At 36.4% G+C, this 143,318-nt stretch overlaps 12 protein-coding genes across 17 annotated transcripts in view; 7 read left to right on the forward strand and 5 right to left on the reverse strand.

Annotated features, from left to right (window-relative positions):
- The window catches only part of sgms2b (sphingomyelin synthase 2b), a 9,522-nt gene extending 3,281 nt beyond the window's left edge, over positions 1–6,241 (forward strand). The window contains exons 3-6 of the mRNA XM_048178855.1: positions 2,414–2,531; positions 2,690–2,843; positions 5,260–5,432; positions 5,653–6,241. Coding sequence (XP_048034812.1) covers positions 2,414–2,531; positions 2,690–2,843; positions 5,260–5,432; positions 5,653–5,838 — 631 coding nt within the window. The 3' untranslated portion in view covers positions 5,839–6,241. The remainder of the gene's footprint in view (positions 1–2,413; positions 2,532–2,689; positions 2,844–5,259; positions 5,433–5,652) is intronic.
- Positions 6,242–10,037: 3,796 nt separating this feature from the next.
- On the reverse strand, positions 10,038–14,193 carry LOC125260272 (mucin-5AC-like). Of its 3 annotated transcripts, none has more exons than XM_048178557.1 (5): positions 14,088–14,193; positions 13,742–13,810; positions 12,843–12,962; positions 11,334–12,763; positions 10,038–11,201 (listed from the first exon to the last, which is right to left on the reverse strand). In XM_048178557.1, the coding sequence occupies exons 3-5, from the start codon at positions 12,892–12,894 to the stop codon at positions 10,038–10,040; spliced, it is 2,646 nt and encodes an 881-aa protein (XP_048034514.1). In that variant the 5' UTR covers positions 12,895–12,962; positions 13,742–13,810; positions 14,088–14,193. The 3 variants fall into 3 exon arrangements, with proteins under 3 accessions (XP_048034514.1, XP_048034513.1, XP_048034512.1); XM_048178556.1 differs by lacking the exon at positions 14,088–14,193 and adding an exon at positions 13,929–14,066 and having other exon boundaries at positions 10,038–11,069; XM_048178555.1 differs by lacking the exon at positions 14,088–14,193 and adding an exon at positions 13,929–14,066.
- Positions 14,194–25,545: 11,352 nt separating this feature from the next.
- On the forward strand, positions 25,546–29,097 carry pfn1 (profilin 1). The gene is made up of 4 exons (XM_048178404.1): positions 25,546–25,701; positions 25,867–26,014; positions 27,561–27,756; positions 28,589–29,097. The coding sequence occupies exons 2-4, from the start codon at positions 25,883–25,885 to the stop codon at positions 28,684–28,686; spliced, it is 426 nt and encodes a 141-aa protein (XP_048034361.1). The 5' UTR covers positions 25,546–25,701; positions 25,867–25,882; the 3' UTR covers positions 28,687–29,097.
- A 10,706-nt stretch (positions 29,098–39,803) lies between these two features.
- Positions 39,804–49,645, forward strand: eno3 (enolase 3, (beta, muscle)). 2 transcript variants are annotated; one of them, XM_048177962.1, is made up of 12 exons: positions 39,807–39,943; positions 41,645–41,730; positions 42,474–42,569; positions 42,645–42,703; positions 44,610–44,679; positions 44,769–44,902; positions 44,986–45,208; positions 45,280–45,477; positions 45,564–45,765; positions 49,126–49,234; positions 49,343–49,401; positions 49,490–49,645. In XM_048177962.1, the coding sequence occupies exons 2-12, from the start codon at positions 41,646–41,648 to the stop codon at positions 49,554–49,556; spliced, it is 1,302 nt and encodes a 433-aa protein (XP_048033919.1). In that variant the 5' UTR covers positions 39,807–39,943; position 41,645; the 3' UTR covers positions 49,557–49,645. The 2 variants fall into 2 exon arrangements, with proteins under 2 accessions (XP_048033920.1, XP_048033919.1); XM_048177963.1 differs by lacking the exons at positions 49,343–49,401; positions 49,490–49,645 and having other exon boundaries at positions 39,804–39,943; positions 45,564–45,806; positions 45,843–49,189.
- Positions 49,646–51,368: 1,723 nt separating this feature from the next.
- si:ch73-265d7.2 (C-type natriuretic peptide 2) lies at positions 51,369–56,327 on the forward strand. The gene is made up of 3 exons (XM_048179289.1): positions 51,369–52,286; positions 54,973–55,233; positions 55,889–56,327. Exons 1-2 carry the CDS (start codon positions 52,161–52,163, stop codon positions 55,222–55,224), a joined length of 378 nt encoding a protein of 125 aa, XP_048035246.1. The 5' UTR covers positions 51,369–52,160; the 3' UTR covers positions 55,225–55,233; positions 55,889–56,327.
- Positions 56,328–57,687: 1,360 nt separating this feature from the next.
- On the forward strand, positions 57,688–64,454 carry zgc:85858 (uncharacterized protein LOC405879 homolog). Its single transcript, XM_048177230.1, has 3 exons — positions 57,688–57,941; positions 60,271–60,346; positions 63,758–64,454. Exons 1-3 carry the CDS (start codon positions 57,858–57,860, stop codon positions 63,796–63,798), a joined length of 201 nt encoding a protein of 66 aa, XP_048033187.1. The 5' UTR covers positions 57,688–57,857; the 3' UTR covers positions 63,799–64,454.
- Positions 64,455–64,715: 261 nt separating this feature from the next.
- camta2 (calmodulin binding transcription activator 2) lies at positions 64,716–105,865 on the forward strand. Of its 2 annotated transcripts, XM_048177228.1 has the most exons (23): positions 64,716–64,860; positions 70,185–70,285; positions 70,734–70,837; positions 71,075–71,142; positions 73,599–73,734; positions 74,291–74,362; positions 74,583–74,733; positions 76,841–76,966; positions 79,887–81,571; positions 83,915–84,041; positions 85,366–85,500; positions 89,901–90,061; positions 92,410–92,594; positions 92,725–92,803; positions 92,943–93,189; positions 94,304–94,614; positions 94,725–94,891; positions 95,666–95,876; positions 95,957–96,028; positions 102,595–102,615; positions 102,737–102,930; positions 103,019–103,093; positions 103,660–105,865. In XM_048177228.1, exons 2-23 carry the CDS (start codon positions 70,255–70,257, stop codon positions 103,712–103,714), a joined length of 4,413 nt encoding a protein of 1,470 aa, XP_048033185.1. In that variant the 5' UTR covers positions 64,716–64,860; positions 70,185–70,254; the 3' UTR covers positions 103,715–105,865. The 2 variants fall into 2 exon arrangements, with proteins under 2 accessions (XP_048033185.1, XP_048033186.1); XM_048177229.1 differs by lacking the exon at positions 102,595–102,615 and having other exon boundaries at positions 64,717–64,860.
- Positions 105,866–111,172: 5,307 nt separating this feature from the next.
- LOC125260171 (transcription factor HES-1-B) lies at positions 111,173–114,734 on the forward strand. The gene is made up of 4 exons (XM_048178405.1): positions 111,173–112,332; positions 112,417–112,512; positions 113,516–113,600; positions 113,766–114,734. Exons 1-4 carry the CDS (start codon positions 112,303–112,305, stop codon positions 113,936–113,938), a joined length of 384 nt encoding a protein of 127 aa, XP_048034362.1. The 5' UTR covers positions 111,173–112,302; the 3' UTR covers positions 113,939–114,734.
- A 1,462-nt stretch (positions 114,735–116,196) lies between these two features.
- Positions 116,197–119,912, reverse strand: LOC125260840 (growth hormone secretagogue receptor type 1-like). Its single transcript, XM_048179397.1, has 3 exons — positions 118,625–119,912; positions 116,981–117,437; positions 116,197–116,765 (listed from the first exon to the last, which is right to left on the reverse strand). The coding sequence occupies exons 1-3, from the start codon at positions 118,910–118,912 to the stop codon at positions 116,470–116,472; spliced, it is 1,041 nt and encodes a 346-aa protein (XP_048035354.1). The 5' UTR covers positions 118,913–119,912; the 3' UTR covers positions 116,197–116,469.
- A 145-nt stretch (positions 119,913–120,057) lies between these two features.
- Positions 120,058–124,888, reverse strand: ppp1r35 (protein phosphatase 1, regulatory subunit 35). Its single transcript, XM_048179398.1, has 6 exons — positions 124,704–124,888; positions 123,933–124,097; positions 122,842–122,938; positions 122,368–122,577; positions 120,917–121,050; positions 120,058–120,423 (listed from the first exon to the last, which is right to left on the reverse strand). Exons 2-6 carry the CDS (start codon positions 124,077–124,079, stop codon positions 120,244–120,246), a joined length of 768 nt encoding a protein of 255 aa, XP_048035355.1. The 5' UTR covers positions 124,080–124,097; positions 124,704–124,888; the 3' UTR covers positions 120,058–120,243.
- A 2,729-nt stretch (positions 124,889–127,617) lies between these two features.
- Positions 127,618–139,878, reverse strand: zgc:153012 (uncharacterized protein LOC777626 homolog). Of its 2 annotated transcripts, XM_048179399.1 has the most exons (5): positions 139,619–139,878; positions 136,448–139,516; positions 136,206–136,366; positions 128,348–128,399; positions 127,618–128,178 (listed from the first exon to the last, which is right to left on the reverse strand). In XM_048179399.1, the coding sequence occupies exons 2-5, from the start codon at positions 137,165–137,167 to the stop codon at positions 128,038–128,040; spliced, it is 1,074 nt and encodes a 357-aa protein (XP_048035356.1). In that variant the 5' UTR covers positions 137,168–139,516; positions 139,619–139,878; the 3' UTR covers positions 127,618–128,037. The 2 variants fall into 2 exon arrangements, with proteins under 2 accessions (XP_048035356.1, XP_048035357.1); XM_048179400.1 differs by lacking the exons at positions 136,206–136,366; positions 136,448–139,516; positions 139,619–139,878 and adding an exon at positions 130,000–131,975.
- Positions 139,879–140,236: 358 nt separating this feature from the next.
- The window catches only part of mogat3a (monoacylglycerol O-acyltransferase 3a), an 8,690-nt gene continuing 5,608 nt past the window's right edge, over positions 140,237–143,318 (reverse strand). The window contains exons 4-7 of the mRNA XM_048179401.1: positions 141,519–141,693; positions 141,233–141,432; positions 141,045–141,124; positions 140,237–140,957 (exon numbers count right to left, since the gene is read on the reverse strand). Of these exons, the coding sequence (XP_048035358.1) occupies positions 140,883–140,957; positions 141,045–141,124; positions 141,233–141,432; positions 141,519–141,693 (530 nt within the window). The 3' untranslated portion in view covers positions 140,237–140,882. The remainder of the gene's footprint in view (positions 140,958–141,044; positions 141,125–141,232; positions 141,433–141,518; positions 141,694–143,318) is intronic.

Below are 143,318 nucleotides of genomic sequence, written 5' to 3' on the forward strand. Positions count from 1 at the left end.
GGCGGAGCTAAATAGCTGTTTTGGCATGATTTGCTCACTGCCACTCTCTGATTGGTGGGATTTTCTGTACAGCATCATGGGTAATGTAGTTTTTTGCTCCGAATTAAGCATGTTAAACATGATTATTTTAAAAATAAGTTGAAATAATGTGAACAGATAATGCAAATTTTATATATATATATATATATATATATATATATATATATATATATATATAAAAACAAATATTTAAATATATTGAGAGCGTAGAGAGATTACATAATTCGCTGTGCTTCATGAGAGTGGGCGGAGCTAATGAACTCTTTTGGCATGATTTGCTTGCCGCCACTCTCTGATTGGTGGGATTTTCTGTACAGCATCATGGGTAATGTAGTTTATCGCTATGAATTATGCTGTTAAACATGATTATTTTAAAAATGATGCAAATCGAAGAATTCTAATATATACAAATATTTAAATATATTGAGCGTAGAGAGATTACATAATTCGCTGTGCTTCATGAGAGTGGGCGGAGCTAAATAGCTGTTTTGGCATGATTTGCTCACTGCCACTCTCTGATTGGTGGGATTTTCTGTACAGCATCATGGGTAATGTAGTTTTTTGCTCCGAATTAAGCATGTTAAACATGATTATTTTAAAAATGTTGAAATAATGTGAACAGATAATGCAAATTATATAATATATATATACACAAATATTTAAATATATTGAGAGCGTAGAGAGATTACATAATTCGCTGTGCTTCATGAGAGTGGGCGGAGCTAATGAACTCTTTTGGCATGATTTGCTTGCCGCCACTCTGATTGGTGGGATTTTCTGTACAGCATCATGGGTAATGTAGTTTATCGCTATGAATTATGCTGTTAAACATGATTATTTTAAGTTGAGATAATGCAAATCAAAAAATTTTAATATATATAAATATTTAAATATATTGAGAGCGTAGAGAGATTACATCATTCGCTGTGCTTCATGAGAGTGGGCGGAGCTAAATAGCTGTTTTGGCATGATTTGCTCACCGCCACTCTCTGATTGGTTGGATTTTCTGTACAGCATCATGGGTAATGTAGTTTTTTGCTCCGAATTAAGCATGTTAAACATGACTATTTTAAAAATAAGTTGAAATAATGTGAACGGATAATGCAAATTATATATATATATATATATAATATATATATATATATATATATATATATATACAAATATTTAAATATATTGAGAGCGTAGAGAGATTACATAATTCGCTGTGCTTCATGAGAGTGGGCGGAGCTAATGAACTCTTTTGGCATGATTTGCTTGCCGCCACTCTGATTGGTGGGATTTTCTGTACAGCATCATGGGTAATGTAGTTTATCGCTATGAATTATGCTGTTAAACATGATTATTTTAAGTTGAGATAATGCAAATCAAAAAATTGTAATATATATAAATATTTAAATATATTGAGAGCGTAGAGAGATTACATCATTCGCTGTGCTTCATGAGAGTGGGCGGAGCTAAATAGCTGTTTTGGCATGATTTGCTCACCGCCACTCTCTGATTGGTGGGATTTTCTGTACAGCATCATGGGTAATGTAGTTTTCCACTACAAATTACGCTGTTAAACATGATTATTTTAAAAATAAGTTGAAATAATGTGAACGGATAATGCAAATTTTATATATATATATATATATATATAATCACAAATATTTAAATATATTGAGAGCGTAGAGAGAGTACATAATTTGCTGTGCTTCATAGGAGTGGGCGGAGCTAAAGAGCTGTTTTGGCATGATTTGCTAACTGCCACTCTCTGATTGGTGGGATTTTCTGTACAGCATCATGGGTAATGTAGTTTTCCGCTACAAATTACGCAGTTAAACATGATTATTTTAAAAATAATGCAAATGAGAATGCAATTTTTTTTTTTTATGCAGCTCTGCGACGCGTTTCTTGCTGTGAACAGGTCTTAAAGAAAACTATAATGATAACTATATTACCATCCACAGCACACCAACAAACGATATCGTCCTGTTTATTATTAACACGCGCTGCAGTTTTATCTTCTGTCACTTTAAATGCGCTTTAAAGCAGGATGGATTCTGATTGGCTGTCAATGTTTTTATCGTTCATCACCTGGAAAAAAAAAATCGTTCCGGAAGCGATTCCAACAATATCGTTTCTCTGTGCCATAATCATTTTAGTTCTGCTGTTCTTAGAACAGTTTTTAGAAAGTTGTAGTTTTTGTCTGTGGTGTGAACGGGCGTTAAGGTTAGGTTAAGCTAGCAGCATTGCTATTTTTATTTAGTTACTCCCCAACACCGCTTTCAGATCATTGCCTCGACTGTTGATAAAACATCATATTGTATGCAGTTGCAAATACAAACTCAACTCAATCCCTTGATTCCTCCTTGTCCCGTTGTGTTGACAGAGCCATCGTGGGCCGAAGGTTTTTCTTCCTGCAGGGAATGTTGTATTTGTACCGTATGGTCACCATGTACATCACAACTCTTCCGGTTCCCAGCATGCACATGGACTGTGCCCCGAAGGTGAGTGCTGCTCAACCAACACCAACACGGAGTACAGGGACTCCAGATCAAAACACAGGCAAAAAAGGAGAAGGATCTAGGGATAAAAGTATTGCTTACACACGTTGTAATGTTTGAAAAAAAAGTGTTGCGTTTACCTCATGGCCTTCTCTCTGTAGCTCTACGGTGATTCTCACGGCAAGATCAAGCGAGTTTTGCAGCTGGTTTCTGGAGGAGGTTTGTCCATCACAGGCTCCCATCTCATGTGTGGAGACTTTCTGTACAGTGGCCACACGGTCATGCTCACCCTCACCTTCCTCTTCATTCAGGAATGTGAGTATGAGGAAACCGTTACTGTCTTTTTTTACCACCATGACTGCTAAATGCCCAATTTTACCAGCTTTTTTTTAGTCAGCAGCCTCTTGAAGTGAATTTAATGACGTAGAACACATGCTCTTGCTCTTGTCCTTCAGAAGTAGTGTTTTTGTCTGCTTTAGTTGTGATCCGCTTCACATTCACACTGTTGTTCTGTTACGCACTGATCAAATGAGTAATGGCATCCCTAACTTTCAGTAGGGTCATTCCGTGTCAAATCAACCAGAGGTCCTGGACTCAAATATTTGATTTTGTTAATATTTTTTTCTGTAGAAATGCAAACATAAATTGTGATGAAGCCAAAATATTAAATGTCACAGATGTATATTTACTGTATATTGGTCAAAATGACAATTTTCACCTGAGATTTGGAGCCAATTTACAGGGGTGTAAAAATGACTTTATAAAGATGGCAGCATCATTATTTTATTTTTACACAGAGATTGGTAGATCTATTAGTAAAATCTGTTGACTTTATCAATATGTGTTTCACTATATGCCAACAGAGACAGTTCAAAAATGGCACAAAGCACTTCTTGTGTTTTTTTGTGTCAAGTTTGCATGCCTGTAACTCAAGAAGTATTAAAGATATCTTAATATCCCTTTAGATTCTGGTTCTTAACAAACTTTTAGCATCTTCATTTTAAAGGCCCTCGATGGGTCAACAATTTGAGTCAACAATTTGAACATGGAGCTGCTTTGAGATCGCCATATCTATGGGACTGAACTATATAGGGCCTTGGAAATGAAGATTTCAAAATGAAAGTTTATTAAGAATGAGAATCTAGAAGGATATTAAGATATTTTGAATACTTTTAGAGTTACAGGCACGCAAACTTTGGAAAAGGAGTATTTATGGCACTCAGACAGGTATTTTCTATGCAATTTAGATGATAGAAAAACACAAGATACATTTCTAGATGTTCAAAAAACATATTTGTTCTTCAGATATTCCTCTTTAAAAGAAAAATGTATCAGTTGTGTGCAAAGTGAACCACATTTGGTTTTTGACCACTGAAAATGTGCACAATTTACCAGTTTACTCATGGAGACACATTAAGATCTCCATATCTCTGGGATTGAACCATCGAAGGCCTTTAAAATGAAGATACCAGAAGAAAAGTTTAAGAACCAGAATCTAAAAGGATATTAAGATATCTTTAACACTTCTTGAGTTACAGGCATGCAAACTTGAGGAAAAAACACAAGAAGTGCTTTTTCTCCATTTTTGAACTGTCTCTGTTGGCATATAATGAAACACAGATTGATAAAGTCAACAGATTTAACTAATAGATCTACCCCTCTTATTTGGCTCCAAATCTCAGGTGAAAATTGTCATTTTGATCCTCCTCTTCAAAACAGTGGATTACTCCGTAAATATACATCTGTGACATTTAATATTTTGGCTTTCATCACTATTTATGTTTGTCTTTCTACAGAAAAAATATGAACAAAATAAAAAATTTTAGCTGGGGAATATTCCATTTGGTTGATTTGACACGGAATGACCCAATAATGTTTTTTAAGGTTATGTAAATATTAGGACAAAATAATATTTATGGAACATTCTTATAACATTATAAAGATTTGAAGTACATTCTCGTGATGTTAAGGAAACGTTCTTAGAACAATGTTCTCGGAATGTCCTTGTGTTGATATTTTCTAAATGTTTTTAGAATCCTAGCAGAAAACATTGTGGAAATGTTTGTGGAACGTCCATATGATATTATTTGTTTTTTAATGAATGTTCTTAAAATGTTAATAGAAAATGATCTTGGAATATTATACACAACTAATGAACTAAACATATTTTGGGGCTATTATTCTCAGAAAGTCCTTAGAAAATCAATAGGACGATTAGATAACAGGGATAAGATAAATTTCTCAGAACTGTTCAATAACGTTCTTCAATAATAACGATAGAATGTTCTCATAACATTTTCAAAATACTAAAACGGAATGTTCCTCTAACATTCCCATAACCAAGAAGAAACGTTCTTTATGCTGTACGTTAAAAAAATTGGCGAGCCAACAAGGAGCCATTATAAAAAAATTTTTTTTTAAAAACTAAGGTGTTTTTTTTTTCTTGTGAATGGCCATGTTGGATTAAATGTTCATGTTATATTTTTGTTGCATTTGTGGGTTAATAACTAGTAAATAGTTGTTTAAAATAGGCATATAATATAGTAATATTCAGGCTACTAAATCAAATCAATATTGCATGACGGGATGTTTTGAGTTATCGGCAAATATTAAATATTGAGCATTCACAAGCCCAAATGTTTGCTCTGAGAGCCTCTACTTGAATGCCGCAATGTTAGTTCTTTCTGTTTTTGTGTGGTTACTTTTGTAAGTTTGTTGTTTTGTGTCATAGACTCGCCCCCCTCGCTGTTTTGGCGTTGTTATCTCGTGATCTGCTGGTTGCTAAGTGCAGTCGGCGTGGTCTGTATCCTGATAGCGCATGAGCATTACAGCGTGGATGTAGTGGTGGCGTATTTCATCACCTCACGCCTCTTCTACTGGTACCACACCATGGCCAACAACCAGGTAAAAGCCCACGGAAACTACATATCCTATAAAAGCAACATTTCACTTCCATTCAAATTTTTAAGTAAATAAATGCAGCCTTGGTTAAAACATGAATTATTCCAAACTTAGTGTACATCAAGTACACTAATTGTGTAGATAAACAGATTTTTTGGTCTTACTAAATGGCAAATTGGACCAAAATAATCACCACGTTTTGGATTCTCTCCTGATTTTGTAGGCATTAAGAGGATCTCCTCACAACTATCTGAACCGAACGTGGTGGAACCTTGTGTTTAACTTCCTGGAGAAGAACGTTAAGACAACGGTTCCCTGCACGTTCTCATGGCCCGTGTCGCTTCCATCCGCGTGCTTCAAGAACCCGTGCAAGAGCTACTCAAAAGTGCAGAGCACTCGAGATGAATGACGTTTGTTGGGTAACAAAGTCACTGTGACGGTAGAAATGTAAATGTGAGTGTGCACCACAAAACGCTATCTGTTCAAATTTAGGTCCTGTTTACTTGAAGTGCCGCACCTCGGACCTGTCAGAGCTTTTACATGCTTTTGATGGAAGAAAATGTGTGGTTCCTGGTGGTTAGTCAAAGTTTATATCAGTATCAACATGCGCCATTCTGCAGCAGGGATAAGACCATTCAGTGTATGTTCCTGGTAGTATTTTGTTACATCCTACTCAGACATAATCAAGACGTTTATATTCTCAATGAAGGATTGAAAAGTAGTTGTATAGTTTTTAATTTATGTTCATTGCCTTGTGAAAGAAACGTTTTATTTGTTTTATGAAGGTTGCAAAATAAATACTATTTTCTTAAGTTCTTGAACTCAGTCTTATTTCACAGATTACACTTTCTATTTGTGTTGTTTGCTTATTGTTTTTATGCATCTATTCTTATACTTATTTTTCAAGTTTAGTGCAAAACTGCCTTTTAAAACTGCCAAGTCTGCCAAGCCTATGCAGTAGATGTGTGGGCCTATGTGACAAATAAACACGTTTGACTTTAATACGTTCTGAACATTTGTGCACATTTGCAAAATATAATTTGATAAAATGCAAATTACATTTTGAAGCTTGCTGGGATTTGTAAACAAACGATTTTTTAAATGCATAACTGAACACTCTAGACTTAATGCCCCAAAAAATGGTTGATAAACAGTAGAGTATCTTCATCAAAACATCATTGTGAAGATACTCTACTTTTGATGGATAGGATCAAACCCTTGGAAAATGTCAGATATCACAATTGCATGATGCAAAACATACAACTACAGTGTTTTATTACAAATAAACTAAATTAATTTGAGTCCCCTGAATTTGCATAGCTTTAAAAGCTTAACCTTTGATTTAAGTTCAAGTGGTGGAAGTTGACATTTTGCACAGAGACATGCAATACACAAAACCACTTTAAACCACATTGTGCCAATTCTTAAACATGCAGTTTAAGGACGTGTTTAAATAACAATGTACTAAAAATCCAAAAGTTTTTCATACAGATGACAACATTGTCAAAATGATCCCTGTTCACGTGGATCCACAAAAACTACTAAACATTGTATTCGGTTGTTAAGTCTGACGTTATGCTGCAGGGCTTACGAGTCCAAATGCTCCATCTCACACCACAAGAAAACAACAAATGGTGCTAATATATACACATGATGTGGTGTAATACTTCCAAAAAATAATCATAACCTTTATCTCCATACCAAAATCCCAGATGGCCAGACAGTGATTCATCTTTTATAAACTGTTAAAATATTAACGTCTGACGCTGTGAGCACGGAGACTGTTGTGTAGACTAAGTATTTTAAATCTTTAACTTTAAAATGTTAAATGTTTAATATGAATAAATAGCGCTCATAAACGGCTGTGGGGATACCATTCTCAAGTGAAACGAATTGAGGCTTGGACCCAAAAACGGCGTTCCTTACGTCACGACTTAAAGTCCCCCTGTAGTCAATTATTTTATCCCTAAAAAAAAATAATCTTTGATTACCAAAATGACATATTTAAAAAAAAAAAAATTCAAGTGAAAAAAAATTCTTCATGCCATAAAATAGCTTGAATGTAACTCTACAACCTTGCCTCATTTAATATACACGGATCAATGAATATGCATATTAGCCCCGCCTCCACTCACGCCAGCTCGGAGAGTCTACTGTTGCTTCAGTGACGATTTGTTGTTTGCGTTGTGGCTACGTGAAATAAATGCACATCCTTGAATGAGCGCGGATTTCTAGCGTATTTACTTGAACTTATCGGGTAGGCTAAAATCTATGGTTTGATCCATTCCAGAGGCGGCCAAAATCAGAATTTATAATGGACTGAATATCTCTCTCAGAACTTAATGTGCGATTCCACACTGACTGAATATGCACATCACGGTCACACGCTCAGAGCAATACTTTTTTAGCTATGTTTTATACTGTAGTATTAAAATATTTCAAAGGACAAAAACATGAGCTTTATTGGCTTTACTTCAAGTCAGCTGTCACTTTACTTTGGCGTGAGCCCCTATGCGCTCGCACACTTGGCACAGCCCTTGCGACGGTTCTGTCATTAATATTAATTAATATAGATAGCCTTTTGCTTGACTATGTTATCAAACAGCTAATAATGTGTTGCTAATGTTACACACACCGTTCCTGATCATCCCAGACAGAGTCAGACAGCTGCCTTCTAACAATCAGTATCCTTACAAACGCTTTGAACAACTTAGAACGTCAGTGGAGAAAGGCTTGTAGTTCATCATAACATCGTAATAGACTCGCTATATTGATAAATCTACACAATTTTTCATATCAACAGAAAATTTACTGGGATAACCTGGCTTCTCTCGAGACTTTCCTGCTTCAGAGCAGTCATAATTAATGATATGCTAAACCCTGCCGGCACATTGTTGTAATTGGTTACAAGGTAGTTTGTGACATCACAAACACCACCAATTTCAAACCGTGGGTTTTTGGTTTCCTGCAGTTTCAAACATAAAATACTCAGAAATGGTGCCGACTTATGAATTTGCACATGGTTTGTCGTAAAGCATATTACAACACTACATAGAATATAAACATTAAAAACTTGATTTTCACCACAGGGGGGTCTTTAAGTGTATTATGCATGCCAGGCCAGTAGTTGGTGATGCCACAGTAAATACTACATGCCTGCACACATGTAAATGCATCTCTGCTGGTTGTAGTGGTGTATATCTACATGTTGATGGAAAAGCATTAATAAACCCAATATCTTGAGCAGCACAAACAGTCCTGTAGCCCACAATTGTTTTGATTGTCAAGCACTCATGCATGCCTATAGACTAATCACAATGTGCATGCAGAGGTCAGTTTTCACAAATTTGCATTGTAGTTCAGAGACAACACCATCTTTTCACTTTGACACCTCCCAAAACACCACTCATGTGAATAAACAGCCAAGATGCACAAGTTTTTTGTTTTTTTTTTTGGATTATAACTCATTTAAATACCCCCATAGTATAAAGATTACAAGGAAAAGTAATCTGACAGTTATAATGGCATGAAGTCACCTTGTTGGAGTTGTTTTGAACACTTTGACATTAATGCAACCTTCTCTGTAAATTAGGAGACAGTGCAAAAGTTTATAAAAAATAAAGCAACACTTTTCCAGAATATCTGGTTTTATTGACTTAAAATCAGAAAGGTGGCAGTTATAGAGATGAACATGAGCACATCCTCAACTTCCCATCAACCTCAGAAGAGAGAACGCTGGATTCTACAGTGGGGACAGTGCTTGACTCAGTCAACTTCCAATCAACCTCAGCAAGGAGAGAGCTGGATTCTTCAGCAGGGACAGGGCTTGATTCAGTCAACTTCCCATCAACCTTGGCAGGAAGATGGCTGCATTTTTCAGTGGGAAGAGGGCTAGACTCAGTCAACTTCCAATCAACCTCAGCAAGGAGAGAGCTGGATTCTACATTGGGGACAGGGCTTGATTCAGTCAACTTCCCATCAACCTCAACGGGTACAGTGCTTGACTCCGACAACTTCCCATCAACCTTGGCAGGGAGAGAGCTGGATTCTTCAGCAGAGACAGGGCCCAACTCCGACAACTTCCCATCAACCTTGGCAGGGAGAGAGCTGGATTCTTCAGCAGAGACAGGGCCCAACTCCGACAACTTCCCATCAACCTTGGCAGGTAGATGGCTGCATTTTTCAGTGGGAAGAGGGCTAGACTCAGTCAACTTCCCATCAACCTTGGCAGGGAGAGAGCTGGATTTCTCAGTGGGAAGAGGGCTAGACTCAGTCAACTTCACATTAACCTTGGCAGGAAGAGAGCTGGATTCTTCAGCAGAGACAGGGCTCAACTCCAACTTCCCATCAACCTTGGCAGGGAGAGAGCTGGACTCTTCAGCAGGGACTGGGCTTGACTCCGTCAACTTCCCATCAACCTTGGCAGGGAGAGAGCTGGATTTCTCAGTGGGAAGAGGGCTAGACTCAGTCAACTTCACATTAACCTTGGCAGGAAGAGAGCTGGATTCTTCAGCAGAGACAGGGCTCAACTCCAACTTCCCATCAACCTTGGCAGGGAGAGAGCTGGACTCTTCAGCAGGGACAGGCCTTGACTCCATCAACTTCCCATCAACCTTGGCAGGGAAGATGGCTGCATTTTTCAGTGGGAAGAGGGCTAGACTCAGTCAACTTCACATTAACCTTGAGAGGGAGAGAGCTGGATTCTTCAGCAGGGACAGGGCTTGATTCAGTCAGCTTCCCATCAACCTCAACGGGTACAGTGCTTGACTCCGACAACTTCCCATCAACCTTGGCAGGAAGAGAGCTGGATTCTTCAGCAGAGACAGGGCTCAACTCCAACTTCCCATCGACCTTGGCAGGGAGAGAGCTGGACTCTTCAGCAGGGACTGGGCTCAACTCCAACTTCCTATCAACCTTGAGAGGGAGAGAGCTGGATTTCTCAGTGGGAAGAGGGCTAGACTCAGGCAAATTCACATTAACCTTGAGAGGGAGAGAGCTGGATTCTTCAGCAGGGACAGGGCTTGACTCCGTCAACTTCCCATCAACCTTGGCAGGAAGATGGCTGCATTTTTCAGTGGGAAGAGGGCTAGACTCAGTGAACTTCCCATCAACCTTGGCAGGGAGAGAGCTGGATTCTTCAGCAGAGACAGGGCTCGACGCCGTCAACTTCCCATCAACCTTGGCAGGAAGATGGCTGCATTTTTCAGTGGGAAGAGGGCTAGACTCAGTCAACTTCACATTAACCTTGGCAGGGAGAGAGCTGGATTTCTCAGTGGGAAGAGGGCTAGACTCAGGCAACTTCCCATCAACCTTGGCAGGAAGAGCGCTGGACTCTTCAGCAGAGACAGGGCTCGACGCCGTCAACATCCCATCAACCTTGGCAGGGAGAGAGCTGGATTTTTCAGTGGGAAGAGGGCTAGACTCAGGCAACTTCACATTAACCTTGGGAGGGAGAGAGCTGGATTCTTCAGCAGGGACAGGCCTTAACTCCGTCAACTTCCCATCAACCTTGGCAGGGAGAGCACTGGATTTCTCAGTGGGAAGAGGGCTAGACTCAGTCAACTTCACATTAACCTTGGCAGGGAGAGAGCTGGATTCTTCAGCAGGGACAGGGCTTGATTCAGTCAACTTCCCATCAACCTTGGCAGGGAGAGCACTGGATTTCTCAGTGGGAAGAGGGCTAGACTCAGGCAAATTCACATTAACCTTGGCAGGGAGAGAGCTGGATTCTTCAGCAGGGACAGGGCTTGACTCCGTCAACTTCCCATCAACCTTGGCAAGGAAATGGCTGCATTTTTCAGTGGGAAGAGGGCTAGACTCAGTGAACTTCCCATCAACCTTGGCAGGGAGAGAGCTGGATTCTTCAGCAGAGACAGGGCTCGACGCCGTCAACTTCCCATCAACCTTGGCAGGAAGATGGCTGCATTTTTCAGTGGGAAGAGGGCTAGACTCAGTCAACTTCACATTAACCTTGGCAGGGAGAGAGCTGGATTTCTCAGTGGGAAGAGGGCTAGACTCAGGCAACTTCCCATCAACCTTGGCAGGAAGAGCGCTGGACTCTTCAGCAGAGACAGGGCTCGACGCCGTCAACATCCCATCAACCTTGGCAGGGAGAGAGCTGGATTTTTCAGTGGGAAGAGGGCTAGACTCAGGCAACTTCACATTAACCTTGGGAGGGAGAGAGCTGGATTCTTCAGCAGGGACAGGCCTTAACTCCGTCAACTTCCCATCAACCTTGGCAGGGAGAGCACTGGATTTCTCAGTGGGAAGAGGGCTAGACTCAGTCAACTTCACATTAACCTTGGCAGGGAGAGAGCTGGATTCTTCAGCAGGGACAGGGCTTGATTCAGTCAACTTCCCATCAACCTTGGCAAGGAGAGAGCTGGATTCTACAGCAGGGACAGGGCTTGATTCCGTCAACTTCACATTAACCTTGGCAGGGAGAGAGCTGGATTCTTCAGCAGGGACAGGCCTTGACTCCGTCAACTTCCCATCAACCTTGGCAGGGAGAGAACTGGATTTCTCAGTGGGAAGAGGGCTAGACTCAGGCAAATTCACATTAACCTTGGCAGGGAGAGAGCTGGATTCTTCAGCAGGGACAGGGCTTGATTCAGTCAACTTCCCATCAACCTTGGCAAGGAGAGAGCTGGATTCTACAGCAGGGACAGGCCTTAACTCTGTCAACTTTTCATTAACCTTGGCAAGGAGAGAGCTGGATTCTTCAGCAGGGACAGGACTTGATTCAGTCAACTTCACATTAACCTTGGGAGGGAGAGAGCTGGATTCTTCAGCAGGGACAGGGCTTGATTCAGTCAACTTCACATTAACCTTGGCAGGGAGAGAGCTGGATTCTTCAGCAGGGACAGGCCTTGACTCCGTCAACTTCCCATCAACCTTGGCAGGGAGAGCACTGGATTTCTCAGTGGGAAGAGGGCTAGACTCAGTGAACTTCACATTAACCTTGGCAGGGAGAGAGCTGGATTCTTCAGCAGGGACAGGGCTTGATTCAGTCAACTTCACATCAACCTTGGCAGGGAGAGAGCTGGATTCTTCAGCAGGGACAGGGCTTGATTCAGTCAACTTCACATCAACCTTGGCAGGGAGAGAGCTGGATTCTTCAGCAGGGACAGGCCTTGATTCAGTCAACTTCCCATCAACCTTGGCAGGGAGAGAGCTGGATTCTACAGCAGGGACAGGCCTTAACTCCGTCAACTTTCCATTAACCTTGGCAGGAAGAGGGCTGCATTTTTCAGCAGGGACAGGGCTGGATTTTGCCAATTTCCCATCAGCCTCAACAATTAAAGGGCTGGACTCAGTCAAATTCCCATCAATGCCTAAAAGTTGGTAAAAAAAAAGCTGCAGTTATCTTTCCTTATGGTCAGTGTCAACCTCACAGTATAAGCACAGAGTTACCTTTTTGGACAACTACCCCAGATGCATTATTCAAAGACACCACAATAGCCATATTACACTTTGCTACCACTGGCTGTATTGGACGTTGGTTGTTAAAATAAGGACAAGACAAGGAACCATCTGGAAAACAAAATGCATAATAACATCAATACCAAAAGTCATCAGGCCTCATTGAAATTAACCACACAATCTAAACAAACAGTCAGTGTCAACTAGTGATGGGACAGTTGATATTGGGGCTCCGATGCTCTTACGCAGTTTTCAAAGCACTATTGTATCACACACACTGTACCGATGCTTGTATCGAAATGACAACACCACATGATTGACGTTTCGAACGTCATGCAATATCAGAAAATCGAGACAGCTGGTTTGAAAAAAATTGGTGCTTCACTAATACATAAAGGAAAATGGATTTAGTCATTTTATTGCTGGGGTCTCAGAGACCCTGAACAGAACATAAGGGTCACCCAAAATATTATTAACTACTCACATCAGTCACCACATCATTGTAGGTTTTATATTATGATCAATTAATGTGAATTAATCAATTAATATGTGAATCCGTTAACCAGGCTACACATGACACGAGTGGTGGTCTCATTGTCAAACTAATTTAGATGAGTTTACATAAGATTAGAACTGATTCAGAGTGATTCCATATGTCACGGACTTCCAAAGCTTTGGTCACATGCTTCCTCAAACCATAGATCTGCTTCGTGATGATTTAGATATGGTGAAGTAAACAAGTCTGACCACCAGATGCTGCTGATGTACACTGTTAAAAGCTTTGAATAATGAACGTTTTTTTGGCACAATTTGATGAAAGCCTCAAATGCTTCAGAAAGCCTCAGTTTCCCCATCACTAGCATCAACATAGCCAAATAAGAATTACAAACCTTTGCCCTCCAAGCGTACTTGCTCAATACCAGTTGGGTACAAATGACGACCAACTGGAAAAGCAAGTCCTAAAAACAAGATGTAAGGTCAAAGTTATATATGTACTTTATATCTAGAAAATGTACTTTATGTACTAGAAATCCAGTATGTATTTTACATATTACACTAAGGTGAAAACAACTTTACCATAGAGCACCAATTGGTGACAAAAAAAGACCAGAAACATAAAACTTGAAACTGTCATCTTGATTATAAACAAAACTATCACCAATCTATCTATACTTTCTAAAACAAGCCTCAAGCCTCAAGGCAGGGCTTTAAAAAGAACACACAGATTTTCATCACCTGGGTTTCTTGTTAGTGACAATTAGTGATGGAGGACCAGGTCGTTAACATTCCCATGCACTTATTGGTTGGTTGAAAAATTACTACTGGGGTTTATGTGCATGCTCCAAGTCTTATTCTTTGTTTTTAGTGTATCTCTGTTGCAGAATTACAGTGCCACATACTGATCTGGCATGTATACTACATTTTTTTGAGTCGTTTCAGTGGTTTCTTGGGTATGCAGATATTTCTTGAGACGAGGGAGAAAAAAAAAAAAAGATCGTATTAGGTAAGCTCTGGCTTCATGTGGATGTAGCCTAGGAGAAAAGACAGATTTTTTTTTCTCAGTTTAATCATAACCTCGCTTAACATTGATGATTTTTTCAGAAAACAAGAATCAATATTTTAAGTCATTTTGCTTGAGTAAATGATCTTGATTTAGAAATGTTTAGATATTTGTACTGGAAAACAAGACAATAATACTGAGGAAAAAATGCAGTTACAATCTTGCAGTGTGAATGCATCATACACAGAGGTGTCTAAAGTTTCTGGAACTTTACTAAGTTCATAATTTATTCTTATTGGTAATATAGACAGAGATAATGTTTTAGTTAACTACGAGTTCATAAAGCAGTTTTCAAACAGTAAAATCTTACAGACAAAGACAAAATACAGACACTTCACAGTAAATAATTCAATAATAAAAGATCAACAATTTAAAAAATCATATGTAACACAGTGAGATATTATCAAGCTTTTTGTTTTATGTGACAATGCAAGAGTTTGTATTCTAAATAATACCTAATTATTGATCACATTAATAGGCCATCAATTGGCCTAACTGATGAGTTAACGAGGCACACAGATGAAAATGGTTCTTGGTGTGGCTTTAAAACACCTTGTTTGATTAAGGAGTCCACATGTGTTGACTGATGGTTTTAATAGTTCAGAAAGAGAAAGAAAATGGGTGTTGTTAAAATAATCATTCTGGTGTTTTTCTGTCATCAGTTAGTATGGAATGGCAAGTTATGTTATAGAATTAAATGTTGTAGATCTACAGTTTTTACAGGCTTTTTTTTTTTCAGCACTCAATTCCACAGTGGAACATGGCCTCTCTTCCTGGAACTCAAACGGATAAAATGTTGATCTTATTCACCATTTTCATTTTTAATGGGAATGAAAGTGAGTCTGTGAGGGATCTCTTCAATGTGTTGTTCTTTAATGTGTTTTTGGGTTGTTCTGTTGATGGAACACTGCATAAATGTCTAAGAAGTTTCAGTAGACAAACTCCAGAGAGCATGAGCTATAAAAAAAAAAATAAGGGCTTTTTTTTTTTTTTTTTTTTTTTTTTTTTATCAGCAGATGCAAATTAAAATATGGTAAGTCTATCCCTCAGTCTTGCTTTAATATTTGTCATGACATTGCTCTAAACAAGGTCCATAGGCACTAAAACTGCCTGGTTACATACAATACACTTGTTATACTGGGAAACTTGTATTTACTATTAACAGCTTTTAAAGGACAAACTCAAACTGTTATATGCTGCGTTCACACCAGACGCGACTTGCGCGAATAAATTGTGCTATTCGTGCGTAGTTGGACGCTTGAACATTTTGAGTTTACTCGCTTCATTCGCGCGTGAAAATCCCTTCACAACAGACGCGAATTCGCGTCATGAGAGGGGCTCTCCCGCTCCTTTATGTGTCCCAGACTCTCCCACTGCTTTCTGCACACTTCCTCTGAATAAACACAACTTGTCAGTGGGGAAATAATTGTAAATTACATCAAATAAGCTCAACTGGTCGTCTTTAGTTGGCTTGTAGTCTTAATATGTGTATATAGCTCAAATTGAGTAAAGACCGTTTTTTACAACTTATCAGATTGTCCGACCTCCTCACTCACTTTGTTTCAAACACGATCCTTTTTATTTCTGTTTCTATAAATGTATGAAGATGTACAGCGACGATGATTTTGTCTTCCATTGTTGTTTCGAATTTCTGCCTCAGCTCGCTACGTCACGTCACTACTAGAGCAAGCTCCTGATTGGTTAACGCGACGCGGAAATTCGCCAAAGTTCAGATTTTTCAACTTGCGCGATTCGCGTCGCAGGATGTCAATTCGCGTCTTTGCATTGACTTAACACGTAAATCACTCGCGCTTACCGCTTCATTCACGTCCGGTGTGAACGCACCATAAGACTTAATTTTTTGCAGGTGATCTGGTCAGTAGCAAACAGAACATGGATGGACAAAGTCTATGAGAGTAAAAAAAAAAAAACATGCACAGACAAATCTAAATGAAACCCTGCGGCTCGTGACAACACATTGATGTCATAAGACACAAAACGATTGGTTTGTGCGAGAAACTGAACCGTATATCATTTTTTTTACTATAATTTTTTACACTGTCCAACTGCCTTGACTGCAGTGCTTGACTGGCGTAGTTTACGCAAGCACTGGAAGTGATCTCGCGTATATGTCACTCATTGTTTACACAGTGCACAAACACTGTAGGTACGACGGCTAATCAAAATGGTACTTACTTGCGCTTATCCAGATTGTTCAAACTGACTTAAAAGATGTTCTCTTGCGCAAACCCACTTGGGAGTGGTGACTTTCCATGTATTCCCTGAAGTTATGGTTGATTGCTCTTCAGCTGGATATCACCCATTAATGTACTAAAGTTGTTGAGGGTCTGAAGCGATAATTTCTCCCCTGATGATTTTACATACCCAGGAGAGGATCACGTGACTTAAACCATCAGCTGTGCCTATGGTTTTTCCACATCCAACTGAGGTATGTGAACAAGATCTTTGTATGTGTCCTTTTTATTTGTAAAGCTGCCCTTGCAAAAAGTAACAAAATAAGTTTTGATGTAATAAAACCATGTTTTTTAGTAGTTTACCTCCATTTGCATAACTGTTGTACTACAGGCACCATGTTTAAAATACGCCAGAGCGAGTACACACCTCATGTACTGGATGCTGTGCGCAATTGGACATAGTGGTGTATAAGAGGTAAAAATGATATAAATGCTCTTCGGTTTGTCACACAGACCGATTGTTTCATGTCTTAGGACATCAATGTGTCGTCACGAGCCATCGGGTTTAATTTGGGTTTGTCTGTGCAGGTGTGGGTTTTTTTTTCTTTTTTTCACACATGGATTTTGTTCCCATTGCCATGCATTATACGACTGACAGACGGCAATGGTTGGAGGTAAAAATCATCATTTGTGTTCTACTGAAGAAACAAAGTCACCTACATCTTGGATGCCCTGGGGGTAAGCAGATAAACAATAAATTTTCATTTTTGGGTGAACTATCCCTTTAACCTGGATTCTGAGGAATCTGGTTCCGCTCAAGGCAACTTCAGCCAGGACGCTGCAGGTGAATCTGCTGGTTCTGTCCACCTGTGAGACTCTTTATTTGAAGTGACTCTGTCTGTCTGAATGTTAAGTGTTTCTAAAGATGAACTCTCTTCTGGAACTTCAGATCTGTTTGGTCAACCCTGAATGCTTGATCTGCAAGTAACATTTAGATCTGTTTGTCCTTGGAATTTGCTTGACTGTATCCCAATAAAAGACTGGCCTTTTAAAAGCTTCTTTTCATTCTGAAAGTTTGGTAAGGTTGTGAATTTGCTATTTGCCCCATTGACCAACCTGACAACAACCTGAACCCAAACACACGTGAAAAGGTGTAATAGTGCATTTAGCAACTGGCTCTTTTTTTCTTCTTCTTCTTTTTTCAAGTGCTTGCATCACTATTAGACTACTTGTCCAATGAAATGGTGCAGAAGTTAACTGAATTGCGCTGAGTAATGATGCATTGTCTTCTGTAGAGCTGCTTTATAGCATAAGTGTGCATCATTTTTGTCTTCCAGTTTACTGTAAAGCTGCTTTGAAACAATCTGTATAAGGTTCTATAGTAGTCACTGAGTTAAAGTTGCTTGGAATCATCAGATCCAGTAAAACACATTTAACAGTGTTTAAGTATTTGGAAATGATAACCTAAAATGGTGCCCTAAAACCCTGGGTGCTTGAACTGTGTCATGCTGAGTTCTTGCAAATGTGACATTGTCAGTTTGTGTATCTCCAGAGGAGGGCGCTGCTCACACCATAAAACCTGAACAAAACCTGCATTCCTCAGAATTCCTCAGCATGTCCAAACAGGTCAGCAGCTCTATATGCAGAAGTGTGTTGGTGGGTTTATTTTGGTGACATCTATTTAACATGCAGTATTCCATTGGTTAGTACAATCTTTCAATTACTGTTACTTAAAGGACATGTGCACTTATGCAACGTGTGAAGTGCATTTAGTCTTTCACTTTCTCACTGACACTTTTTCATTATCTCCCCCACATTCTCTCACTTCCTAGTTTGCCTAAAAAGGGCATATTATACTGAGGGAAGTATATATGTGTGTGTGTGTGTGTGTGTGTGTGTGTGTGTGTGTGTGTGTGTGTGTGTGTGTGTGTGCAGGTTTGGCTATACTTGAGGGCCAAATGTCCTCACTTATATAGTAACAACGACTAGCGAGGACATTTTACCGGTCCTCACTAGTTTAAAATATTTATTTAGAAGTCTTTTTAATGTTTTTGTTTAAATCGTGTTTTGCACAAGTTTCTGTAAGGGTTGTTAGGCCATGGAAATTAGAAAATGTTATATATAATTGAGATAAAATCAGTTGAAGTCTATGCAATGTCCTCACTAGTATAGCGAAACACGTGTATGTTTGTGTGCGCAGGGGCTATATGAGAGGAAGAGGTTGTGAGAAGAGAACAGGATGAGTGGAAATAAGAAAGAAACTGAGAGGAGGGTGTTTAAGATCTGATGAGAATCCTCACATGCATAACAGACAGTTTCTCCACTTCCTGTCAGAGACAGGAAGTCACTGAGTCAGTGCAGCACTGAAGGTGGGTGTGTGTGCGCGTGTTCCTTTTTTAGTGGTTTTTGCGTCTTTATTATTGGGTTCTATTTGAGGCCGTTTATGATTGGCTGTCTGCTGCCGAACATCTCGCCTTAACGCTCTAGCACCGGGCTGTTTCACACTATAACTTTATCGATGCAATTGAACCTTGCAAATGTGGTGCTAACCCTGACCTGAAGCAGAATTTCGAAATTTCAAAAGCGGTTGGCTTACAAAATTGCAAAGACAAAGTGATGATTAAACCCTTAACACTAAGTAATAGGATTTATTATTAAAATAATGTGTTTGGTTGCTGTTACTTTACCTTCATGTCAGCAAGTTGTGGCATTTCAGGTGCTTTATTTTAAAACACACAATTTCTCTCAAAGCTCACAATCTTTGCAGAATGGACATTTTCTTTCATGTTTGACTGGCAAATGAGTTTCCTCTTAACACACAAGGCTTTTTCTTAGCCAACCACAAACTCCACCCAGAATTACAAGCTGACATTGACGGCAGACTGTAGAATTTCCCTTTAGCTTCCACTCAACCTATAAAACAGAAATTAGCATGGCTGTGAAGGTACCTCAGACAAAAAAAAAAAAAAGACAAAAAAAAGAGTTTATAACATGAAAGGTTTTTAAGACAGACTCACCAAGTTTAAGTGTCCTCATATGCTTCTGTAGTAGACACAAGTCAATGTGATTTCAACTTCAAGGTTTAAAAAAGTGCTTAAAATTGAAGGACTACACTACCCATAATACCACTGTCAAAGAAGGCAACGTTACAATGGAAACATCAATCACAGCCTTCAGCCACCAAGAGTTTCCATGCACTCTCAATTTACTCAATCTCTCTCTCTCTCTCTCTCTCTAATATATATATATATATGTATTATGTATGTATGTATGTATATATATATATGTATGTATGTATGTATGTATGTATATATATATATATATATGTATGTATGTATGTATGTATATATATATATATATATATATATATATATAATGTATGTATATGTTTACAATAAAAGTCAAATACGTTGTTTATATTTAAAATTTGTCACTACACCAGTACAGACTGCATAGCTTCAGCCTATGGGGATTTCTTATGTGTTATGTGATTAACATTTGCCTAAGTAGAGGAATTTAGCTATTAACATGTAATATTTAAATTATATTCTGCTGAAATGAACAAAATGATTTGGGGAAAAAAGATTTGTTTATTTTGCTGAACGAGATTCAAATATCCGATTCTGTAAAATGATCTGAATTTCCCATCGCTCTACTGAGCGAGACACGAGCACAACAGTCAAACATGTCCATCTAGTGTGCGTTTACAAAGAAAAACAATGGAAAAGTAGCACAATAGAATGGAAAAATGCGCTTTGCATGAACCGACCCTAATGATACACAATTGTTCGCTTTATATGATAAACAGACACTAACTTAGGGCATTTATTCATGTATAAACACTGATAAAATTACATACATAGCACACACCAAGTAAGATTAACGGAAGCTCAAACGTGCACACGTCACATCAGACACGCACTTTTTTAATTAATAAATTTTCATTTTTGGTTGAACTATTCCTTTGAGTTTCTGTTGTCTGGTCCATCTCTTTTATATTTGGTTTTCATTATCCATTTTATTTTCTATGAAAACTTATCACTATCTTTGTTAACAAAATGTCAATGGTAACGATAGAATTTTGTTCCGTCAAGTCACTTAAGTTTCCCTTACCTAAGAAGTGTTTAAGGGATTATATGCAATGCCCTCATTCCCTTATAAGGGAAATCACGGTTGTCACTTTAAAAAACTTAAGGTGCTTTAATGCAGATGGGCACAGAACCTTATTCAGCTGTTCATCAGTGTTTATCTAGAGCTCTGGACGTTGTACTATTAGTTTAGTGATTTAATGAGCTTATTATTGACTGAAGATCTATGCTTGTGCAATCTCTCTGCTTACTTCGCTCACAAAGGCCTCTCACTGATCAATTGTCTTGATAAACTCAAAGATATGGATTTCTCTGCTCTGTCTGTGCTGGCCTCAAATACATTCTACCCAGCCAGCGAAAAAATGTGTGTGTGTGTGTGTGTTTGCCTCGCAGGCATACATTCTTTTTTCACTACATTAGTCAGCGTGTGTTTGCATGTTATGATAGAAATGTCTCTCACTCTGGTCAAACCAGTGAGAACATGAGCATGAATTCCACAGCTCCAGTAGATTTGTCTTCTAAACTCTTCAGCACTCATTAGACTCCGGTAGAGTTTGCAATGCTCAAATCTGCTGTTTCTCCTTCATTACCATGTTTTTCTCTCTTAAAAGCAAAACAGAAGAAAATTAAAAATAGAAATGACATTTTGCATAAAGAATGAAATTTTATTTTTTATTATTATTTGCATCCAGCCCGTTCACTTTTGAGACACTTTTTAATTGACATTAGATTTTCCTGAATGAAACACTTTTAAAACATTACTGCAATACAGTGCAGTCATTTCTCATGAAAATGTCATGTGCCTCATTTTCTTAATGCAAAATACACTCTAAGAAATGCTGGGTTGAAAATGGACAAACCCGGCGATTGGGTTGTTTTAACCCAGCAGTTGGGTTAAATGTTTGCTCAACATGCTGGGTAGCTTTATTTAACTCAACTATTGTTTAAAAATGACTTGTCTATGTCTGGCTTAAAATGAGCCCAAAGTATGTTTGGAATTTAAAATCAGACATAATTAATAGAGGCAACAATAATAATCAAAAGGTGAACATTTATAAATAAGCAATTTAATACATTATTCATTAAACTTATTTGTTAATTTATTAAACATATTAATAAATGTTAATTTCCAACATATTTTGGGTTGTTTTTAACCCAGCATTTTTTAGAGTGTATAATTGATTTTTTTTTTTTTTTTTTCTTTTTCTTTTGAATCCAAGGTGAAATTTGACATGTTCTTGACAGGTCAAGTCCCTCACACTGTTAATGGGTGAAATGTTACAGCTCTGGTCCCGCCTTGTTCTCTCACATGGCACAATCTGATTGGCTACTCCAGCGGTCACTTCTCAGTGTCGTTTAGTCTGACAGATCAACTTGAGAAGAGAGATGAACTCCACCACAGCATCTTCAAACAGTCAGATACAGTAGTGGAATGAAATTCAGTTCATCTCATTCACGTTGACTGTCTCTGTAATTCTTCCTGTCATATCATGCAGCTTGCAGATTCACAAACAGGATGTTGCGGTCACACTCTGCTGTATTCTGCCGCCTCCTTTTTCTGTCTCATTTTGCAAAAGGCCAAACTCTGGCCTAACCTGCAACAAACCCCAGATCAGCTCAAACTTTAACTCAAATTAAAGTAAAAAATGAACTCTGGAAGGCGAGACTTAGTGTATCTGTGAATCAAATCATGTCAGTCTGAGAACCTTCAACACACAAGCTCATGATTGTTATCTGAGAATCATGATGCAGGAGCCCGTTTGGCAAGTCTTTGAAGCTTTAAAGGAAACAAAAAAGGATTCTTGTCATTATTTCCTCATCTTCATGTTTTCTCAATCCCGTTTTTCTGTGAAACACAAAATAAGAATGGCTGAAGAATCTTAATGCAGCTCTTTTCAAGTTCTTAGTGACCATGTCCGTCTAAAAAACACCATAAAACGATCATAACTGTAGTCCATATGACTCAAACCCAATCCAAGCTGACAGGGAACGTTCTGCAAAGGTTCTCGAAAAGTTATGAACAAACGTTCTTCCAGTAGTAGAATGTTCATTCAAAGTTATCTGATCTTTAATAATGTTCTCAAAACGTTATTTATACTTTGTTCATGGAATGTTTTTTCTGAAATTATTTAGTTGGACATTCGTCTAACATTTTTTAAAAATTAGTATTTGTTTCAGAAAGTTCAGGGAGCATATTTACATTTTTTTAAAAACTGGACGTTTTGAATGTTCTGAGAACATTCAGAAATAATGTTTTCATAACTTTAAATGTTATTCAACCCTTCAACCCTGTCTTCAACCCTGCTCCTGGGGACCCACTGTCCTGCAAAATTGATTTCCAACCTGTTTCAGCACACCTGCCTGTGATTTTCAACCGATCCTGAAGAGCTTGATTAGCGGGTTCAGGTTTGTTTGATTAGGGCTGGAGCGAAACTCTGCAGGACAGTGGGTCCCCAGGAGCAGGTTTGAAGACCTCTGCTTTAAGGGGTTAGTTCACCCAAAAATGAAAATTTCATCATCTATTACTTACCCTCACGTCCTTCAATATCTGTAAGATCTTTGTTCATCTTTGGAACACAAATTAAGATATTTTTGATGAAATCTGAGAGGTTTCTGTCCCTCCATAGAGATCCAATGCAACTACCACTCCAAGGTCCAGAAATGTAGTAAAGACATCATTAAAGTACTCCATGTGACCCCAGTGACTTAAACTCGATTTTAAGTGACCTGAGTGCTTACTTTATGCAAAAATAAATAAATAATTTACCACTTTGCTTACAAAAATACTCATCTGCATCTGCAAAGTTCACGAGAACTTCATGCATGTTGTGTTCAGACTAATGCGTCAACTCAACGCACACGCAAGAGTGTTTGCGAGAGCATCACGACACATGCGTGTTGTGTTCAGACTCGCGGGTCAACTCGACGCACACGCAAGAGAGTTCAGGAGAGCATCATGATGCATGCGTGTTGTGTTCAGACTCGCGGGTCAACTCGACGCACACGCAAGAGAGTTCACGAGAGCATCACGACACGTGTGTTGTGTTCAGACTCACGGGTCAACTCAACGCACACGAAGAGAGTTCAGGAGAGCATCATGATGCATGCGTGTTGTGTTCAGACTCGCGTGTCAACGCACACGCAAGAGAGTTCACGAGAGCTTCACGACGGATGCGTGTTCTCAAAACATTATTTATACTTCGTTCATGGAATGTTTTTTCTGAATCTATTTAGACATTCGTCTAACATTTTTTTAAACGTTACTATTTGTTTCTGAACGTTCAGGGAGCGTATTTACATTTTTTTTTAAACTGGACGTTTTGAATGTTCTGAGAATAATGATTCAGAAATAATGTTTTCATAACTTTAAAGCAGAGGTCTTCAACCCTGCTCCTGGGGACCCACGGTCCTGCAAAACTGATTTCCAACCTGTTTCAGCACACCTGCCTGTGATTTTCAACCGATCCTGAAGAGCTTGATTAGCGGGTTCAGGTTTGTTTGATTAGGGCTGGAGCGAAACTCTGCAGGACAGTGGGTCCCCAGGAGCAGGTTTGAAAACCTCTGCCTTAAGGGGTTAGTTCACCCAAAAATGAAAATTCCATCATCTATTACTTACCCTCATGTCCTTCAATATCTGTAAGACCTTTGTTCATCTTCGGAACACAAATTAAGATGTTTTTGATAAAATCTGAGAGGTTTCTGTCCCTCCATAGAGATCCAATGCAACTACCACTCCAAGGTCCAGAAATGTAGTAAAGACATCATTAAAGTACTCCATGTGACCCCAGTGGCTTAAACTCAATTTTATGAAGCGATGTGAGTGCTTACTTTATGCAATAAAAAATAATAATAATAATTTACCACTTTGCGTACAAACTACTCATCTGCAACGTGCGTTCACGAGAACTTCATGCGTGTTGTTCAGACTCGTGCGTCAACTCAACGCACATGCGCAAGTGTTCACGAGAGCATCACGATGCATGCGTGTTGTGTTCACGTGAGAGCTGACGTTGTGTGAATACACTTTGGATAATATTATTTTGTAAATAAAGTTGTAATTGTTTTTTTTTTTTGCACAAACAAAGCAGTCACGTCGCTTCATAAAATTAAGTTTAAGCCACTGGAGTCACATGGAATACTTTAATGATGTCTTTTTCCTACCTTTCTGGACCTTGGAGTGGTAGTTGCGTTGGATCTTTATTAAGCGACAGAAAGCTCTCATCAAAAATATCTTAATTTGCGTTCTGAAGATGAACAAAGGTCTTACGGATGTGGAACGACACTAGGGTGAGTAATAAATGACAGAATTTTCATTATATGGGTGAACTAACCTTTTAATGGGAATGTTAGCAAAAGATTATTTTTGTTAGCCGTTATATTACATGCAGTAGCATATATCAAAACGCGATGTGCCAGTTCGAATAGCCTAAGTGGAAGTGTGAATGAGATTTGAGAGCTGCGATTTTAGTCTGTTCCTCATTCAAATCTCTCATATGACTATGATACTTATATGGTGTTTTTCATTTGCTGTTTTATATTTGTATGGAACACACCAAACATCTCTTTTTGTGTGACATGAGTAAGAGAGTGCAGCTTAAAAATGAATCCAAGATGTATTTGCATATAACAAATATTTGAATTCTGACCTGATTCTTGATTTATTTTATTTTTATTTTTTTTAGCCAGTGTATTTAGCATATGCTTTTTTTTCCTTCTTATCATAAATTCATTTAAATATACAACACACTAGAGTTTGTGCACTGAGAGTGCCTATCTCGTCCCTGATTTGTTATTTGCTCATTTGTTTAGCTTTAGACTTCAACATATTCTGGGATGATTTAAACCAAACTTTGCGACGTGAACGGATCATGCAAACAGTGCATCTTCAGTATATCTCTCTCGCGCGGTGCGGAAGTGGGCCGTAGGGCAGGGCGCGAGAGCTGCTGCATATAAACTGACACGGACTTCCTCAAACTCACTTTGCATCGGAGCAGAGACGCATTCAGGTACTTTCTTTCTCTTATCGCTTTACTTTTATCTCTTTCCTGGAGCTTTCGCAGCAGGTTTGATAAGTGATGCGATGGCTTTTGAGCAGCAGAGTTGGGCGTGTTTATATTATTATTATTATTATTATTAATATTAATATATGATCATGTTTTATTGCTCCTCAGATCTAAAGCAGCAGTCATGAGCTGGGACAGCTACATCAGCAGCCTGACCAAGAGCGAATGGGTGGATGATGCGGCCATTCTCGGGCTGACACCGGGTCAGGAGTCCGTTTGGGCTGCAGCGCCGGGCGGCTGGCTTAGCCAAATCACGGTACAACATTTACTGATAAAAAAATAGTTATTTTTCCTTGTTTGTTTATTTTTATTATGATTTATTTAGTTATTTATTTGAATGGCACTCGTTTTCGTACTTACATGTTCTGACATCCGCATATAAAAGTCGCTGCAAATCAGGATGCGCTCGCAGCTTCGCTGGTGATAACGGTCTGGTTGTGTGAAGCCACAAACTTTAAGATAAGTTTTATAAAAGTAAATCGCCGTCGTTTCCATTAGTTTAATTCGTTTAATTCGTGATAATAAGAACACATCTCTCATCCGAATCGACCGTTTATTCTTTCGCGCTGAATTTCCTCACAGCAGCAGTCGCGCGGAGTTCTGTGAACTGCTCCTTATTTGGTCATGCGTGCTGAAAGGCGGAAGCTGGTACCTCTCTGTTTGCGCGCGCGCCTCGCTTCCGCCTGTACGCCCATGGCGCGCGCACTCTGTCAGATGATTTTAATATATTAGCTATTAAATATTTAGAATAGGCTATATTTATGCGAGAGACATTATCCTTTAAGTGAAACTATCATCTGTGTGTCTAATGTAAAGCAACATTCAGTTTTGACCGCTGATTATTTCAACACTTCCTTTCTTGGGTTCCCCTCACTAACTTTCATTTTGACTTGAATTTGAGCTCTCTTTATCCAGGTTTGTGTGTGTGTGTGTGTGTGTATGTATATATATATATATATATATATATATATATATATATATATATATATATATATGAGATATAAAAATCGTATAGCCTATACATAATGCATCTATATAATAATTATATAATAATTTTTACCATATATATATATATATATATATATATATATATATATATATATATATATAGATCTCAAAATTGTATAGCCTATATATAATGCATCTATATAATATTTTTTACCCTATATATATATATATATATATATATATGTGTGTGTGTGTATTTATATATGTGTGTGTTGTTGTACAGTTGTGTTTCCCCATTCATGTCGTAACATGCAGCTCATACTTTTAAAGACTTCAGAGATGCTGTCTGTCTCTCTCTATCTCATATCTCATATTGTAAAACCCCCTTTTAAGAGACACTGAGTTCAGCGTATAACTGCAGCTGTATATAGATTGTTGCAGCATTCATGCTGGTTCATCTATTTTAGATAACCACCAAACCATTGAAAATGAGTTGATTGGAAGTTCAGCCGCTAATATGTACACTTCTTTATACTTTAATGTATATTTGAACCTAAAATCTTGATTGATGCATGAGGATGTGAAGCTGATTGCGCTGGTCTTTCAATCTAAGAAACTTCTGGAATGATGGAATACATTCAAATGTAGAAATAGACGGAGATTTATGGTCTGTATTTTGAGGCGAGCGTCGTCTTCTGGAACATGACAAAACATGAGCCGCACAAGAATCTGTGTGTGTGTGTGTGTGTGTGTGAAGTGTTTCTACTTGTTTCAGCATGTGTTTTCTGGACCATTTTATCACCCGCAATCCACACTGACAGTCTCTCTCTCTCTCTTTCCCTCTCTCTCTCTAGGCGTCAGAGGTTCAGGCTATTGTAGCGAGCGACCGCAGTGGACTGTTTGCCAATGGCGTGACTTTGGCAGGCAGGAAGTGCACAGTGCTGAGAGACGCTCTGAATGTGGACGGGCAGAACACCATGGACATCAAGATGAAGACCTCAGAGAAAGAGCCTGACCCCTTTTCATTCACCATCGGCAGATCTCATAAAGGTGAATTGATGCTGATAATTTACAATCATCCTTGCAGGAATTAAAAATGTCATTACAGTAATGAGAATCACAATTAACAAAAACAAAAAACTGATGTCCTGATGCATTACAGTGCAAAAAGTTAAGTGCTCCTAAATATAAATATTTTAATATAATTATTGTAGTGTATATACACATATGTAAATATACTAAACATATTTAAAATTTAATTTAATTTTATAATTTATATTTTAACAATGTAATGTCATTTTATTTCTTTAGATTCTGGTGTGAATATTAACCTGGACATATTTTTATGTATAGTTTATACAAATATAATAAAAATATTTATTTTATATATAATTTTAATTCATAATTAATTGTTTAAATTCAGGGGTGAAATTTGACCTAGGCATGTTTTTATATATAAAGTACACAAATATTGTATGAAAATATAATAAGAATACTTATTTTATATTTAATTTGAATTTATAAATAATATATAATTTATATTTTATTTATATTTCTTTTGACTTTGGGGTGAAATTTGACCTGGACATTTGTTTATATATCAAGTATACACAAATATAATATGTAAATATAATAAAAATACTTATTTTTATATATATATATATATATATATATATATATATATATATATATATATATATATATATATATATGATAAAAATAAATAAATATTTATATAAATAAATATATAATTTATTATTATAATTTATATATTCATAATTAATTGAAAATGCATATTTTATTTATATTTCTTTCGACTCTGGGGTGAATTTTGACCTGGACATGTTTTTGTGAGATTCATTTCTCTCTCTTTCTCTTTCAGCAATAATCATTGCAAAAGGAATAAAAGATGCTCACGGCGGTAAAATCAATCCACTTGTCTTTGACATGACCGCATACCTCAGGAAGCAGAACATGTGAACAAGCCCCGCCCTGCCCTACTGACTCCGCCCACTTCACCACACTGTTCCACCTCATCTGCCAGGATTCCATTCCAAAAGCCAGAAGAACAGATCCAAGATCAGCCAAACTTGTATTTCAAAACATCATCATCATCTCAGTTTTAACATTCCAGGAGTTTGAGATCTTGGTTTCTCCTCGTCATCTCTCCAGTCAGGCAGTGGAACACAAACTCTAGTTTATATCAAACTCATTTATTGGTTTTATCATGAATTAATTGATTGATTTTACGGTACTATAGTATTTCGCTGTTTCGGACGGGCGGAGCGTCAGGTCATTTGATTGTACGATTGTATGTGTGAAATCCTGCTGAACAAATCCCAGAGTTCTGACTGTTAGATGGCAAATAAAGAGAGAATGAGTTTCTGTGGATCAGCGCCTGTGCGTGTGTTCATGGGGCCAATGTGTTTTTAACCTTAAACGTCACGAAACGTGTCACGATTCTAAACATATCATATAGTTATAACTCATCTGAGTTTTATTTTAGTTTTTAATTAATATTTTGAATGAACTGAAAATATAAAAATAAAAGCTTTCTTTTTAAAAAAATGGTTAAATTTTTAGTATATTTAGTATGTTTTTAAAATATTACTAGTTCAATTCAATTTATTTTTTATTTTAGTTTTAGTTTTTATTTCCAGTTAATTGGCAAGGCAACATTTCTCATTTTTATTTAACTGTTTCAACTAATTTTTCTATTTAGGATTTATTACAGTTGATAACAACACTTTTAGTTAACGATAATAACCACACACACACACACACACACACACACACACCGTCTCAATCAAATCACAGCACTCCAGTCAAGAGTTCATTGTAATATTCAGAGGCTGATGCGTGCGAGCGTCTCAGCCAATCACAGGCTGTCGTACTCTTCTTCCAGGAAAGGTTTTGCATTCTCAGCACACTTGAGTGAACGAGATGAACCTTCTCGAGGCCTGTTTGAACTCAAAGATTCATGAAACTCAAGCTGAACGATTGCTGACTCTGAAGGGTCACAATCAGTTCAACACAATTAATGTAAGAATGATGTTTATGTAATTTCAGTTAATACTGACTTTAATTCTTAACAGCACTTTAAAAGTTTAAAGCACTAAGAAATTATTATATGAAATTTTCATTGCTCTCAGAAGACATAAGTGAAACACATATGTGCACAATCTAACAAAATGTACAAATTCATTTAGCACTTTATTCAAGTGATCCAAAGAGGCAGTAACATGAGACACAGGGAACGTTCTGGCAAGGTTCTCCCAAAGTTATGAACAAACATTCTTACAGTAACATTAGTAGGATGTTCATTCAAAGTTATCTATCAAACTGTTGTTGGAGCATATTTTTATAGCTGGGTTAAACACTCTTCAGTGACTGTTGTGAAGGAACAGTGGTGTAACAGAGGAAACAGGAAGTTGTGCATGTGACACAGACATGAGACTTCAGATCTATTACAGAGACTGAGATAGAACACACACGCACACACACACACACACACACACACACACACACACACACACACACACACACACACACACAGATGCAGCGCCATCATGTGGCCACGGTGGGTGACGTGATTTCCTTATATATATAGAATCAAGATGATATATATATATATATATATATATATATATATATATATAACCCGTAAAAGATGAAAGTATTATGCAATCATTTTTGGAATTTAAAATTGAGTCAAGACAAAGTCCCTTTAAGACAAGTCATTTCACTCGACGTCTATCTTTGAAACGCCTCTTGGGCATTCAAGTGCAGTTCCTATCACTTTGAATGGGGAAACATCAAATTCTCCAAAGCTGTTTGCCAAGCTTTTGATTAAATTTCATATTTGTAATCACCAATGAAATCTGACAACAACTGTCTCATAAATGTATTTTCCAAACGCTCGAATCATGACAAAAAACTATTTTTCAGGCTGGATCAAGCTAATGCGCATGCGCAGACCTAAATGCGCGTCTCATTTCGGAGGCGCGCTTCTGACTGTTTCTATAGAAACTGGAGCTTCTAACGGAAGCTGCTGTGACGCGATGACTTTACCAGTCGGCGATTGGCTCTTATTTAGAATGCGGGACATATCGCGCGTTGCACTTTCTCCCATTCAAAACAATAGGAGTGACACGTCTTGTGTTATTCTATAGTCTCTTAATCAAGAGCACTAGGTTCTATATAGAACCACATAGAACCTTTTTTCTAAAGACCGTTAACACCAATGACGATAACTATAGCGATAACGATGAAGATAGTTCTAAAAATCGTTCTATTCGGTTGTTAAGTCTGACGTCACGCGGCAGCGCTTCCGGGTCCTAAGGCTCTATCTCATACCACAAGAAAACAACAAATGGTGCTAATATACACACACGATGTGGTGTAATACTACAAAAAAATTATAATCATAATCTTTATCTCCATACCAAAATTCCAGATGGCCAGACAATGATTCATCTTTTATAAATCGTTAAAATATTAATATCTGTGACGCTGTGAGCATGGAGACTGTTGTGTAGACTGTAAGTATTTAAAATGTTTAACTTTTTAAAATGATTGATGTTTAAAATGAATATGGCATTCTCAAGTGAAACGAGTCGAGGCTTGGACCCGGAAACAGCTGCTGAACCATTTAAAAAATTGACAGCCAATCAGAATCCATCGAGCTTTAACGAGCTCGAGCATTTAAAGCTGCAGCGCACGCAGTTAGGCCAGTTCATACCAAGGATAAAAACTATAACGATAAAATCTTTGTAAATATAAAAAGAATAGCAGTCCACAGCACAACAATGGCACAGTAAATCGATATTGTTGGAATCACTTTCAGAACATCTTTTTTTCCAGCTGATGAACAAAACATTGACAGCCAATCAGAATCCATCCTGCTTTAAACAGCTTGAGCATTTAAAGCAACAGACTACAAAATTGCAGCACCCGTTTTACCCATAATGGAGTGTCTATTTACACTAAGTGCAAATATAGCGTCCCTTGTTGGCAAATGCTATTTACACTAGCTCCGCCCACCAATGTCTGGTTGGGCCACTCAAGTTTTAAGAAAGTCACACAAAACTCAACATCTTCTGTGGTGCAGCAGTAGCAAGTAAAATTGCAAACTTGGCTTTTAAAGCGGAACTCAGTAAGATTTGCGTAGCTCCCCCAATAAAGTCGCATTTTTTATTATTTTTGGAGCAAAATCTATATAAGATGCTTCAAAAACTTCTAACTAACCCACTGATGTCACGTGGACTACTTTGATGATGTTTTTATTACCTTTCTGGACATGGACAGTATACCGTACATACATTTTCAATGGAGGGACAGAAAGCTCTCAGACTATATAAAATATCTGTGTTCTGAAGATGAATGAAGGTCTTACGGGTTTGGAACAACATGAGGGTGAGTCATTAATGACATAATTTTCATTTTTGGGTGAACTAACCCTTTAAGATAGCCTTAGATGTTATATGAATATGGTCCCTGGAGCATATTTTATCAGCTGGCAAGTTTCAATGCACATTTAAGAGTTAAAGTTGCAACTGTTATTTTCCTACTCTGTTAAAAACAACCCAAGTTGGGTTGAAAATGGACAAACCCAGCGGTTGGGTTAAATGTTTGCCCAACGTGCTGGGTAGTTTTATTTAACCCAACTATTGTGTAAAATTGCTGTATTGCTTGCTTAATATGAACCCAAAATATGTTGGAAATTAACATTTATTAATATTAAATATAATAATTAAACAAAAAACATTTATTAAACAACCCAATCGCTGGGCTTGTCCATTTTCAACCCAGCCTGGGTTGTTTTTAAACCAGCATTTTTAGAGTGCAACAATAATGGAAAGATGAAGCTTATCAGTCACACTATCACCCCGTTTGAACTTTGTTTTCTGTTTTGCACCATTTCCTGTCAGTGTCATCATAGTTGTGCATTTCAATTCACTAACTTGAAATTCGAGTCAATATCAGTTATTTTGGATACTGTATATCAGTACAAAGCTTCTGTAGCATTATACACTACCGTTCAAAAGTTTGGGGTCAGTAAGAATTTTTATTTTTATTTTTTTGAAACGAAATTAAAGAAATTAATACTTTTATTCAGCAAGGATGCATTAAATCAATCAAAAATGGCAGTAAAGACATTTATAATGTTACAAAAGATTAGATTTCAGATAAACACTGTTCTTTTGAACTTTCTATTCATCAAATAATCCTGAAAAAAAATATTGTACACAAATATTTTGTACAATTGTACACATTAAATGTTTCTTGAGCAGCAGATCAGCATATCAGAATGATTCCTGAAGGATCATGTGACACTGAAGACTGGAGTAATGATGCTGAAAATTCAGCTTTGCCATCAAAGGAATAAATTACTTTTTGAAATATATTCAAATAGAAAACAGTTATTTTAAATTGTAATAATATTTCACAATATTACTGTTTTTTACTGTATTTTTAATTAAATAAATGTAGCCTTGGTGAGCAGACGAAACTTCTTTTAAAAACATAAAAAATCTTAGTGGTTCCAAACTTTTGGACTGTACTGTACATGGGAATCAGTTGGTACTACATTAATATTGAAGGTAAAATGAACTGATTTGCATATGAACTTAAATTTGTGTAATAATAAAGTTCATTTTTCTAGCTGACTAACGAGTTTATGGTCACTGAATATGTTTGCTCAATGTTAGCCTAATGTGACGTTAGGTGACATTGTTTACAAGCTGTTATTAACGTCTTTCCGCGGTTGAAACACTGCGAATACACGAAACATGATACGGATTTCGGTAAGTTGAACTGGATCTTTTATCATACCTTCAGAGGTTCATTCATGTTTATTTCGCGCTGTAACTGTATTAAAGCCATAGACAGTAAAAGAAATGGACACAGCGACCCCATTGGAACTCAATTGAGAGAAGTGAAGCCCATTTTTAGCGATTTTTAGCACTTCCGTTTCTGACGCGCAGACTCAAACTAAGCTTGATGACGTCCGCAACCTGTCTGACAGATGTAAATCTTCTAGTAGCTGTGCGTGAAAACTGCCATCGTTAATCTTGCAGAGACGGCGAGCTTGAGCGGGGAGTTCTTTGGCGTGAGTGAGCAGGAGTAAGTATTCTGATTAATTATTTTGTATAGTATTTTAAAATGTAACGCCAGTACGCCATATTAAGATAATCACCCCGATTGCCTGCGAGCTTCTCCTCCTGTCTCTACGGTAATTTCTCTACTGTGCGACAGAGAGTCGAGTGGTTATGACGCAATCGTTAGCCTATTTTTACAAAAACTGTTTCTACGGGGCCATAATGTAACATAGAAGGTAATTGAGCCCTTTATACATTGTCGTGTATCTTTAGAAATAAATAATGGACAAATGGAGTCTTTAAACGCCTCAGATGTAAAGTTATTCACTGTCAAAGTGACGCCAAAATGAATGGGAGTCAATGGGGATGCTAACGCAAGTGAAGTTCTGCTACAAGATGGCGGCACCCGGCCGACTTCAACTTCCGGTCGACTTCCTTGGGCACTGATTAAAGCGGAGGAGAGAATCAGTGCGCATGCGCTACGCGCTGCCGCAGCTTCTCTTGAACTGACGAGGCGCTACAGCAGTCACGACCATGGTCATGACACATTAAAGAGCGCCAAAACGGTATTTATGTTTTTTATTACGTAGTAAAATGGGCTGAATTTGAAATATGAGACTTTTTTATGTCAAAAGCAACAAACCACAAATCTTATTGTGATTTATTGGATGGTTACGTATCCTCGCGCTTTTTTAAGTGGGTATATGGAAATCCTTAACCTTTCCTAGTGGGTATACAGCGTATACCTGCGTATCACGTAGACTACACTACTGTGCTCGCCTCAAACACACCACTACAAGTCAATTAACCATCGTAAGGACTTAGAAAACTATTTATGAAGGTAAAAAAAAAGTTACTTTAGTAACTTTAGTTCTGCTTTAACACGATCGACGCGGGTTCGAATCCGCCTTTTGGCGAGCTTGCATTTATTTTCAATAAAGTGGAAATAAACTGCGAATGAGTGTTTAAAAACATTAAAAGTGTTTATTGGGTAGGGTTATAAGGGAAGGTGTAGGGAGCGTTTTTATTCTCCCAATAAGGCAGCATCCATTTAATATTTTTAATAAATATAATCATTTACACTCTATATTATTGCATCCTAATGTACAAAAATACTGAGGTGCAAATAGTATCTGCCAATATAAAGTATAGATAACATCTAATTACTATTTACTCTTGTTGCAAAGAACTGATACTATTTTTTGATACTATATCGCTATTTGCGCTTGGTGTGAACCGGGTGTGCCTCATACGTCCTGAAAAGTGAAGCTGCGGGCTCTTTGATCGCCCCCTGGTGGCTGGATGCAGTACAGGTCATAAACCTCGCCCTCTCCATTCAAACGAATGAGACTTGAGTCAAAACATAAAAATAAATCACGCTTCAAATAAAATTTTCCAAAAGATGGTTTTGCTCATTTAAGGTTGTTATTACGCTGATATATTTTCATTTGCTCGTTTTTGTGATAAGTTTGATTTTAGCTAGCAATTTGATGCTATAGAAACGGGGTGTGTCGTCATGATTGACAGTTGTGATTGACAGCTTCTCTGAGGACTGTCGGAGCTTCAAGGGGAGATGAAGATATGTAACTACTATTAATTTTCGATTTCTGTGTTATTTCACACCAACAAAATGAGTTGTTCAGCAGTAAACTGTCCGGCCTACAGGATCTGACGGATCACTTAACTTTTTTCGGTAACGTTAAATGTGGGATTTATAAGCTAATTAATAAATGTTATTAGTTAAGATAACACGTCTACGTTAGCCATGACAGGAAAAAGCAGGTGATCGTTATCTGGCAGTTACTAATTATTTTTATGGGTATAAAATAATAATTAGCAGGACAAAACTACTCTAATTACAGCAATCGATCTCCTGTAACGTTAGTTCAACCTGATTTGAAATGGCAGGACCGTTTCTGACATTTTAGAGTTGTTTCTAGTGGCATATTATATTGAGTTTATCTACTGAATTTGCTGTTTCAAAAATATTATTGCTCTAGAAACAGAATAGCATATTATTTTAAAATGTGTATAATTTAGCCTATTTAAAGGCAGGGTAGGTAAGAAATTTTGTTCCAAATTTGTTTAAACTTTCTATATATATACATGCATAATTAAAATGTAAGAACTCTGGTAAAAAGAGTATAAAAATCGAGTGACTCTAGACCGTTTAATCTGTATTAAACACAGCTCATTATTTCCATCCGGGACGAAACATAGGATTGGCTTAGGCGGCTGTCACTCTCTCGCAACCATGGCAACCACCCTTTTGCCACACATGACCTGCCCACTTGCGCGCGCACGTTTGATTTGGGGAATCCAAGAGGCACGGATCCTAGGAATACCAAAACAATGGCAGAGAAACAGCAAGCTAAATTCACAGTATCGGCCTATGCAGTTAGTGAAGGCAAACCAGGCAAAAAAAGGAAGACAGTAACAGTACAAGAAAAGGCAATGAACAAAAAGTCTTTGGATAAACAAAGAAATAAAACGCGAGTTAATATCGGCGTGGCTTTCCAGCGATGGCGAGAACTGAGGGAACTCAAGGGGCTGAAAAGTGACTCCTTGATGGCTTTATTTCTGCTGGACAGGTAAATCTTTCTTTTTGTATTTTGATCATACATATTTTTTTGTTTATTTTTTCATGAAGCATGTGTCATTAGCACACGTAGCTGCGTAATATAGCTAACATAACATTACTTAGCGAGCCGTAGTAGAGACGATAAATAATGATAGCTATAGTGTTGAATTGTGCATAATTTTACCCTCTGTCTAAGTCTTTTACCATGTTCACCTGCAAGTTTACCTGCACGTTTTTTTCGCCTTTGTTTTGTTTTTATATTCTCTACCTATGTTTACTGATGTCTTTATCTTGTATCTGTGTGTGTCGTACACACTTTGTTGTATGTGTGTGTTATTATTTTGTGTCTGCAATGCAGTTGTGAGTTGATATTTGAGTGTATGTTACTCTGTTGATCTGTAGAACAACGTATATGTTATGAATCTTACACGAAATTCATCTTCATCACAGTGTAAATGATGGTAATGGAAAAACGTGTATCATGCAACCTGTTTTTAGCTTTGCCTTATAGATAACTAGCTCGTTAGCGAATCAAAAAATATATATTTTAAACTTTACCAATATCAATATGCTAGCTTGATAGTGAGTACTAAAATACATCTTGTTTGTTTATCTTCATAATTTTAAAGTTATTTTTATTACATGTGATTCTGACATGATGTCACTACATGCACTGTGCTCCTTCCTCTCCGCTCGTCTCAGGTAAATAATGCGTCTTCCAGCTCAGTGGTCGGAGTCACACGTTCATGCGTTTTGGGGGCGTGGCTTTGGAAGGAGCCCAGAAGGGAGGGGGTGGAGTGAATGGAAATAATGAGCTGTCTTTAAAACAGTCGTGAGAGGTCTACAGACACTCGATTTTTATACTTTCTTTTTCAGAGTACTTACATTTTAATTATGTATTGATATATAAATAAAGTTTAAACAAATTTTGAAAAAAAGTTTTTTATACATTTTTTTGCCTACCCTGCCTTTAAAGTACATCAATGATGACGCAGTCGTCTGGGCGGAAGTTTGATACCGCGACTCCGCCTCCGGCTCCACCGACGATTCCTTCTGCGCATGCCCAGGCTCCAAACTGAGGTTTTTGCGTAAGCGTAACGTCCATCGTCGAATGTTTTACGTTCAGTTCATTACAATGGAAGGAAGCGGCGTCGCGTCATCCGTCTTTTTACAGTCTATGGTGTAAATAGCCGCTGCCTAATAATAAACAGAACTATATCATCCGTTGGTGTGGAAGCTAATATAGTTATTGTTCTTGGTGTGAACAGGCCTTAAGGGTGTGTTTAATAAAACATGCAAGTATGAGGTTCAATTTGTGCCATAAAAGAGTAGCTGCTTTTTACATTTGTCCACGTCGACAGTCATTCCGTACTTAAATAAAGTGATATATATGTTATTACCTGGATGTCTGTAAAATGCATTGCAGAACAATAACTTATAAAGCATAAAATTGAGTTGAACACACAACAAATGCAAATAAAACGACAGCAATGTATTGCACGAAGCAGTCAACGTTTTTTGACAAATGTAACGGCGTACACTGAATGTCAAGTGTTGTGAATCTGCAGCTCCTAAACAACACAAGTGTCCATCAGCTCTCATGATAGTGAAACTAATTTTAGCCTGGTGTTAAAGGGTAGAGAGGGAGAAACAGGGAAAAGAGAGGCGTGCATGTGATCATCATAGGTGCCCTTTAGGTCCGAACCCAAACTAACTCTCACATTTCCCCATTTAATTCAACCCTGACCTTTCATTCAAGTCTGGAGGTCGACTAGGGAGAGTCTGAGTGTTTCGACACCACAGCTGAAAGGAAAAGACAGGGCCTGTCCCCAATGATGCCCAATCATTGTTATCTTCTGTTTCTGTAATCCCTGATCCCTTCTTACTGTAAATATCTGACTCAAGATCTAGAACATGCTCATATAATAATATTGATGTAATCTGAAACCCAAAGGCATGTGTTGCCATGACCTCTTACAACTTGTACTAATTTTCAGTATGCGTGGAATACCCAGGCATCATAATATATTGACTAAAATTTGCAGTATACAACCTGATGTTTACAGTTACAAACTGAACATTTTTCTAAATAATGGGCACTTACAGCACACTCTTCAGTATACAGTCAAGAATTATGCAATCCATTCCAAACACAACCAGAGTAAGTGACTGTTAATCTAAAAAATGGCATGATTGATCTGACAAAAAGTCAAACATTGCCACTAGAACTACATTAGCTGCTTAATTTAATGCTTTATAGCCTGATGTGTGTATGTATGCTGGTTTTGTCCTGTATATAAAGACTTATGTGGTTCTGACTAGTTAAAGCGGAACTCAGTAAGATTTGCGAAGCTCCCCCTACAGGTTCCTTCAGTGAATCACACTCTCGTAAATACTCCAAGCGCAGCTCTTGACTACAATGACTACAACGCTCACCAGCGCAGTAGTTTTGCAAATACAGTACAAGAAATCTCGATGGAGGTGGGTAATTTTTGAAATTGTCTTATAAAGTGAGGTCATTATGTGTATATTGAATTACCGTAAAGCATTTTGTCACACCCCCATGTCATCCAAGATGTTCATGTCTTTCTTTCTTCAGTCGAAAAGAAATTAAGGTTTTTGATGAAAACATTCCAGGATTATTCCTTATAATGGACTTCAATGGACTCCAGACGGTTGAAGGTCAAAATTACAGTTTCAGTGCAACTTCAAAGGGCTTTAAACAATACCAAACGAGGAATAAGAGTGTTATCTAGCGAAAGGATCGGTCATTTAAAAAAAAAAATACAACTGTATATGCTTTATAAACACAAAATATCACCTTGAACATACTTCTGGTTTCCACATTCTTCAAAACGCTTATGCTGTATGTCCTACGCCTTCCCTATTATACTTATGGAACGAACACAGCGCCAGTTTAGTTTTTTTCCGTATTTCCGTAGTTGTATTTTTTTTCAAAAAATGACAGATTGTTTCGTCTGGTATCGTTTAAAGCCCTTTGAAGCTGCACTGAAACTGTAATTTTGACCTTCAACCATCTGGAGTCCATTGAAGTCCACTATAAGGAGAACAATCCTGGAATGTTTTCATCAAAAACCTTAATTTCTTTTCGACTGAAGAAAGAAAGACATGAACACCTTGGATGACATGGGGGTGAGTAAATTATCAAGAAAAGTTTATTTAAAAGTGGACTAATCCTTTAAAATAAAATAAAACAGTGCCAGGGGTAAATCACAAAATCACATTAAATTAAAAAAAAAAGTGCCTCATGTGATTTTTTTTTTAATGTCATTCAAAGCAGATCCATATTGTTTAGTTTCGTTTATTACATTTATATTTGAATACTTTGTTGTAATATAAAGCATCCGCGCTGTGGGCGTGTCCGCAAACATTCGCGCGCTCTGTAAATGTTTGGTGTTTTTAGACGCTCCCTAAGGTTTCTCCCATATACGGGGACGTTGTTGAGAGACCGTCTATAAATTGCGCTGCGGCAGAAGGAGCGCGCACTCACACCCTGTCAAACGCCGAGACTGACACCGACCCGGTTCGCCCTCAGGTAAACACGCAAAACCGCACGTATTTCACGCAAACTGTGTTTTTATGTGAGTTTTGCTGAGAATTTGTTTCGCGGTATCAAACGGGCGCGGGCGCGAGATCTGCTGAAGTGCGTTGAAGTCTACAATGTGGAGCTGCTGCTTCCTGATTTGAGCATCTGATCTGAGATCAGCCAACTCTCGCTGGCTGCCTGTCGCTACTTAGCACGTCTTCTGATCTGGGATCTGCATTTAATTTAATATAAAACTACACCGTCAGAGAGCTGGATGAGTGAATAAGTTTGCTGTTAGGAAATATATTGTGTTCTGTGGAAACAGAAGCTGAATGCAGAGTTTGTCAAACTGGAGCAGATTTAAAATCGTCAAACTTTCTTAAGTAAACCGAATGACCTTCACGCTTCCGGTGGCACCATCACAGATTGTTGAATTTTACAGTCACTTTTTAATTTGACAAACCGCGCGATTTAACGTAAAGATGCACAATGATCAAATATTTTATTCACAAAAAAAAAAAAGTTAAACTCGGGGTAAAGTCCGCTCAGAGTACCTCATTATTGCGTCATAAGGGGGTTATTTAATAACTGATTGTTGCGTCAATGTGCACGCGCCTATAGACTGCAGTATTGGATTTATAGGGTCACGTGCCGCACGTTCGTGGGCAGCTCCGCGCGCTCGATAAGATGTTGTGCTGTGATTGGTGATTTGTGCTCTGTCCATCTCGCAGACAAACTGACAGAAAGCTTGAAAATGTCATAGAAATGATGAGTTCAAACGTATAAATATCGATTTAAAAAAATAAACGATTGGTACCTGAGATATAAATGGAGAAAAAATCGAAACATTGATTTAGCAATCTCTGAAAAATGAGAATTGTGAACCCTACTTTTTTTTTCCCCTCACAATTTTGACTTTTTTTTTCTTCTTGCAATTGAGTTTGTTTTACACTTCTGAGAAAAAAAAAACATTACGAGTTATAAAGTCTGAGTTAAGAGAAAAAAGATTGTGAGAGTCTATTTTTTTTTTTTTTTTTTTTTTTTTTTAAGCAAACTTCCATAGTCCATCTGCATGTCAAATTATATTTGCATTGTTTACATATTTTCCACCGCAAAACTGCATTTTTTTTTTTTTCTACCAATAATGTGCATTGGATTTAAACTGTGGAGATCTGGTGTAGATTGAGTTGAGTTGCTTTAAATCAAATCTACTGTGTGTGTGTGTGTGTGTGTGTGTGTGTGTGTGTGTGTGTGTGTGTGTGTGTGTGTGTTGCTCTTACAGTGGAATAGTGTCATTGCTCAAATGCAAAGGTCAGAGTGTTGTGCACAAAGGTCAGGGTTCGGCAGGGCTTTGTAAAGGTCATATAGAGTTGTCGAGACACACACACACACACACACACATTCTCCTGAGGTCTTCTCTGTCTTCTGCTGTAGCCGCTCTATTAATAGAGGCGAAACCTCAGACTGTACATGAATCAGACAGCTGAAGTGTGTGTGTGTGTGTGTGTGTGTGTGTGTGTGTATACAGTATTTTAAGGTTTGTGCAGATGACTTAACTCGTTTTTGACTAATATAATCTTTGTTTTATTTATAAAAATGGTGCAAAAGATTCTCACACCTTTTTTTGAAAAGCTTTGGAGGGTTAATCTCTCTCTCTCTCTCTCTCTCTCTCTCTCTCTCTCTCTCTCTCTCTCTCTCTCTCTCTCTCAGGATGTCCATCAGTAAGATTCACGCTCGTGAAATCCTCGACTCTAGAGGAAATCCCACTGTTGAAGTAGATCTTTACACAAGTAAAGGTACAAACACAGTGTTATTTCACTATTATGGTTTCATTATTTTAAATCTGTATATTTCATTTTAAGTTTTAGTATTTTGTTTTTGTCACAATAGTAAAAAAAAAAAGAAAAGTCTATATAGTTTTTGAAATTTTAGGTTATTTTAGTACATAAAGTTAAACTAAAAGACTAAATTAAATCAGTTAGTGTTTCAGTTAATGTTTTTATTTCAAGTAACAAAGATGTTTTTTTTTTTTTTTAATGGGTTTCAGTTTTAAGGTACGTTTACATGACGATGATGTACAAAAACTTTTCAGTTCTTAGTACAGACAACAACATTGTCAAAACGATCTGCGAAAATGACATAAAAACGCTGCATTCTGCTGCCAGGCCAGTAGATGGCGATGTCACTTTATAAAGAAACATTATGCACATGTGCATGATGTCGTCACTTTCACAAATTCACAAAATTTTTCAAACTTAGGCTGCCAAAATGCCACTGTCATGTAAATTAATGGGCAAAATGCATGAAAGGTTTTCCGTTTTTAGTTGAAAGCGATGTCATGTAAACGGCCTCTTGGTTAAATATAATAACCCTGCCGCCCTAGTAACGACAGAACACATTAGCAACTGCTTAGCAACACCCTAGCAACCTTTACTGAATAGACTGCTAGATCAATAACGTTCACACTTTTTTTTTTACTTAAAAATGTCTTGAGGAAATGTTCTGTTTGTAATTGTTGGTTGATTTCTTGTGGTTTCAGGTCGTTTCCGGGCGGCTGTTCCCAGCGGCGCTTCCACTGGAGTTCATGAGGCTCTGGAGCTCCGAGATGGAGACAAAACCCGTTACCTGGGCAAAGGTACATCTGTCACACACACACACTTCATTCATTACTCGCAAAGACAGATCATCAGTGTGTGTGTGTGTGTTTAAGGTACCCAGAAGGCCGTGGACCATGTGAACAAGGAGATCGCTCCCAAACTGATTGAGAAGGTGAGATCATGGATTGCCTTTTTCCTCTCACATATTTTAGTAATAATAATTTGAAAGCTCACTCAAAATTCATCCTTTGAAATCAGGCATTGTGTTACAGAGCAAACGCTACTTTAAGACCTTTTAGCGGCTCAATGTTTGTGACATCAGCTTCAAACATAGCTTGGTTAGACAGATGGCTTTGATTTTTATAGTAATTTTAGAATCCAAAATATGAAAATATGTATTTTAAATTACTAAAAATGTTTGGTTCAGTACTACATTTGCTTTACACTAAACTTACACTGTTTATTGTTTGATCTCTCTCTCTCTCTCTCTCTTTCTCATATATAATATACACTACCAGTCAAAAGTTTGGGAACATTACTATTTTTAATGTTTTTGAACGAAGTCTCTTATGCTCATTAAGGCTGCAGTTATTTCATAATAAATACAGACAAAAACAATAATATTGTGAAATATTATTACAATTTAAAATTAGGTTTTTCTATTTTAATATACTTTAAAATATAATTTATTCCTGTGATCAAAGCTGAATTTTCAGCATCATTACTCCAGTCTTCAGTGTCACATGATCCTTCAGAAATCATTCTGATATGATGATTTATTATCAATGTTGGAAACAGTTGTGCTGCTTAATTTTTTTATAACCTGTGATACTTTTTCAGGATTCTTTGAATAAAAAAAGTGAATAAAAATATCAGCATTTATTTAAAATAGAAATCTTTTGTAACAATTTACACTACTGTTCAAAAGCTTGGGGTCAGTAATTTTTCTTTTTTTTTTTTTTTTTTTTTTTTTTTTTTTTTTGAAAGAAATTAATACTTTTATTCAGCACTGATGTGTTAAATTGATAAAAAGTGATAGTAAAGATTTATATTGTTAGAAAAATTTTTTATATTTTGAATAAATGCTGTTTTTTTTTTTTTTTTTTTTTTTAACCATTTATTTATTTTATTTATTTATTTATTTTTTAACCTTTTATGAATCCTGAAAAAGTATCACAGGTTATAAAATAATATTAAGCAGCACAACTGTTTCAACATTGATAATAAATCATCATATCAGAATGATTTCTGAAGGATCATGTGACACTGAAGACTGGAGTAATGATGCTGAAAATTCAGCTTTGATCACAGAAATAAATTATATTTTAAAGTAAATGAAAATAGAAAACCATAATTTTAAATTGTAATAATATTTCACAATATTATAGTTTTTTTTTCTGTATGTATTATGAAATAAATGCAGCCTTAATGAGCATAAGAGACTTTGTTCAAAAACATTAAAAATAGTAATGTTTCCAAACTTTTGACTGATAGTGTATATTCATGGCTATTATTAATAATACTTAATAGTAAACCTCATAGTATTTTTGTAAAAATAATAAAATATTTCAAATATGTAATCATTTTTATAATTAAACTAATGAAATGCTTCATAAACCTGATAAATATTCATATTTATTTGATTCATCCATCATATATATCAAAATGGATAACTTCCGCCATCTACTGGCCATTATATTCATAACATGATTTTAACCTGACAAATCAAATATTCTTTTTTTCACCAGATGGCCCAATCGCATGATGAAATTCTCTTATTTTCTTTGTTTCAGCTTATAAAAATAGAGATTTTTACTGTAATGAAGCTAAAAGTTTTCATATTTGCTTGTACAAATGAAGATTGTACACATTTACAGATCTAAATGACCTAAAATCCCAAAAGAAGTGTATGATTTAATTTGTTACTACTTCAGAGAAATTAATTTTATTTAAAAAAACATTTTTACTGTTCCTGGTCAAAATTAGTGAGAACAGCCAATGTGTGACCCTTTTTTCCCCAATAAATCTGATAGTCAAATTTATTTGATTTATCCCATCATCCTTGTGTCTCTAAACAGAAGTTCAGTGTCGTTGACCAGGAGAAAATTGACAAGTTCATGCTGGAACTTGATGGAACCGAGAACAAATGTAAGTATCTCACTCACACACACACACACACACACACACACATTAAAACTTTTTAATTAATTTTCTGTCATACTTTATCTCTACCACAGCTAAGTTTGGTGCTAACGCTATCCTGGGTGTGAGTCTGGCCGTGTGTAAGGCCGGCGCCGCTGAGAAGGGAGTCCCGCTGTACCGCCACATCGCCGACCTCGCCGGAAACAAAGACGTGATCCTCCCCGTACCCGTACGTGTGCCGGCCGGCCGCCGCTCCTGTGTCAGTCGTCCGTCTCTGCTCTCATCCCTCTCCTCTCCTTTCTTCATCTTCAGGCGTTTAACGTCATCAACGGAGGCTCTCACGCCGGCAACAAACTGGCCATGCAGGAGTTCATGATCCTCCCCGTGGGCGCCAAGAACTTCCACGAGGCCATGAGGATCGGTGCCGAGGTTTACCACAACCTGAAGAACGTCATCAAAGCCAAATACGGCAAAGACGCCACCAATGTAGGAGACGAGGGCGGTTTCGCACCCAACATCCTCGAGAACAACGAGGGTATGAGTTGTCTGATGTCACTGTATATAAACAATGTTCAAACGTTCTCTAATCAAGATTGATTTCTGTAGCTCTTGAGCTGTTGAAGTCCGCCATCGAGAAGGCCGGCTATCCTGATAAGATCATCATCGGCATGGATGTTGCAGCATCAGAGTTCTTCAAGAGCGGAAAATATGATCTGGACTTCAAGTCACCTGATGACCCCAAGCGCCACATCACTGGAGAGCAGCTGGGAGATCTATACAAGAGCTTCATTAAGAACTACCCAGGTACACACACACACACTGACACACACACACCTGGTTTGTGCACAAACAGACCCGTTTATGTGCATCTGGTCTGGGTTTTTCCGCAGTCCAGTCCATTGAGGATCCATTTGACCAGGATGACTGGGAGAACTGGAGCAAGTTTACGGGATCTGTTGATATCCAGGTGGTGGGAGATGATCTGACTGTGACAAACCCCAAACGCATCCAGCAGGCGTGTGAGAAGAAGGCCTGCAACTGCCTCCTGCTTAAAGTCAACCAGATCGGCTCTGTCACCGAGTCCATCCAGGCGTGAGTATATAGCGCAGCCTCCTCGCAGAGCTGCACCGCAGGGCCCATTACGGCCTCCTCGCAGAGCTGCACCGCAGGGCCCATTACGGCCTCCTCGCAGAGCTGCACCGCAGGGCCCATTACGGCCTCCTCGCAGAGCTGCACCGCAGGGCCCATTACGGCCTCCTCGCAGAGCTGCACCACAGGGCCCATTATGGCCTCCTCACAGAGCTGCACCGCAGGGCCCATTACGGCCTCCTCGCAGAGCTGCACCACAGGGCTCATTACGGCCTTCTCGCAGAGCTGCACCGCAGGGCCCATTACGGCCTCCTCGCAGAGCTGCACCACAGGGCCCATTATGGCCTCCTCACAGAGCTGCACCGCAGGGCCCATTACCGCCTCCTCGCAGAGCTGCACCACAGGGCTCATTATGGCCTTCTCGCAGAGCTGCACCACAGGGCAAAATTCATCAATTATAAAACTAATTCTATTCAGTTCAGTATTGATTCAATTCAGTTGAATAATAGTGTCAATGTTGCAAAATTCATCAATTATGAAAGAAATTCAGTTCATTTTCTGCTGTAAATCAGTTCTACAGAATTCAATAGTGTCATTATTCATCTCAATTCAGTTCAATGTTGATTCGATTCAGTTCAGTTAGTATTAATGTTGCAAAGTTAATTATGAAATTTAGTTCAGTGTTAATTCAGTTCAGTTCAATAACCATGTCGATGCTTCAAAATTCATCCGTTATGGAACTAATTCAGTTCAGCGTTGATTTGATTGTTCAATAATAGTGTTGATGCAAAATTCATCATGAAATTAATTTGATTCAGTTCAGTAATTATTAATGTTGCAAAATTAATCAATTATGAAACTAATTGAGTTCAGTATTGATTCGATTCAGTTCAATAAGTGTCAATGTTGCAAAATTCATCAATTATGAAAGGAATTCAGTTCCGTATTGACACTTATTGAACTGAATTGAATCAATGTTGCAAAATTCATCAATTATGAAAGGAATTCAATTCATTTTCTGCTGTAAATCAGTTCAACAGAATTCAATAGTGTCATTATTCAGCTCAATTTAGTTAAATGTTGATTTGATTCAGTTCAATAACCATCTGAAACTAATTCAATTCAGAATTAATTCAGTGTCAGTTGCAAAATTCATCAATTATGAAGTGAATTCAGTTCAGTATTGATTCGATTCAGTTCAATAAGTGTCAATGTTGCAAAATTCATCAATTATGAAGAGAAATTCAATTCATTTTCTGCTGAAAATCAGTTCTACAGAATTCAAGTGCCGTCATTCAGCTCAATTCAGTTCAATAACCAAAATTCATCAATTATGAAAGAAATTCAACTCGGTTCAGTATTGCTTCAATTCACTAATAGTCAGTGTTGCAAAATTAATCAATTATGAAAGGAATTCAATTCATTTTCTGTTGAAAATCAGTTCTAAGAATTTAATAGTGTCAGTATTCAGCTCAATTTAGTTCAATGTTGATTCAATTCAGTTCCATAACCATCTGCTTCCAAATTCATCAATTATGAAAATAATTCAATTCAGTTGTCGATTCGATTCAGTTTAATAAGTGTTAATGATGCAAAATTCATCATTAAACGAATGATTCAGTTCAATGTTAATTAAATTCAGTTTAATAAGTGTCAGTGTTGCAAAATTCATTAATTATGAAGTGAATTCAGTTCAGTATTGATTCGATTCGGTTCAATAACGGTATCAATGTTGCAAAATTCATCAATTATGAAAGGAATTCAATTCATTTTCTGCTGAAAATCAGTTCTACAGAATTCAATAGTGTCATTATTCAGCTCAATTTAGTTCAATGTTGATTCAATTCAGTTCAATAACCATCTGCTCCCAAATTCATCAATTATGAAAATAATTCAATTCAGTTGTCGATTCGATTCAGTTTAATAAGTGTTAATGTTGCAAAATTCATCAATTATGAAAGAAATTCAACTGCTGAATTCAAACGAAATTCAAATGCTGTTTCTGCAGTAAATCAGTTCTACAGAATTCAGTGGTGTCATTCAGCTCAATTCAGTTCAATAATCGTGTTAATGTTCCAAAATTCATCAATTATGAAAGAAATTCAACTCAGTTCAGTATTGCTTCAATTCACTAATAGTCAGTGTTGCAAAATTCATCAATTATGAAAGGAATTCAATTCATTTTCTGCTGAAAATCAGTTCTAAGAATTCAATAGTGTCATTATTCAGCTCAATTTAGTTCAATGTTGATTCAATTCAGTTCAATAATCATCTGCTCCAAAATTCATCAATTATGAAACTAATTCAATTCAGTTGTTGATTCGATTCAGTTCAGTAAGTGTTAATGATGCAAAATTCATAATTAAACGAATGATTCAGTTCAATGTTAATTAAATTCAGTTTAATAAGTGTCAATGTTGCAAAATTCATCAATTATAAAGTGAATTCAGTTCAGTATTGATTCGATTCAGTTCAATAACAGTGTCAATGTTGCAAAATTCATCAACTATGAAGAGAAATTCAATTCATTTTCTGCTGAAAATCAGTTCTACAGAATTCAAGTGTCGTCATTCAGCTCAATTCAGTTCAATAACCATTTGCTTCAAAATTCATCATGAAACAAATCTGATTCAGTTCAGTTTAATAAGTGTTAATGTTCCAAATCAATTATTTATGAAAAATTCAACTCAGTTCAGTATTGCTTCAATTCACTTCACTAATAGTCAGTGTTGCAAAATTCATCAATTATGAAAGGAATTCAATTCATTTTCTGCTGAAAATCAGTTCTACAGAATTCAATAGTGTCATTATTCAGCTCAATTCAGTTCAATAACCATCTGCTCCAAAATTCATCAATTATGAAACTAATTCAATTCAGTTGTTGATTCGATTAGTTCAGTAAGTGTTGATGATGCAAAATTCATCAAACGAATGATTCAGTTCAATGTTAATTAAATTCGGTTTAATAAGTGTCAATGTTGCGAAATTCATCAATTATGAAAGAAATTCAACTGCTGAATTCAAAAGAAATTCAAATGCTGTTTCTGCTGTAAATCAATTCTACAGAATTCAGTGGTGTCATTCAGCTCAATTCAGTTCGATAATCGTGTTAATGTTGCAAAATTCATGAATTATGAAATGAATTTGATTCAGTTCGGTGTTGATTCAATTCAGTTGTATAATAGTGTTAAGGTTGCAAAATTCAGTTTCTGCTGTAAAGCGGTTATATTCAGCTCAATTTAGTTCAATGTTGAATCAGTTCAATCAATATTCAACGGTGTCAGTGATGCAAATTTCCTCAATAATGAACAAACTCAATTCAACAGATCTGTTTTACAGCTATAAATCTGTCTGTGTCTGTAGTTGTAAACTGGCTCAGTCTAATGGTTGGGGTGTGATGGTGAGCCATCGCTCCGGCGAGACCGAGGACACCTTCATCGCTGACCTGGTGGTCGGTCTCTGCACAGGACAGGTACATGATATGCATCACGCAACAAAGCGCAGTCACCTCACTGCGAAAACAATGTTCAGTGCAGCTTAATGAGTTCTGCCACACTAACGCATCTTCACCTGTGATCAGATCAAGACCGGCGCCCCCTGCAGATCAGAGCGTTTGGCAAAGTACAACCAGCTGATGAGGTCAGCGATGACATCATACGCTTCACAAATCAGGTTAAAGGACAATCTGTGTGTGCCAAACCCTCATCTGTCTGTCTGTGTTCAACAGGATCGAGGAAGAGCTCGGTGACAAGGCCAAGTTTGCGGGAAAAGACTTCCGCCACCCAAAACTCTAAACCATCCAAGTTCCTCCATCAGTATTGCAGCATCACAAATGTACTTTTTTTGAAATGAGAAGTAAATAAAAAAAAAAAAGTGAAAGAAATGGAGTTTTTGTGTCTGTTTATTATGTGCACAGTCAAATCTTAGTAGTTTTTTTCCCCCCTGTACATCAGGGGTTCACAAACCTATTCTTATTCTATTTAATGGATTAATATTATTTATTTTGAGTGCCACACCCATATCTCAACATCCAATCAACAACCGATGCACAGAACCAAGTCCCTCCCTACGTTTTTCTCGTCTCAAAACAGAAGAAAAGATCTGTAGCTACTATATCGAGAATGAATGATCTTCATCTCTCCCTTTTAAACTGGGACTTTTCCGCTGCTGACGTCAGAGAGCTGAAGGAATGGGAGGTTTTGGGTCTCGGTGTGAGTGTTGCTGGGCGACGATCATCAGGCCGAAAACGCTTCAGCGCGACATCTAAAAAAACAAACCCGTTTGTTTGTGTGTGTGTCATATTAGCATGTGTGAGTATGATGTAGTGTCTAGGGGTCAGAGGTCAGGCTGCCGTTGGCAGGCGGTTACACTGAGAGAGTCACACTTTCACACACTCTTCTGTGTTTTTGAGTCTCAAACTTTTTCACACACTATTTAGGAGAAAATGAGCTTAATTGTTACAAAAATATCTTAAAATATAGAATTTATAAAAAATAAAATAGGCTTGGTACAATAATTAACACTTTGTTTTTTAAATGCATCTCTTCTGCTCACCAAGGCTGTATTTATTTGATCATAAATACTGTAAAAATTGTGAAATATTATAATTTATAATAACTGTTTTGTTTGTGAATATATAGTAAAGTGTAATTTATTCCTGTGATCAAATCTGAATTTTCAGCATCATTACTCCAGTCTTCAGTGTCACATGATCCTTCAGAAATCATTCTGATATGATGATCTGATGCTCAATTATTATCGGTGCTCATTATTAATAACGGTTATTATTATACATTTTGAAGACTGGTTTTTAATGTGTTCAGTTTCTTTGATGAATATAAAGTTCAAAAGAACATTTATTTAAAATGGAAATCTTTTGTAACATTATAAATGTCAATATTTAAAAAAAAAAAAAAAAGAAAAAATAAGTGATAATTATCTTTCAAATAATTGCAGAATAAATGCATTATTTAAAAAATAATAGTAATATATTTAATGGTAATATATTAAATATATTTCAAAATAAGTAATAAATTAAAAAAATAAATGATTGTAAGTGATTAATTTCAAATAATTGCAGAAAAAAAGTATAATTTTTTATATTATTAATTATTATACATTTTTAAGACATGTTTTTAATGTCTCAGTTTTTTTTTTGATGAATATAAAGTTCAAAAGAACATTTATTTAAAATAGAAATCTTTTGTAACATTATAAATGTCAATAAATATTTTTAAAAATAAATTATATTTAAATGTTTAAAAAAAACAATAATTTAAAAGAATTATTGATAGTAAGTGTATAATTGCTGAATAAATGTATTTAAAAAAATAGTAATATATTTAATGGTAATATATTAAATATATTTAAAAATAAATTAATTAAAAAACATGATTAATAGTGATTTTTTTTTTTTATAATTGCAGAATTTTTTTTTTTTTTTTTTTTAAATTAATGGTAATGTATCACGGTTTCCAACTGTTTTCAACACTGATAATAATCATAAATGTTTCTTGAGCATCAAATCATCATATCAGAATGATTTCTGAAGGATCATGTGACACTGAAGACTGGAGTAATGATGCTGAAAATTCAGCTTTGATCACAGGAATAAATTACACTTTACTATTTATTCACATAGAAAACAGATTATTTAAATTGTAAAAATATTTCACTATTTTTACTGTATTTTTTATCAAATAAACAGCCTTGACGAACACTAATTCCCATCAACTGTCCGTTAGTGAATGTAAAGTATAATTGTGTATGTACATCAGTCTGTCGGGCCGTACGGAGGTTGAAAGGCCCGTGACCCGTGGTCATTGCTAGGGAAACTCTCATCTGACGTGGAACTATTGTGTCTGCGCTCTCACAGGAGGAAATAGTTCCTGAGCGCCGCCCGTTTCCAGGGGGAACTTTTATGGGGGGCGGAACCTGAAAGGGTCAGAGGTCGCATCAGTCTGTTACTGTGAAGAATGATGAGCTATAAAGAGGCGGACGATTAAATGTAACACAAAGCACAAAAATGTGAGCGTGTGTTTGTGACGTTACAGACCTCTGGAGTGAAGCGCATCATGTTAGTTGAAGCCTTACAATCATCACCAAGGCTTTCTGAACTTAAGAGTTGGTGTGTATCAGCTGGAGAAATGAGGATCTGCGCTCAGTATGGAGGCCGTGATGAGTCGTGACGTCTGTGGAGGGCCGGAGGGGCGGGGCGTCGCTCACGGCAACAGTTAGCTATGCGTGACATCACAGCGATGTTCCTTAAAAGGCCTGTTGTGCACCTGCTCGGGCAGAGACCCGTCCTGAAGACGTACAGGACAGAACTGAACGCCACGATAACGTGATCGAAAACACTGGACAGATATTTACTTTACGACTCTACTTGTTTAACAAGGATGGCTTTTTCATCTCCTCTAAACTTTACCTCCTCTCTTCTTCCTGCTCTCCTCATGCTCCTCATCATCATCACCGTAACAATGCAGGTAGAGGGACGGCCGTCGCCACGCCAATCAGATGCTCAGGTGAGGATTTCACATCTGACTCGACCAATTGTGTGAGTTTGGGGGCGGGACTAGCTGGCTGACTGACAGATCAGTGTTTGGGAAACCTGTTTGGTAACAGACAGCGCTTGTGTGATTCTGTTCGGGACATGTTGTATACTGCTTATTTCTTTTTAAAAATAGCAATATTTCACGATAATCATTAGTGCATTCAATTGTTGTCACATGACCTCTTTTGTTGCATGTTTAATAAAGTGCAACAGTCGGTTCTGAACAGTGTTTTCCCGCGGAATTGGGCTACTTTACACTGTTGTCGCGGGTTGTTTTTCATGTCCGCGGGTTGAAGCGACCTGAAATTACATGATATTTAGCCCCTGGAATATGAATTTTACCAGAGGATCCCCGCCAAAAATGCGGATTTTTCCCCCCGAATTTACTGTGATTGGGCTAGTTTTGGGTTAGTTTTGTGTGAAAACCTGGCAACCCTGGTTCTAAACTAAAAATCCTGTTCGTTTTCTCTAATTTTGGAAATGATTTTTAATGAAAACGTATAAACCGTTAAAGTCAGCCCTACTGTGAGTTTGTTAATCGATTTGCTTTAGTTGAAGTCTGATCTCATTATTTAACTTATTTTTTAAAATAATTCGTTCTCAACTATTTTGAGAACTTAATTGAAATGTGTTAAATGTAATGTTTCTATAATCAATAATTTAATATTTAATTTGATTATATAATTTGAATTGTATCTCAAAGTTATGAACAAACGTTCTGATATTAGCGCAAAAACATAAAAATTATTTATACATATTGTTCATGGAACGTTTTTCCTTTTTGCAGTGTTTCTGCTAGTTTCATTATGTTCGTTCAAAATTAATGTTCCCATAATGTTTGTTGAATAAAAAAAATTGAATGTTCCCTAAACGTTTTTAAAACGTTAAAAAACATTTTGAACATTGAAAGAACATTCAAAAATCTAATTTTCATAACTTCATGGGAACGCTAACGCAGAAAGTTTTTTTGTTAGCAAGGCTAAAGCCGTTAAATTTCAAGTCTTTTTGTCGGGTTTTCAAATCAAAGTTTAATGTTGTGATTCTCCTCTGGTTCGCTTGGTTCGTGGGTTATGTAAAATGTAATCCACGTGGATTATCTCGTTTATACCTTGGTAATTTGGCAGCATTGATAATTTAAACGGTTATTGATGTTTGCAGCGTAATATTTGACCGGAAGGGTAAAAATGACGGTTATTTTCGTCAGTTACGGCTCGTTAGATCTTCCCGCTTTAATCAGACACAGAGAAAAAGTGCGGTAAGATTACATTTACTGAATAAATGATAACGACTAATTGATTTGAATTCATAAGCGAGAGAGAGAAAGAGAGAAGAGCGTGTGCGAATTACCTGTCAGTTCAGCAGTAAACGCTTTTATTGCACACCTTCCAGCCAATCAGAATCGAGTATTCAGACAGACCATAACAAGATCTTATGGTAAATTTAATGGGATGAAATACGGAAGCAACGCCGCTGAAAAAAGTGGGCAAAACCTGTTGCTCTCTATTTGAGAGATTTGCATCTGTCAATTTGCAAAGATTATTTATTTTAATCTTCTCTTTTTTTTTTCTTTTTTTTTGTACAAACGGAGGGTCAAGTCGAGCGCATTGCATTGTGGAGTCGCACACTAACAAAATCTTTATCAATAAAATTATATATGACATAAATAGTACAACAAATGTTTATATTTGGACTATTTTAGACTGGTCAGGTCAGGGTTGCCAGGTTTTCACAAGAAAACCCGCCCAATTGCTCCTCAAAACTAGCTAAAACTAGCCCAATCGCATTTCAGGGGGGGTCCCACGGTAAAAATCACTTTCTGGGGGGTAAAATTCACGTTTTTAGCAGGGCTCCCCTGATAAAATCGCATTCCAGGGGCTAAATAACACGTTATTTTGGGCCGATTCAAACTGCGGACATGAAAAACAATTCCGCGGGAAAACTCTGGACTTGGCAACAGTCGTCAGGGTGCCACCGCTGCGAAACAGCACAGTACCTGCGTGACTCATCATAGACATAAACAGAGAGAAGTAGTTCCGGCTACAATATTCTTCCACACGTGCAGTTTTGTTTATTAACCGCTAGAGCGCCAAAAGTAATGGACTGCAGCTTTAAGCTTTAAAATTGTTTTTAGATGATTTAAAATGCAAAATTACCAGTTTCATGTTCACATTAATGACACATAAAAACATTCAGGGTTATCATATATAAATAAGGGTGCATTTACACAACATAAAAACTGAAAACTTTTTACGCGTTTTGGCCGTTGATTTACTCGACGACAGCATTTAGCTTGAAAATGCGTTGTATTCCATTTATCATCTCTGTGTAAACTAAATAAATGCAAATTTGTGAAACGGTGACATGTGTATTATGTGTTTAGTCAGGCGCGTAGTATTTCTTTAAAAAGTGACATCGCCATCTACTGGCCTGGCAGCAGAATACAGCTTTTTTAGTTGTTTTTGCAGATCCGTGTGAAACAGGATAGTTTTGATAATGTTGTCGTCTGTACGTGAAAAGTGCAAAGGAAAAACTTTTCCATTTTTAGTACATCATTGTTGTGTATATGTACTCTAAATATATGATAGAAATATAGTAGTATTGCACACTGTAGTATTTGAGTCATCCAGTTATTTATAAACATTATAAACTGTGTGCAGGTTCTGCAGGATTTGTTTGGGCTGAAGATCGGCTCTCTTCTATTGGCTCATCCAGAGGTCATCGAGGGGTCAGCAGACGCCGCCCCTCCCCTCTCAAACGGGCTGCAGTCGCCCCGCCCACCGTCACGTGTGTTTCTGGACTTCATGAGCCGTCACAGGAAGCTGCAGGGGCGGAGCCGAAAGGTCGTTGCGCGGGGGTGTTTCGGGATGAAGGTGGACCGGATCGGGGTCATCAGCGGTCTGGGATGCTGACGCACGCAGGTACACATAAAATAATTAAAAGATGTTTGATCTAAAAAAACACAAAGCATATTTGTGATATGTATATTTCAGTTTAAGCGATATTAAAGGATTAGTTCACTTTCAAAAAAAATTTCCTGATAATTTACTCACCCCCATGTCATCCAAGATGTCCTTCTTTCATCAGTAGAAAAGGATTTTCCAGGATTTTTCTCCATATAGTGGACTTCAATGGAGCCCAAACGGTTGAAGGTCAAAATTACAGTTTCAGTGCAGCTTCAAAGAGCTCTACATGATCCCAGACGAGGAATAAGAGTCTTATCTAGAGAAACCATCACTCATTTTTTTTTTTAAAATAAAAAGTTATACACGTTTTAACCATAAATGCTCATCTTGAACTTGCTCTCTTCTTCTTCTCTATAAGAATTCCAGTAGTGTAGACGCTGATAAGTGTATTACTGCCCTCCTCTGGTCAAAGTTTGAACAAAATTGTCACATACAATATGCTAGTGCAAGTATATAACAATTAGTTCAAACTTTGACCCGTGGAGGGCAGTAAATTATCAGGAAAGTGGATTAATCCTTTATCAATCATAAAACACGGGATTAAACCTGTTTATCATTTGTATGTAAGTAATTGTTTTGACTCATTTTCTGCATGTGTGTTTGTGTGCAGGTGAGCGTGAGGATCACGAGTTCGTCATACAGACCTTCACCTGCAAACATTACTGAATCTTTCTGTTCTGATGTTTTAGCATCTGCTGGATTATTTTCAGTCCAAACGGCTGTAATATGACCATCTGCAACAACAAAACTCGCAGTTTTGGCCTTTGAACATAGAACTCTGACATATTTGTCGTTTTATGATCCTGAGGTTTTCTCAGTTGTGTGTGTGAGAGTGTGTGTGTGTTTGTGTGAGTGTGTGACCTCTGGCTGATTGTCCAGTCAGTTTTGTTTACCTTGTTTACCATGTTTGACGTGACAGAGCTTCTGTTCAGACATTTTGTGAGTGGGAACTTGTTCTCAATATTTAACACAAGTTTAAACTTGTCTGTGTGATGTCCATAAATGTTATTTAACATCTAAATTAAAGGTGTTGTTGATTTTGAACCCGACTGAAAGCATGTGTCACTCAACAATGAAACTGCACAGATAAAACGATTAAATTTACAGTATTTTAATGCAAGAGCAAGAAAGGAAACTTTGCAAAGACTTGAGGAACTGGTAAATCAAAAATATATTTTCTAAGTATCAGCTCTGCACAGGCAGCTAAATATTAAACTGTGGTTTTAACACCGTATAGATGCGGAAAGAGAAAGCATTTTCAGCATCTAGACCTATTTGTATTTTAATTCAAAGCATGAAAACGAGCTCATGCAACTTGCAACATTTGACATGAGACAGGATATCAAACTTGGCAGAAAGAATACGAAAGGAAATGGCACCACATAAAAAGAAAGTTGTTCAAATTGCACCTTTAAGGCTACATCAGCTTATCGCTTAAAAGGACATCCTTTTTACTCCTAAAATACATATGAGCTACATTTTAGGAGTAAAAAAGGTGCAAAGATGTCCTTTTGAAGGATTAGTTCACTTTCAAATGAAAATTTCCTGATAATTTACTCACCCCCATGTCATCCAAGATGTTCATGTCTTTCTTTCTTCAGTTGAAAAGAAATTAAGGTTTTTGATGAAAATATTCCAGGATTTTTCTCCATATAGTGGACTTCAATGGAGCCCAAATGGTTGAAGGTCAAAATTACAGATTCAGTGCAGCTTCAAAGAGCTCTACATGATCCCAGATGAGGAATAAGAGTCTTATCTAGAGAAACCATCGCTCATTTTAAAAATTTAAAAAAAAATTAAAATTGTAACCATAAATGCTCATCTTAGCTCTCTTCTTCTTTCTCTCTATTTGAATTCTGGCAGTGTAGACACTGCTAAGTGTATTACTGAAAAATCCTGGAATGTTTTCATCAAAAACCTCAATTTCTTTTCGACATCTTGGATGACATGGGGGTGAGTAAATTATCAGGAAATTTTAATTTGAAAGTGAACTAATCCTTTAAGGGTACTGAAAGAACATACAATGGATTGATACAATAATAACGTTTTAAAGGATTAATCATAGAAATAACCATAAAAGAATAATCAAAATATTAATAAGCATAATATATTTTTTAATATATATACACCAATAAATAACTGTCAAAGTGCGTATGAAACACAGTATAAATTTTACTTTAACACTTTATTTTATATACACACAAACACATATTTATTTATTTATTTATTTTATGTACTATCAACACTTTTAGATCAATAACATACATTGAAACAATCGAAATAAATAAATAAATGTAAAACAGGGGGTAAAACAATTATACAACGATTCAAAGTTTTAGTTTTCAAATATATTTTTATAGGATATCTTTCAAATAAAATCGTATAAAAAAAGTCAGTGAGGAAAAACGGTCTAGTGGTGTGACGTTAGAAGGAGGCGGGTCCTGCGCTGGGTCACGTGATACCGCTGCTTTGCAGCTCGAGCGACTAGAACGGAACCGAATCACCGGGCAAACTCGCTCCGTTTACCGGCCCAGCGCGATCTTTCGCCTCCCCTGACGCGTTCCAGCAGCGGCATCATCATGTCGGCGGTGCAGCGGATGAAAGTAGCAAACGAGAAGCACAGCAAGACGATTACTCAGAGAGGACACGTGCAGAAAACCACGGTACGCGCGCTCCCGCGACACAACACAAGCGAACACATAAATACACAATATATGAATATACACACTACGCGTATTTACGCTCATAATATCAACACAAATAAACGAGCACATCACACGCTCACATAAAATACACATTCACAATGTCTTTTGCTATTGGTAGCATATTTTCTGAAATAGATCAGAATTATGGGGTTAGATTTGTGTCAAAAACACTGTCGACTGCTTCGTGCAATTCATTTGCATATGTATACTGTTGTTTTTATTTGTGTCGTCCTCCCTGTCGTTCGTTCGGCTCAGTTTTATGCTTATTTTATGTTATTGTTTTCTTTTTTTGAAATAGTTTTCTAAAACAATCAGATGCATTTACTGTATAAATGAGAATGAATAATTCTTAGGTCTCATCTGCATGCGTTGTTATAATATTCAGAGTTTTAGAATAATGTTCAATTTACATTTTGTCAGTGTTTTATTTGTACATTTGATTATTTAATTTCTGTATTAGGCTTTTAGCTGAATGTGGTGTCAGAATTACATTAAAAGCTTTTAATTTATTTTTTTTAATTTTTTTTTTTACTGTTTTATTTGTTCTATTGTTTGTATTGTATTACCGACGTTACTTTTTGAGGACTTTGAATTGTATTACCGACGTCAATTTCTTGAGGACTTTTTATTGCTTGCATTTGTTTGCCTGGTATATAGCTGTGGAATATAATCGTTTTTGCGATGCATCTTAATGCTGATGTGAATGATTATGCATCGATGCATAAAAACAAAATAATAAATTTTTTAAAAATTGTAATTAAATATGCCTATCATAAATATTAATGTACTGTTTTATTGTAAATAATGTACTGTTATTATAGGCTATTTTAATGTTGTATGTCCTTTGTATACATAACAATTTATAATTAAAAGACTATGCAGTGACTATTTTTTACATTTGATTATGTAATTTCTTGAATAGATGTCAAATGAAAAAAATTACTAAAATTACTAAATTACTAAAAAAAAAAAAAGTAATTTAATTTGTTTCTTATATTGTATTTGTTCTACTGTTTGTTATTTGCATATTTGTTCTTATTTTTAATAACATTAAGAATTATATTGGGATTATTTATATAATAATTATTTTTAGGGATGCACCGATGTATCGGCAAATAATCGGTACGGGCAATTAAAGCAATTATTTTTACTATCGGCCATCGGTTTGTGTTTTGTTACTTCCGATAAGAAACGAAGACTTTCAAATTCAAACAATAAATGGCTCTTTAAGTTCAAGCGGCAGTGTTAGTCGTTTTCCTCCACTTTAATACAAGTTACAGCACAAAAAAAAACATGCATGAACATCAGAAGGTATTTTGAAAGAAACAACTTAGCGAAATGTGTCTTACATAAATTCCCATAACTGATCATTGCAAATCATAGTAGATAGCGTATCTTTAGAGCAAGTGATCTCGAACAAGTTCAAACACAACATAAGGCAATGCGTAAATCATGGCGTGACATTGACATGCTGCTTGGCTAAAGATACAGGACTTCCGGGATCCGATCCTGTTTACACAAGTAGTTCTTATGCTCAGTAAAATCACTTGTTTGGAGAGTTTTTTGGACCCTTGGTGGTTAATTATGTTTCGAAATAAATGGCTAGACCACCCAATCCATTGTTTGAAGACATTCATTCATTTAGAATACGTAACTACAGCACTCTCGTTTCATTTTTCCTCATGTCATCTGCACGTTTTGTGCATGAGCCGCACGCACCTCAAAACTATGAACTGTAATGATGATCTTGCTTAATAGACCATCGATAAGTTTTATTGATTAAACTTATTGACAATTTAATTGATTGTCAATTAATCATTAGCATCCCTAGTCTCATGTAATCGCTCAATCTGTGTTTCAACCGTGGAAAGATGTTAATAAAACTGCTTGAAATCAATGTCACTTAACATTACATTTACCCTCATTAAAGTTATCCAATGTTCACAGTTCGTTTGTAAGCTATAAATAAACATTAGAGATGAGCTTATTTACTGTTAATGATATATGTATGTTTGAATAAATTTGTCATGAAGACACGGGTTTATGAGAACTAGCTTACGTACATTTCAGTTTTTATTTGAGTGCAATTTTTTTATCTAAAAATAAATAGCAGTTGAATATAATAATTTGGGCTCTTTTGTTAATTTTAACCTCTAATATTATAGTAATGTACCAAATGAGAGGATCCCTATATAGTTTACAGCATTATTTGTGAGAGATGTTTTCTTGTGATGTGATTGAATGTGTTTTTAGCAGGAGATGTGATGAATGTGTGTTTGTCCTGCAGCGCGTGGTGAGTGAGGAGAAGTCTCCGGTGGGTCCGTGGCTCCTCGCGCTCTTCGTGTTCGTGGTCTGTGGCTCAGGTGAGATGAGAAAACAGCTCAACGTTTATTACATCAGTTACATAATGTGCCAAATCATAATCACACTGAATCACATATATCAGTATTTGTTGAGAATCTATCTATGGTTTGTTCCTATCTATCATTCTATCTGTGCATCATTTTATTGTTCTATCTATCATTGTATCTATCGTCGTATCTATTGTTGTCTGTCACATCTATCATCGTATCTATCTTTGTGTCTATCACTTCTATCGTTGTATCCGTTGTTGTATCTGTCGTTGTATCTGTTTTTGTATCTATCACTTCTATCGTTGTATCTGTCGTTGTATCTGTCGTTGTATCTATCACTTCTATTGTATTGATCACTTTTATCGCATCTATCATTGTGTCTGTCGTTGTATCTGTCGTTGTATCTGTTTTTGTATCTATCACTTCTATCGTTGTATCCGTCATTGTATCGATCACTTTTATCGCATCTATCACATCTATTGTTGTCTGTCGTTGTGTCTATTGTTGTCTGTTGTCTTATCTATCACATCTATCGTATCTATTGTTGTGTATATCACATCTGTCGCTGTATCCGTCGTTGTATCCGTCGTTGTATCTATCACTTCTATTGTATTGATCACTTTTATCGCATCTATCATTGTGTCTGTCGTTGTATCTATCGTTGTATCTGTCGTTGTATCTGTTTTTGTATCTATCACTTCTATCGTTGTATCCATCGTTGTATCGATCACTTTTATCGCATCTATCACATCTATTGTTGTGTCTGTCGTTGTCTGTTGTCTTATCTATCACATCTATCGTATCTATTGTTGTGTATATCACATCTGTCGCTGTATCTATCACTGTATCTGTCGTTGTATCTGTCGTTGTATCCGTCGTTGTATCCGTCGCTGTATCTATCACTGTATCTGTCGTTGTATCTGTCGTTGTATCCGTCGCTGTATCTATCACTGTATCCGTCGTTGTATCCGTCGTTGTATCTGTTGTTGTATCCGTCGTTGTATCTGTCGTTGTATCTGTCGTTGTATCTGTCGTTGTATCCGTCGTTGTATCCGTCGTTGTATCTATCACTGTATCTGTCGTTGTATCTGTCGTTGTATCCGTCGCTGTATCTATCACTGTATCCGTCGTTGTATCCGTCGTTGTATCCGTCGTTGTATCTGTTGTTGTATCCGTCGTTGTATCTGTCGTTGTATCTGTCGTTGTATCTATCACTGTATCTGTCGTTGTATCTGTCGTTGTATCCGTCGTTGTATCCGTCGTTGTATCCGTCGTTGTATCTGTCGTTGTATCTGTTTTTGTATCTATCACTGTATCTGTCGTTGTATCTGTCGTTGTATCCGTCGTTGTATCCGTCGTTGTATCTATCACTGTATCTGTCGTTGTATCTGTCGTTGTATCCGTCGCTGTATCTATCACTGTATCCGTCGTTGTATCCGTCGTTGTATCCGTCGTTGTATCTGTTGTTGTATCCGTCGTTGTATCTGTCGTTGTATCTGTCGTTGTATCTATCACTGTATCTGTCGTTGTATCTGTCGTTGTATCCGTCGTTGTATCCGTCGTTGTATCCGTCGTTGTATCTGTCGTTGTATCTGTTTTTGTATCTATCACTGTATCTGTCGTTGTATCTGTCGTTGTATCCGTCGCTGTATCTATCACTGTATCCGTCGTTGTATCCGTCGTTGTATCCGTCGTTGTATCCGTCGTTGTATCCGTCGTTGTATCTGTTGTTGTATCCGTCGTTGTATCTGTCGTTGTATCCGTCGTTGTATCCGTCGTTGTATCCGTCGTTGTATCCGTCGTTGTATCTGTCGTTGTATCTGTCGTTGTATCTATCACTGTATCTGTCGTTGTATCTGTCGTTGTATCCGTCGCTGTATCTATCACTGTATCCGTCGTTGTATCCGTCGTTGTATCTGTTGTTGTATCCGTCGTTGTATCTGTCGTTGTATCTGTCGTTGTATCTATCACTGTATCTGTCGTTGTATCTGTCGTTGTATCCGTCGTTGTATCCGTCGTTGTATCCGTCGTTGTATCCGTCGTTGTATCCGTCGTTGTATCCGTCGTTGTATCCGTCGTTGTATCTGTCGTTGTATCTGTCGTTGTATCTATCACTGTATCTGTCGTTGTATCCGTCGTAGTATCTGTCGTTGTATCCGTCGTTGTATCCGTCGTTGTATCCGTCGTTGTATCTATCACTTCTATTGTATTGATAACTTTTATCGCATCTATCATTGTGTCTGTCGTTGTATCTGTTTTTGTATCTATCACTTCTATTGTATCCGTCATTGTATCGATCACTTTTATCACATCTATCACATCTGTCGTTGTCTGTCTGTCTGTTGTTGTCTGTCTATTGTTGTATCTATTATCTATCATATCTATTGTTATGTCTGTCGCTGTGTCTGTTATTGTCTATGACATCTATCTTTCTATCTATCAAACTATCTATCCATGAATCTATTAACATATCTATCACTCTAACTATATATCAGATGTCATTCTTTTCTTGTTTTTTCAGCACTTTATATCATATGTATTGCATTCTGTATAACTTATTTTCTTCAACTTATTTAAATACCCATGATGCTAACATGGCGTAAAAACGTAATAAACAAACAAACAAACATCTTCAACTTATTTTTAATCTTTTCTTTTTAGAAACAGGCTTGAACATACATGACTAGTTCATGAGTTACAGGCCAACATACTTCTATAAACAATCAAGAGACATAAAAAAATCATGCAAACAATATACAAATTAAATATATAAAGGAAAAAATAATTTAATAATAATAATAAAAGACAACACACACTAAGAATACTTCATAAAATTTTGATAAAATAATATTAATACTTGAATCCAACCAAGTGTTCAGAAGCTTTAATTGCTCCAAGGGTCCTTGTTCGATTTACAGATCATTTTGTACACAGCAGTTTGTGTCAACTGTGAACTGTTGTAGGAAACATTATACTGGTTTGTTGTTTCCTCACCAACTTTGAATATGATCCATTTATCCCAGATCTTGCTGATGTTTCAGTCCAAAATGTCCACCTGCACGAATAATGTCATGGTGTTTATTTACATCGAGTCTGATCTGTGTTGTGATTATTCAGGATATTTACATGCTGTACTTAATGAGACTGTTGTTTCACAGATCTTGGATGTAAATCTTATGGCTTTCAGCAGCTAAAAATAATTTTACTGTTAAGATTTAATCATTAGTGTCCTTGTATACTACATACAGTTCATTAATAAACAATCTAGTATTGAAGAGTCACTAAAACAGAATTGAGTCAAAATATGCAATATCCCTTTTTAATCATGCAACTAATAAAATATGATGTTTTGGACAAAATATGCAGTTTGCATTGCTCTTGTGATGTGAGCTTTAACATGCATCTCTCTTTCACTTTCAGCCATCTTCCAGATCATCCAGAGCATCAGGCAGGGAATGTAAGCGCCGTCTGAAGCCGCTCGCACTGATCTTCCATGGAGTTGTTTTCTTCTTCGGTTTATCTGTTAGTTGTTTACAGCTGATCTCAGTTATGTATGTGTGTGTTTGTTGTGAGAATTGTTTGTGTTCAACGGTTGGACCGTCTCAAGCATGTCAGGGTTGAATGTTTTGGAAAGTTTTATGATGTGTGTCGTGTGATTGGCTGATTTTTAGTTTCATTGTTCGTTTCCCACTGATTCGTCTCATTTTCAAGTAAACAATCGCTATGTTTCCATCCAGAGTTGCGAATTTAGCTTGTGCGCAAAATTTGAATATCGCATAAAACATTTGCGGATAAAGCAGCGTTTCCTTCCCATGTGTTCAAGAGGACAAAATCAACACTTCCTGTGAAACTCGGCACAAAATATCAGTAATAAAAATGGAAGTTGCTGCAATCAGGCTCATTTTTCCTTTTTTTTCCTTTTTTTTTTTCTTATGCGATATCCCAAAATGTGTGATGGAAACAGCTATTTATGAGAATTTGTATGAACTCAGAGAAATGGCCTTGTGTAAATTCAGACTAGCCATATAAATCTGTACCTCCGTTTCTCTTCCTCCCTCTTACAGGAAACTGATGCTGTGTAATAATGATTTTGTACAAATAAAAGATATTTTCTCTATTGGCACTGTGTTTTACTTTTTTTAAATAAATAAATAAATACTGTGGTTTTCTTTAAAGTATAAACTATATAATTCTAAAAGTAAATGATTCTGACTAAAGCACAAATTTCACTTTTTACGCATATGCAAGAGTCCGCGTACAGTGCGCGTGACGCGAATTTCGCGAAAGTAATTTCTGAGGTAAAATCTTTAGTGAACAGGAAATTAAACTTAATCTATATTTCTTATTGAATATGTTCATTTTTTTAAAGAAAAAAGTTCTGACCTCGTAACTGTTATTAAATAGATAAACAAATGTTTATCTGTCCGTCCATCGCTGTCTATGCGCGCACTCAGGTCCAGCGGGCACACGCCTAGGTGACGTCAGTGGTGTGAAGAAGATGGCGGCGCTCGTGAAGGCGGAAGGTAAGTGGCGGAATCCGTTGCTTTTGCTGTTAACCGTTGCTGTCAGCGCGCGAACAGCCGTTTATCAGAACCCGTCCGCACGGTTCGGTTCGGTCCCGGTGCGTGTGTGTGTTTCTGTTATTCCTGAATTTGTGTATCGTGTGTGTGTTTTTATCCCGTTTATCAGTGTGTATGTATGTATGTGTGTGTGTGTGTGTCAGTCCGGGGCCTTGGGGTTTGTCATATTTATTCATGTTTATGAATAAAATGATTAAACTCATTCAGATAGTTTCGTTCGGTCCGGTCTGCGTCGTCAGGTCTGTCTGTGTGTATATATATAGTGTGTGTTTGTGTTATTATGGGCGTGTGTGTGCTGCGTTTATGGCTCTCACAAAAGTACCATGGTATTACCATGTTTTTGTACACGGTCAGGTTTTTCGTTATGAATACCATGAATACATTCAGTAGCATGGTCTGATACCATAGTACTGCCACTGTAATTGTGAATTAGACACAGTAGCATGTAAACACATTAACAGAACACTGACCAATTAAAAATATTGATCATTAACACATGCTTCTTAAAAGATCATTAATGTAGATGGCAATATTTTGAAATGTCATGAAACTTTAAAGTATATTATTATATGTATTCAGACTTATTAGCATTAAATATTTACAAACTTTTATGTTAGATGCGATTAATCGCAATTAATCAATTTGACAACATTTTTATATATATATATATATATATATATATATATATATATATATATATATATATATATATATACACACACTATGCTGTCTACATATCAGCATTAACGTTATAGTGAAAGGAACTTTGTTTGAAAATTGTCATAAATGTTAGATCATGTCTGATGATAGAAATATTTACATTTGACTTTTTGTGTGTTAATCGATTGGAGGCGGGGCTATGCTGAATCTAGAGTGCTGATTGGAGGGAAATGTTTGTGTTATTGTTTGAGGAATCCTGATATTCACTGATCTTTGTGATCAAGTTTGTGAAACTGATTTTCCAATGCTATCTCACGAATCACGACCAATTTGTTTATGAGGTGGTTAATTCGTACGACGTCACTTGTACAAATTTGTACATTTTGTCCAGTGACGGGTAGGTTTAGGGGCTGGGTTAGGGTTAGGTCATTCGTATAAATTCATATGTAAAATACGTACAATTTAGCAAAAAACGTACTAATTCAGACGTCAATAATCGATTGGAGGTGGGGCTATGCTGAATCTAGAGTGCTGATTGGAGGGAAATGTTTGTGTTATTGTTTGAGGAATCCTGATATTCATTGATTTTTGTGATCAAGTTTGTGAAACTGATATTCCAACGCTATCTCACGACCAATTCGTATGTGTTTTATAAGGTGGTTAATTTGTACGACGTCACTTGTATGAATTCATACCATTTGTCTAAACCCCAGTGATGGGTAGGTTTAGGGGCGGGGTTAGGGTTAGGTCATTCGTATAAATTCATATGTAAAATACGTACAATTTAGCAAAAAACGTACTAATTGAGACGTCAATAATCAATTGGAGGCGGGGCTATGCTAAATCTAGAGTGCTGATTGGAGGGAAATGTTTGTGTTACTGTTTGAGAAATACTGATATTCACTGATTTTTGTGATCAAGTTTGTGAAACTGATATTCCAACGCTATCTCACGACCAATTCGTATGTGTTTTATGAGGTGGTTAATTTGTACGACGTCACTTGTATGAATTCATACCGTTTGTCTAAACCCCAGTGATGGGTAGGTTTAGGGGCGGGGTTAGGGTTAGGTCATTCGTATAAATTCATATGTAAAATACGTACAATTTAGCAAAAACCTTACTAATTGAGACGTCAATAATCAATTGGAGGCGGGGCTATGCTGAATCTAGAGTGCTGATTGGAGGGAAATGTTTGTGTTACTGTTTGAGAAATACTGATATTCACTGATTTTTGTGATCAAGTTTGTGAAACTGATATTCCAACGCTATCTTCTCACGACCAATTTGTATGTATTTTACGAGGTGGTTAATTCTTACGACATCACTTGTACGAATTCATACGATTTGTCTAAATCCCAGTGACGGGGCGGAGTTAAGGTTAGGTCATTCGTACAAATTCATACGTAAAATACGTACAATTTAGCAAAAAACGCACTAATTTGTATGATTAAGGTCATACGAATTAGCCACCTTGTAAAATACGTACGAATTATTGGGGTTGAATATTCTGGCTTATAAAATTTGAAATGAGCCACATTTATTGAAAAAAAGAAACCTGCGGTGGAACATTGATTTTTGTATTAAAGGGTTAGTTCACCCAAAAATAAATTATCCATTTAATGCATTATTGTTTGCAAATGATAAAGCAAGTATTTTTTTGTAAATAAAAGTGAAGTGTATGATTATCTTGTATCCCATAATGTCTACAATTACACCACTGTTAGGTTAATTCATTTCAGTTGAACATGCACTGATGTCTGTCAATCCAAATCAAAGTTCTGCCTGTTTCTACCTGATAGATTTAATAACATTTTAGGCCTAGAGCTTGGAATAACTAGTAAAATGTGTATTATTCATTATAAGCTTATTTTAATGCTTGTTTTGTCTTATTTTAAATCATTTTAAGTCATATTGCAGCTTAAGTCGATCATAGAGAATCTACAATCTGCTTTTTAGGAAATGCAACAAACGCTGACCAATGACAGACACTGAAAGCATTTAAGGAACATCTTACTTTGTTATTTTATTGGGTGACGCCTGTGCCACAGATATTACACACTTCTTTTTTGTGGTTGTGGCACATAAAAACTGTAAAATATTTGTTGTTGTTTTTGCTTTATTAAGACCTTAATCATTAAGGTATATTTTAATAAGAATATACATTTTATTTACAATATACATATGATTTATTCATTGCTCATGAAGTGTGCATGGTTTATTCTCTGATAGGCTAAAGTTGAATGTTTTGTATTGAAATTTGAATATTTTCTAACACAGCCTGATCCCGAGCCAAATGTTTTTATGTATATTTGGCTATAACTTCTAAATGTTATGCTTTATTTATCTAATCAGATCATCTTTTGTCATCAAATGAGAAGCATTCAGATATCAGGACACGTTATACAAGAGAACATGAATATTTCTGTGTGTGTGATCGACTGAATCGCTCAGACGCTTCAGTGTGTTTGGATCAGAACCGCTCGCATCTCAAACCATTAAACCAGCAGCAGCGCAACTGAATTCACAGGGAGGAAATACATCAATATTATATAAAAGAAGTGTGTGTGTGTGTGTGTGTGTGTAAAACTGTGAGAATATATTTGATCACCTACTGCTGTGGTTACTAGGCAACAAAGACGAAAGATCCGGAGAGAGAGAGAGAGAGAGAGAGAGAGAGAGAGACTTTCTATATAAATTCATCAACATTCTTGTTTTGTTATTTATTTTAATCCCAATTTTATCTGGTGGCTTTTATTTTATTTTTATATAGTTTATGATATATGTAGTCTGTTTTGGTACTGCAAGTCCTGTATTTGCTTGGCAATGTTGTAAATGCTGACAATCATGCAATAAAACTGTGATTGTAGATAGATAGACAGACAGACAGAGGGATAGATAGACAGACAAATAGACAGATGGATAGACAGATAGATGGATAGATAGAGACCAATGGATAGACAGACAGATGGATAGACAGACAGACACAGACAGACAGACGGATAGATAGATAGATAGACAGACAGACAGACAGTCGAATAGACAGACGGATAGACAGATGGATAGATGGATAGATAGAGACCAATGGATAGACAGACAGACGGATAGTTAGACAGTCGGATAGACAGACGGATAGACAGACGGATAGACAGATGGATAGACAGATAGATGGATAGATAGACAGACCAATGGATAGACAGACAGATGGACAGACAGAAGGATAGATAGACAGACAGACAGACAGACAAACAAACAGACAGATGGATAGACAGACGGACAGATGGATAAACACACAGACGGATATACAGACAGTCGGATAGACAGACGGATAGACAGATAGATGGACAGACAGAGAGACGGATTTACAGATGGGCAGACAGAAGGATAGACAGACAGACAGATAGACGGATAGACAGATGGATAGACAGATAGATGGATAGATAGACAGACCAATGGATAGACAGACAGATGGACAGACAGAAGGATAGATAGACAGACAGACAGACAGACAGACAAACAAACAGACAGATGGATAGACAGACGGACAGATGGATAAACACACAGACGGATATACAGACAGTCGGATAGACAGACGGATAGACAGATAGATGGACAGACAGAGAGACGGATTTACAGATGGGCAGACAGAAGGATAGACAGACAGACAGATAGACGGATAGACAGACAGACAGATAGATGGATAGACAGACAGACAGATAGATAGATGGATAGACAGACAAACAGACGGATAGACAGACAGACAAATAGACAGATGATAGACAGATAGATGGATAGATAGAGACCAATGGATAGACAGACAGACAGACAGTCGGATAGACAGTCGGATAGACAGACGGATAGACAGATGGATAGACAGATAGATGGATAGATAGACAGACGGATGGACAGATGGACAGACAGACAGACAGACAGACAGATGGATAGACAGACAGACAGATGGATAGATAGATAGATAGATAGATAGATAGATAGATAGATAGATAGATAGATAGATAGATAGATAGATAGATAGATAGATAGATAGACAGACAGACAGACAGACAGACAGACGGATAGATAGACAGAGACAAAAAGACGGACAGACAGATGGATAGATAGACAGACAGACGGATAGATAGACAGATAGACAAAAAGACGGACAGACAGATGGATAGATAGACAGACAGACAGACGGATAGATAGACAGATAGACAAAAAGACAGACAGACAGACGGATAGATAGACAGATAGACAAAAAGACGGACAGACAGATGGATAGATAGACAGACAGACAGACGGATAGATAGACAGATAGACAAAAAGACGGATAGACAGATGGATAGAAAGATAGATGGATAGATAAACAGACCAATGGATAGACAGACGGACAGACACACAGATAGATTTGATCCAGTGTTTGTAATCATTTGTAAGTTTCCTTCTACAAAAGCATCAGTTAAATGAAGTAAATTGTTACATTAGTGTGCTTTCTCACTACCTGCATACATACAAACTCAAATCAAGTACATGCGTTTAGTAAGTCGTGTGTGAGTGTGCGAAGATTGTAATACAGCCTCTTATGTGCATGTTTTCTGTCTGTGTGTGTCAGTGTTGCAGTTTAGTCCTCCCTGGATCGTGTGACTGCCCTCTGCAGGCTGGAGGAGTTAGTGAACGTCACCATGAACAACAAGGACACCACGACAGAGTCTGGTCCGTCTCTCGCATACACTTATTAAATATTTACGCATGTCCACTAGAGCTGATACATTTTTAACAGTGAAACGCTGTAATTGATACAATCTTTATTTGAATCATCAAGTTATTTTCAAAAGGTGATTTACTCTGTTATGGTCGCTACAGTAGACACCAGTGTTTATATCTGAACTATAAGCTTTTATTGAATTATTGTAACAGAAATATTGATACTGTGAAGCTGTTTTCATGACAACTCTCACTGGATCTGAATGTCTCTGTGATCGTACTTTGTCGTACAGATCATACAGACAGATTCGAATCATTCTCAGGAATAAGATTGTGTGGGTGTTTGAATTGAAATCGAGATCTTTGAACGATTAATCGTGCAGCTCTAATTTCCACAATACAAAATGGATATAAATACATTCATTGAGATGAACTTTCAGTGTTTTGTGTGATGCAGAGACCAGCGGTCAGATGAAAGTGTTTTTGCCCAATAAGCTGTTGGAGTGTTTGCCTCGAACGACGACTTTACCCAAAGAGAGACTGCGCTGGAACACAAATGAGGTAGTTTTTATTTTTATATTTCACTGGTTTCACTTATAGGCCAGACATTTTTGACCCGGAGGTAATGAGGTGAACAAAAAGGGGATCTTTTTTATACCCTATTTGCGCAGCGTCAATAAGTTTTAGTCCAATGCGATAACATTAACTAGCATTTTTGGGGAAAGAAAAGAAAATCCTCTTCAGGTCAAAGTGACTAGATTTTAATGTAAGCCTGTCGTGTGTTTGTTTGTGTTTCAGGAAATTGCATCCTTCCTGATTTCTTTTGACAGACATGATGAGTGGCTGTCCTGCAGCCTTAAGACCAGGTCAGTTGTGTGTTTGTGAGATTGTGTGCATGAGCATCACGGATCAACACTTTTCTTCTTTGTAATAATGTGCACTGATGAATTGTTTACTATCGCTGCAAGGAATTAGTTTCTTCCTCAGTAATTTTGTCTTGTTCTTAGTCTTCAGATGGTGCTCTTCGGTCATTTTTGATCGAAAAATTTAAAGGTGCCCTAGAATTAAAAATTGAATTTACTTTGGCATAGTTGAATAACAAGAGTTCAGTACATGGAAATGACATACAGTGAGTCTCAAACTCCATTGTTTCCTCCTTCTTATATAAATCTCATGTGTTTAAAAGACCTCTGAAGAACAGGCGAATCTCAACATAACACCGACTGTTACGTAACAGTCGGGATCATTAATATGTACGCCCCCAATATTTGCATATGCCAACCCATGTTCAAGGCATTACACAAGGGCAGCCAGTATTAATGTCTGGATTTGTGCACAGCTGAATCATCAGACTAGGTAAGCAAGCAAGAACAATAGCGAAAAATGGCAGATGGAGCGATAATAACTGACATGATCCATGATATTTTTAGTGATATTTGTAAATTGTCTTTCTAAATGTTTCGTTAGCATGTTGCTAATGTACTGTTAAATGTGGTTAAAGTTACCATTGTTTCTTACTGTATTCACGGAGACAAGAAAGCCATCACTATTTTCATTTTTAAACACTTGCAGTCTGTATAATTCAGAAACTTAATTCTTTATAGATCTCTCCAACAGTGTAGCATTAGCCCGTTAGCCACGGAGCACAGCCTCAAACTCATTCAGAATCAAATGTAAACATCCAAATAAATACTGTACTTACATGATCTGATGCATGCATGACGAACATTTTGTGAAGATCCATTTTGAGGGTTATATTAGCTGTGTGAACTTTGTTTATGCAATGTAAAATAGAGTCGAGTGCTCGGGGGCGGGGAGCGCGAGCATTTAAAGGGGAAGCACGCTGAATCGGCGCATATTTAATGATGCCCCAAAATAGGCAGTTACAAAAATTAATTAAAAAAAATCTATGGGGTATTTTGAGCTGAAACTTCACAGACACATTCAGGGGACACCTTAGACTTATATTACATCTTGTGAAAAAGCATTCTAGGGCACCTTTAACTTTTTGTTTTGTTTTTACTTTATCGGAATGGTATGAAACTTTTGGCACTTGCTATGTGAACACATGCACACAATAAAATCATGGACTTGATTCTAAAAGTTTAAATAGTCCTGAAAAAAATACCCACCTTTGTGCTCCTCGCTGTCAAAAATGAGCGCATTGGAAATTAATTTCATCTAGTGGAAGCGTTTGGTACTGCGCCCAAACAAACTCTTACTGAAAGCTCATTTTTTGAGATATCAACCTCAAATTTGGAACACAACTTGTTTAGATCTATGGCTTTGATTTTTAGACAGTTTTAGAGTAAAACATGTTTTGGAAAATATGTATTTCAATTAAAAATTGAAGTAATAGTATTTTTGTGCATTTTCATGAAAATAAACATAAAATTCTAAAACTTCACTTTTTAAAACTTTTTCACTTCAGCAATAATCTGCCAAGTGTCATCTTTAAAAAGAAACCAAACTGAAGTCTGTGCTCCAAAACATTCAAGATTTATGAATCTGAATTTTATGGACATTTTTGCTCAAAAAGTGAATAAATGGATTATAACTACTGCATAAATATCATTTTGTACCATTAAAAAACCCTTAAAAATACAAAATATTAAATAAAAAACATTAAACTAAAATATAGTACATTAATTTCATTGAAATAATAAAAAAATAGGCATTTTTGACCTCCACATGAGGAGCACTGGCAGATTTCTTCTTGTTTTAACCATAAACTTAATTTAATTTTTAACAATTTTGCCATTAAACAAGACTTAATATTTGAAGTCATTTTGCTTCTCAAGTTAATGTGTCTTTATTTAAGAAAGTTTAGATGTTTGTACTAGAAAACAAGACAAAAATACTGAATAAGAAAATAATGTTTTTGCAGTGTAAGACAAGTCAGTTTTGTTTTCCTGTTGACAGATAGTTGACCCACTGACAATTTAACCTGTGAAAAGATAAAAATATCAACAGCAGTAGTTTTAAACAACAGACTCGATCTCAAATGTCGATACTGAGAAACCTTGTAAATACACAGCTGACATGTGTAACAATAAAGCATTCAATCTGAAAGTAATATGAGCAAGAATGTCATCATGATCCTATTTAATAAGTAAGTTTGATTTAACATTTAATTGTTGGCTATGTGTAAGAGTTCAAACAATTGTGACAATTGCAAGTCTGCTATGCCAGTTTTTTGTTGGATTTGTTGCCTGTATTATTCTAGTGAATATAGAATGCATATATATTTAAATATGTCCTCATTTCCATCGCGTTTGGTAATTGAGATAGATGACGAATGTTTGTTTGCGTTCACATACAGGCCACAGAACGGTTCAATCATCCTGTACAATCGCAAGAAGGTAAAATACCGGAAAGATGGATATTGCTGGAAGAAGAGAAAAGACGGAAAGACGACAAGAGAGGATCACATGAAACTGAAGGTTCAGGGCATGGAGGTGAGAGCATCACAATCAAATCAACACTGCACGGAGTACATATGGTCCCTCTCTAAATAGTGTTAAAGTAACACTGAAGCAGAGTTAAAGTTAATGAAAAAATTAACCGATTAATTAAGTGATGAATGAGCATTAGTGATGAACACCTGCTGTTAACAAGCAGAATCACTGAAGAAAAGATAATCATCCTCTACTGAGATCTTGAGTATTATATCTTTAGTTGATTTCATCTAAGACTGTGGCTGAAGTCAGTTGTAGTTCTTTTGTTTCTCTTTTCTCCATTGATTCTGCTTGTTAACAGCAGGTGTTCATCACTAATGCTCAGTCATCACTTAATTATCTCATTAACTTTAACTCTGCTTCAGTGTTACTTTAACTCTATTTAGAGAGGGACCGTATGTACTCTGAGCAGATTTGATTTAACTCTGGTGATTTTGCTGTGTGTTCACCAGGGCTGCATTTATTTGATCAAAAATACAGTAATATTGTGAGATAGTAAAACTGATGTCTGATATGTGATGTCATAGCAGCTCACACATTTCTGTCTCTGCCGCAGTGTCTTTACGGTTGTTATGTTCATTCCTCCATCGTCCCAACATTCCACAGGAGATGCTATTGGCTGCTGCAGGTTAGTTATAATGACTATGAGGCACAAATCTACCCAATCAGAAGCCAGGACGAATGCATATAAAAGAAGTAATTGTAATAATAATTATAATAATATTTTTTATACAGCATCTGTTAATAATTATACACATTACATGTTTGCAATGAGTAAGAAATACAATAAAATAAAAATAATAAATTACATGTAAACAGGGAGAATACTGTTAACTGTGTGTTTGCAGAACCCAGACATCGTGCTTGTGCACTACCTGAACGTGCCGTCGCTGGAGGACAGTGTGAAGTCATGTGGTCCGGTGTCCTGTGCTCTGACCGACCGGCGGGACAGTCTGCGCTGGAGCCGTGATGAACTGCTGTCGCAACTCAAACCCATGTGTGAGTGACCAATCACACGCCTGCTGACCAAAACACACACCTGATCTATGAGTAAATCACAACAGAACTGAATAAAATGACAAAAACACACTGCAAAATTACTGAAACCAACTAAAATAAAAAAAGAACTAATTCAAAATAGTACAAACCCGATTCCAAAAAAGTTGGGACACTGTACAGATTGTGAATAAAAAAGGAATGCAATAATTTACAAATCTCATAAACTTATATTTTATTCACAATAGAATATAGATAACATATCAAATGTTGAAAGTGAGACATTTTGATATTGGCTCATTTTGGATTTCATGAGAGCTACACATTCCAAAAAAGTTGGGACAGGTAGCAATAAGAGGCCGAAAAAGTTAAATGTACATATAAGGAACAGCTGGAGGACCAATTTGCATTATTATGCAAATTCCAGATCTGGAATCTGGAACAATCTCTGTGCGTAAGGGTCAAGGCCGGAAAACCATACTGGATGCCCGTGATCTTCGGGCCCTTAGACGGCACTGCATCACATACAGGAATGCTACTGTAATGGAAATCACAACATGGGCTCAGGAATACTTCCAGAAAACATTGTCGGTGAACACAATCCACCGTGCCATTCGCCGTTGCCGGCTAAAACTCTATAGGTCAAAAAAGAAGCCATATCTAAACATGATCCAGAAGCGCAGGCGTTTTCTCTGGGCCAAGGCTCATTTAAAATGGACTGTGGCAAAGTGGAAAACTGTTCTGTGGTCAGACGAATCAAAATTTGAAGTCCTTTTTGGAAAACTGGGATGCCATGTCATCCGGACTAAAGAGGACAAGGACAACCCAAGTTGTTATCAGCGCTCAGTTCAGAAGCCTGCATCTCTGATGGTATGGGGTTGCGTGAGTGCGTGTGGCATGGGCAGCTTACACATCTGGAAAGGCACCATCAATGCTGAAAGGTATATCCAAGTTCTAGAACAACATATGCTCCCATCCAGACGTTGTCTCTTTCAGGGAAGACCTTGCATTTTCCAACATGACAATGCCAGACCACATACTGCATCAATTACAACATCATGGCTGCGTAGAAGAAGGATCCGGGTACTGAAATGGCCAGCCTGCAGTCCAGATCTTTCACCCATAGAAAACATTTGGCGCATCATAAAGAGGAAGATGCGACAAAGAAGACCTAAGACAGTTGAGCAACTAGAAGCCTGTATTAGACAAGAATGGGACAACATTCCTATTCCTAAACTTGAGCAACTTGTCTTCTCAGTCCCCAGACGTTTGCAGACTGTTATAAAAAGAAGAGGGGATGCCACACAGTGGTAAACATGGCCTTGTCCCAACTTTTTTGAGATGTGTTGATGCCATGAAATTTAAAATCAACTTATTTTTCCCTTAAAATGATGCATTTTCTCAGTTTAAACATTTGATATGTCATCTATGTTGTATTCTGAATAAAATATTGAAATTTGAAACTTCCACATCATTGCATTCTGTTTTTATTCACAATTTGTACAGTGTCCCAACTTTTTTGGAATCGGGTTTGTAAAAAAGGATGTATTATGCTTTATTAGTACATGTTCGTCTTTCTTTAGTGTGAAATGTTGCTTGAGAACTCTCTGAAACGCCTCCATTGTAGTCTTGAGTTTTGTTCTGGGAATGAACACGTCACAATATTCCTCATTTAAATAATTAATATGCAGAATAAAGGGGCGGGGCCTGGTTGAGTTAGTTAGTAGTGTGTTGAAACTGACGTTTATGATAAGGGGCGGGACATTTCCCAAACACCAATTGCAACACACTGCTCCAGCCAACCAATCAGAGCACACTGTGCTTTTCAGAAGGCGGGGCTTCATAGAGACAGGAACTAAACAGAGTGTTACTGACAGACTGGGAAGAGAGGAGCTGCAACAATGGAGAATATGAGGAAAATAATCAACATTCAAGCAGGAAAATCTGTTCTAGTAGAGCCCAAAAACAACTATAATAGTATCTCAGTGATGATAAAATGTGCGTTAGGTTTGATCCAGCGGTTGCTCGTCAGTTACATCATGGTCAATGCACTTTATGTGTCTTTGAATGACAGAAATGTGTGATTATATATCTGTGTGTGTTTGTTTAGTCCACAGTATGAAATGGTCTTGTGGAGGCAACGGCGCCGTGGATCTCTCTGTGGAACAGATGGTGCAACAGATCCTGGAAACCCAACAGACCAAACCACAACCACGAACACACACCTGCCTCTGCGGTAACTCACACACTCCTGTCATCGGCAGCACTTTCCACAGGCCTAATGCTTCTCATACTGCGCTACTGATGCTTTCTAAATGTAAATGTACGTTTTTAATAATGTCATATTAATTTAGCCTTTTTTGGATAGACTATTCTTGTTTTTTGTCATGTGACCATATATTTAGAAAGAGCCCATCATTAATAACTGCTTATGATGGAGAAATACTTCATGCTACAAACTAGTACTGTCATCTAACAAAAGTTTGTAAATGCATAATATACACTACCAGTCAAAAGTTTGGGAACATTACTATTTTTAATGTTTTTGAACGAAGTCTCTTATGCTCATTAAGGCTGCAGTTATTTCATAATAAATACAGACAAAAACAATAATATTGTGAAATATTATTACAATTTAAAATAATGGTTTTCTATTTTAATATACTTTAAAATATAATTTATTCCTGTGATCAAAGCATCATTACTCCAGTCTTCAGTGTCACATGATCCTTCAGAAATCATTCTAATATAATGATTTATTATCAATGTTGGAAACAGTTGTGCTGCTTAATATTATTTTGTAACCTGTGATATTTTTTTCAGGATTCATTGATGAATAAAGGGTTAAAAAGAACAGCATTTATTCAAAATATAAATCTTTTCTAACAATATAAATCTTTATGATCACTTTTTATCATTTTAACACATCCGTGCTGATGCAAAAACTTGTGAAAATGAGATCCAGGCAGTAAATAAAGTTGATGAAAAATTATTTATTCATTACAATTAAATTTAGCCTCACACGCAAACTTTAATCGATAATGAAAATACTTAATAAAACCAAAAGGTAAAATAACCATCATAAAGTATTAGTCAATAGTTAATAATAAAATTTAGAGTATTGTAAAATTTAGAGTATTATATCTAATAGATGAAGATCAAAGAGAGCAATAATTAAGACATTTGCAGATAAGAGACAAGAAGTAGAAGTCAAGGAGAGCAAAGGAGGGAAAAAGCTGAATTATCAACAACTCAGTCCATATTATACCATAAGCATACAGGGAAATTCCCAACCCACACAAACTGATGTTTTTGTTCTAAACTGATGTTTTTGTTCTAAAAGAAAAGGTTAATTTCACCCACTACGTCATCCACTGGTCCAGTGTCAAAAATAGTTGTTTTATCCCCTATAGGGAATTTTGCAAATGTCAGCAGACATATTTTGATCAGATTCAAATTCAAATGATTAATTCTGCAGGCGTCCAATGTCTAACCACAAACGTGTCAGCGTGACCTGTCACATTGGAACACTTGAAGAACAACTGAACATAACAAGCATACTCTTAAATATAAAATAACCATAAGGGTACAATAACAAGTAAATCCTTGAAAATATGATAAGAATTAACATATAAAGTATTAGTACATAAATATATGAAAGCAAAATTAAAACTGATAAATCATAAGCCATAAACGATTAAAAATGAATATTAATAAAAATGCATGAATATGAATATTGACCATTTCGGATCCATCAGTGCTGAACAAAAGTATTGATTTCTTTCAAAAAAAAAGAAAGAAAAATAATTACTGACCCCAAACTTTTGAACAGTAGTGTATATTGTTACAAAAGATTTATATTTTAAATAAATGCTGATATTTTTTAACTTTTTATTCATCAAAGAATCCTGAAAAAGTATCACAGGTTATAAAATAATATTAAGCAGCACAACTGTTTCCAACATTGATAATAAATCATCATATCAGAATGATTTCTGAAGGATCATGTGACACTGAAGACTGGAGTAATGGTGCTGAAAATTCAGCTTTGATCACAGGAATAAATTATATTTTAAAGTAAATGAAAATAGAAAACCATAATTTTAAATTGTAATAATATTTCACAATATTATTGTTTTTTCTGTATTTATTATGAAATAACTGCAGCCTTAATGAGCATAAGAGACTTCGTTCAAAAACATTAAAAATAGTAATGTTCCCAAACTTTTGACTGGTAGTGTGTATATATATATATATATATATATATATATATATATATATATATATATATATATATATATATATATACATACAAATACATATAAATTTACACAAACTTTTATGTTGGATGCGATTAATCAATTTGTCCACACCATGAAATACTGTTCAAAGGTTTGGGGTCAATAAGAAAATAAATAAATAAATAAATAAATAAATAAAGCTTTTATTTGGCAAGGGCTGGGATTATTATAGTTAAAACTAAAGCCATATAAATTTTGTTACTTGAAATAAAATAAAATAAACTTTAACTAAAATAAAATAAAATAAAACAAGTTATTTTTCAAGCACACATTTCTCATTTTTATTCAGTTTAACCTGATGTACTAAAATAATTAAAACTGAAATAAAATTAATAAAATTATAATTAAAATGAATAAAATGACAAACAAAAAGTACTTAAATGAAATTAAAATGAAAACCATGAATGAAACACATTTATGAAATCAAATAAATTTTTTTACAACATATCTTTATTAAATGTATATAATTTACACATTGCATACAGTTTTATACAATAAAATGTATTATTATTATTATAATATATGTCTTTATTTAAATAAATAAAAAGAAAGAAAAATTATACAGGTATAAACATATGACTGTTTATGTCATACATTCCTCTTACTAGTTAAACATATACTCCATAACTTCACACATCCAAAGCTAATGAATAAAACTTCTGAGTTGTAGATTTTCCAAGGTATTTGAAACTTAATTTTAATATTAAATATTGAATATTGAATACATTTTAATAAGTTATGTTATGTTAAACTGTATTAATATTTTACAATATTACTGTTTTTACTGTATATTTTATCAAATAGATAAACTTTTGAACAATCATTTATTGATATGCCACTGACATTTTTCCACAGCATCTCCCGGATCCAACATTCCTCACCGCTGCAACAGTACAAAACATCGCATCATCTCCCCCAAACTGCCCGCCCCTTACCCCGCCCTCACGGAGCTGCAGAATCTGGCCAATGAGGGCTCAGGAGCAGAGGTCGGGCGAGAGACGGGGCCAGGCGATGGTTTGGTTGCTGTCGTGCCTTCAGAGAGGAAGCAGCCGTCCGGTTCGCCAGAAGATGGTGGGCGGGTCGAGGACATGGTGGGCGTGGCTTCACCTTGCTCCGCCTCTTCCTCGTCCTCTTCGAGTCCACCCCAAACGCAGCGAGCAGCGACAATCTCTCTGAGCAACGGAAATGGATTCCAGCGGGGCGGATTAGCAGCGGTGGCGCTGCCGCAGAACGCGGTCATCGTGATGACGACAGCGGCGCCAGTGGGGCGTGGATGTGGCGAGGAGTCCAACGGCGAACTCGGCTCCACCCGACTGTCGCTCACTCGTGCCGGTGGACGGTTAGTTTTGTCTCCTGTCCCACCCAAACAAGACACGTCCTCCCCGCCAAGCTCCGCCTCTCCACCGAGCCCTGTCCCACCAAATCAGGGCGTGGCCACGCTGTCACTCACTCTACTGCCCAGCCCTGTGATTGGAGGACTGCTGCTGACTGACCGCATTGTCCCAGAAGCCCCCGGGACGCTCCTGCACCCGTCGTCCCCGTCGCCCTCGCTGCTTCCGTTCGATCCCGATTCCTTCCTCAACAGCCCCAAACAGGGCCAGACCTACGGAGGCCCCGCCCTCACGCCCCACTCTGTCTCCGCCTCTTCCTCCCCGTCTCCGCCTCCTTCCACATCTCCTCAGCCTCCATCTCTCGCTCTGTCTCTTTCTCCCACTTCTCCCCCGTCGTCTCTGTCTTCCCTCTCTTCTGAGACGGAGAGGAAGAGTATTCCAGGTCGTCCCGCCTCCAGTCCTGCCTCCGTCTCGCTTTCGCTCTCTCCGACGCGAACGACTCCTGCGCTGCTTCCGATGTATCTGGAGACGTCTTTAGGACTCGATTCGTTGAGCCCCTCACTGTCTGTCCCGTCCACAGATGCCAGAGCTCCGCCTACCGGATTCGATGTTCAAGCCACGCCCGGTCATCTACTGACCAATCAGCTCTCTCCTTCCCAGCACGTCAGCAACCAACTGGCAGCCACCAACACGACGACTGACGACGTGTTGCCGACCAATCAGGAAGGAGAAAAGGCGGAGCTTAGGCAGTCCCAGCTTCAAGTGCAATCCTGTCTTTTAGCAACACACTCCATGTGCATTCAACCTCAGAATCTGACCCCGCCCCCAACCACGCCCACAAATGTGAGTCCCATACAGGTTAAGGAGGAGCAGTCTCCGCCCACTCACTTAGAATCAGACGTAACACCCATGGACACCACCCACTGCGCCCATATGGACAGCGAGGAGGCGGGGCTTACGTTTGACTCCACCTTCCCTGACCTAATATCTGAGCTGATTACAGACGAGACCGTTAACCACTCCCCCGCCCCAGCTCCGCCCATTTACCCCGTCAGGTACATGGTTCCACCTCAGCCGACTCCGTCCACCTCGTTCCTACCCTTCCCGCTCCTTACAAACGCGCATTCACTCGCTTCCGGCGGCGCTCCGGAGGAATCCCAGCGGTTGGCCAACATCACGGACTTCTCACCGGAATGGTCGTACCCGGAGGTATGAATCTTTTACATCGCTTCTTTAATCACTGGAAATTGATAAATACAAAATATAACTCCTTGAGGTTAAAGGGATAGTTCATCCAAAAATGAAAATTATCCCATAATTTACTCACCCTCAAGCCATCATAGGATGTTACTGGAAGCTACTAATTATAGTCTATAAAGTTTTAAATATGGAAAATTTTCTTACAAATACCCATCGCTTCGCTTCAGAAGGCCTTTATAACACCTGGAGTCGCGTGGATTACTGTTATGATGGATGGATTTGCGTTTTTGGGCTTCAAAATCTCGGCCCCCATTCACTCCCATTATAAAGCTTGGAAGAGCCAGAATATTTTTAAATACATCTCTGATTGTTTTTGTCTGAAAGAAGATGGTCATATACACCTAGAATAGCCTGAGGGTGAGTGAATCATTTTGGGGTGAACTATCCCTTTAACAGACATTATTTTCTGAAGGTTAAGCATTTTTTCTCATGTACTATTAGAAGTACATCACTATTATCAGTACTATTAGAAGGTTCTTGATTATAAAATGTGTTTCTGCTTGTGTTTTGTTTAGTTAACGCCATTGATGTTTTAGAATTATTAATATACTACTATAGTTTTTATTTTTATATTTTTCATTTTAAAGTTCTATTATTTTTTTTTAGTAAATCTATTATTTTTTTTTATTATTTTTTTCAATTTTAGTTTTCATTATTTTAATACACCAAGTTAAACTGAATTAAAATAAATATTTCCCTGGCAACAAGCTAAAAATACGTTTTTGTTTTAGGTTTAAAGGTTTAGTAATTTTGCTGTTTGTTTTAGTCATTTTTTACGGAAGAGGATCAGGGCCAAGCAATAATAAAAAAATAAAACCATCTCGAGATTAAAGTTGTTAAATTTCCAGAAAAAAGTCGAAATAAAATGTTGAGAATAAAGTCATTAAATTACGAGAAAAAAGTTGTTAAATTACGAGATCAAATTCGTTAAATTATGAGAAAAATGACCTTAAATTTCGAGAAAAAAGTCGAGATAAAATGTTGAGAATAAACTCGTTAAATTACGAGAAAAAAACTCATTAAATTTCGAGAAAAAAGTCGAGATAAAATGTTGAGAATAAAGTCATTAAATTACGAGAAAAAAGTTGTTAAATTACGAGATCAAATTCGTTAAATTATGAGAATAAAGTCATTAAATTACGAGAAAAAAGTCGTTAAATTATGAGAACAAATTCGTCATTTGAATTTTTCTTTCTTTTTCTCAACATTTTATCTCGACTTTTTTCTGGTAATTTAATGAGTTTATTCTCAACATTTTATTTCGACCTTTTTTCTCGAAATTTAACGAGTTTGTTCTCGTAATTTAACGAGTTTATTCTCAACATTTTATTTCAACTTTTTTCTGGTAATTTAACGAGTTTTTTCTCGTGGTTTAATGAGTTTATTCTCAACATTTTATCTCGACTTTTTTCTGGTAATTTATTGAGTTTATTCTGAATATTTTATCTCAACTTTTTTCTCGAAATTTAACAAGTTTTTTCTCGTAATTTAACGAGTTTATTCTCAACATTTTATCTCGACTTTTTTCTCAAAATTTAACAAGTTTTTTCTCGTAATTTAACGAGTTTATTCTCAACATTTTATCTCGACTTTTTTCTCGAAATTTAATGAGTTTTTTCTCGTAATTTAACGAGTTTATTCTCAACATTTTATCTCAACCTTTTTCTCAAAATTTAATGAGTTTTTTCTCGTAATTTAACGAGTTTATTCTCAACATTTTATTTTGACTTTTTTCTCGAAATTTAACACGTTTTTTCTCGTAATTTAACGAGTTTATTCTCAACATTTTATTTCGACTTTTTTCTTGAAATTTAACAACTTTAATCTCGAGATGGTTTTATTTTTTTATTATTGCTTGGCCCTAATCCTCTTCCATAATTTTTACACCATGCAAAAAAAATTATTCATTTTTTTGTTACTTGAGAAGCAAAATGACATAATATAAATTAAAAATGCATCAAAATGAAGAGAGTTTATGCTTATATCTGCCAGTGGGGTGAGAAAAATACATTTGTTTAAATTAAGTTTATTTTTCTCACCCCATTGGCAGATATTTTTATTGTTTTAAGTGTAAAGTCACTTAATTTTAAGACATTTTTTTCAGAAAACAACATATCTTAAGTAATTTTTTTCAAAATCTTGATTCAAGAATGTTTAGATATGGTTTTTATTTCAATTTAGTTATTTTAGTACATCAAGTTACTAAATGAAAAATATAGCTAAAATAAAATAGGTTTAAGTTATTTTTTTATTTTACTTCAAGTAACGGTTTCAGTTAACTGTCTGTTTTAGGGAGGAGTCAAGGTGCTGATCACAGGCCCGTGGTCAGAGACAGACAGCCGATACTCATGTGTGTTCGATCAGAGCCGAGTTCCTGCTTCTCTCATTCAGCCGGGCGTCCTGCGCTGCTATTGTCCAGGTGAGCAGCACTCAGTTTCACACACAGCCAGATGGTGGCGCTCACGGCTTCAGTGAGCACAAGAAAAAGAGCAGGACAACAAACTCTCACTGCATAAATATCTAGATTCCATGACTATTCAGCAAAGAACACAGATTATGTTTGTTCAGTGTTATTTTTTTGTAAATTTGTAAACAAAAAAACTCTGTTTCTAATATTTATTGCAAATACAACAGGAAGTAAATAAGCCCTTGTCAAACTTTTAAGTGAGGAAGAGCTTAGCTTCTACATCCTGCAATGAATTATTAGCTCATTTGAAGCCGTTTTATACTTCATATAGTTGTGTAAACATAATTAACAGATTGAGACCAGAGTTTTTTAGTCATTAGTATGCATAAAATAATGAAAAGCTTTCCTGCGACTGCAGCATTTGAGAGTCCTGCAGTGTCACTAAACTCCATCTGAAACTGCTTTAAATGGCATTTTTTATCAATTCATTTGTCACTGCAGGATCGTATAAATGTCAAAAATGTGATTAAACCTATTTTCACAGATATGTTATCACATATATAAGTATATATAATATATATAAATAAACTAGGTATTATTTGAAAGCTTAAATGCTTGAAATGTTAGTATCATTGAGATATTATTATTGTTTTTAGTTTGTTTTCATTTTAATTTTAGTTGCATTTTTAGTAATTTTTATGTTTTTTATTTTTATTATGTCTATATAGTTTTATTCATTTTATTCTAGTTATAGTTATTTTTGTACATCAAGTTAAACTAAAAATGTTGCTTTGACCACTAGCTGAAAGTTTTTTATTTAAAAAGTTTTTTATATTTTATTTCAGTTTAAGTTTATTTCAAGTAATGAAAATATTTTTTTATGGTTTTTAGTTTTATAGTAACACTGAATTGGACATTGGACAATGGAAATGATCCTTTAAAATCTTTTAGTGGCTCAATTTCTGTGAAATCAACTTCAAATTTGAAACACAGCTTGGTTAGACGTATGGCTTTGATTTTATAGCAGTGTTAAAGGCCAAATAATTTTGTATAAAATAAAACATGTTTAGTTCAGTACATTTGCTTTACAGTAAACTTAAACTTCTATGACTTTTCTACACTTTAATTTTTTGAAGTGCTTTCTACAATAAAAGAGTCTGACCTCAGATCTGTACTCCAAAACATTCATGAACTACAACTATTTATTTTCATATCTGAGCTCAAAAAGTGGGTCAACAGTTAACAGGTTAAATGGTGAAACTAGGGTGAAAATAAGCGGTATATATACAGATTTACAGTTTCCTGTGTGTGTGTGTGTGTGTGTGTGTGTGTGTAGCTCATGAAGCGGGTCTTGTCGCTCTGCACGTGTTGATGGACTCCAGTACCGTCTCCTCATCTGTGCTGTTTGAGTATCGCGCTCGCAACGCCTCGTCCTTACCGAGCTCACAGCTGGACTGGTTATCACTGGATGGTGAGTACACACACACACACACACACACACGATTATTTGTTCTGTGGTCATAGAGAAGAGAGATGGCGGTCATAAGAGCAGAACAGCACAGATGAAATGTGATCATAAGTGATAGATGACGCAAAAAATATGAAAGTAATCAAATGAAATAAAATAAAACTACTTATATTATTGTCTTTTATCACAGAAACGGTGAACTCAAAGCACATGACAGTGCCACCTGTGTTTATCTCAATGGCTCTCAGCAAGGGGCCTGAAGGATGACTTAAAAATGTGTTTAAATTAATATATTATTATTAATAATACTACTGATCTAAATTAAAGTCATCATGAAAAGGATGTTGCGCTCGTCTTTTCTTCCCTATAGTGCCGTATATCAGAGTGAAACGCTTCTCAAACAAGAACAAATGTAGGGCGGGGCTTGATTTTGTCCGTGGGGAATTGATTGGATGGTTGTGGTTTGCTATTGGAGGATCTCATATGAGCCCTCGTCCTCAGAAAAAGAGGAGGAAGTTATTCTGATTCAAGATTACGAGGAACATGAATTTAAAACAATAATAATGTGAATGGATAAAACCTTTATTACAAATACTACAATATTCCATAAAAAATGAAAAAAAACAAAACAAGATTTGTCCATTTTGATTTCATGGTGACTTTAAAATACTAAAAAGACACATAAAATCAATATATAAACTTAGATTACATTTTCCACAGTAACTTTTTTTTTATTATTATTATTGAAGAAAATTAAGTTCTTGAAACTTCTGGAAGCTCAAAAATAATCATGTTAATTTAATATTTCAACACTCCCAGTTTCTGTTAATAATAATAAAAAAAAAATACATAATTACAGCAGAAATACATAAAAATATCTTTGCCTATATAAGTCAAAAAGGTTGAGAACAGCTTTATTAGTCATAGTTTATGATTTATTACTAATCTTTCATCATAAACAGTCTGTTATGAGCTTTGAAGAGCTGAACGACATTACTGATCCATGACTGTTGATATTGTTAACTGAAATGAAACTGAAATCAATTTAAAATATAAATATTAGATGAAAAACTTGAAAAATGTAAACTTAAAAACTTAAATGAAAATGATAAATGTTGCACTGCTGAAAAAAATATTTAAAAGAAATTATAAAAATGACATTTTCTTGTTGTCCAAATATCTAAGAATTCATAAATCAAGATTATTTGAGAAGCAAAATGACATAAAATATTACATTTTACAAATTATTTTGTTTTTCGAAAAAAGCATCAAATTTAAGTAAGTTTGTTTAAAACAAGAACAAATATCTGCCACTGAGGTCTGAAGAATAATCTTATTTTTCCTTTGAATTAAGTAGATTTGTTCTTGTTTTAAACATAAACTTACTTAAATTTGATAGATTTGTCAGAAAACGAGACTTAATATTACTTGTCATTTTCCTTCCCAAGTAAATGCATCTTTGAGAAATCTTTCGATATTTGTACTGAAAAACACGACAAAAACACTGAGGAAGAACATCGTTGCAGTGTAAAACTTAAACTAAAATTAAAATGAAAAAAAAAAAAAGTTAATAAAAACTGTCATAGTATATATAAACAAAACTATAGAATATATAAATAAATAATAAATAATAGTTTGTTTACAGCGCCTGAACATCAGTCAGAAACCACAGATCAGTGTTTAGATTCAGCTGCTCACAATCGCTGATCCTGTCGAAGGGTCAGACTGGTTATCTGTTCATATTCCAGCGGTTAAACGAGTTGTTGTGTGTGTCAGTGTGGATATCAGCCGGTTTCTATTTCTGCCCTCACTTAAAGCCTATTTAAATCCGTGTGTACGAGAGGAGCAGCGTGTGTCTCTCTCTCTGTCTGTCTGTCTCTCTGCCTCAGTAATTTAAGCTCAGCTCTGTCTCGCTCTCGTCTCATTTGGGACTTTCCCTGCTCGAGGACGGACGTCCGTGTGGATCCAGCCGGAGTTTGCAGTTTTCCTCTCCTCTCTGTGGAATACTTTATTTTTCCTGACTTTTTCTTCACCTTTCTCTCTCTCTCATGTGATCCGAGCGTGTGATCGGACTCGGTACTTCTCTGATCGTATGTCAATGTATTATTAGATGTATTAAACAGTTTTTATACTTCAAATCATCTTTCTAACTTGTGTCACTCCTGATTGAGAGAGAGAGAGAGGTGATGAGAGCGAGACATGGAGTTGTGCTTTTTCTGATTCTGTGTTTTTATTCGATCGTCTGAGCGATGGCACAGAGAAGCAGGGATGGTGTAGGTAGGCATGACTGTGTGTTTGAAAGTCTGTGTGTGTTTGTTTGGAGATCCGCCTTAGAGATCACTGTGTGTGTGTGTGTAAAAGCTGAGCTGTCAACACATTCACACACACTGTAAATCAGGCACTAAACACACACATACTCACGTCTGCTTTGTGTCTGTATAAGTAAATATTAGAATTAGTTGAGAATCGAGAACCATAAATAATTTTCATGCCGTTACATTCTTCCGCCGAGTTTCCTGCATGTCGTTCTGCTCATTGTCCAAAAATTTTACGAATGTCTTTCTTGCGGCTCAGTGTGATAAAGTTCCTAATGATTCATTATACAATACAGATTGTTTCAAAAGCAGCTTCACAGTAATAAACAGGAAAATAACAGTGTTAATGTTGTAAAATTAAGTTCAATAACAATGTCAGTGTTGCAAACTTCATTTATGAAACAAATTAAATTCAGCTCAGTTTGATTCAGTTCAATAACAGTGTTGAAGTTGCAAAATTCATCAGTTATAAAACTAATTCAGTTCAGTTGAGTTCAGTGTTGATTTAATTCAGTTTAATAACAGTGTTGATGTTGCAAAATTCATCAATTATAGAACTAATTCAGTTCAGTTGAGTTCAGTGTTGATTTAATTCAGTTTAATAACAGTCAGTATTGCAAAATTCATCAAGTATTAAATTCAGTTGAGTTCAGTGTTGATTCAATTCACTTCAATAACAGTGCTGATGTTGCAAAATTCATCAATTATGAAATTAAATTCAGTTCAATTTGTTTAATTCAGTTCAGTAACAGTGTCAATTTTACAAAGTTCATCAATTATGAAACCAATTCAATTTAGTTCAATTTGATTAAATTAATTTCAATAACAGTGTTGATGTTGCTATTCAATTCAGTTTGATTTCATTCATTTTAATAACGGTGTCAATGTTGCAGAATTCATCAATACTTAAATTCAGTTGAGTTCAGTGTTGATTCGATTCAGTTCAGTAACAGTACAGATGTTGCAAAATTCATCAATTATGAAATTAAATTCAGTTCAATTTGTTTAATTCGGTTCAGTAACGGTGTCAATTTTGCAAATTTCATCAATTATGAAAGATTAAATTTAGTTCAATTTGATTAAATTAATTTCAATAACGGTGTTGATGTTGCAATTCAATTCAGTTTGATTTCATTCATTTTAATAACGGTGTCAATGTTGCAAAATTCATCAAGTATTAAATTCAGTTGAGTTCAGTGTTGATTCGATTCAGTTCAGTAACAGTACAGATGTTGCAAAATTCATCAATTATGAAATTAAATTCAGTTCAATTTGTTTAATTCGGTTCAGTAACGGTGTCAATTTTGCAAATTTCATCAATTATGAAAGATTAAATTTAGTTCAATTTGATTAAATTAATTTCAATAACGGTGTTGATGTTGCAATTCAATTCAGTTTGATTTCATTCATTTTAATAACGGTGTCAATGTTGCAAAATTCATCAATAATTAAATTCAGTTGAGTTCAGTGTTGATTCGATTCAGTTCAGTAACAGTACAGATGTTGCAAAATTCATCAATTATGAAATTAAATTCAGTTCAATTTGTTTAATTCGGTTCAGTAACAGTGTCAATTTTGCAAAATTCATCAATTGTGAAACTAATTCAATTCACTTCAATTGAGTATATTGTTGATTTAATGCAGTTTAATAACACTGTTGCAAAATTGATTCATTAATTGTGAAGCTAATTCAATTCTTTTCAGTTCAGTTGATTTAATTCAGTTCAGTAACAGTGTTGATGCTTAAAATTAATCAGTTATGAAACTAATTCAATTCACTTTAATTCAGTTTAGTGCTGATTTAATTCAGTTTAATAGGTGTTGATGTTGCAAAATTGATTCATCAATTGTGAAGCTAATTCAATTCTTTTCAGTTCAGTTTTGATTTAATTGTTCAACAACTGTTGATGTTGCAAAATTCATCAATTATGAAACTAATTTAATTCACTTCAATTCAGTTCAGTGTTGATTTAATTCAGTTTAATAAATGTCAATGTTGCAAAATTCACCAATTATGAAACTAGCAGAAATGCGTCACATTATGGAACTGAACGTTGTTTAATGTTGAGCGTCTCTCGTTCTCTCCAGATAACCAGTTCAGGATGTCGATTCTGGAGCGTCTGGAGCAGATGGAGCGGCGAATGGCAGAGATGTCAAATAACAATCAACAGCATCAACATATGAATCACTATCATCAGCAGCTGTCGCGAAATCAGAGCTCTGCTCCACGCTTGACTCCCGAAAACCAGGTACAAACACACACACACACATCACTGTTTCTGACATTCACCTCTGATTGGCTGCTTTCACATCATCTCCTGTAGTCCGTGTTCACAGGTTTATCAGTCCAGCAGCAAACAAAGTCAGGTTCAGTTCTCGGACTGATACAGAGACACAGTACTGCAAAAAGTGTTCTTCCTCAGTATTTTTGTCTTTGTCTTTATTCGCCAGGTTTATTTGACAGGTTTATGAAGCAAGCTAGAGAAGAAAGGGTTTTTGTGCATGTAAGTGCATCAAAATATTAAAAAAATGTTATAATGCTATCTCGATGATACTAAAATAACACTGGTGTGTTGATGAGCACTGGATTTATGAACGTGCGTTATCAGGGTTAGCGGGGGAATGTCAACTTTGCCGATGACATCACTTCAGAATGCGAGTATTAATAGCGCTTTTTCCATGTTGGTGCACACACACACATGCACACACACACACACACACATGCACGCACACACACATTACAGTTCAGGTTTTCCACATCTGATTCTAGTAAGTCCTGTAGTTTCTGAACTAGTCTTCAGGTTTAGTGCTGAAAGTTTGAGTTGCTGATAGTTTTGATGTTAAAACCTCGTCTCTGTTTGTAAGAATTATCTGGCTGATTCATGTCATTCATTTTTAGCTTTTCCACTCTTACGTCAATACAGCACGAGGACGGACAGAGAGACTGATACAGACAGACAGGAGGGAAAAAACTGAGGGAGGGTGTGTGTGTCTGTTGAGGGGTAACTAACTAAAAGTAGTCATGTTACTACCTCATCCTAACTATGTCTACATTAAATGTGATTCATTCTATCCAAACTTATCTAACCAACTTAAGAATTGCCGATCAAACTTAATGGATTCATATGGAAATCAGTTTCAGTAACGTAACTGGTTAATCTAAACCTATTTCAGATGCAGTAGCTAAATCGCTGATTCATTTGAGCATCTTTTTGTTGTGAGATATTAAGTGAATGTCACTATTTTCCGTTCAGTTATGTAAATTGTTTTATTTTTGTATTTAGTGTAAAAGTATCTGCTTAAAGAAAGACACTATAGGTGAATAGGTTAAAAATATAAGCTAATAGATATCATGATACTTCTCCAGCTAATTAATTACATTATATTAAGACAATTATTTTGTAACAAATGCTTTTTTCTGAGATTTTATGTTTAAATGTGCAATTGAGGCATTATCTAAGTAAATATGCACTAATTTTCATACACTTCCAGAAGATAAATCTGAACATTGGATAAAGCCAGATTCAAAATTCTTGTTTGATTTTGTTGACATGTTAGAGTTAAAGGTTTTTACCGAAGGGATTTTGGAGATCTCTTTTTATCACTCCATAAATCAGAAAATACTGTCAACAGATGGTAAAATAAAACATTTTCAGCATATATTTAGGAATAAAATTGTATATAAATGAGTGTGAATGATATATGAACAAACCCCACAGTAAAAACCTTCAGAATATAGACAGGAATAAAACTGTAAATTTTGGTGTTTGTAAGTGCTGCTGAAGTGGAGAAAAAAACTCATTTATAAACATACAGCCTTTACAGATATGTATTAAAATCTACGGGCGCAAATAGATAAAAAGCAATAAAATAAACACTTAAATGTAATCAAAATGGAAGTGTTGATGCATCAGCTGTCTCTGAAATATTTTCTATTGTGTAACTCTCTCAAAATACATAATTACGGGGAAATATAGTAAAAATAGCTTGATTTTATATTTAAAAAACATACGCATAAAATAAATATTCTCTATGCAGTTTTTTCCTACAGTGTAAATGCATAATTTTGGGAAGAGAAAAGTTTAATGTTTATATATATTTATTTAATAAAAGTTTATTTACAGTATATTATTACATATTTTTATTTATTTATATTAAATTATACATTCTATAATTAAACAAATCTAAATATATACATATATTGCATTTATTTATTTAAAACTTTGAAACTTTTTTTCAATTTAAAACAATTTTCTCCTTTACCTTCCTGATTAATTTATCAGAGGGTTAAATGCAAATGTAAAATTCAGAACCAGCTTCAGAATCACTGGTGGCTTCTCTTCTGATTCAGTGAATCAAACTGAGTGAATCAAATCTGTCTTTAATTGAATCTGAATCAAAATTCTTTTTGGTGTGATGAATCTCACAAACGTTGTCCAATCCACAGACAGGCTTTTCCTCTGTAGTGTCATTAGATCAGTATATCAACTAGCAAACATGTGACTGATATAAACCTGTGAGTTCGTATTTTTTCTCAAGTAGATGTATGAAGGTGTTTAAATGTGCTAATGAGGATGTATCTGTGTGTGTGTGTCAGTCGGGGCTTTGGTTTGAGCGCAGGATTGTAGCCGTGTGTGAGCGGATGATGGCCGGAGGACGGTGGGGACGAGACGGCGAGACAGACAGACTCACACACTCCGTCAGACACCGAGGAATGACGCTTCTGCACCTCGCCGCCGCTCAGGGATATACACAGCTCATACACACACTCATACGCTGGAGGTAACACACTCATAATCATGAAACTGAAATGAATCAGTGACACTCAGACATTCAGATGACATTTCATCTGCAATCTTGATGTTTAAAAAGCTTTTGTATTTAATGGTATTTGTGTCTCTGTGTGTATCAGGAGTATCAGTGTGAACAGTTTGGATCTGGAACAGGAAGTGGATCCTCTAAACGTTGATCATTTCTCCTGCACACCTCTGGTACGTCACACACACACATACTTTTGCCTGGTAGTGTGTGCATATGTATGTATATATATATGCATATCCACACACTAGCAGATAATGTGATGATGACTCAGAATTTGTTTATTTGCTCATGTGTTGTGTGTGTGTTCAGATGTGGGCGTGCGCTCTGGGTCATCAGGCGGCAGCGGTGTTGCTGTACCGCTGGAGCAGCGCGGCTCTGGGAATCCCTGACTCTCTGGGTCGTCTGCCTCTGGCCGTGGCTCATTCACGCGGACACACACGGCTGGCACGCTGTCTGGAGGAGTTACACACACACTCTCAGACACAAGAACACACACCTGACACGGCCTCGCCTCCGTACCGGCCCCTGTCTCCACTGTCCAGCAGCCCAGACACAGGTAGCACACACACACTGCACTCCAGATGTGCTTTACGTGGGCTGGGATTGTCATGTGATGAAGCATGTTCAGAATTCATAAAATGTTTACAGTTTAATATTTGATTAAAATGCTAACAATTATAGGGCCCTATGAATTCTAATTTCTGTTATTTTTATTTTTATGATTTCTGTTTTAAATGAAGCAAAATTACAATTACATTTTTATTTTTTTTAAAAGCATGTCTAATCAAATTCATAAAATGTTTACAATTTAATATTTTAATAAAATGTTAACAATTATAAGGCTCTATGAAATCTTTTTTTCCCCCAAATTCTGTGCTGTTTTTTTCTAAATTTCATTTTAATAAAATTAAACAAAATAACAATAAAATATATATATATATATATTTAAAAAACATGTAGAGTCAAATTCATGAAACGTTGACAATTTAATATTTTATTTAAATATTAAAATATTTTTATTAAGCAAAATTAAAATTATTTTTTATATTTTAAAAGCATGTCAAATCAAATTCTTAAAACTTATTATAAATATTTTATTTAAATGTTAACAAGAATAAAGCCCTATGAAATCTGTTTACTTTTTTCAAATATTTGTTGTTTTATTTTACTTAATTCTGTTTTATTTAAATTAAACAAAATTACATTTTTTTTCCCCAAAAAGCGTGTCTGATCAAATTCATAAAACATTGACAATATAATATTTTATTAAAATGTTAACAATAATAAGGCATAAGGTTAAAAAAAATATTAAATATTTTATTTTTTTTCTAAATTCTGTGCTTTCGGTTTTATTTTTTTATGAATTTCAATTTAATTAAACAAAATTAAAATGATTTTTTTTTATATTCAGTAAGCATGTCGAATAAAATTCTGAAAACTTATATTAAATATTTTATTCAAATTTTAACATTAATAATGCCCTATTATTATAAAATGATTTGAATTAATTAATTATTTTAATAATAAAATTATTTTTATTATTGTTTTGACAGTCTAGATGATTTTTTCCACATCATGGAAATCCTAGAGCCCTAGTTACAGTTGTAGTTAGAGTTTGAGTTTTAGTCAACCTTCCTACTAACCCTCCTCTCTCTCTCTCTCTCTCTCAGGTTTGAGTTCGTCCAGCAGTATCCCCTCCCCCAGTGACCCGCCCTCACCCTCCCCCAGCTCCGCCTACTCCAGTGGTTCAGTTCCTGACCCCATGGACTCCGCCTCTTCTCCCTCCTCCCCGTTCTCGGTCCCACCCCCTACCGGTTCCACCGATTCACTCTTCCTCATGGACTGTGAGGCTGCGAGTCCCTCCACACCGGCTGTCTCGCACACGGACGCAGTAGCACTTCACTCTGAGCTTGCCGACGAGCTGCTCGACTACAGCGAGAATGCCGAGAACGAGGATTACCTGTCTGACGAAGTCTTACAGGTGAATCACTTATTTTGATAACATCTGATTGGACAAAGTATTAAAGTCTCCGCTTCCTCACACAGTTAGTGAGACTTATCATGGTGATTTTTGCGATGTTTTACTGGTAGGTTGACATGGCAACTCTTGCCGAGCAGATCATCGAGGCCACACCTGAGCGAATCAAACAGGAGGAGTTTAACCGGGAGGCGGAGTCACCGCTCAGAGAGAGGCGGGACAATCCTGCCATTCATGACACCATGCCTTGGCTTGCAACATACCTCGACACTGTGGACAGGTAAATGGACACAAAGAACATTCACCTGTACACTAATGTTCATTTAAAAAAAAAAAAAAAAAAAAAATCATTTTTTTATAAAGGATACATTAATCAAAAGTGACATTTATAATGTTCCAGAAGATTTCTTTTTCAAATAAATTCTGTTCTTTTGAACTTTCTATTCATCAAAAATACTGAAAAATAAAATGTATCACAGTTTCCACAAAAATATGAAGCAGCAGGACTGTTTTCAACGTTGATAATAATCAGAAATGTTTCTTGAGCAATAAATCAGCATAAAATAATCAATATAATTAATAAATATAATTAATATATTCAAATTATATAAAGACATTCTGCATAAGATGATGATTCTTAAAATTACAAATGACACAACTTTTTAAATTAAAATCAGCATAAATTAATCAATATAATTAATAAATACAGTTACTATATTAATTATAATTATATAATTAAACATTCTGCATAAGATGATGATTCTCAAAATTACAAATGACACACTTGACTTTTTAAATTAAAATCAGTATAAATGAATCAATATAATTAATAAATATAATTAATATATGAATTATAATTATATAATAATATAATTTATATAATTAATCAAAATAGATATAATTTAATCTTTTTGATGTGATTTCAGGGTGAAATGTGACCCAAACATGTTCTTGACATGTTGATGTGAGATTACCTACACTTGTTAAATTATACCAGTTTTCATTTTTTAGTGTGACATTCATCTGTTCCTTACATTTGAATGTGTGTGTGTAGGAACCTGTGTCCCACCCCTCCCTCCCTTCTCAGTGATTTGGCACTGCAGAGGCTCCGCCCCCCAAGCAGCGTGGCATGGGCGGAGTTTCTGAACGCCTCAGCTAATGGAAGGATGGAGAGAGATTTCGCCCTGCTGACGCTGACAGACACAGAGCAGAGAGAGCTGTATGAGGCGGCGCGCGTCATCCAGAACGCCTTCCGCAGATACAAGGTACACACACACACACGACCGACAAATGACTGAGAGTGTGTGTCCGTGGTTTAATAATGATTGGTTATTATTGTGTTTAGGGGCGGAGACTAAAGGAGCAGCAGGATATGGCCGCAGCTGTGATACAGCGCTGTTACCGCAAATATAAACAGGTATAAAACACGCACACGTTTACTCGGCTGTCTAGATGAGGACATTGCATAGACTTCTATTGTTTTTATAGCCGTAAATAATGTATCTTACACACTAAGGGTTAGAAAACAGAAAACTTTCTTTTTTGCATTTTTACAATGTAAGGCAAGACACAACATGCAAAACCATTGTTTTTTTTTCATGCATTGGTTATTTTTAAGATTGTGGATAAATTCAACCATGTCTTCTTTCAGACTAGTGGAAAGAAAACATCCAAAATACACATTTAAGTGTTTATTTTATTGCTCTCTATCAATTTGTGCCTGTAGATTTCAGTTAAAATACCTATTTTTAAAGGCGATATTTTTATAAATGAGTTTTTTTCTCCACGTCAGCAGCACTTACATACACCAAAATTTACAGATTTTTTCCTGACTATATTCTGAAGATTTTTACTGTGGGGTTTGTTCATATGTCATTCACGCTGATTTATATAAGATTTTATTCCTAAATATATGCTGAAAAGTATTTTTTCTGGTTGCTAGCAGTATTTTCTGATTTATGGAGTGATGAAAAGAGATATCCTAAATCCCCTCAGTATAAACCTTTAACTCTAATATGTCAACAAAATCTAATAAGAACTTTAATCCTAGCTTTAATCAATGTTCAGATTAATGTATGCAAATTAGTGCATATTTAAATAGATAATGCATTATTTGCATATTTAAACTGAACATTTTAGAAAACTTGTAACAGAAATGTTGTTTGCAATTCTTAATATGATCAATCACTTGTGTAAGTATGCTGATGTTTTAGTTAAATGTTTCACACTATTCATTTTGCCAACTTTTTATTTACTTTATTTTTATTTTATGTTCTTTTTATGGAAACTTGTTTCCGCCATGGAATGAAAAATATAACGGGTAATTGCGACATTTTATCTCACAATTCTGACTTTTTTCTTGCAATTGTGAGTTTTTATCTCACAATTCTGAGGAAAAAAAGTCTGAATTGTAAGAGAAAAAGTTGCAATTACCTTATTTATTTTTCATTCCATGGCGGAAACAAGTTTCCATAGTTTATACAAAGATGTCCTGAAAATAAGGTTTTGTTAAGTTTAGCATACTTCTATGGAAGTAAATTAATGCCAAATGTTTTTGAAATAAAAAGCTTGTTGAATTGCTCTAACTGAAAAAAAACATGCATCACATTAGCTGTACTTGCATTTAGATGCACTGTATTTTTAAGGCTTGCATTTTTATGGGATGAAATTCAACACAGTCGTATATTTAAGCTGTGAATATTTCAATTAAAAATATTTCACACACATTTTCATTATTAAAAATTAAATAATTCATATTCACATTTCAAATTTCACTTCCAAGATATTTATTCTGTTTAAAAATACAACCTATAAAATTCGACTAGCAATTTTCAGTCCATTTTATTTCACTTTACAAATTCGCTTCCACAAATTCAGTGGCTCAAATTCGGCAGAAAATTCAACATTTCACATCCGGGAACTGCAGGAAGAGCAGTAGAGTGCCGATGCATCATCTCTATCTGCTGTTAGTCTTCTTCACCAGCAGGTGCCGCTAGCGGCTGTTTAGGAAGACCAAAGCAACGCTAGTAAGTCATCATTCATTCATAAAAACGGATTTACAGAATTAGAGTAAGCGGTAAGTGAATGTGTGATGATTATCAGGGCCAGTATAAATGCAGAAAAGCTGATAAAGACACAAAAGCTGCATTTATGTTTAATTCAGTGTATTTACGCTTACTTTCCCTGTGTAGCTACAGCTTTCTCTCCAGTGAACAAGATAACGTTATTGCCCGATGCTGGTGTATAGATCAAACGTTAAATCTGAGATAGACATATATTTCTCTCTGTTGTTAAGTTTCCTTAACTTTGTATCGCAGCGCTGTGTTGTAATACTAGGGCTTCCCTCATCCGTCATAGCTGCCATCAGGACATATAAACTCTTAACACAGCTTAATGGACTCGTACAGTGATATAAAAGACCAAACTCGCACCTCATTTGTGATGTAGGTTAGACTATATAGGCTCCAAGAAAGCAGATACTGGCATAAAGTTGATTTGATGCTGAACGTTTGATTATGATATTCGCAAATTTAGGGACCGTCTCTAAAGTTACGACATTCTGTATTCACGTTTCTACCTTCCAGGGGCGTAGCACCAAATTTTGGGCCCTGGGTACAAACCATCTTGCTGGGCCCCCGTACCAAATACCATAGTGATACCAATGGGAGGGGTATTGCATTTTTATCATAATAACACTTAAAGGTGCCCAAGAATGCTTTTTTACAAGATGTAATATAAGTCTAAGGTGTCTCCTGAATGTGTCTGTTAAGTTTCAGCTCAAAATACCCCATAGATTTTTTTAAATTAATTTTTTTAACTGCCTATTTTGGGGCATCATTAACTATACACTGATTTTTTCAGCGCGCCGCCCCTTTAAATCGCGTGCTCCCTGCCACACGAGCTCTCCACTATATTACAGCACATTTACAAAGTTCACACAGCTAATATAACCCTCAAATGGATCTTTACAAGATGTTCATCATGCATGCTGTGTGCATACATCGAATCATGTGAGTAAAGTATTTATTTTGATGTTTACATTTGATTCTCTGAGTTTGAGGCTATGCTTTGTGGCTAACGGCTAATGCTACACTGTTGGAGAGATTTATAAAGAATGAAGTTGTGTTTATGCATTATACAGACTGCAAGTGTTTAATAATGAAAATAGCGACGGCTCTTGTCTCCGTGAATTCAGTAAGAAACGATGGTAACTTTAACCACATTTAACAGTACATTAGCAACATGCTAACGAAACATTTAGAAAGACAATTTACAAATATCACTAAAAATATCATCCTATCATGGATCATGTCAGTTATTATTGCTCTATCTGCCATTTTTCGCTGTTGTTCTTGCTTGCTTACCTTGTCTGTGCACAGATCCAGACGTCAATACTGCCTTTCCTTGTCTAACGCTCGAACATGGGCTGGCATATATGGAAATATTGGGGGCGTACATATTAATGATCCCGACTGTTACGTAACAGTCGGTGTTATGTTGAGATCCGTGTGTTTTCCGGAAGTCTTTTAAACAAATGAGATTTACATAAGAAAGAGGAAGCAATGGGTTTGAAACTCAATGTATGTCTTTTCCATGTAGGCTACTGAACTCTTGTTATTCAACTATGCCAAGGTAAATTCAATTTTTGATTCTAGGGCACCTTTAAAATGTAAACAAAATAAGCCACACTCTGATTAATATATTTTTTGTCTGAAACTGAAATATATGGCTTTAAATGGTTGCTAAAATATCCTTTATTGTCACAATACCTTTTTTAAAGTGTAGGCTAAGTACAAGTTAATAGCTGATTATTTGTCTGTTTAAAATAAATGCAGACTATAGAATCACAGGGTACACTAACCGCCAAACTAAACATTCAGTCTTTGAATTACGTTTTAAAATAAGTCATTTTCAATCATTAAGATGTGCATTAAACTGAGAACAATCCTGTACTTAATGTAAGAGCGTGCGCGAGCTAATTTGCATAACAATGCAGTAAAATAGGCGCTAACGATCTGTGTTTTCGCGGGTGTTAGATTTTGACAATGGAGGGAAATATGCAGTGTTTTCATGTAAACTTCTGACTCTGGGAGAACTGCAGCAGAAGAGGAGACAAGCTGCTCAGCTGCCTGGAGTGGCTGTGTGTTGAGCTCCCAGCTCCGCCTCCGTCTGCTTCTCACTCCCTGTTATTTACCCAGAAATATTGTTTGCTCGCCATGTAGGGTGTGATACTATAAAGTATTGGTATATTATTCAAATAGAGTACGAACATAAATGTATGCTATTCTACCTGGAGTAGATATTTATGTTAAAACAATGTCAATGCTCTGATGCATTTGGAGCTCACCTTTCTTTTCAAAAAACTGAGTGAGCAACTGCTTGCCCTCATTTGCCTTTCTCTCTTTAATCTTCTTTTCTTTTCGTTTTTGAGCCCCTGATTTTCCTTTCTTAAGGAAAGACATGACTCTTCCCCTGTCTTCCTAGTTCATATCACGGCTAACTCTAGCTCCTGTCTCATTAACTGATTCACCGCAGGTCCGCAGCAGAAGCACCTGACTTGCGGGTCGTACCATTTACATTGATTCGAGAGGGGTGGTGGGGCCCTGCACAGCATGAAAATGATTTTTTTTTATACCAAACCAGTGTCTAACTACAAGTTTAGTTTTGCACAGGAGCTTTTTATTTGTACATAAATGCTATACAAATGTTAGTGTATGTATATGCATGTATAGAAAACTGACTTCTAAGGGGGCCCCCCCTGCCTCGGGCCCTGGGTACTCGGTACCCTTTACCCCCCCAGTCCGACGCCCCTGCTACCTTCTACCAAACTCTTGTAGACACACATGCACATATACATATTCAAACACACCTCACTCAAAGTACATGCATATACTATTTCTTTTTTTTTTTTTTTTTTACACGTTCATCACACAATTTTTTTTACTTTGTTCATTTTTTATTTTACCTGATCATAGATTATCCTGCTTATACAAATTTTAAATAAAATTTAGAAATAAAATTAACTAAGTAGAACTAATTGTGTGATGAATGTGTAAAAAAAAGAAAAAGTATATGTGCATGTACTTTGAGTTAAGTGTGTGTGTGTGTGTGTGTGTGTGTGTGTGTGTGTGTGTGTGTGTGTGAGAGAGAGAGAGAGAGAGAGAGAGAGAAGGGTGCATCACTCTTCGACCTGGCACCTATAGATGAACACTTCACAGGTAGTTTTGGTGATTGTAAATCATTCTCATCAAATGCTATTGAGCTTTAAATTATGGCATTTTTTTGTATGATCCAATACAGTAGTGAAATACATAGCAATCTTTACATATTACTTGACAGTTTATTTGGAAACACTTTACAGTAAGGTTCATAATGTATTAACTAATGTGAACTATCCATGAGCAACACATTTGTTGTTGTATTTGTTAATCTTTGTTAACGTTAATAAAAATACAGCAGTTCATTGTTCATGTTACTTCACTGTGCATTAACTAAAGTTGACAAATACAACTCTTGATTTTAATAATGTATCAGTAAATGCTGGAATTAACATTAACAAAGATTAGTAAGTGCTGTAGAAGTGCAGTTCATTGTTAGTTCATATCAACTATTTAATATAAAGTGTTACCTTTTATTTTAATAAACATCAAAAATCTAAAAGGTTTGCATTATACCTGACACCTAGATGAACAATTTACAGTTGGTTTTGTGACTAAGTCATTCTCTTTAAACGCTATTGAAGGTAGAAACGTGAATACAGAATGTCGTAACTTTAGAGACGGTCCCTAAATTTGCGAATATCATAATCAAACGTTCAGCGTCAAATCAACTTTATGCCAGTATCTGCTTTCTTGGAGCCTATATAGTCTAACCTACATCACAAATGAGGTGCGAGTTTGGTCTTTTATATCACTGTACGAGTCCATTAAGCTGTGTTAAGAGTTTATATGTCCTGATGGCAGCTATGATGGATGAGGGAAGCCCTAGTATTACAACACAGCGCTGCGATACAAAGTTAAGGAAACTAAACAACAGAGAGAAATATATGTCTATCTCAGATTTAACGTTTGATCTATACACCAGCATCGGGCAATAACGTTATCTTGTTCACTGTAGAGAAAGCTGTAGCTACACTGGGAAAGTAAGCGTAAATACACTGAATTAAACATAAATGCAGCTTTTGTGTCTTTATCAGCTTTTCTGCATTTATACTGGCCCTGATAATCATCACACATTCACTTACCGCTTACTCTAATTCTGTAAATCCGTTTTTATGAATGAATGATTGAATCTTTGGTCTTCCTAAACAGCCGCTAGCGGCACCTGCTGGTGAAGAAGACTAACAGCAGATAGAGATGATGCATCGGCACTCTACTGCTCTTCCTGCAGTTCCCGGATGTGAAATGTTGAATTTTCTGCCGAATTTGAGCAACTGAATTTGTGGAAGCGAATTTGTAAAGTGAAATAAAATGGACTGAAAATTGCTAGTTGAATTTTATAGGTTGTATTTTTAAACAGAATGAATATTTTGGAAGTGAAATCTAAAAGGTGAATATGAATTATTGAATTTTTAATAATGAAAATGTGTGTGAAATATTTTTAATTGAAATATTCACAGCCTAAATATACGACCATGTTGAATTTCAGCCCATAAAAATGCAAGCCTTAAAAATACAGTGCATCTAAATGCAAATACAGCTAATGTAATGCATATTTTTTTCAAATAGTGCAATTCAACAAGCTTTTTATTTCAAAAACATTTGGCATTATTTTACTTCCATATACTTCTGGGAACAAATTTGTCATCAAAATATGGTTAAGTAGATACACACACACTTTATACAGAAACACTTGATGTTAAGAAACAAAGCATTCAGCGTCTGAGTGTGTGTTTGTGTTTGTTTGTGTGTGTCTTCGCTAACATACTAATATTGCTGGCGTGTCTCTGATCTCTCTCCTGTTTCTTGTTTAATTTCATGCTAGCTAACATGGATAGCACTGAAGGTAACGCTGAACTAAACTGCCTCACTGTTGTGTTCTCACATTCTTCTGCCGTGCAGTGTGTGTTTGTGTGTGTTGTGTTGTCCTCCTGCAGTGTGTAACGTGTGTGTTTGTCCTCCTCCAGTACGCCTTATATAAGAAGATGACGCAGGCGGCCATACTGATTCAGAGTAAGTTTCGCAGTTATTACGAGCAGAAGAAGTTCCAGCAGTCACGGCGGGCGGCCGTCCTCATCCAGCAGTACTACCGCAGCTATAAAGAGTACGAGCGCGTCAAGCAGGGGCCGCGCGGCCCCGGGACCCTCAACACCAAGATCAAGTGAGAGGCATACATTACACAACACTACAGATCATTACACGACTCATGAGAGATTCTGTGGCGCTCAAACTCTTGTTCTGTGTGTCAGAGGCTCTTTCCTGACCAAGAAACAGGATCAGGCTGCGAGGAAGATCATGCGCTTCCTCAGACGCTGCAGACACAGGTACACGTCTGTCTGTTCGTTTCTATGTTTTTTGAATTAAAGTAAGACAAAACAAGCATTAAAATAAGCTCAAACAAATAAAAATCAAGATGTCTCTTTAAATTCACACTCTCAACCTCTGTTTTTATTTAATTTTATTTATATTATAAAACTGCACATACAATATCCTTAATCATTTATTCTTATCCAGTAAATCATGAACAACTGGAAGAGTAATGAAAATTAATAAAAACTGAAAATGTCATTTATAATAAATAGAATTTTTACTAGTTAGGTCAAACTCTAAATTATTTTATTTATATTATATAAATTGTGCATTAAAAGAACATTAAAAAAAAAAGTTAATTCTAATGTAGTAAATCTGGAAAAGTCAAGGAAATTAAAATGTGGTTGTGGTTATTTTTATAATGGGTATATCCATTTTACTAGTTACGTCAAGCTCTAAAATATTTTATTTATGTTATGAAATTGTGCATTTGAAAAGATTTTTAAAAATCCTTATTCTTATCTGGTAAATCATGAAAAACTTGAGAATGAAGTTGTTTATTGAGATTGTGTGTTTGCAGGATTAAGGAGCTGAAACAGAGTAAAGAGCTGGAGCACAGAGGACTGACCACCTGACCACACACACACACACACACACACACACACACTCTTTCAGTCATGTTTACAGTCGTCCGCTCAGATACACTCCTGCCATCACTTGCTTTACACACTCTTGTCAAAACTACTGCAGGATTTGATTGATTCAGAGAGAAAAGATGGAAAGATTGAGCTGCATTATTAGCAGGAGAAAATGAGAGCTTGTGTCCATCATGGAATAAAAAGTAAGAAAGGTAATCGCAACTTTTTATCTCACAAAGACTTTTTTTCTTGCAATTGCAAGTTTACATTTCAGAATTGCAGGAAATAAAGTCGAGTTGAAAGATACAAACTTGGAATCGAGAGTAAAAAAGTCAGAATTGCGGGATAAAGTTATGATTACCTTTTTAATTGCAAGTTTATATCTCACAATTCTGCCTTTTTCTCTCAATTCTGAGTTTATATCAATTCTGAGAAAAATGAAATTGCACAAAAAAAGTCTGAATAGTGAGTTATAAACTCAAAGTTGAGAGTTATAAATTCTGAATTGCGATGTATAAACATTTCTGAGGGGAAAAAAGTCAGAATTGCAGTTGTCAGAAGTTGCAATTACCTTTTTTATTTTTATTTTTTTATTCCATGGCGGAAACAAGTTCTATAGTAAAAGGGCAGACAGACACACAGTCAGACGTTTTTCTTTGGTTGCTTCTTTCCAGTCGTTGCTGCAACACTAAAGTTCACGTTCAGCTTTACTGAATGTTTGGAATGTTTTTATGTATTAATGGATCTCTATATAAATGTATACAGTATATACGCTCATATATATGGTCATAAACACAGAGTTGATTGTGTTGGATATGAATTTATTTATTGATCTCTTGGAGATATATTTTATAAACACTCAATGTTGCGCCTCAGAACAGAGAACCACAGGAAAAAAAAAAACGACGCTGAGTTCATGTCGATATCCAAAGTCTTAAATCGTAGTTGTCATGGTAACACAGGGCTGAAAAGTAACGTTGCCTAGTGACGATCTCGCGCAAGTTCACGACGCGAGAAATACGATAACGAAACCTTCACTGAAGGTGCCTCATTATAGTCAACGGTTTGTGTTAAATATCAGTACTGTTTATGTTCATTAAATTTAATGAATATAATAGTACAGAAAATAAAAAAATTCAGCACTTTCAGCATAATGTCACAAAAAAATCGCTTTAACTCGCTCCAAACTTAATTTGTAAATAATAAAACAAGTGATAAAATCACTTACTGACCTCTGTTGTGTTCGTGTAACATTCAGACGATATGAAGGGAATGTTTTAGATTCAACAGACAGCAATTATGGGATGTTCCAGAAACTATGGAAATAAAAAATGTAATTGTGACTTTATACCTCACAATTCTGAGGGAAAAAATGCTAGTTATAAGTCTGAATTGCGAGATTAAAAACTCGCAAATACATTTTTATATTTTATTCCGTAAGAGTTTTTGGAATCCCTCTGAATTATTTATCTGTGGTGACGCCAGCAGAATAGATACTGCTGATAAAGCTTTTATCGACTTTCGTAAGACTTTTATTTTGACGCGTGTTTTCAAACCCCATTTTCATTTCTGAAAACTCCTGGTTCTGATTGGATACGTGATCTCCGCCCCCGTATGTGTGCGTGAAACGCGTTACAGACGCACTAGGCATCGTTTGACGAGGAAAATGTCGCGATTCTATTTAATGGCTATTTTTGAATGTGCCTTGAGGTGTTTTTAACTAAATTAACTGCGTCATTGAAGAACTGGTTGGTTCTCCATCTTGATTCAGACCTTTATGCATTAGTCTGTAAATATTGTACAGTATAAAGAACTGGTGAAAATATATTTAAGAATGAATACATTTGCTTCTGCCTGATAAAATGTTTAATTTATTCTCTGTACTGATTGCTGATATGCACGGTTATATTTACACGATGAGATTTTTTCAGCATGTTTTTGCTTGCTGGTGTTTATGTTTGCATGAGTTCATGTTTGCTTTGTTCATATTTCCACTCACAGGCCTTTACTACTGCTGATGCTTATTTATGAATATAGATTTATGGACATGTTTGAATTGATTTCTACTGTAAATTCATTCTGGCATTTAGATATTTGTTCAGGCTGTTTTACTGTTTCGTAACATTTCATTAAATTCTTCAAATTCAAGTTTCATTCAGGTGTTTTTTCTCTGTTCAGACACTGACACAAACATATTCACAGTCTCATTAGTTTGTTTTTAAGAAGTATTTTATTTCTTGACCGATTTACAGACACGTTTCTGAAATAAAAAGCAGAATCTTTTCCTTTGTTTTTTTCTCTATTCACATTCCAGGCTAATTTTACAAGCATATTCACAGTCTCATTACTTTTTCTTAAAAAAATATGAAAAAATAAATGTATTGTGCAATAAACAGTGAATGTACAGCAAATTAAGCTTATAAAAAGTTAATACCTTTTCATAGATTAAGCATGGGCCAAAAAACAGTAGGCACAAGAGGTAATATAAACTTTTCATTTATGTAAGATAGACACATTAATTTTAATATATAATGAAATAAAAAAGGAATCCTATATAACACACAAGAGGATGAACATGAATTTGCTGACCTTTTTTTTTTTAAACAGAAAAGCTTTCAAATACTAATAAAACAGTAAAATAGTGCACAACAGCTTGGCTCTGCCTTTAAGTTTAGTGCATCTTTTCATCTCATCATGTGTCAATTTTCTGAAAAAGGATCTGTAAACGTAACGTCACTCAGTCTAAAGGCGTCTGAACACAGACGAGTGCGAGTCCTTCAGCTGAAGAGCGTCACACTTTCTCTCAGAGGAGAGACGGATGGATGAAGAGGATCTCGTGCTGCTATTCATCTGCTGATCCCTCACCACTCTAATCTCTCTTTTTACTCCTGCACAGCACTGTGGGAAACACTCTCTCTCACACACACACACGCTTACAAAACAAGCCATGAAAAGAACAGCAAAAAAAAAAAAAAAAAAGATTCTGATTTGCTTGACACATTTAATAACATTACTTGTGAATTTAGCTGGATCAATTTTGGCAACTTTAGTTGGCAAAGTATGGCCACAAGTCAAGTCAGTTTAGTATGGAAGCTTGTTTCCGCCACAAAATGAACAATAAAAAAAGATAATTGTGAATGTTTATCATCATCATTCTATTTTCTGTTGCAATTGTAAGATAAAAGGTCAGAGTTGTGATTTATTTTGGAATTGTGAGGAAAAAGTCAGGATTGTGAGGAGAAAAATAAGAATTGTGATAAACTCGGAGTTGTGAAGAAAAAAGAATTGAGGAAAAAAGTCAGAATTGTGAGATATAAACTAGGAAAAAAGTTAGAATTGTGAGTTATAAACTTGGAATTATGAGGAAAAAAGAATTGCGAGGAAAAAAAGTCAGAATTGTGAGTTATAAACTCGGAATTGTGAGGAAAAAACTCGGAATTGTGAGGAAAAAAAGTCAGAATTGTGAGTTATAAACTAGGAAAAAAGTCAGAATTGTGAGTTATAAACTCGGAAAAAAGTTAGAATTGTGAGTTATAAACTTGGAATTATGAGGAAAAAAGAATTGCGAGGAAAAAAAGTCAGAATTGTGAGTTATAAACTCGGAATTGTGAGGAAAAAACTCGGAATTGTGAGGAAAAAAAGTCAGAATTGTGAGCTATAAACTAGGAAAAAAGTCAGAATTGTGAGTTATAAACTCGGAATTGGGAGGAAAAAAGAATTGTGAGGAAAAAAGTCAGAATTGTGAGTTATAAACTCGGAATTGTGAGGAAAAAAGTTGGAATTGTGAGAAAGTCAGAATTCTGAGTTATAAACTTGGAATTGTGAGGAAAAAAAGTTAGAATTGTGATAAATAAAGTCAGAATTCTGAGTTATAAACTAGGAAAAAAGTTAGAATTGTGAGTTATAAACTTGGAATTGTGAGGAAAAAAGAATTGTGAGGAAAAAAGTCAGAATTGTGAGTTATAAACTTGGAATTGTGAGGAAAAAAGTTGGAATTGTGAGAAAGTCAGAATTGTGAGTTATAAACTCGGAATTGGGAGGAAAAAAGAATTGAGGAAAAAAGTCAGAATTGTGAGTTATAAACTTGGAATTGTGAGGAAAAAAGTCAGAATTGTGAGATATAAACTCGGAATTGTGAGGAAAAAAGTCAGAATTGTGATAAATAAAGTCAGAATTCTGAGTTATAAACTAGGAAAAAAGTTAGAATTGTGAGTTATAAACTTGGAATTGTGAGGAAAAAAGAATTGTGAGGAAAAAAGTCAGAATTATGAGTTATAAACTTGGAATTGTGAGGAAAAAGTTGGAATTGTGAGAAAGTCAGAATTGTGAGTTATAAACTTGGAATTGTGAGGGAAAAAAGTCAGAATTGTGAGTTATAAACTCGGAATTGGGAGGAAAAAAGAATTGAGGAAAAAAGTCAGAATTGTGAGTTATAAACTTGGAATTGTGAGGAAAAAAGTCAGAATTGTGAGATATAAACTCGGAATTGTGAGGAAAAAAGTCAGAATTGTGAGATACAAACTCGGAATTGTGAGGAAAAATGTTAGAATTCTGAGATATAAACTTGGAATTGTTAGGGAAAAAAGTCAGAATTGTGAGATATAAACTCGGAATTGTCAGGAAAAAAGTTAGAATTGTGATAAATAAAGTCAGAATTCTGAGTTATAAACTAGGAAAAAAGTTAGAATTGTGAGTTATAAACTTGGAATTGTGAGGAAAAAAGAATTGCGAGGAAAAAAAGTCAGAATTGTGAGTTATAAACTCGGAATTGTGAGGAAAAAAGTTGGAATTGTGAGAAAGTCAGAATTGTGAGTTATAAACTTGGAATTGGGAGGGAAAAAAGTCTGAATTGTGAGTTATAAACTCGGAATTGGGAGGAAAAAAGAATTGAGGAAAAAAAGTCAGAATTGTGAGTTATAAACTTGGAATTGTGAGGAAAAAAGAATTGTGAGGAAAAAAGTCAGAATTGTGAGTTATAAACTTGGAATTGTGAGGAAAAAAGAATTGTGAGGAAAAAAGTCAGAATTGTGAGTTATAAACTCGGAATTGTGAGGAAAAAAGTTGGAATTGTGAGAAAGTCAGAATTGTGAGTTATAAACTTGGAATTGGGAGGGAAAAAAGTCTGAATTGTGAGTTATAAACTCGGAATTGGGAGGAAAAAAGAATTGAGGAAAAAAAGTCAGAATTGTGAGTTATAAACTCGGAATTGTGAGGAAAAAAGTTGGAATTGTGAGAAAGTCAGAATTGTGAGTTATAAACTTGGAATTGTGAGGAAAAAATGTTAGAATTGTGAGATATAAACTTGGAATTGTGAGGAAAAAAGTCAGAATTGTGAGTTATAAACTCGGAATTGTGAGGAAAAAAGTCAGAATTCTGAGTTATAAACTAGGAAAAAAGTTAGAATTGTGAGTTATAAACTTGGAATTATGAGGAAAAAAGAATTGCGAGGAAAAAAAGTCAGAATTGTGAGTTATAAACTCGGAATTGTGAGGAAAAAAGTTGGAATTGTGAGAAAGTCAGAATTGTGAGTTATAAACTTGGAATTGTGAGGGGAAAAAAGTCAGAATTGTGAGTTATAAACTCGGAATTGGGAGGAAAAAAGAATTGAGGAAAAAAAGTCAGAATTGTGAGTTATAAACTTGGAATTGGGAGGAAAAAAGAATTGTGAGGAAAAAAGTCAGAATTGTGAGTTATAAACTCGGAATTGTGAGGAAAAAAGTTGGAATTGTGAGAAAGTCAGAATTCTGAGTTATAAACTTGGAATTGTGAGGAAAAAAGTTAGAATTGTGATAAATAAAGTCAGAATTCTGAGTTATAAACTAGGAAAAAAGTTAGAATTGTGAGTTATAAACTTGGAATTGTGAGGAAAAAAGAATTGTGAGGAAAAAAGTCAGAATTGTGAGTTATAAACTTGGAATTGTGAGGAAAAAAGTTGGAATTGTGAGAAAGTCAGAATTGTGAGTTATAAACTTGGAATTGTGAGGGAAAAAAGTCAGAATTGGGAGTTATAAACTCGGAATTGGGAGGAAAAAAGAATTGAGGAAAAAAGTCAGAATTGTGAGTTATAAACTTGGAATTGTGAGGAAAAAAGTCAGAATTGTGAGATATAAACTCGGAATTGTGAGGAAAAAAGTCAGAATTGTGAGATACAAACTCGGAATTGTGAGGAAAAATGTTAGAATTGTGATAAATAAAGTCAGAATTCTGAGTTATAAACTAGGAAAAAAGTTAGAATTGTGAGTTATAAACTTGGAATTGTGAGGAAAAAAGAATTGCGAGGAAAAAAAGTCAGAATTGTGAGTTATAAACTCGGAATTGTGAGGAAAAAAGTTGGAATTGTGAGAAAGTCAGAATTGTGAGTTATAAACTTGGAATTGGGAGGGAAAAAAGTCTGAATTGTGAGTTATAAACTCGGAATTGGGAGGAAAAAAGAATTGAGGAAAAAAAGTCAGAATTGTGAGTTATAAACTTGGAATTGTGAGGAAAAAAGAATTGTGAGGAAAAAAGTCAGAATTGTGAGTTATAAACTTGGAATTGTGAGGGAAAAAGAATTGTGAGGAAAAAAGTCAGAATTGTGAGTTATAAACTTGGAATTGTGAGGGAAAAAGAATTGTGAGGAAAAAAGTCAGAATTGTGAGTTATAAACTTGGAATTGTGAGGAAAAAATGTTAGAATTGTGAGATATAAACTTGGAATTGTGAGGAAAAAAGTCAGAATTGTGAGTTATAAACTCGGAATTGGGAGGAAAAAAGAATTGTGAGGAAAAAAGTCAGAATTGTGAGTTATAAACTTGGAATTGTGAGGAAAAAAGAATTGTGAGGAAAAAAGTTAGAATTGTGAGTTATAAACTTGGAATTGTGAGGAAAAAAGTTAGAATTGTGAGAGATAAAGTCAGAATTGTGAGGAAAAAAAGACAGAATTGTGAATTATAAACTTGGAATTGTGAGGAAAAAAAGTCAGAATTGTGAGATATAAACTTGGAATTATGAGGAAAAAAAGTCAGAATTGTGAGTTATAAACGGAATTGGGAGGAAAAAAAGTCAGAATTGTGAGTTATAAACTCGGAATTGGGAGGAAAAAAGAATTGTGAGTTATAAACTCGGAATTGGGAGGAAAAAAGTTAGAATTGTGAGTTATAAACTCGGAATTGGGAGGAAAAAAGTCAGAATTGTGAGATATAAACTTGGAATTGTGAGGAAAAAAAGTCAGAATTGTGAGATATAAACTTGGAATTGTGAGGAAAAAAAGTCAGAATTGTGAGATATAAACTTGGAATTGTGAGGAAAAAAGTCAGAATTGTGAGTTATAAACTCGGAATTGGGAGGAAAAAAGAATTGTGAGTTATAAACTTGGAATTGTGAGGAAAAAAGTCAGAATTGTGAGATATAAACTTGGAATTGTGAGGAAAAAAAGTCAGAATTGTGAGATATAAACTTGGAATTGTGAGGAAAAAAAGTCAGAATTGTGAGTTATAAACTCGGAATTGGGAGGAAAAAAGAATTGTGAGTTATAAACTTGGAATTGTGAGGAAATGGAAGATCCATTTGGGTTTTTGTCTAGGGAATCAGGGTGATCTGAACTTCCAAAAATGTCATCACTGCAGCGCTTTATTATGCTACATGTTTATCCAGAAAATGTAAAAAGTGTTTTTTGGTTTTTTTTATCAAGTTTGAGTGAACATAGATGTGGCTTGTGTCCCTCTTTCTATGTGAATCTGTGGGTTTTTTCAACCTATTTTCTGCTCCAGCAGGTGAACCGGTGCCTGATCACTTCAGCAGCTCTCTCTCCTCTATACATGATTTGTGTGCCGTGTGTCATGCTGAAGATCGTGTTGGTCTTTTCTTGTGTGCTGTAAAGGCGTGGAGGGGTGGAGCAGATGAACGAGGGATTTGAAAGAACGAGTGGATGGGAGCAGATGTATGGAGCATGTTTTCTTTCTGTTTCCCACAATCGCTTTCAGACCTCCGGCTGTGAGTGTCTGTGTCTCAGAACATAGTGAGCTGCCTACCTAGTATGCATACTTGGAGGGTTTAGTTTGCAAGATTGAATTTTCAAGAATCCACTGGGGGGTAAAACTTGAGCTTGTCTTTGGAAATCATTGCAAATAACTCTAAATGAGCAACATTTCTAGAATTTCAAATCAGCAGCATTTCTAGGAATCTGAAGTTTCTCAAAAGTGCTGCCTATAAAGCAGCTGACAGGGATATGCGACACAGCCTGTGGGATCTGGAGATGTTCTGTATGCTTTGTTTTTCTTTATACATTTCCACACTTGAAAACTATCCACTAATAAACTAGAAAAAAGTATATTCTTTATCATATTACATAAAAACACATTAAAACAGTTGCACTGAAACTGCTATTGCATGAACGTCCGGCGGCTGTCAATCACAGATGATTGACAGGTTGAGCCCTTCAGCCGCAGCTTTAATCCCTGCGAGGGGCCGCAGATTAAACCCTTATGAATAAAACACACATACACTTTACCACCCACAGATTTGGGCGGAAACCAACACTCAACTTTTGTTCTCCGCGGGTCATATAACGGCGCAAGAGTATCGGACAGTTCAATCTCGCGTGCTGAAATGGCCGGAATCTCGCAGCACAGGTCTAAGGTAAACGCATTTTTCTCTTTCGTGTTTAACTATTTTATACTGGCGTGTTTATTGTGTGTTTAAGTTGTTTCCTGATTGTTTAAGATCTCTAAACCGCTGATGGAGCGACGGAGGCGAGCGCGCATCAACGCGTGCATCGGAGAGCTGCGCGCGCTGCTGATTCAAGCCCGCGCAACCACGGTGAGCACGAGCGCGCCAAAAAAAAAAAAAGGAAGGGAAAAATATTTCATTTGAATATGATTTTAGTATTTAAAGGATTAGTTCACTTTCAAATTAAAATTTCCTGATAATTTACTCACCCCCATGTCATCCAAGATGTTCATGTCTTTCTTTCTTCAGTCGAAAAGAAATTAAGGTTTTTGATGAAAACATTCCAGGATTTTTCTCCATATAGTGGACTTCAGTGGCCTCCAACCGGTTGAAGGTCAAAATTACAGTTTCAGTGCAGCTTCAAAGAGCTCTACATGATCCCAGACGAGAAATAAGGTTCTTATCTAGAGAAACCATCGCTCATTTTCTAAAAAAAATTAAAAATTATATACGTTTTAACCATAAATGCTCATCTTGAACTAGCTCTCTTCTTTTTCTTCTCTATTAGAATTCTGGCAGTGTAGATACTGCTAAGTGTATTACTGCCCTCCACAGGTCAAAGTTTGAACTGATTGTTATATACTTGCACTAGCATATTGAATATGACAATTTAGTTCAAACTTTGACCTGTGAAGGGCAGTAATACACTTAGCAGTGTCTACACAGCTGGAATTCAAATAGAGAAGAAGAAGAAGAAGAAGAAGAAGAGAGCTAGTTTAAGATGAGCATTTATGGTTAAAATGTATAAAATGTATTTATTTATTTTTTCAAAAATGACCAATCGTTTCACTAGATAAGACCCTGATTTCTCGTCCGGGATCGTTTAAAGCCCTTTGAAGCTGCACTGAAACTGTAATTTTGACCTTCAACCGTTTGGAGGTCATTGAAGTCCACTATATGGAGAAAAATCCTGGAATGTTTTCATGAAAAACCTTAATTTCTTTTTGACTGAAGAAAGAAAGACATGAACATCTTGGATGACATGGGGGTGAGTAAATGATCAGGAAATTTTAATTTGAAAGTGAACTAATCCTTTAAAAGTCTTTTATTTTAATATGTTTTCAATTTTCTAAACCTATTTGTATTTTTTTAGAGCTGTCAATCATCTAAACTGGAAAAGGCGGAAATTCTCGAGTTCACCGTACGACACCTGCGCGCGCTGCACTGCCCTTCAACAGGTAAATAATAATAATAATAATAATAATAATAATAATAATAATAATTAATCTTTTTTTAATCAAAAACGTAAAAAATAAAATTACATAACGTATAAGAAATACATGGTAATAAAAAGACAAATTAACAGCTTTATCTGATGAAAAGTCTTCTGTTTGATGCGTCAGATGGGTGGAGTCGGTTCTGTGCAGGATACGCGGCATGTGTGAGGGAGATCGCGCGCTTCTTCAGAACCACAGACGCGGACCGATGCCCGAGCGCGGGAAACCAGGACCGACCTGACACGTCACAGAACCCAAATCCACTCACACTCACGAACGTCTGGAGACCCTGGAGCTAAAACTGCCAATCCCTCTGTATTAATATAAAGCGTTTTAGTCTTGTTTGTTAAAATGGAAGCCCAATTTCCGCCACATAAAAAATAATGCTTTTGTAATGACATAAGAAATTGACATAAAAGTCAAAAAGCCAAAATTTAATATGCATATTTTTTTTTCTTACGTGCCGGAAATTGTATATTATAGTCTATTTGTTGAGCACTTTAATTATAATAATTCGTGTAAATAAAATGAATTCAACTTACTTTCTGTGTGCCTAATGTGGTATGAAAGAGCAAAACCATTGAGCATTTAAAAATTGCGAGAGAATCACTTTAGTAAACATTAATAATGACAGAATGACATCATTCTTAAAACAAATTATCGCCAATGAACTGATGAAACGGTGAAAAATGTTCACTTCGCGCGTGCGCAGTAAAGTCGCCCCTTTGTCTGAAAAAAAAAGAAACGCGGGAGTAATTCGCCTCACGAGAAATGCTCAAATTTGAGGTAATTATTTTTCTTCTGCTATCTAAAAGTTCGATACTTTTGTATTTAAGCATCCATTTTAAACTAGGTGTCTGCTTAAAATGTTTTTGTGTCATGCTAACGCGACCGGTATATTTTATCTTGATCGAATTCAATTGCGTGAATTACTTTTTCAATCTGTTAAAATGTTAGAGCTAGAAGTTCACTCAAAAATGAACATTCTGTCATTTACTCACCCCCGTGTCTTTCCAAACACGACTTTCTTTCGTCGGTTGAACAGAAGATTTTTTGTTGTTGTTGAGAAATGTATGTGTTTTGTCTACCAATGGAAGGCAATAAGGTTTAATGTTGTTTGATACCCAGATTTCTTCAAAATATCTTCTTCTGTGTCCTGCAGAACAAAGTTAGTCAAGTTTGGAATGACAAGAGGATTAAAGAGATAGCTTTTTTTCTTTCTTTTTTTCAGCTATGCTGGCTGAGGTTAATGAACCTGCAAAAAAAATCTCCTCACCATCTTTTTAAAGCATATTACAGAGAACAAGCTACAGAAACAAGTTAAGCTTATAAATCATAAAGTAGAACTAAGCTACCTGATATTCAAATGTATTTCCATTGCATTTCCATTTAAATTATCAATCATCGGTTTCTCGTCACTGTAGGCCTAACATGCAGATGGAAAAAACAGAACATTCATCCCTCACTGCACTATTGCTTTCATAAAACACATCACAGTGTCACAAAGAACTGCCTTTTATTTGATATCCATGAAATAAGCCCCATCAAACACAATAAATAAATACAATTTAAAACACACATTAAATATATGTATAGTGTTGCTAAAAGGCTCAATGATGCTCTGTCCATTTGTAGATATTTTGTCGTTCATCAGAAGAGTCACAATGACTCTTGTTCCTTTATGCCGAATGTGTCCATCTGCAGGGCAAGTACACAAATGCAAAAAAGTAAAAGTGAACAAATGCAAAAGTACCAAAGTACGCAAATGCAAAACGTAAACGTAAATGAATGCAAAAGTCCGTAAATACAAAATGTATATGTAAAGGAATGCAAAAATACAAAAGTACGCAAATGCAAAAAGAAAATGTAAATGAATGCAAAAGTACTAAAGTACGTAAATGCAAAGTGTAAATGTAAATGAAAGCAAAAGTACGAAAGTACACAAATGCAAAAAAGTAAAAATGAACAAATGCAAAAGTACGAAAGTACGTAAATGCAAAACGTTAAACGTAAATGAATGCAAAAGTACGTAAATGCAAAAGTAAATGTAAACAAATGCAAATGTACAAAAGTACATAAATGCAAAAACTAATGCGAAAGTACGCAAATGCAAAACGTAAACGTAAATGAATGCGAAAGTACGTAAATACAAAACGTAAACGAATGCAAAAGTACAAAAGTACGTAAATGCATAAATGTAAATGAATGCAAAAGTACTAAAGTACGTAAATACAAAACGTAAACGAATGCATAAGTACGTAAATGCAAAAAGTAAATGTAAACAAATGCAAACGTACAAAAGTACATAAATGCCAAAATGTAAATGTAAACGAATGCAAATGTACAAAAGTACATAAATGCAAAATGTAAACGAATGCAAAAATAATGTAAAAATGAAATGTAAAAATGAAATGTAAATGAAATCAAAAGTACGAAAGTACATAAATGCAAAACGTAAACGTAAATGAATGCAAAAGTATGAAAGTATATAAATACAAAATGTAAACGAATGCAAAAAAAAAAAGTACGCAAATGCAAAAAGTAAATGTAAACGAATGCAAAAGTAGTAAACTACATAAATGCAAAGTGTAAATGTAAATGAATGCAAAAATATAAAAGTACGCAAAAGTAAATGTAAACAAATGCAAAAGTACGAAAGTACATAAATGCAAAAAGTAAACCTGAACGGATGAACACAAATGCTTGGCCAGTGGCCCCACTGAACAGTTACAGTGCATTCTTGTGTTACTGTGGTGGTAATAAACCTCAGTATTAGTTCCCTCCAAAGTCTTATTTGTGTACAGTTTGTTTCAAGCCTAACACACACAGGTCAGAAGTGTGTGCTGGAGTGAGAGGCGGTGAGCGGGGAGGTGCGGGCCCTGTGGTGCTGCTCGTCCGTGGAGCCCACTATTGACCGCAGCATGGCGAGGACATTGGCGCGGTAGCGAGCGGACATGATGTTGTACAGCAGAGGATTCACAGCAGCACTGACATAAAACAGCACTAAAGACACCAGATTAAAATACTGACTGATGTAATACAAATCACTGGAGTCCGACACCGAAAACAGCGTCCGACTCACATGGAACGGCAGCCAACACAAGATGAACACCAGCACGATTACCACTGCGGAGAAACAGAACAGAAAATGACATTCAAATGAGCTTTAAAAGGAAAAGTTCACCTAAAAATGAAAATCCTGTCTTGATTTACTCATCCTCATGTAGTTATATTGATACACACCGCTAATTCTGCGCTTTTTTATATGACAGTTAGAAGTAAATACTTCCTTAAGGATCTAATGTCAAATTTTATTATTACCCATAATCCTCTGTGCTCACCCATCATCCGGAGGGTCTGGTGGTGCGTTTTGTCTCGGTGCGTGTGTGCGCGCAGGTGCAGGCGGCGGGCGATCAGGCCGTAGAGGAGGGTCAGAATTGTGAGAGGGCAAATGAAATAGAGGTTGGAGAGCCACAGCATGGCTTTCAGGAGCCCGGAGGTCTGAGCGTACTGCGTGCAGCGGCATTCGCTGGCTCCGCCCTCGAATTGCTCCACCCCTACCAAAGCCAACGCGGGTCCCGCACTGAGCATGGCCACGCCCCACAGCCCTGCGATTAGCACGCGGACACGCCTCCTCGTCACGAGCAAGCGTGCGCGGAGAGGGAAGCATACGGCCAGGTATCGCTCCGCCCCCAGTGCAGTCATGTGCAAGATGGATGAGAAGGTGCAGCATTCTCCCACAAACACCGACAGCTTGCACACGGCGTCCCCCAGCAACCACGGACGATACCGCCACAGCTGCGAGCAGAGCAAAAACGTACGTTAATGTTGAGCGAAAAATGTGCAGTTTTTCGGCTATTAATGCCAAGTGCACACTATCATCGCCTCTAACAAAATTCAGTCGCACCGGCAGGAAAAAAGGTCGCAAAATTCAACTATTTGGTCGCAGTCTGGAGCCCTTTGATGTCTTTGTTCTTAATGTTAATCTAACAACAAAAGACAAAGAGAAAATCACTCACTGCTTTAAATATTCACTGTGCTATTAAATTAAACATAAAATATAATCGAGCAATAAACAGTGAAAGTAACGGTGCAATACATTTTAAAGGATTAGTTCACTTTCAAATAAAATTTTGCTGATAATTTACTCACCCCCATGTCATCCAAGTTGTTCATGTCTTTCTTTCGTCAGTCGAAAAGAAATTAAGGTTTTTGATGAAAACATTCCAGGATTTTTCTCCTTATAGTGGACTTCAATGGAGTCCAAACGGTTGAAGGTCAAAATTACAGTTTCAGTGCAGCTTCAAAGAGCTTTAAACGATCCCAGACGAGGAATAAGAGTCTTATCTAGAGAAACCATAACTCATTTTCTAAAAAAAAGGTAAATGTATATACTTTATCTAAACAAATGATCACCTTTGAAAGTGCGGTTTTGGGGGAAGCACTTGGAAGGCGATCATTTGTGTTTATAAAGCATATACATTTGTATTTTTTTTGTATTTAAGTCCACTATATGGAGAAAAATCCTGGAATGTTTTCATCAAAAACCTTAATTTCTTTTCGACTGAAGAAAGAAAGACATGAACATCTTGGATGACATGGAGGTGAGTAAATTATCAGGAAATTTTAATTTGAAAGTGAACTAATCCTTTAACAGGCATAATTATGCATGAAAATAACTGAAGGAAATATCTATTTGCTAAGCCAACTTATTTGATTTATAGTCTTTTGGTTTCTCTGCCCAATATTCGAAACAATTAAAAATGAAGTATCGGCAAACACTAAAAATAAAAGCATCGGTTTCGGACACTTTCTGGAAAAAGTAGTATTAGTGCATCCCTATTTGATAGCAAACAGTTGCATGTACTGCGGCACAGTAGGAACGCCTACTAGAACTCGACCACATGGCGACACACAACCTCTGGCAATAATCGTTGTCGGTGTGAGCGACAGTCTCATGAAATAGCATGTGAACACTCGAATACCTTATAGAGATCCAGAGGCATCAACAGCAAAATCAGGATGTCTGATACGGCCATACTGCTCAGGTACAGGTAGGTGGTGCTTCTCATCTGTGGGCGTCGCCACACCACCAGAATCGTTAGGGCGTTTCCCAGCAGGCCGAGCAGCAGCAGCGGAACGCACACCGTCGTAACGACCACAAGCACGGTGTCGCCGAAGAGCGACGGGCCTAACCAGTCTTCCCAGTCCGATCTGTTCCCACAGTTCACGCACCAACCGGATCCAGATCCAGAACCTTCCAGCCCATCCATGTCACTGGAGCGTTTCCTTCATCATCACTGAGCTCAGTACAGAGCTGCAGGACGGTTATTGAATGTGCGGCTGGATCTCCGCTCCTCTTCTGTCTCTCTGTGACGCCCACCGCTGGAGATCAGTGCCACCTCCAAGACCAGAGGAAGAGATCGAATTCACTCAATCACACACACACACACACAGGTGTTTGTACATTCAGAGACAAACACAAGACACTGATCTCTTCGTGGTACAGACCGGATTTGTAACTTGTACATGCATGCATGTAAAAGCACTTCGTCAATTAGAGCGAACAATATTTGTAATATTCACCCCAAAATCAAAAATATAAAAATATATAGTACATGCAGCATGAAAATAAACCTACTTCAAGCTTTTTAGATTGTATTCAAGACATTTGAGCACATTTAAACCCCTCCTAATGAATACAGATCTCTTTTTTATTACAGCATCGCCATAAAAAATAGAAATTGTAAAATACAGTAAGTAACTATAGTATTTGTAGTACTCAATTTAATTTATGTATAATTAACAAAAAAAAAAGACTTGATTCATGTAAAATAAATGTTAACTGAAACAAAACTAGTTGCCAAAGCAACATTTTTCATTTATGTACTAAAATAACTAAAACTGAAATGAATAAAAACTACATAACCTAATGACTAATATAAATCCCTCCTAATGAATACAAATCTCATTTTTGTTAGTATTTTCATAAAAAGCATGTAAAGCACAGCAAGTATAAACAATATTAGTATTTGTAGTACTCAAACTCATTTATGTATAATTAAACAATTTGCATTTTGCTTAAGAGAATTTAGGGGGTTAACGAGTTTAATTACAGTGAAAATAGTCACAATGCAAAAAAAAAAAAAAAAAGGCCTCAATTTCTTTATGCAAAATATCATTACTGTTTTCTTTAGATTTTGGTGTGAAATATTTTGGTAAGATTCTCTTTAAAGTCTGTTTTAACAAAGAAGAGCACAGAAATCAGCGTGAGGTGTCTGTCCTCTTGTTGACTCACGCCAATTAATTTGTCAATTGATTGTTTTAATGACTAACCCCGGTGAACCTTAAGCTGCTGTGCACAAGATTTCTTTGAGCAGAAAGTGTGTTTGTACATTCAATCAGTGACGAACTATCATTTAAATAATCACAGATTTATTGCTATTATATTAATTCACTTTAGGCTAAAAAAATACATTAATACACAAAGCTTACAACACAAAACACACAAACACTCATTGACCAAAGCAGACATTCTCTCCTTCACACACACACACACACACACACACACACACACATACACACAAAGTGTGTGATTCCCAGTTCATGACTCCCAGAGTTTGTGCAGATGATGTAGGTGAAAGGTTGTGTGGGCGGGTCTAGGTGCAGGCCGTGGGCGGGGCAAAGGGATGTGGTCGCCTGGCAACAGCGGAGTCTCTCTGAGCAGCTTGTCCGGACTGTAGAACGGCAGTAAATCAGGGGCCTCTAGTGGTGGAGACGGGAACTACACGTACAACAAACATAAGAGGCATTATAAAAATCTGTACAAACCATAATAAACATAACAAACCTACTTCAATATGTGCTACTTATATACATTGTATATCGCCTACTAACGCAATTGAATTCTATATTAACATACCAACCAAAAACTGATTTAATTAATGAAGTGAGCTCAAAAGTATTGCCAAGATAAGATTCTAAATGATAAAAAAAGGACAATGGAATTGTTGGAAGATATTAGAAAAATAAACAAAACAAAACAACACAACTAGAATAAGATGAAGAGAACAATCTGCCATTGTTTATGCATTTTATTTTCTTATTCTATTAGTTGTACTGTATTCTCTGTTTTTGTCTTGTTTTTATTGTTTATATGAATGTATGACATTAAAAATCCCTCTCGTGGCTTATTGCTTTATTAAACACTCCAGCAGTTGGAAAACCCAAAATGAAAAACTAATAATATATTAATATGATGCAAACAGAACTCTGACCTTATTGGTCTGGCTGGCGGTGGGCGGGGCTAGTGCTGGCCTATCCTGTAGTGCCTGGCTGATGAGCTGATCACGTGATAGGCTGACGCTAACTAAGGCCCGGTATAGGTGTTGAGAGCGAGGAAAGTTCAGTCCTGTAATAAACGAGGTAAAGATAGAAGAAAAAACAAATTATTAACACATTTAAGCAACAGAGTGTGTGAACAATGAGCTGATTCTATTTGTGTGAAGAATTTAGTTTTTTAACTTTTGAATGGTTTATATGAGCTTGTGTTGTGCATTGTTGTATTGTCTTCATGACAGTTGAGCACATGATGTAAACCCCTCCTAATGAATACAAATCTCATTTTTATTACAGTATCGCCATAAAATTAGATTTGAATTGTGAAGTAATTTTTTGTAGTACTCTATTACTCTATCTATTGTAGTACTCTGATTAACAAACACTTAACAAACACAAACACTAACACATTAGTCATGTAAAATAAGCGTTAACTGAAATAAAAAAATATATATAAACTTTTATTATACTTTTATGTATTTCAGGTAGTTGCCAAAGCAACATTTCATCAGTTAGTTTAATGATAATGATAAAATAACTAAATGAAATAAAAATGAATAAAAACTATATAAAACCTACTCCATACTATTTACATTTTTTGCATTTTCATGGCATCTGTGCACATGTAAACCTCTCCTAATAAATACAAATCTCATTTTTATTACAGTATCGCCATTAAAATATTTAAATAAAAGTAAATTTGCATGTAAAGTACAGTAAGCATAAACTATAGTAGTATTTGTTGTACTCAATGTATATATAATTAATTAAAAATTCACATTACAGTCATAAAATAAACTGAAATAAATTATAAAACTAATTTTTAGTTGCTAAAGCAACATTTCTCATTTTTTAGTTTAACTTCATGTACTAAAATAAAACTGAAATAAAAGTTATATAAAAAAAGACAAAACATGAAACACACTTCAAAATAGAAAAATAGATTTAAATAGTGAAGTAAATTTGCATGTAAAGTACAGTAAGCATAAACTATAGTTGTATTTGTAGTACTCAATTTATGTGCAATTTTATAAAAAAAAAATCTCATTACAGTCATGACAATTTAAGGGGTTAATGAGTTTATTTATTGCAAAAATAGTCACAATGTAACAATCATAATATCCTCAAAATAAGCTTCTTTATATAAAATGTAATTAAAATTTTCTTTTGTTATTGGTGTGAAATATTTCTTATTATTTTTTGTGAGATTCACATTAAAGTCAAGGTAAATCATTTGTGAATTGATTGTTTTAATGACAAACTCTGACGAACGTTAAGCTGGTGTGCTAAAGGTTTCTTTGAGCAAGTGTGTTTGTACATTCACTCACTGAAATAACCGCAAATAATCCTGCACGCTCAGACTGATTTCATTTGTGTTTTGTTGTCTCACCCTCTGCTGCTTTAGCACTGATGTGGTTCTTTGTGAGTGTTGAACTCTGTAATTTCTCTTTAACGGCTTTCTCGGGATCGAAAGCCAGCTCTGCCACTTCCTGAAGTTCCGCCCTCAGTGCCAGGGTAGTGTTTAGCTCCGCCCCATCTGTCAGCTGCCCATCACACACTCCGCTCGTTACCCGATCCCACCCTTTATCTGATTCATGACCTGAATAACAAGAACATGTCCACTCGATTCATGACAGAACACGCTGAAATGAATCATTTCCAGAGCAAATATGAAACATGAACGATCTAAGTTTACAGAAAATGAACAAGTTTTAAATCAAGCTTAAATCTACTCTAGGGTGAATCTCCATTATTAGGACCATTTTTTGCATTATATTTTACATGATTTTCATGACAAAATAAACACTTGGCTTCCATTGCATCTAGTATTCATATTGACTCAGAACAGCTGTGTTTGTTTTACCGTGCTTGTCTTTGTTTTGAGGTTTCCGGGTTTGATTATTTCTGGGTTCTGGGATCACTGGATGACCGCTGCTCTGAGGATTCACATTAAAACGCACCTGAAACACACACAAAGATACAAAGACATTACATGCATCTGGCTGACACTTCCACCCAAAGCGTGTTTTGCATTTAAGGTCATCAGTTCATGCATTGTTCATGACTACAGTAACATTCTTTGGAAGAACGAGACACATTTACAGTAAATACACTTAAAATGTAAACATACATGCAAATACATATTCTTCAAAAATACAGTACGCATTCATTAAATGATAAATAACCATGAATATAATAGGGTAAAAATTTTAACTAACAGTTATGACCATACTTCCACAAGTCGATTAATTACAGTGCTATAAGATGTTTAAATATGTAAATGAAGCATTATTTATTAAATATGTACTAATTTGCGTACACTTCCAGAAGATAAACCTAAACATTGGATAAAGCCAGATTCAAAATTCTTATTTGATTTTGTTGACATATTAGAGTTAAAGGTTTTTACTGAGGGGATTTTTTATATCTCTTTTTATCACTCCATAAATCAGAAAATACTGTTAACAATCAAAAAAATAATAATTTTCAGCATATATTTAGGAATATAAATGAGTGTGAATGATATATGAACAAACCCCACAGTAAAAACCTTCAGAATATAGACGGAAATAAATCTGTAAATTTTGGTGTTTGTAAGTGCTGCTGAAGTGGAGAAAAAAACTCATTTATAAAAATATCGCCTTTAAAAATAGGTATTTTAACTGAAATCTACAGGCGCAAATAGATAAAATGCAATAAAATAAACACAAAGTCTGAAAGAAGACTTGTTCAATCACTAAATTGACCAGTTTATGAAAAACAATAGTTTTGCCAGAAGTGCCTTGCCTTAAAATAACGGTTTCAAAAGCAACTGTAAAATCAAACCCTGCAGCATCCTCAAGTGGAGACACAGATTTAGTCTGATGATACAGTAAGACGGGTTTATTTATATCCTGTTCAAACATGTCTCTGGGACTGTTAAACCTTAATGAATCATATTTTACAGACTCAAACCTGTCGACGGCGTCTGTCTGCTGGGCGTTCAGGGGTGAGAGTGACAGACAGGTCCAGATCAGGGCAGACCAGTTCTGTGGTCTGGACCGGTCCGAACCGCAGAGGTTCAGGAGCTACCCGGACATGAGGTTCTCCTGACATCTCCATCAATACGATCAAATCAATCTAACAGATAGATATACACATGATCAACAACACTAAACACAATATACATATATTTACACACACACACAACGATAACAACTGCTTGTTTACAACAGTGCTTTGGAAAATGGCCCAGGTATAGTAATTTATAGTAAGTTCTATAGTGTTTTTGAACCATACTATAGTAAAGTACTTAAATTAATATATTGTGGTAATTCTATAGTTGCTGTGATAATATAACAACTATAATAATACTTTACCCAATATTGTACTAAGTTTTCTACTATATTATACTACAATATACACTAGTTTACTGTAGTAAAAACTAAAATATACTACAGTATTTATTACAGTTTATCAGTTCACTATAGTTAATACTACAGTATGTAGCATTCATTAACAAGTGTTGTAAATACTATAATATATACAGTATACTACAATTTACTATAGTATAGTTCAAAAACACTATAGTATTTACTATTGTATTTTTTCACCTATGGTCAACCGTTTCTCTATATTTTGTTTATAAACATTACGGTGACAGTTTAGGTATAAACAGTAGTTGTAAAATCGTGAATAACGAGTCCGACCTGAATTTATAAACATTAAAATACAACCTTAACTTACCCCAAAATATGGCGTCAGCTGCTGCGCCAAATAAAAACATCGCTTCACGGTGAAATATGCGAGAATCAAAACAGAAAATATCTAATTTGAGAAAAATTAAAACTCCCTCCACAGCTGCCGCGCGCAGGCGTACTTCCGGGTGGAGACGACGTTAATGGGCATGCGCAGACTTTCTTTGAAGGTCTTGAAAGAACATAAATATTCATACATAATATATACACCACACAAACATGTTTAAACACACTCAACACGATGATATGAACATATTTATTTAATTTAAATATATATAACTCAAAACAGCTGTAGCCTAGGCATAAAAGTGCGGTTAATACTATGAATAATGTATTTTCTGAGGTAAAATCCCTTTGTAGGCATATGCTGCGTTCACGCCATGTCGTAATTAGCGTAAATGGCGTAAATAAGAGATGACAACACGTGGTACAAGTCGAAACTCTCAGAGTTCTAAAGTTGTAATTACGAGTTGTCCGATCACGTGAATGCTTTTTACAAGTCAGAATAGTTACGATAATTACAAAATGGCGTTAACGCAAGAATATTTTACAGAGGAAGATGTATGGACACTTCTCTAAAAACCCCCCACACATTTACATATGATTAATGGAGGAAACAGGCATATAAATGAGTAATAAGAGAGTCAATATGTAGTTAATTGTAATATGTAATATGTAGCAATATGTAAAGGAAATCTGCATGTCAAACCACATTTCAGAACTTGTTTATTATGTGACAAAGCAGTTAAAACTCAACTTAATTCAAACATGTTCTTACTCTCTTACACAATATGCTTCTTAAAGGGACAGTTCACTAAAAAATCCAAACCAAAAATGTTATCATTTACTCACGCTCATCTTGTTTCAAACCTGTATAAGTTTCTTTCTTCTGATGAACACAAAAGATATTTTAAAGAATGTTGGTAACCAGGTTTGGGCAGAAATACATCAAAATGTATTTTAAAATAAAATAATTTTAAGTGTATCAAAATAAACTACAAAATACAGCAGCCACACCATGTATCAAAATAAACTACTGTATTTTTGTATTTTAAAAATACTAAAAAATACTTTTACAAGGGAGCATGAAATTTCTTCGCAAACCTTTCATCAATTGGCCCATTTGATCATCCCTTCACCATTACACTGACTCAGCTGATTAAGTAAACAGTGTTTGATAGCAACAGCTTTTCTCTGCCTGAGTCATGCAATAAATCTGACATATGGAGCCAGTTAAAGGCAAATAGGATTTTTGGATTCAAATATCTAAAAACCACTAGAACAATGTTATATATTTTGTTGACTTGTGTACTTATTTTATCCCAAATGTTTCCAAGAGTGTTTAAATCCAGATAAATAAGCAATTTTAACCAGGACACGGGCCGTGTCCGTGCGTTGCTTATCAATGCCATCATACCCGCGTTACCCTCAATGTCCGGTTTTATTTTGTAGATAACATGGAAACATCAAAGACGCATTATATTGCTCATCTGTCTAATAAAACATATTATATGTTTTATTAGACAGATGAGGAACTGTTTGGAATCATTCTTCGACAGAAAACTACTCATTATATAGCTTCTTGTTTAAATCTCGTTTTCTTGATTTACCGCGAGTACCATGTTTTACCATAACTAATATCGATCTAGCTTACTGCAGTGTGCAACAAGTGTCTCAAAGCAGCTGCCAAACAAACATAACAACTTTCAACACATAAAGGTATCTAATATGATAGATACAGTCTAGCGTATGTGCGTTACCCCACATATGCTAGACCAAAAAGAAGCGGAAGTGGCGACTGTGGCATAATAAAAGTTCTGCTGCTCTCGAGACATGTGACGCGCTCGTCTCTCATTAGAAATCTCTTGTTGAACTCCAACATCACTTGCCCTGCTCTGCTTCATACTACAGTAATGTTAATAATCTCATCCATGAACATGATTTCTGCCCGAGTCCCGTCCCGATTCTTTTCCACTGGATGTAGACGTGAAAACAACACATCTTATGATTCCACAAAATCAAGGATAAGCGACTGAATAAGCGACCTCTAGCAGCAAAAATGTACAAATTGTGGATTTAACAGATGAAATATTCACATGTGATCTCCCAGATGAAGGTTCGTTTTTCAGTAACCAACAGTTTAATTTTTAACAGTTTGCGAATGACTCATAATTGTAATTTAGTTACTTGGTGTTTGGTAACAAAGGGCCTACTTTGCCTCAGCAACACTGACTCAATGACAAACAAGTCATTTATAGGAAGACAACTGATGGCTCCTGTATTCATAGCAACTAGTTTATAACTAATTAATCAATTGAATGTTAATCATAAATATAGGGAGCTTCTACTCAGTATCATAGTTTTCAAAAACATTATGTAAATTGGTAAACTATTTAAGCCTAGGCTACTAAAACGAACACCAAAACTTAACATCTGTTCTGAACAAGTCTTGGCAAACTACTAAGCACCAATCAGAGGCCACATTTTTATGATGTCATCATGTAGTATTTTCAAGTATTTTAAAACTACAAAAATACAAAACAGTAAAGTATTTTGATACAAAATACAAAGCCATTTCCATCAACCCTATCAAATACAAATAACAAAATACTATTTTGTATTTGAAATACATATTTGAAATCATAAATACTGCCCATCCCTGTTGGTAACCAGATATCTGATGGCACCCATCAGTATTTTTTTCCTACTATGTAAGTCAATGGGTGCCATGAAATGTCTATCAACATTCTTTAAAAATATCTTCTTTTGTGATCATCAGAAGAAAGAAACTCACACAGGTTTGGAACAACATGAGTAAATGATGACAAAATTTTTTTGTGTGAACTGCCCCTTTAAGCAAATCCATCTCATTTTGAGGACGTGAAGTCACCACACAGCCAGAGTAGTGAGAGTTATTTATTAGAGCGCATAATGCAGAACAGATCAAACCATTATTAAACTAACAGAGAGAGAGCGAGTTAACTAAACTAGTCTTTCCATCTGCCAGTGGTGGTCAACATAAAGAGATTTATTATTAACCTAGATGTGAGCAGTGCTTTAAAACTAACACACTCACACTGACAGTAATAAATAGGCACTGTTTAGGGAGCGTCATAAAAATCAACATTATTTAATTATCTTGCAATCTCTTAATTAGAGCATGTGAGCAGCGCTATCAGTCATTACTGGTGTTTAAGGCACTAATTGGTCAATACTGCACACGCTGGCTTCACCTCCTCCGGTCTCCTTCCCTTTTTCCTGGGCGCTTTTCTCATTGAACTACATCTCCCATGATGCACTGGTGCTAGTGTCATGCGTTTGGCTCAGTCTCTGTCCCTGAGGGCTCGGAGGATGTAGTTTTCTCTCTCCAGCTGAGCGTTTCTCTCCGAGAGCTCTTTGATCTGTTCTCTCAGCACCTCCACCTCCTCTCGAACCGCCAACATCAGGTGAGACTTCACCAGGTCCTGCAAACACACACACATTCAACTCTTTCATCATTGAGCTGCACATTATATTATCAATAGACACACTTTTCAAATGTGTTAAAAGATATAACAAATATTTTACAAAACACAAAGTCAATATATGTATCTTTTTAATAAACATTATTATTAATATTGGAAGTGATCTCACCATGGCTTGCTCTATCTTGTTATCAATGGCGATCATACTGCTGTTGGTTCCACTGCAATAGAGAGAGATGAACTTTTATTAATCATTTTCACTATAAAATACAGGTTTTTTATTTTCTTCACAAAAACCAAAAGGAAACAATTCAAGCAGAAAATAAAATAAAATTGGCAAGATGCTAAACTGTTTCTTGGCTGTTTGTGGTTTTCAAGCTGTTTCTTGGTGGTTTCTAGTTTGTTTGTAGGTGGTTGCCAGGCTGTTTTTAGTTGGTTGCTATGCTGTTTCTAGGCGTTGCTATGCTGTTTCTAGGTTGTTGTAGGTGGTTTCTAAGTGGTTTCTTGGCTGTTTCTAGTTGGTTGCTATGCCGTTTCTAGGCGGTTGCTATGCTGTTTCTAGTTTGTTGCTATGCAGTTTCTAGGTGGTTGCTAGGCTGTTTCTAGTTTGTTGCTATACTGCTTCTAGTTGGTTGCCAAGCTGTTTCTAGGTGGATGCTATGCTGTTTCTAGGTAGTTTCTATGCTGTTTCTAGGTAGTTTCTATGCTGTTTCTAGGTGGTTGCTATGCTGTTTCTAGGTAGTTTCTAAGCTGTTTCTAGGTGGATGCTATGCTCTTTCTAGGTGGATGCTATGCTCTTTCTAGGTAGTTTCTAGGCTGTTGCTATGATGTTTCTAGGTAGTTTCTAGGTTGTTTGTAGGTGGTTGCTAGGCTGTTTCTTGATGGTTTCTAAGTGGTTTCTATGTGTTTCACAAGCTGTTTATAATTGGTTGCTATGATTTTTTTAGATGGTTGCTATGCTGTTTCTAGACAGTTTGTAGGTGGTTGCTAGGCTTTTTCTTGGTGGTTTCAAGGCTATTTCTAGTTGGTTGCTATACTGTTTCTAGGTGGTTGCTAAGCTGGCTCTAGTTGGTTGCTATGCTGTTTCTAGGTAGTTTCTAGGCTGTTTCTAAGGTGGTTGCTAAGCTTTTTCAAGGTGGCTTCTAAGTGTTTCTAAGCACTTGCTATACTGTTTCTAGGTAGTATCTAGGCTCATTGTAGGTAGTTGATAGGTTGTTTCTTAGTGGTTCTAAGATGTTCCTAGGCTGTTTATAGCTGGTTTCTAAGCTGTTTCTAGGTGGTTGCTATGCAGTTTCTAGGCTCTTTGTAGGTGGCTGATAGGCCGTTTATAGATGGCCCTTTCTGGGGGATTTATAGAAAAGGCTTGGGTCCTTCCTTCAATGTGCATCTGTGGGTTTTTTATTTGCTTTCTGGTCCAGCAGGAGAAAATGGTGTGTCTGATCACTTAGTAAAGTAGCAGCACACTCTCCTCAACAACAATTTTTGAGGAATCATTGGAGCACAAATGCTGCAGGACTTTCTTTCCTTCCCTCTAGTTACAGTAATGCTGCTCTTAAACACCAGTACAGCACACACAGTCCTCACTGCAGGTCTTCACGAGGAACACTGAGAACGGCTGTACGTGTGCAACACTGATGGTATTGTTCTGAATGCGGTGGGCAGCACATGCTTCTCATAACAGCAAGCTCAATGGATGACGCTCTCCACGACCACAAATACATCATAAACCTCTGAAAGGATGAATGAAAACCTCAAATAACACAATTCAATTCAAACACACACAAACTGAAGCTACTGCATGACCCTAACCAACCCAGTTACCTGTGGAAGAAAAGCAGAAGGGAAAGGAGGGAGGAGTCAGAGGGGCGGAGTCTTGGTTTGTGCGTAAGAGCTCCGCCTCCCTCTGTTCTCACAGAGGAAGTCAATGAGTCCCACACGGGATTCTGACATTTCTGATCACTAACACAGGACTTGCAGGATGATCCGATACGAACAGACCTGGGATTATTGTCTGAGCGCTGTGTCTGAGAGTGACCAGCAGGTGGAGCTGTGTCTGTAGAGGAGATGGTAGGTTTCGTCAAGCACTTTCTGTCTGTTCTTGATGTTCGGCACACGGCGTCTCTAGGTTTGTTTCTGGGTGACGTATGCGGTAAGCGCTTGCTGCTGATTGGCTCTTTTGTTTCCACGGAAACAGCTAAGCACCCAGACCTCGGATAGTAATCAAGCTTCCCGACTGGCCAAGAATCACGAACCCTTCGAGCTCCACCGGCGTTACGCAGAGTCACACTTCTTGTTTCTCCAGCATGGAGGCGTGGCCGACAAATCACCGGTGGAGGGGTGGGGCTAACCGAGGAGGGGTGTGGCTTAGAGTCAGGTGAAGGTCCGTCAAGGAGGACCGGATTCTCTCTTTGTGTCTGGTCATGAGAGACACACGGAGGAAGTGACAAAGGACGAGGCTGTTTTTTACTTTCAAAAATGGAGATCATCTTTCGCACATTAACAAGCATGGTGGGGAATCGGCAGGCGTAAAACCACACATCAAAAGGAAGCTCACTCATGCACGCGGTTTTCTTCAGGCGCCGTCAGGAAGAGCCATCGTGTAATTGTTTCCTCTGACCTCGTTCAGAAGCATCCGGAGAGGATCTGACTCATTCAGTGACATGAAACGATAACAATCACTGTTGCACATCAGAACAAGAGTGACAGCCCAGGGTTATTATAGTTAATCAAAGCAGTAACGACAAAAAAAAACGTTTGTTACTTTATTTTATTTCAGCTTGTTGCTATTAAAAGAAAATTTTTTGGTAACGGAAATGAAGCTGAAATAAAATCTGAATATTAGAAGAAGAACTAAATGTTTCCTTTGACAACTAACTGAAATAAATTTATATGCAATGCATATAGACTTAACATCTATTGTATGCAATAGACTTTCTCAAAAAACGGCACCGTATAGTGTTTGATCACACTGAACCGCAGCTGAGCTACTAAAAAAATGTAGTCAAGTTACTAGCGTCTTAAATGGTTATTCCAAAGCGGTCTGTAATCTTCATGAGACCTCATTGACATTCCTTCATTTCCATCACAAGACCTCCGTCCGTCTCTGAACACCCTGTTGTGCTATAATCCGTCAAACTGGCCCGATGCATGCAAAATCCCAGGATTAGCGTAATCTGGGGAGAAAGTCCACCTGTTCGACCCGTCAGAGCCGGAGATCTCCAAGACACTGTTGATCTCCACTGTTGGCCCACAGGACTTGTACATATGTAAATATGTACAGTCAAACACATACATCAACACTGCACTCTTTGATTCTGTTCTCCGCCCACTGTCCGGCGCAGCCAATCACGTCTCACACTGGGATTCTCTGCCCGCCCACACGGCTCTCAGCATTCCACACTCCACCCACCATCCGTTCCTTCACACACAAACACAGGCTGCATCCCAATTCACATAATATCATGAGAAATCGTAGTATTCCAAAGGTACACAGATGGTCTGCTATTTCTGGTTAGAATTCAAAGTACAGATCCGTGAACACTCAACCCAATGCACGAGGATTCAATTAGAACTACAAACATTAATAAAAAGTCTTAAAAACTACAAACATGGCAGATGTGCAAGACCGATGGTTAAGTACAGAGTAGTAGTGCTGTCAAAAGTACAGTCTTCGGTACCAAGTCGGTAGTGAAATTTTAAAAATGTGAATTCTGACTAACTTAAACACCTCTGATTGGCCATTGTGTTCGTGCACTCAACAGATATGTCTGTGATTGGCTACAATGATCAAAGTTTCAAAAACATGTTGTAAATAGACATCTTTGACGCTTTTCCTTGAGCGCTTACACAGATCCACATGGGAGTGTTTGAAAACAGGTATTCATAGGGATCTGCTGATAAATGCCTGCTTGGTGAAGAGCGTCAAAGATGTCTATTTACAACATGTTTTTGAAGCGTTGATCTTTGTAGCCAATCACAGACATATCTGTTGAGCATGTGAACACAATGGCCAATCAGAGGTGTTTAAGTTAGTCAGAATCCACTCAACAGCTTGGGGGAAATGCTGGTATTCTCACATATTTAAAATTTTAGTACCGACTTCATACTGAAGTAGTGGTACTTTTGACGACACAAGTAGAGAACGGTTTGACTCTTCTGTTTTTTTCTGTGAGACATAAAAGAAGATACTTAAAGGGGGGCCTATAATGCCCCTTTCATAAGATGTAATATAAGTCTCTGGTGTCTCCAGAATGTGTCTGTGAAGTTTCAGCTCAAAATCCCCCACAGATCATTTATTATAGCTTGTTAAATTTGCCTCTATTTGGGTGTGAGCAAAAACACGCCGTTTTTGTGTGTGTCCCTTTAAATGCAAATGAGCTCCGCTTTCCAGAAGAGGGCGGAGCTTCAACAGCTCAACAACAACAAAGATGGAGAATCTCACGCAGCCAAAATGAGGATTGTCAGTAACGGTGTTCAGCCTTTGTTCAAACCGGAGTCGACACTGATGGAGAGACTCAGGAAGAAGTTACAACTTTTAGACGTTTCTGAATGGTTAGTGGATAAATTGATGTAGTTGCTGTGGAGTTGATCAACTCATCCACTAGCATGTGTCGTCATGTTCATCTTTTGTGTTGAATTGACCCTCGTTTGTGAAGCAGTCCGCCGTAAAATGACGGCATGACAACAACACTCTACTACAACAACTCTTCCTCTTCTCTAAAGCAGCTCAACATGGCCCCGCCCCCTTTGTTGGGTGTTCTCGGGGGCGGGGTTTATGTAAATTTTACAAGGCATAATCAATGCATTAAAAATACTTTTATAATGCATTATACATCTTTCCCATCAGCAAAGCGCTACACAAAACATACGCCGTGCGGTGTAAGTATGTGAACTGGGACATTGGAAATCAAGTAAATATTGATTATAGAATCAGATATCAGCTGCCGGCACACCATGACCGATCCTCATGTTTGATTTGTTTGAGAATCTCTTATTTCATGAAACAACTCAACCAAGAAGCTTCGCAGGGTTTGGGTGGTCTGTAGTTCAGCTGTGTGTGTGTGTGTGTGATTCAAAACACAAAATCAGTGTGATACGACACAGTTTGAAACACACTAGCAACTGAATCACACACACACACACACACTTCTTTCTAACTTTCCTGCCTCATCATGAATGGCGCCTCTATTCCTGCACTAATGCAGCTTTAAACTGAGAGAGAAGGAGAGAATGACCAAAAACAAACAAACATGAAGGCCAGAAACACACTTTACTCAAGTACACACTGCAAGAAACACAATGCAGTAATAACAACAGGCTTGTGTTCCCGCACCCATGTAGAGTGTGTGTGTTCAGGACTAGCAAAAGTGTTTGCGTGAGTTGTATGACTGAGGCATTTCCTCTGGGTCTGTGACAGTAAGCACTACGGTGTGAAAACGCTCATCAGGGCCTCAAGAAACCAAGAGCATCACCTTTCCAACCACTCGACTCTCTATAAATACATGCGCACTTCAGCTCACACCTAAATATAGACAAGCAACAACTGGCTTATGTGTAAGACAGACAGAGACAATTCACGTTTCCTCTAACGAAATGTATTGTGGACCAGAAAAAAATGGCACTTTAAACCTCAAATCAAGAACCGGTAACATCAGCGAACACAAGAACTAATGTAAACCAGAAGGCAATCATGCTTAATATTAATTAATACAGAGTCTGGAGATGGGAAAAATATGACAATGGAAGAAAATTGTTGCGTTTCCTTGAGAAACTTAGCGTTCACTCGCAAAGAACACAAAGTGTTTGCAAAAGCATTGAAATATATATATTTATGATATAATAAATATAATTTTCCTCCCATCACCATGTCTTTTTAGGTTCAGCTCTGAAGTCGTAACAAATGTGCGTCGGTTCTGAAAGATTCATAGATCTGGTGACCAAACTCCAGCATCGTTTCAGAGGAACACACCACGAACGATATCTATAACAATAATTAACAATAACTGTATATGTGTCCACAGCACACCAGCAGACAATAATGTTCAGTTTTGTCTTCTGCCTCTTTAAATGCTTGAGCTCTTTAAAAAAGGATTCTGATTGGCTGTTAGTGTTTTGTAATAATCATCAGCTGAAAAAAAACAAAAAAACAAAACAAAAAAAAAACGCTCTAAAATATCCTTAGCGCAAATTATTAAAACTTTATAGTTATTGTTGTGAACTTTGCTATTTTTTTAAGAATTAAAGTGATTATTAAAACATTTTAGTTATCATTATAGTTGTGGTTGGACTTCGCTATTCTCAGAGTTATAACGAATATTAAAACTTTAGTTAAAGTTATCATTATAGTTGTGGTTGGACTTTGCTATTCTCTTTGAGTTATAACAGTTATTAAAACTTTAGTTAAAGTTATCATTATAGTTGTTAAAGTTATCGTTATAGTTGTGGTTGGACTTTGCTATTCTCTTTGAGTTATAACGGTTATAACGATTATTAAAACTTTAGTTAAAGTTATCATTATAGTTGTTAAAGTTATCGTTATAGTTGTGGTTGGACTTCGCTATTCTCAGAGTTATAACGAATATTAAAACTTTAGTTAAAGTTATCATTATAGTTGTGGTTGGACTTTGCTATTCTCTTATGAGTTATAACGGTTATTAAAACTTTTTAGTTAAAGTTATCGTTATAGTTGTGGTTGGACTTCGCTATTCTCAGAGTTATAACGAATATTAAAACTTTAGTTAAAGTTATCATTATAGTTGTGGTTGGACTTTGCTATTCTCTTATGAGTTATAACGGTTATTAAAACTTTTTAGTTAAAGTTATCGTTATAGTTGTGGTTGGACTTCGCTATTCTCTTATGAGTTATAATGGTTATATAACGATTATTAAAACTTTAGTTAAAGTTATCATTATAGTTGTGGTTGAACTTTGCTATTCTCTTTGAGTTATAACGGTTATAACGATTATTAAAACTTTAGTTAAAGTTATCATTATAGTTGTGGTTGGACTTTGCTATTCTCAGAGTTATAACGATTATTAAAACTTTTTAGTTATCGTTATAGTTGTGGTTGTACTTCGCTATTCTCTTATGAGTTATAACGGTTATAACGATTATTAAAACTTTAGTTAAAGTTATCATTATAGTTGTGGTTGGACTGCTATTCTCAGAGTTATAACGATTATTAAAACTTTTTAGTTATTGTTATAGTTGTGGTTGGACTTCGCTATTCTCAGAGTTATAACGAATATTAAAACTTTTTAGTTAAAGTTATCGTTATAGTTGTGGTTGGACTTCGCTATTCTCAGAGTTATAACGAATATTAAAACTTTAGTTAAAGTTATCATTATAGTTGTGGTTGGACTTCGCTATTCTCTTATGAGTTATAACGGTTATATAACGATTATTAAAACTTTAGTTAAATTTATCATTATAGTTATGGTTGGACTTTGCTATTCTCAGAGTTACAACGATTATTAAAACTTTTTAGTTATCGTTATAGGAGTGGTTGTACTTCGCTATTCTCTTATGAGTTATAACGGTTATAACGATTATTAAAACTTTATAGTTATCGTTATAGTTGTGGTTGGACTTCGCTATTCTCAGAGTTATAACGAATATTAAAACTTTTTAGTTAAAGTTATCGTTATAGTTGTGGTTGGACTTCGCTATTCTCAGAGTTATAACGAATATTAAAACTTTAGTTAAAGTTATCATTATAGTTGTGGTTGGACTTCACTATTCTCTTAGAGTTAGAGCGATTATTAAAACTATGGTTATAGTTATGGTTATAGTTGTAATCGTGGTGTGAACTCTGCTACTAGTTAGAGCGATTATTAAAACTTTATAAATTAGCCTATAGTTATCGTTATAGTTGTAGTATGGACTTCACTATTCTTATACAGTTTAAAGCGATTATTAAAATTTTATAGTTATAGTTATTGTGAACACACCGTAAGTGTAGTTATCAGTGACATATGACATACAGAACCAGACGTCATTCTAAAGTCAGATAAGTCTCTCGGCTCACCCGTCGTCTCCCACAAGCTCGAACGCTCGACCCATGCCGAACATGGACTGCGCCAGTGCGAGGGCGGACGGCGTCTGGATGGGCGTGAGTCCAGGATGGAAGGGACTGTCCCGACCCAGGTGCGGTCCGGGCGATGCCGGCTGTGAGCGGGTGGTCCGTAGCTGTGAAAAGAAAATGACACTGGGTTAAAAAAAGATGGATAAATCTCACTGGAAAATCTAGACGAGTGTGCAAGCGCTCACCTTTCCAACAGCATCCATGTCGAGGCGCAGCGGGGCGGGTATGTTGCGGATACGGGGTGTGTTCGGCAAGTGTGGTGACGTGACTGGCTGCGTGTCGTTCGAAGGTGAGGGTGGGCCGCTGTGGGCGGAGTCTGTCCGGCATTGGCTGAGCAAGTAAGTGGTGCCCTGCGAGTGTACCATGTGACCTGTGTGCACCCCCAACGGCTTCAGTCTGGCTCCGCCCACCGCGCCTTCGGCTCCGCCCAGCCCCACTGTCTCTAAGGACTCCAGTGAGTGGGCGTGTCTCATGCTGTCAATCACACGGCGGAGGCCTCGCTCCTCGACCTCCCTCTCCATAACATCCACGCAAGTCCACCGGCCGCGTTTGTAAGGCTCGCCCGGTCCCTGGTCCAAACGCACCACACGAAACCGCGAAGCCCCGCCGGCGTCCAGCGAACTCTGCTTCCTGGCCGTGACAGGTGTGGTCGGCTGACTGGAGCTTTGTTGCATCTGGAGGGCGGGGCTATGACGCAGTAATGGGCCATTGGATATAATTTGAGTGGGCGATGCAGTCTGGCTTCTGGGGCTCCGCCCATGGGCGGGGGTTCTGGCAGAAGGGGGCGTGGCTCTTTGAGCCCCAGGGCTGAGGAGCTCCGTCGGATGGTTTTCTCCAGAACCCTGATTGTAGTCCGACGTAACGCTGGTGATTTGAAAACCGCTCCGTTTCTTTCCACCACTCATTCTGGACAGAGAGTGTGTGAGCGGTATGACGTTATGCTTAAGAGCTCCAAGCCCGATCCTTGTTCATTATTTCACACTCTGGCAGGAAAAGAAAAAGCGAGAAAAGAGTGAAAGAATCTGTTTAAGAAATGGATATCCTAACCATTCCAAAGCAAGTCTCAGTCTCTAGGGTGGATCTGGATCAGATAAACCATATTCTCTGTCCTCAGGTGAACTCACAGGTACGTGGTAAAACTGAAAAGTAAAATAAATCACATTTATTCCATTGCGCTTGGCACTCTATCCTCCTTCTCCCTGCGGCTGTTTGGAGTATTTAGACTACAGCCAGTACAGTAACAAGAGCAGTTTCTCTGCCCAGAAGTTGCGCAAGTCTCGGCTCTGATGGCTGTTTCCTCTGGCAGTTGTGCAGTATGTGCGTTCGCAGCTCAGGACACAATAAAGAGACTCATAATCACCATGCATGCACAGATTTGATTATTCAAGATCAAACAGCCCATCCAAAAGATGTTAACAAAATAAATACAATAATTAGGGCGTTTTAGATGGTTTCCTCTTGCAGCTTAATGCCTGAGCGTGTCAGGGCTTTTTTTTCTAGTCTGCAGGACTAGTTTAGTGACTACAAAAACAAGAAGTTCTGTTTCCGTCAACGTTCTGCTACCGTCTGCTGAGAACTGGTGACAAGACACTGCGCAACTTTAAGAGAAGAACCTGCAAAGAGTCAAATTTAATCACAATCTCTGGAGTTTCAGTTCTGACTGCTTATTTGATTCAAATTACAAGTGGATCTTGCTTTTAACTTAAAATTAAAACTGAAGCAAGTGGAAAAGATCAAACACAACTTTAAGAGTAAAGCTCTAAATGTAACAGTTCTGGCTGTGCATTTGATTAAATTCAGAATCAATTTAGAATCGTTTTGACTTCAGATTTAAACTAGAGCAAGTGTGGAAGCTCAAAACGCTCAGCAACTTTAAGAGTAAAACTGGAGCAAATGGAAAAGATCAAACACAACTTTAACAGTAAAACTGGAATATAATCAGACTCTAAATGTAACAGTTCTGGCTGTGCATTTAATTCAAATTAGAATCAATTTAGAATCGCGTTTGACTTCGAATTAAAACTAGAGCAAGTGTGGAAGCTCAAAACGCTCAGCAACTTTAAGAGTAAAACTGGAGCAAATGGAATATACCAAACACAACTTTAACAGTAAAACTGAAATATAATCAAACTCTAAATGTAACAGTTCTGGCTGTGCATTTAATTCAAATTAGAATCAATTTAGAATCGCGTTTGACTTCGAATTAAAACTAGAGCAAGTGTGGAAGCTCAAAATGCTCAGCAACTTTAAGAGTAAAACTTGAATAGAAAATTCAAAACGTTAAACGTTACAGTTCTGACATTCAAAAATTAGAAATGAACCCAAGCGTTTAACCTCAATTTAAAACCGGAGCAAGAGGAAAAGTTTTGAAAAAGTTTGCGTAAAAGCTTATCACACTTTAAAGAGTAGAACCTGCAAAGAATCAAATCACAATCAAGTGTGGAATTACAGTTTCATTTGATTCAAATTACAAGTGGATCATGCATTTAACTTAAAATTAAAACCATCTTAAACACTTTAAGAATAAAACTTGAAAATAGAATATCACGCTTTTAAACCGTAAATTAAAACCCGAGCAAGTTCAGCAATTTGGTGTAAAAGCTCAAACACACTCTGCAGCTTTTAAGAGTAAAACTTAGAATTAAACTCTAAACGTTACAGTTCCGTTCACAAATTTGATTTAAACGTGGATCGAGTTTTTAATCTAGATGCAGAACTTCCAATATTCCGCACATCAAAACTCAGAAACTTTAAGAGTAAAACTTGCACATAATAAAACTATAAATACTACAGTTCGGGCTGCATGGGGTTGATTCGAATTAAAACTGGAATGAGATTTGATTTCACTGAGTTCACGCAGAAATGACGTCACAGAACGCGCACGTGCACGCGCGCTCCTCGGTCCCCTTAAGCAAATACCCGCATACGTGCGCACAGAAACAGAAGCATTGCACAACACTTTTGCAGCCCGAGACCTGACATTTAATTACACCAAACTAACCCGCATCAGGGTAATATAAGACAAGAATCAGTGCGTTTCTGTCAAAAACGAAACACTACATCAAAGGAAAGCTGTGCAGAAGAGATTTACTGGATCTGGACTGAACCTGAGCCCAATAGAAAAGTGAATTAGGACCAAAGCTGAGCCAGAAACATTCTGTAATCCCACGAAGAAGTCAAATTGTACAGTCACAGATTGTGTGAACTTCAACACACTAAAGACAGCTCACATGTTGCGTCCACACCTAAAATCCCTGGAGGAGGACAAAATATTCCGTTAAACTGAAATCAGAAAGAGAATTAAAATTAAAATCCCTTTAGAGTCAAGGAAACTGATTCAGAATGGTCATCCACACCCGAGGAGTTTGTTTATTCTCCATCAATTTGCATCAGATCCACCCCAATAAAGTACGAATCACAAAATCTCCTCAGGATCTCTCGGCTCCGCCGCGACAGTCGCCGAAATCCCGCAGCTTCGGTTCTCTTGTGGAGTTTCTGAGGGGATTTACTTTAAAGCGACACTAATGAACTCAGATTTACAGATTAATTCTCCTCCAACGAAACTGTTGACAACTTTCCATCACCCGGAAGTTCCGCCTTCGTTCCTGCAACACAACCATACTATGGCGAAGCCGTTGCTCATGAATATTAATTAGGCTACGCGCCTGGATTCAACCAAATCAGCGACATATTTAATATTCATGAGATTAGCCTTCGCTTTAGTACGATTCGTAATCGCGGATACTTAACTTTTATTAATCCGGAGAATTTAGCGTTAGCCAAGACCTTTAGACTTTATAAAAATATATTTTTAGCTTGTCGATGTAAGTCTCAAAATACGTTTTGATCGGGGAGCAAAATAAAATGAAATCAAGTTGAAGAAATGCAGTTTCACACTGCCACCTACCGACTATTTCGAGTAAGTTTTTCATGATGTAGAAGAAATAATGAATACAAAAAAAAAAAAAATCAGATACTGTTATAAAAAGTATCAGTTTATTTTTTTCCCATTTTCGTACACCAATATATTCCCACTCTAAAAACAAACAAGAAAGACAAACCTGATGTAGAAGGGTTAATAAACATTATAAAACAGATACCTGTTATCACAGTAACAAAATAAAGCATGAATCTGCACAACTCCCAAAATGCATCACAGTTTTATTTGCAAAACCTCGTTCTGTTCTGTCAGGACTACATTTAATTGCTTAATAAAAATGATATCCTTAATATATTGTGTATGTAGTAACCATTTAATAACAGTAATATGTCACTAGCTTGTGTTATTTTATGAATATAGTCATTTCTGTGTTGCATTGCTATATGTTCACTATAGAATCTTATTGTTTAACTATATAGAAAGTATGGTAGTTAATATAAATCACTCTAGAATATATATAATGTTTACACTCTCTCCAAAATGCATTTACTTCCAAGTGTTGTAGACATTTAAAAATTGACCATTAACATGCAATCATTTGTACAAATCCGGACGGATCCTGATGAACAAAATCAGTCGTGAAAATAATCCGACTTAGTATTTTCTCTTTGTAGTGTAACTTTAGTTCCTTGCATCATCAGCATTGATAATTTAACACCATTAAACAGACTAAACAGAGGTCAAATGAAGTCGAGGTGTTTGTCTTCTGGGATGCCGTAGTTTTTCTTATTCTCTTCAAACAATTGCGTCAGACCCTACAAACACAGAAACACACAGGAAATAGAGTGTTGAAACAAACCGGAAAGGAAAGATTGTAAAATCATTATGTGCATTTTATTCACCTTCATGTAGAGCGAGTGAAGAGCGTCAATGTCGTCTTTATTGGGAGACGGATTCTGAGTCACGGGAATGGGGTGTCCGACTGCAGACAGACGAAGTTATAATCATCAGAACGTCATACTGACCTGGACGCATTAATAATCTAATCATGCAGCCGCAGAGGTGTGTGTGTGTGTGTGTGTGTACGTACCCACAGTGTGTATGGGTTTCCTGTACGGCAGCAGCCCAAAGCTGTACTGGAAAACACCTCTGGCGTGAAAGAGAGGCATGGCCACGCCCATAATCCTCTGGAGGCGGTCCTGCATGCGGCGGAGGGCGGAGCCAGCGGGGTTCTCCATCTGGTCAAAGAGTTCGTTCTCTCCAAACGAGAAGACGGGAACCAGCCACGCTCTACACACAAAACACAGTGTACAGTGATCAAACCTTGGAGAACGTCTCTTACACACACACACACACACACACACACACGCTCATACCCGTGTTTGAGGGCGAGTTTAATGAAGCCTTTGCGCTGCAGCAGCTGAAGCGTTACGGCTCCTGGTCGCGCATCCAGAGACTCCGGAGCTCCGCCCACTGCGATTACGGCCGCGTGACCTCCACCTGGACGACTCAACAGGAAACTCGCACTGGCTTTCTCACTCGACACCAGCCCTGCGGAGGTCAGAGATCAAAGGTCAGGGTCAAAAGTCACTGTGAAAAGACGCACCTTTACTATTTGGACAAACTTGATTAACGAATATAAACCCCGCCCATCAACAACAGATTGAACAAATTAATTATTTGTGAATTAAGCAGAGAATAACATTTCATCACAAACTATATGAACGAGGCATATCAGTAGCTGTTTCCATCTAAAGTTGTGAATGAAACTTTTGCGAAAAATCGTAATATAATTTCGTAGAATTTCATAGAATTTCGTCGTCATGACAATTAAATGTACAAAACAACCTGAAAGCTCACAAAGATTTTGTGAAAAAAGCACTATTTCATCACAAACAAACTGAACGAAAGAGGTATGTCAGTAGCTGTTTCCATTTAAAGTTGTGAATTAAACTTGTACGAAAAATGTGAATATCGCATAAAATATTTGCGAATAAAGCACCGAATAAATTTTCATCAAAACTAAACGAACGAGGCATATCAGTAGCTGTTTCCATCCAAATTTGCGAATGAAACTTTTGCGAAAAATTGTACTATATCGCATAAAATATTTGCGAAAAAAGCACCTTTTCATCACAAACTGAAAGAATTTCGTCATCATGAGAATTAAATGTACAAAAAAACATGACAGATCACAAAGATTTTGTGAATAAAGCACTATTTCATCACAAACAAACTGAACGAAGGAGGCATGTCAGTAGCTGTTTCCATTTAAAGTTGCGAATTAAACTTGTACGAAAAATGTGAATATCGCATAAAATATTTGCGAACAAAGCAGCGTTTCATTACAAACAAACTGAACAAATGAGGCGTCGGTAGCTGTTTCCATTTAAAATTGCATATTAAACTTGTACGAAAAATGTGAAAACATTTGCGAATAAAGCACCTTTTCATCACAAACAAACTGAATAAAGTTGCGAATTAAACTTGTACGAAAAATTGGAATATCGCATAAAACATTTGCGAATAAAGCACCGAATAAATTTTCATCAAAACTAAACGAACGAGGCATATCAGTAGCTGTTTCCATCCAAATTTGCGAATGAAACTTTTGCGAAAAATTGTACTATATCGCATAAAATATTTGCGAAAAAAGCACCTTTTCATCACAAACTGAAAGAATTTCGTCATCATGAGAATTAAATGTACAAAAAAACATGACAGATCACAAAGATTTTGTGAATAAAGCACTATTTCATCACAAACAAACTGAACGAAGGAGGCATGTCAGTAGCTGTTTCCATTTAAAGTTGCGAATTAAACTTGTACGAAAAATGTGAATATCGCATAAAATATTTGCGAACAAAGCAGCGTTTCATTACAAACAAACTGAACAAATGAGGCGTCGGTAGCTGTTTCCATTTAAAATTGCATATTAAACTTGTACGAAAAATGTGAAAACATTTGCGAATAAAGCACCTTTTCATCACAAACAAACTGAATAAAGTTGCGAATTAAACTTGTACGAAAAATTGGAATATCGCATAAAACATTTGCGAATAAAGCACCGAATAAATTTTCATCAAAACTAAACGAACGAGGCATATCAGTAGCTGTTTCCATCCAAATTTGCGAATGAAACTTTTGCGAAAAATTTTAATAAATTGTAATCGCAT

This window comes from Megalobrama amblycephala, linkage group LG24 (genome assembly GCF_018812025.1).
Source record: "Megalobrama amblycephala isolate DHTTF-2021 linkage group LG24, ASM1881202v1, whole genome shotgun sequence".
NCBI lineage: Eukaryota > Metazoa > Chordata > Actinopteri > Cypriniformes > Xenocyprididae > Megalobrama > Megalobrama amblycephala.

Bases quoted from the DNA above. Each gene is read 5' to 3' on its own strand.
- LOC125260272 (XM_048178555.1), bottom strand. From the start codon at position 13,986: ATGACAGTTTCAAGTTTTATGTTTCTGGTCTTTTTTTGTCACCAATTG. The intron at 12,764-12,842 runs GTAACTCTGTGC...ACCAACTTTTAG, and splicing joins TGGGGTAGTTGTCCAAAAAG to GCATTGATGGGAATTTGACT. The intron at 11,202-11,333 runs GTTGATGGGAAG...TTCCTTGCCAAG, and splicing joins GCAGCCATCTTCCTGCCAAG to GTTGATGGGAAGTTGACGGA.
- pfn1 (XM_048178404.1), top strand. From the start codon at position 25,883: ATGAGCTGGGACAGCTACATCAGCAGCCTGACCAAGAGCGAATGGGTG. The intron at 26,015-27,560 runs GTACAACATTTA...CTCTCTCTCTAG, and splicing joins GCTGGCTTAGCCAAATCACG to GCGTCAGAGGTTCAGGCTAT. The intron at 27,757-28,588 runs GTGAATTGATGC...TTTCTCTTTCAG, and splicing joins CATCGGCAGATCTCATAAAG to CAATAATCATTGCAAAAGGA.
- eno3 (XM_048177962.1), top strand. From the start codon at position 41,646: ATGTCCATCAGTAAGATTCACGCTCGTGAAATCCTCGACTCTAGAGGA. The intron at 42,570-42,644 runs GTACATCTGTCA...TGTGTGTTTAAG, and splicing joins AACCCGTTACCTGGGCAAAG to GTACCCAGAAGGCCGTGGAC. The intron at 42,704-44,609 runs GTGAGATCATGG...GTCTCTAAACAG, and splicing joins CTCCCAAACTGATTGAGAAG to AAGTTCAGTGTCGTTGACCA.
- si:ch73-265d7.2 (XM_048179289.1), top strand. From the start codon at position 52,161: ATGGCTTTTTCATCTCCTCTAAACTTTACCTCCTCTCTTCTTCCTGCT. The intron at 52,287-54,972 runs GTGAGGATTTCA...AACTGTGTGCAG, and splicing joins CACGCCAATCAGATGCTCAG to GTTCTGCAGGATTTGTTTGG.
- zgc:85858 (XM_048177230.1), top strand. From the start codon at position 57,858: ATGTCGGCGGTGCAGCGGATGAAAGTAGCAAACGAGAAGCACAGCAAG. The intron at 57,942-60,270 runs GTACGCGCGCTC...TTTGTCCTGCAG, and splicing joins GACACGTGCAGAAAACCACG to CGCGTGGTGAGTGAGGAGAA. The intron at 60,347-63,757 runs GTGAGATGAGAA...TTTCACTTTCAG, and splicing joins GTTCGTGGTCTGTGGCTCAG to CCATCTTCCAGATCATCCAG.
- camta2 (XM_048177228.1), top strand. From the start codon at position 70,255: ATGAACAACAAGGACACCACGACAGAGTCTG. The intron at 74,734-76,840 runs GTGAGTGACCAA...GTGTTTGTTTAG, and splicing joins GTCGCAACTCAAACCCATGT to TCCACAGTATGAAATGGTCT. The intron at 102,616-102,736 runs GTAACGCTGAAC...GTCCTCCTCCAG, and splicing joins TAACATGGATAGCACTGAAG to TACGCCTTATATAAGAAGAT.
- LOC125260171 (XM_048178405.1), top strand. From the start codon at position 112,303: ATGGCCGGAATCTCGCAGCACAGGTCTAAG. The intron at 112,333-112,416 runs GTAAACGCATTT...TGATTGTTTAAG, and splicing joins TCTCGCAGCACAGGTCTAAG to ATCTCTAAACCGCTGATGGA. The intron at 112,513-113,515 runs GTGAGCACGAGC...GTATTTTTTTAG, and splicing joins TTCAAGCCCGCGCAACCACG to AGCTGTCAATCATCTAAACT.
- LOC125260840 (XM_048179397.1), bottom strand. From the start codon at position 118,912: ATGGATGGGCTGGAAGGTTCTGGATCTGGATCCGGTTGGTGCGTGAAC. The intron at 117,438-118,624 runs GTATTCGAGTGT...CTCTGCTCGCAG, and splicing joins TGCCTCTGGATCTCTATAAG to CTGTGGCGGTATCGTCCGTG. The intron at 116,766-116,980 runs GTGAGCACAGAG...GTTTCTCCGCAG, and splicing joins CCAGACCCTCCGGATGATGG to TGGTAATCGTGCTGGTGTTC.
- ppp1r35 (XM_048179398.1), bottom strand. From the start codon at position 124,079: ATGGAGATGTCAGGAGAACCTCATGTCCGGGTAGCTCCTGAACCTCTG. The intron at 121,051-122,367 runs GTGAGACAACAA...CGTTTATTACAG, and splicing joins CAGTGCTAAAGCAGCAGAGG to GACTGAACTTTCCTCGCTCT. The intron at 120,424-120,916 runs GTCAGAGTTCTG...TTGTACGTGTAG, and splicing joins CCGCCAGCCAGACCAATAAG to TTCCCGTCTCCACCACTAGA.
- zgc:153012 (XM_048179399.1), bottom strand. From the start codon at position 137,167: ATGAGTGGTGGAAAGAAACGGAGCGGTTTTCAAATCACCAGCGTTACG. The intron at 136,367-136,447 runs GTGAGCGCTTGC...TTCTTTTCACAG, and splicing joins ACATGGATGCTGTTGGAAAG to CTACGGACCACCCGCTCACA. The intron at 128,400-136,205 runs GTGAGCCGAGAG...TCTCTATTGCAG, and splicing joins GAGCTTGTGGGAGACGACGG to TGGAACCAACAGCAGTATGA.